The sequence below is a fragment of the Gopherus evgoodei genome, chromosome 14 (genome assembly GCF_007399415.2).
Source record: "Gopherus evgoodei ecotype Sinaloan lineage chromosome 14, rGopEvg1_v1.p, whole genome shotgun sequence".
Lineage (NCBI taxonomy): Eukaryota > Metazoa > Chordata > Testudines > Testudinidae > Gopherus > Gopherus evgoodei.
The window spans coordinates 11,546,835-11,691,013 of NC_044335.1; the positions used below are offsets into that span (position 1 = coordinate 11,546,835).

The following is a 144,179-nucleotide window of genomic DNA, read 5'->3' on the forward strand; positions in this document are numbered from 1 at the left end:
CTCTCTGTGCCTTTGAAATCTCTTTCCTCGACTAACTATGCTTTTTGCTAAGCATGTACAAGGAGGTACTTTATTCTTCAATATACAGTTGGTTGTATTTGGTTTGTAATCCAGGTTAAACTTTCAATGGCTACTGGCAATTCATCAGGAAAGAAAAACAAACTCACAAAGAAACCATCTATAACACTTGGGTTTTGGGGAAAAATTACTATTTGCAGTTTAGAGGATAGTTCTAGTCTGACTACTTATTAGGACCCGGAAAGCAACAAGCAAGGAGACTTTGGAAAGAAAGATCAATGTAGCTCTGGCAGCCAAGTTTAAGAATACTTGTTCAGCACTAAAGAGAAAAAGGCCAGATTAAAGTGGGAAAGAAAGAAGGGATCAATAGTTCCCATCTCAGAGAAAATGAGGATTACCGGACAAGTCCCTGGTCTTAGCCTTCTGGTTGCTGTAACAATTTCTTACTCAGAAATCGATTGCCTCGTTGATCACATTTTTAATGAAGTTTTATAAGGTTTTGGGTTTACATTTAAAAAGGACAAACAGAAAGGGATAGAAGTAAAAAAAAGGCTTCTTGGAAAGTTACTCCTTTTCTCAGACAACACAGGCCACCAGTGCTGAACCAGAGTTTGTGGATGCCTCCCAGCTCCCAGCAACACCCTGAGGAGAGAAGAGCATGGCGAATAATTTAGCCTGTGGGCTGCTTTTCAGATTAGTTTTGCCATTTTCCTTGATAGCAGGCAAGAAAATTTCCATTCAGGTTTAAAGAGTAATGTTTCAAGATGGTACAAAAAGTGGGCAAAATTTACCTTTGATGTAATTCCATGGAGGACAGTAGATGCAGACCAGGGATGAAATTGGCCAAATTCTTTTAAAATTCAGCCAAAAACAATATGAGAACCAAAAGAAAGAAGTTTTAACAAGTTGGTTTTAGAGAACTGCATTTGGCTATAATTTGAACGAGAGATAATATATAAAATGCAATTGTATTGCATTGGATAGAACATCACATACTTCAGATAGGAACAATACTAGGCGACTACCTCTTTATAGTGTGGGATTATTAATTTACAGAAGATGGAAAACACATTACATTTTCCTGCATCTTGTATTCAAGTGCTATGGTGGTAAGTAATACATGTGTGTATGTTTCGGGACATCTTGGAAGATGTTCTCTCTATTCTCCAAAGTATCTTCCTGATGGATAACACTTTTAGAGAAAATTGTTTTGCAATGAAGGATCGCTACCAAAATATCATGGCCCCTGCTTTGAGGGGCACTCGGATTAAATCCTGTTTTGCTCAGTTGATAGGTCTGCTTTTTTAGTGAAGGTCTGATTAGTGTATTCTTCTAATGAAGGCCCTGATTATAAAATGTGAATTGATAAAATTGCAGTATGTTATTATAATTTAATGTATCCATTTATAATTTAATTTATCCTCCTGAGATCTTATTGTTTTTGGACAGCTACTGTATCTCTTAAGTTTTTATCATATAAACACTATCCTGGCAAATATGCATGGACAAAATGTTTTCTTTCATTGTTCTACTCTACAAGTCAATTTCATACACAGGTTCCATTTCAGATAGATTTGTCTTTACAGATGAGGCAAACCTGCTCTCCTAAATTCATATTTTTTTATTGTGGCTTGATTTCTTATTGTTGTACATTTTTGTTTTGAAAAACACTTTGCATTTAATGTACTCAGTAATACTTTACACTTACAGAGAGAGAGAGACTGCATTTAGGAAATTTAGCATATAATAGTACAAATTTATATTAGGATTAACTGATCATGAAAATATATCAGCTAGAGATTAATTGCAGCTTTGTCCTACATCCTCTATAAGTAAGCTATCCTTGAAAATAGAAGCCTGCAACTACATTACTGTTTTCATAATATTTACTACATATAAAATTTGTCTTTGTAGGGTTTATAATCTAGATTTCTTTTCGAATACAATGTTTGAAAGGTGAATTTCCATGGCAAAAATTGTTGTTATTTTTCAATTTGATAAGATTAGTTTTATAGCTGATTAAATGAATTGCACATTTTCAATGGTTTGCATGTGTTATTGAAAATTTACTTGAAATAGAGGTTGAAATAGAGGTTGAAATAGAGGTTTGAGGTCAATATAGATTTTAAAGTTTAGTGGTCCATTCCCAAACTCTTTCATAAAACAAGGGTCCCTTTGATTTCAGTGCAAGCTGTTATAAGAAGTGTAGGATTATATGCTGTCTTTCTAGACAGAGGGGTACATGGGAATAGTTATATCTCCTCTCCTCAAAAAAAACCTTCATTAAAGTCAAGCATGCTTCAAGCCCATTTCTCATCAGTACAATCACAATACAATACAAAAATCTTCAAAATCCTTAGCAAAGAAAAAATTTGCATCCAAACTACCTTCAACTCTAGATTCATAACCACATACTCATCCATATTCCCCTCCTACTTGCCACCACAACATATTCCCTGCCAATACAAACCTATACCTACCCACAGTTCATACATCTGATTACTTATGATTAAATCTTTATCCTAAAAGTGACTGCTGTTTAAGTGTGGTATGGATAATAATTTCTCTTACATTATCAAGACATTTAATCTGCACTATGACAACAGGCCACAACAGAGCCTTAATTATGGAATAGTACTGATTCATGGGATAATTCAAGTGATCATCACTTTGATCGTAGAGCATGTTTTATCCCTTTCCAGGACCCTTCATATCTACCACCAATACTTATATGGCTTCTATTAGCAAGCTATCTGAGCAACAAACAGTCTTTAATGTATTTATCCTCACAATACACCTGTTAGGTAGGGCAGTGTTATTATGCCCATTTTACAGATGAGGAATTAAAGCAGAGGCTAAGTGAGTTGCTCAAGGTCACACAGGAAATCTGTGGCAGAGTAGGGAACTGCTGAGTCCCAGGCTAGTGTCCTAGCCACTGAAACATCCTTAATTTTTTCCCCTGTGTTGGTCTTTTTACACTGTAAGCACTTTAGGAATGGGAGTGTATCTTGCTATATGTCTGCAGAGCACCTAGGATGTTGTGGGGCCACAAAAATAGTAATAAAGAAGAAAAATGAATCTGAGAATGATTCACTGAAGAGATAACAAGGGGTAAAAAACAAAATCAAAGCAGCAAGAGGCAGAGCAAAGTAGCAGAATACATAGTCATGGCTCTTGTACTGAAGAGTGGAGTAGTCTTACGGTTAGAAGTTAGAGGGAATGAGCAATAGCTTTGAAATAAAATACCGAAATTCCTCTACTGATCCAGTATTAATGATACATAGTCTTTATTTTTATTCCCGTTTTTGTCTCAGTTAAAGTCACGTTTGATTATTTCACAGCGATATCGTTCAGATACAATGGATTGTCTCTGGCCTATCTCATCTTTCTACTGCTTATTCCACTGTTCCCCAAGCCTACGGCTGTCACAATGAAAGGTAGGGAACTGCCTTCAAATTCTAGACTATGAATATTGTGTTAAGACAAATTAAATTAACTGAATAAGTAGATTCCACCTTGTAGAATTCTATAGAGGCACATTGTGCTAAGATCTTATTTACTTCCTTTATTTGAAGTAGAAAGAGTGTAGCTGCAGTTGTATATCTTTCTATTTGTTAGCCCTGGGGGCTGGCCCCAATCACTGGCCTTGGGCTGATGGATGTTCGGCCTTTCTGTGGGTGGAATTGTTTTTGTCCACAGTGCAGTTGGGAAGGGCAGGGAGCTGTTGCCCCATGCATTGTATCCATCTGATTTAGTCTGTTAGCTCCTACGGCAGGGACCTTGGCTTGTCTCATGTTTTGTAGGAGACTTGGTGCGCTATTGTAACAAAGCCAGCATTTTATTTTTCAGGAGGCACACGGCAGCTGCTTAGAGCGATAAATTACACCAGCTTCACTTTCCTTGTGATCCAAGTGGCGTTTCAGATTGCATTCTACTACCTACCACCTAATGGTAAATTTGATTTCCACTGCAATAAATTTACCCTATGGAAAAGAGCCCAAGGAATTCATCTCTGGGAGCAGAATGCCATCAATAGAGATGGGTCTGGATATAACTACCCATGAGCGATAAAGGATTTTGATTGATCTCAGCTTCTCCTCTGATTGCATTTCTACTCTGGGCTGAAACAAACCTTGGGTTCAAAGGCTGCAGTTCAGATACAGCTCGCATTGCTCCAAAAGCTGCCTCTAATGCTTTTAAACATGTACTTCAATCCCACAATTGCTAGTCCCCTTCGGAAATCTTGGCCCACATGCTTTACATGTGCAGACGAAGCACTTTGCAGGCACGTTCTTCGGAAATCTTTTGAAACTCTTTAAACGTAAAATAGATTATATTCCCGTCACCCGTTTTGTTGCCGTACAAAGTGATCCATATCAATGAATCTTGGTTTGAGGTGTTATACTGCACTCACTGAAGACAATAGCAAAAGCCCTCCCTATTTTACTGGTCTGCATGGTATGTAGTATTTCCGCCGTCTATAGATTTACTTTCCAGAAGGATGCGGGCAGGAAAGTGAGACACAAGCCTATTGATGAGAGTGAATGTTTGGGTTTGAAAACATTAGGGAATCAGTTTATAAAACAGGCCTCTTTGTTCTTTTCTAGTAGGCTATGGATGGGAGGACGTGCTTGGTCATTTTGGAATCCTAAGGTAGGATATCAGTTGCATGTCTCTTTTTTTAAGATTTAGACTCTGAAAATTGAATGCTTAATAATAATAATAATAAAACAGATTTGTTTAGGTCTGTATGAAAGCACCAAATTATACATGAGAACACCTGGTATTGCAGGGAATTACAATCCTTCTGCAAGCTATGTGAGCACATCTTGAAGGAGAGAATTAATTCTTTAGGGTAAGGACTGCGTCTTTATCACGTTTGTACAGTACCTAGCACACAGAGGACCTGACTCTGACTGAGGCCTTTAGGTCCTATTGTGTTATAATTAAAAATAGGAGCAATATCTATTTTAGTGGTTGATTTAGCAAGTACACCTCTACGCCGATATAATGCTGTCCTCGGAAGCCAAAAAATCTTACCGCATTATAGGTGAAACCGCATTATATTGAACTTGCTTTGATCCGCCAGAGCGCGCAGCCCCGCCCCCCGAGTGATGCTTTACCATGTTATATACGAATTCATGTTATATCGGGTCACATTATATCGGGGTAGAGGTGTATCGTCAATTAAATATACACTTAGATGTTGCAGATGGGATTCTCTGTTAATATGGGAGATCTCTCTTTTTTTGCTGATCTGAAAGAGCTGTAAAAACCTTTCTATACTATTGGTGTGGAAAAAAAAATCCATTAAATTTTTTTTAGAGGTCTCCACTTTGCCAGGATTTACAGTTTGCTCTGAAAAAATACACTACAAATTCTAAAGCCATTTGAACCAGAGATGCAGACTAAATGAACTTGAAACACTTATCACTGGAGCTGGTAATTTTGACAAAGTGTTCTAAAGTTTTTTGTTCAGTGACCTGTTGATTTTGCGTTCAAATTTTTTTTATTGATTTTTATTATGAGTATCAACAATTCTTTTCATAACGTTGCAAACATGATAAGCTGCGTTTATAATAAAACCCTTAGTTTGCTCATATTCTGTTAATGATTAAGAGATTTGAAGATGATATTTCTTCATTTCGGCAGATGTTCAATGCCAATTGTGGAAAAAAAAGACATCTTAAAAAATTCTGCTCAGTATCTGAGTGTAATATTACTTGCTATTTAATAATGCAGTATTGTTCTCTGCTGTGGAATACAGAAACTACAATAAAGCAAATTGCAATAGGATAACCAAGAGCACTTCATTCTTAGGTAATTTTTTAAATGCACAATTGCATTTCTGGGATTAGTTTTCAGGTTAATTATTACAGGAAAAATTAGACTGTCATTTGTGAGCACCAGCCTTATGTTTCACTCGTGTGCTTTCTACTCTGCAGGCTCAGCAAAGTTGATGCTAGAAATATCATCCGCCTGCTGGTTCCTGACATTGGAATGTTTTTCACTGGCTTCATGGTTATCAGGCTTTGTAAAACACAGGTGAAACCTCATATTCCCAAAATGCGGCTTCATTCTGAAGACCAGGAGCAGGACGAGGACGAGGACGACGATGATGATGATGAGATGGTATGTTCAGCATCCTCTTACATTAATTAAGACTTCAGCAGGCTAAACCATTGGACATTTTCAGATGGGGCAAAATGAATTTGGCTGTGTGCATGGAAGCCACATGGGCACTGGACTACATTCACTTACAGAAACAAAACCTGACGACTGCTCCATAGTGGGACTGCTATGCAGGAAACTAAAGAAACAATTCCACTCCCTAAGCCAGTGGAGTGAGTCCTGCCTATGTACACAGCCATGAGCTTTGCTTTCTCCCTATTCATGACTGTCTGGCTAGCCTGATGAGATCACAGGAACAAGTGTTCACACCTCAGACTGTATGGTTTCAGTGAAGTATTTAGGGACTTAAAAGTGCCATGATCATTATTTTTTCAGTAGGATTTTGTGCCTAATTCTGCACTGCAGCATATCCATGCTGTAAAACATAGTCCTCTTAATGACTGAGATGGCGCAGTCAAGGAGTTTCAGATCCGTCTAGCAACAGCTTGGTTTTCATGCTCAGATTTTGCTTAGTCATTCTTGTTTCCACAGTTCTATGAAACAGAAGCAGGAGACAATGACGAGGAAGAGACCGACTGTTTATCTGAAGAAGATTTGGGAAAAGAGGAAGGTGACCGAAAACCAGGTTTCATTCAGAAAGTCACTGCGTTGCTAACAGGCATGAAAATGATATTTGAAGCCATCCTGACAAGTGCTGGAAAGGTGGTAGCAACTCTTCTATTAGGCTTAGCAGGTAAGAATGTTAAAGCAAGAGGTTAAAAGGAGGTAAGAGTCTTCGTCCCATAAACAAAGCATGAAAAACAAGACAAGCAACTAGAAGCAATCCTCTTAATCACCCAACTCTTCTTGCTGGTTATTTGCCGTTGCCCGATTATTTGTTTGATCTATGCCTTATTGTGTTGTTGTCAGCTTTTATTGTCATAGGTTATTGTTGCAAAGTTGCAATCACTTATGGGGCAGAATTTCCTTTTCAGAGCTCCAGGGAGGCCTTTACACAGCTGGTCATTGGACGTTGGAGAGGGGAATTTGTCTGTCCCTTAGCCCACTGAAAACTGTGAAGGTCTCACTTTCTTTTCTAGTTAGTTAAGATGGTTGAAGGCATCATCTAGGATGGTGTTCTGCTTGCTTAATTTTTATTCATATGGAAATTAATCAATGGCACTTTCACAGTGGCTTCTCTTACTAGTTGTGGTCACTGTCCATCAACTGAGGAGCCACTTTGGCCTGATCTGTGTATCCTGTTTGCTGTGGAACAGAAGCCCTTTCATGGCCTATTTCCTCCCCAGGTATAATTTTGCCTTCTGTGACTTCTGCAGTCTACTTTTTCACCTTCCTGGGCCTGTGCTCCTGGTGGGCTTGTCATCGTCCCATTACCATAGTCACCTTCAGCAGTTTGTGTGTGATGATGGCTATCTTCAGTGCAGGTCACCTTGCTGCCCTTTACCTGTACCAGTTGCCATACTTTCAGGACCTAGTTCCTCCTGACGACATTTATGCCAGGTAAAGACGTCAACTTCCATACAGCAAAGGATAGGGTTCATACTTTAAATCAGTTTATTTTAAAGGCAGAATTGAAATATATCTCAGTGATCCTAAGTTGACCCATTGAGACAGTATAAAAACAAGTAACATATCGACATTTCCCAAGAAGAGAGATTTGTAGGGAACATTTTTGCTTTTAAGCTTTTAGGACTTCCGTTACTTTGCTGTTGCCTAGTATCTTTTATCGGAGGAGTTCGTGGCAATTTATAAACATTAACTAAGCCACAAGTCTTCTGTGCTTTATCATCATCTCCATTTTATAAATGGAGGCGCTGAGGCTAAATAACTTTCTCAAAGTCACACAGGAAAACTGGCAGGAAAATAGAATCGAATCCAGAAAAATCCTGGCCCAACTGAAGTCAATGGGAGTTTTGCTATTGACCTCAATGGGCCATGAGGCCACCCGAGGACTCATGCCCAGTTACCTTCTTTGACCCCTAGGGTGCATCAGGAATTTCTCATTGTCTCCTTAATAATTACTCTGACTTACAAATAAAGGCAGTTTGACAGAACAATAAAAATGAGGATGATCCAATAGATCTTATTTTTAGTAGTAAAGTATTTAGTATTATTTGACACTATTCTGAACAATTCTTAATATAAAAACAACAATAGTAAAAATTATAGTTGACAACCGGTGCTATCATTGTCTCCAACTTTTGTTTCTCCAGGCTCCTGGGGATGGTGGCGCTCATCAAGACAAACAGCACAGAAACCTGGAAGCTGCAGATTCATTCTGGATTAAGCTGGCCTGTGTTTTTAAATCCTCTTTTGCTGCTTGTATTATATTATTCACTGGTCATGTTGCTACAACAGTGGGCTCTGAGTCCTAAGGTAATGCATGGGTCAAAGTGCAGAATGGACAAGACAGATCACAAATGGCACCATAATTAAATACAGCCACATTCAAGAGAGAAATCAAGAAAAAAATCTCTGTCTTTCCACATGATTTGTCCATTTTCCCCCTGGAATTTATGAGGGAGGCCTGGTAGGAAGTTTTTTAAATATTCATCGCTCTTGTCCGGTGCATTGCACAAATGTGAAAATAGGCCATGGGTCTGCTGTTCCAGTTCCCACCTGGATCGTGTCCATGGAATATTATAAGGGTGATGGCCTGTAACAGTGCAGTAACAATTGCATTGGATGGTATATAGCTGTGTCCGGAGGTGGTGTGACAGCTGTGTGTTATATTTCCTTTAATACAGGAATGTGAAGAGGGTATCCAGTCGCCACTGGAAGAGCAGAGTAAGTTGGAGCTGGACACCATGCTCTGGATGGCAAAGAATGAGAAGAAAAAGGTAATGGCCATCTTAAGAAGGTTCCTGCAACTGCAACTGTTACAGGGGATATTAACAGTTCAGAATAGGCCCATCCTTTGGATTTTGTAGGAAGGACCAACATTTTCATGAGTGAATGCCTAAAGGTAGGCCCTTAATTCTGTAAGTAGGTGCCTAAATAAGTGGCTGGATTTCCGAGACCTAAGAGGTCCCATGGACACCACATTCAGTGCAGTCACTCCACTTCACTGTTTTCTTGGTGCACTCTGGCAACCAGCTGTGACATTTAGAAAGCTAGCTGCATCTCTGTCCCCTTTCTGGTCTCTGCGCACACTCCCTCAGGTGTCAGGCCTTGTGCCTTTTCCTACCCCAGCATGGAATATATTGCAATTCTTCCACACTGAGGCTGGGCCTTGGGATACAGTACCCCATATATCAACTGTGCGCACATGGATACGTGAATTCTGACTGCATTTGGGCCCCTGCGGTTCTTCTCTTTTGGAGTCTGACTAGTGGTGAACACTGCTCCGACAGCCTTCTGAAAACCACGTACCGTTTATTCTAACAGTAGGAACAAAGAATTTTAACTAAACAAACAGTCCACATTCATCTCTTACTTAAAAACGGATCATCCCCCAATGGTAGTCTATGCAGATGCAACTTATTCAGATACCTCACTGTGCCTCCATCTTAGTCTGGTTCTCCCAAATAGCTGCCCTCTTTTGACCACCTATGTTTGCAGGACTTTTCCTGTCCTGGCTTTTTCTCTTAACTCTGAGCTGTTTGCTGCGAAGTGGCTTACCTTGAGCCATTCTTTCCCTTCTTGCTTGTTTATCCCCTGCTAGTCTCCTGCTAGTCCCCAATATAGTTATACAATAAATATCCCAATAGCCAGGTCAACATACAGTATTCATCAATTACAGAGCAGTTCCAAATCTGTCTCACCAGCATCCTAGACTAATGCATGGCACAGTGTCTGTAGAAAAGCGAGGCAGGAGAGACACTATTCTATTTCCTTTTCTAGGTGGCTTATTTTTCAAATGGAAGCTGGCAGGACATGCCCCTTTTACAGTGTGAACATGGCAGGAGCCTCACAGCCAGTACTGACCCCAGTGAAGGACACAGCTCTCCTGTATCAGGTACTGACCATCTGAGAGTGATGTTTGCAACAAGAATGAGAGCAACAAGAATGATTAAAGGTCTTGAGAACATGACCTATGAAGGAAGGCTGAAAGAATTGGGTTTATTTAGTTTGGAAAAGAGAAGACTGAGAGGGGACATGATAGCAGTTTTCAGGAATCTAAAAGGGTGTCATCAGGAGGGGGGAGAAAACTTGTTCACCTTAGCCTCCAATGATAGAACAAGAAGCAATGGGCTTAAACTGCAGCAAGGGAGATTTAGGTTGGACATTAGGAAAAAGTTCCTAACTGTCAGGGTAGTTAAACACTGGAATAAATTGCCTAGGGAGGTTGTGGAATCTCCATCTCTGGAGATATTTAAGAGTAGGTTAGATAAATGTCTATCCAGGATGGTCTAGACCGTATTTGGTCCTGCCATGAGGGCAGGGGACTGGACTCGATGACCTCTTGAGGTCCCTTCCAGTCCTAGAGTCTATGAATCTATGAATCATTGCATGAAAAAGCATGACACACAAACCACAAAGTGTAGTAGGCATCTAGCATCTTGGAAAGCAAGCAGCACCAAGAAGAATAGGAAAGAAAGAATTTGATGCCATTTTGCATTTGTCATATGCACAGCATCTCTCAATACATTTTTCTGATCAAGGTTATATACGTAGACCAGGCTCCTCCTTCTACAGCTGACTCTGTCACTGCCATCTTGGAAAACTAGCTAATTTTTGAATGAGGTGTGGAATGCAGCATCCTCGGTGGGTGAGGCCAAGGAGTCTTGTGCATTATATGATGCCTGCAGCAAGCTAAAAGCTGCAGGTAAATGAGTTTGAGTTATGGGGAGTTATATTTGCATATGTAAAGCAAGAAATAATTTCCATCCATTTAACATTGATTTCAGAGGTATTTTTTACACAGTATCTATGGAGGTATGGTCAATTCCTTCCAAAGTTCAGAGGAGTTGTGCAGATACCCCCTTAAGTGCAGTCACAAAACACACATGCCTAAGACAAAACTTCTAATGGATACAGAATACCATCAATTCTCAATGTAAGGACTCAGCTGTGTACTAGAGACCCTTCAGTCACCTTCACCTGTATCTATACACTTTACATTTCTTACAGAGGAGAGCACCCGCCCTGAAAACCCGGATGCTGATGGGGATGAGACTAGCAGTATGGCAGTACTGGGGCAGTTCATTATGAATCAAAGTTATGTCAGTGCACTGATTGCCATGATGGTAAGATATGGAATTGATGGGAATCTTTTGTACATTCGTGTCATATTCAAGTTTCCATTAGTCTTCCTAAAGAGTTTGTTATAGTGTGGAATACATTCATTGGTGTGGGGAGGAAAACATTGTATAGTGCCTCAAAACCTTGTAAAAAACGGATTCACTGCTTTCTTCTAGGGCAGTGGTTCCCAAACTTGTCCTGCTGCTTGTGCAGGGAAAGACCCTCGTGGGCCAGGCCGGGCTGCTTTGTTTACCTGCTGCGTCCGCAGGTTTGACCGGTCGTGGCTCCCACTGGCTGCAGTTCGCTGCTCCAGGCCAATGGGAAGCTGTGCGGGCCAAGGGACGTACTGGCCGTCGCTTCCAGCAGCTCCCATTGGCCTGAAGCAGCGAACCGCAGCCACTGGGAGCCACGATCGGCCAAACCTGTGGACGCGGCAGGTAAACAAACTGGCCCGGCCCACCAGAGGCTTTTCTTGCACAAGTGGCAGAACAAGTTTGGGAACCACTGTTCTAGGGCAAGACTTCATATTCTGCACTACTTTCATGAAGTCCAACAAAATTCTGCATATATTGTGGAATGTATTGTAGAATCAGGAATGGTGAATAGATCAGCACAGCCCCTTGCAGAGTAAAATGTTAGCAAGGAGTGATACAGCAATGACTGGATTCTGATCTGCTACATAGTAAATCCACAGCAAGTTCACTTGTAGAGCAAGCTCTGAGAATATTCTCCCCTTGCCATTGCAATGAAGAATGCTAATAGAAAAAACATACCTGGTAATAAGAAATCCTATCTACTCTGATTTTGTAATAGGCAGCGCACTTTGGGCTAAATTTTCAGCTAATCTCAAATTGGCCTACAGTTTTGTGTCTACTTTTGCACAGACAGGAGCATGTACCTCTGTTATGCACAGAGAATGTCCGCCTTGGTGTAAATCAGGCTGTTGGTTTTCCAGCTGCTTGATAGAGGGACATGAAATAGAAATATGTTCACTGTTGTCGCCATAGATGCATGTGCCAAAATTGAGTGCAAAATTAAAAACTGAATTTGGTAACATGGCTCTTGCTTTTCAGCTATTCCTGATTTTGGCTTCATTAAGATTCAAACAGCAGCATTCTTTCACTTGGATGTATCTGTTTGCAGGTTTGGAGCATCACCCACAACAGCTGGCTGACTTTTGTTCTGCTGATTTGGTCTTGTATCATTTGGATGGTTCGTGACCGGCGTCGTTATGCCATGTGCAGCTCTCCGTTCCTTGCCATCTATGGGAATATCCTGGTGATCCTCAATTTCTTTGTAGGGTTCAATATTTCACATGAAGAACTGTTTTCTGAAATTCCAATCTCCGTGCTCACTGACTTTGATTTAAAACCATACTCCTTGCCATGTGTGCACCTTGGTATTAAGGTACGGACTTAGTGTTTTCTCATTTAACTGTAAGGCTAGTAATGCAGAGGACACAGGAAAGAATTAAGAAAATACGTATTTATAAGCTGCACCTCCATTTTGGGAAAAAAATTAGAGATCATGATCAGAGACCAAATGAGAGAGACTCACAGCTTGGACAGAGATAGTCACAAGAGATTTACCCAGTGTGGTCATCATGTACTTATCAAACCCAATTCATCTCTTTGAAAGAATGGCAATGAAAGCAGAGGCCTGATGAAGTTGGCTTAATTTGCTAGGACTTTTATGAGGCTTGGATTCAGCACAGTGTTCCTGGTTACCAAGAGATGGGTCGGAGGCACAAAATTTGGAACCAGATATATATCTGAAGTTGCTGAAAGGTTCAGGGTGTTCAGATTTGGGGTTTGGGTTCAGTGCATTATATAGATTGAGGCAAGCTGCAAAATTCAGATCTGGGTCCAAACTTCCCCAGAGTTTAGGGGTTTGAACCAGGCTCATCTCTAGCCTGTGGAGATGGGTTAATATTCAGTTGGTTAAAAATGGACTTTGTTAGAGAGGCCAAGAAGTGGTGGCAAATAGTTAAGATCAAGTACGTATAAGAGAAAACAGAGGTGAATCAGAATCCCTATGAATTAATGAATCCTCACAGGGAGGCTTTATTTTCTCTTTATATACTTCACCTCAGGACTTGCGTAGTTTTTATACCAGAGCTGGAGAGGAAGAACATTTGGGATAGTCTCATACAAGCCCAGGGCCGCCCGGGGGGGGGGGGGGGAGACGGGGCAAGTGGGGCAATTTGCCCCGGGCCCCAGCCCCACGAGTGTTTTTGGGGGGCCCTGGAGGGGTCCTTCACTCACTCTGGGGGCTCCGGAAACTCTCGCCAGGCTGGGGCCTCCGGAGCTTCTTCCGCTCTGGGTCTTCGGCGAATTACCGCTGAAGCGGGACCCGCCGCCGAAGTGCCGGGTCTTTGATGGCAACTCGGCGGCGAGGGGCCCCCACCGCGGGTCTTCGGGGCACTTCAGCGGCGGGTCATGAAGGACCCCCCCCCGCCGCCGAATTACCACCGAAGCAGGGGCCCCCCGCCGCCAAAGGCCCCAGGCCCCGTGAATCCTGTGGGCTGCCCTGCACTTGCCACATTTTGCCTTCTGGTTAAGCCAAACTCATTAAGTTGGCAACAAATAAACCAAGAATGTTTTCACTACAAAAGTTGGTTTGTAAAGGATTATTCTCAGTTTGTACTGCAGTAGTGCCTGGGATCATCCCTGCTGTGCGAGGCACTGAACAAACACATAGTAAAAGATAGGTGTGGCCCCTAAGACCTTGCAGCCTAGGCTCTGCTCCTTAGTTATAATTTAAACATACGGAAGATCTAAGCACCAGGCCAGCCTTTTTTTTCATTGTGCTACTATTTTTCCACCTCATTTGGACAGAGAATTAGGAATCTATATTCCTAGGGACAGGAGTTATTTCCATTTCTATGTGGGTTCTTTCCATGAAAAAGTAAGGCACAAATGTGGTTTAATTGCAGATTTTTTATGCATTCACGTTCTGGCTATTGCTAAGGCAGCATATGATCAAAAGACATATGGAGGAGAAGCAAGAAACTCTCACAGAAGTGACAGTGGGTGCGAATGGTAAGAAAATTTAACACTATCTCATCAGACTACCCTGATACTCCATCTGCCTGTTGTGCTTCTTGCTCCCCATCACCATTCTTTCTATGAGTCACCATTATAGGGGATACCAAATCTCTCAATGTATTAGGTCATTTAGCAAGAATTCTTAAGGCCAGGAAGCCATTGCAATATTATTACTATATTAGCAATATATGATATTGTTATATTATTTATTTGTCCTACTTTAGCATCTTTGCTTACTTTAGCCCACATCCTGGGCCAGGACCTCACTGTGCTAGGTGCTATATGAACACAGAACGAAAAGACGGTCCCTGCTCCAAAAATCTAAGTATATGACACAGTTACAATCTAAGCCTGTGACATAGTTTAACATCGGACATTAAACACATTAGGATCGATATCTGCTAGCTTAGAAATGTGGAATGATAATAAAGGTATTAGAATGTTACAATAACAGAGCACATTCTAGCGTCACACCTGACAGATTTGCATTGCTCTTATTACAGAAAGGGAAATCCCGCACAATCCTCTGCTGGAAATCTTTGGCTCTCTGATTAAAGGAATGCTGGTTAAATACTGGATCTATTTCTGCGCTGCCATGTTTTTCATTGTCAGTTTCAATGGCAAAGTAGTGGTCTACAAAATTCTGTACATTATGCTCTTTCTGTTGTGTGTAGCTTTATATCAGGTAAGCAAACTGGAATTTAAAGTGCTCACACTCTCCACTTTGTTTCCTTCAGGGCAGATCCACAGCTGGTGCAAACTGTCATAGCTCGATTGACTTCAATGCAGTTATGACAATTTGCATCAGCTATGGATTTGCCCTTCTGTATCCTGCTTTGCCTACAGTATGGTTATCTTCTTGATACAGCTGCTGGCCTATATTTTATCCTTAGTCCATGAAGCTTCTCATTTTCTATGGCTACCATTCAATTTGAATTGAAGTGACTGTCTCAGATAGAATAAGATAGCCAAGCTGCTCACTTTGTTGGGAAACCTCTCTCTCTCTCTCTCTCTCTCTCTCTCTCTCACACACACACACACACAAATGTTTCAGACTCATCAGTAGGAGTTCTCACACACACACACACACACACACACACACACACACACACACACACACACACACACACACACACACACACACACGTTTCAGACTCATCAGCAGGAGTTCACACACACACACACGTTTCAGACTCATCAGCAGGAGTTCACACACACACACACACAAATGTTTCAGACTCATCAGCAGGAGTTCACACACACACACACACACACAAACACACAGTTTCAGACTCATCAGTAGGAGTTCTCACACACACACACACACACACACACACACACACACGTTTCAGACTCATCAGCAGGAGTTCACACACACACACACACACACGTTTCAGACTCATCAGCAAGAGTTCACACACACACACACACACACAAATGTTTCAGACTCATCAGTAGGAGTTCACACACACACACACACACACACGTTTCAGACTCATCAGCAGGAGTTCACACACACACACACACAAATGTTTCAGACTCATCAGTAGGAGTTCACACACACGTTTCAGACTCATCAGCAGGAGTTCACACACACACACACACACACACACGTTTCAGACTCATCAGCAGGAGTTCACACACACACACACAAATGTTTCAGACTCATCAGCAGGAGTTCACACACACACACACACACACAAACACACAGTTTCAGACTCATCAGTAGGAGTTCTCACACACACACACACACACACGTTTCAGACTCATCAGCAGGAGTTCACACACACACACACAAATGTTTCAGACTCATCAGCAGGAGTTCACACACACACACACACACACACACAAATGTTTCAGACTCATCAGTAGGAGTTCACACACACACACGTTTCAGACTCATCAGCAGGAGTTCACACACACACACACACACACACAAATGTTTCAGACTCATCAGTAGGAGTTCACACATACACACACGTTTCAGACTCATCAGCAGGAGTTCACACACACACACACACAAATGTTTCAGACTCATCAGTAGGAGTTCACACACACACACACACACATGTTTCAGACTCATCAGTAGGAGTTCACACACACACACACACACACGTTTCAGACTCATCAGCAGGAGTTCACACACACACACACACACAAAAATGTTTCAGACTCATCAGCAGGAGTTCACACACACACACACACACACACACGTTTCAGACTCATCAGTAGGAGTTCACACACACACACACGTTTCAGACTCATCAGTAGGAGTTCACACACACACACACACACACACACGTTTCAGACTCATCAGTAGGAGTTCACACACACACACACGTTTCAGACTCATCAGTAGGAGTTCACACACACACACACACACACACACACACACACACACACACACACACACACACACACACACACGTTTCAGACTCATCCGTAGGAGTTCTCAGTTTGGCATTTTGGATAGGAGAGGGGATTTGACCTAGATGCTGTCAGTGGGCTGTCTTCAGTTTACGTAATAAACTGAGGTTCATCTAACCTGAGATGCTTTTGATTTCAGGTTCACTATGAGTGGTGGAGACGAATTCTGAAGTATTTTTGGCTCACTGTTGTCTCTTACTCAATGGTGGTCCTCATTGCTGTCTATGCCTACCAGTTTAAAACCATTTCTGGGTTCTTGCTCCTGACTTTGGGACTGTCAGAGGAGGGGTAAGGACTCTGATTATATTTTAAAGAAATGAAACAAAATTATCCTCCTGGAAATACTATTTCACTTGTTTTATCTAGGAATTTATGTTATTATTTATATCTATCATGGCAGCACTTTGAGGCATGAACCCTAGATTAGGGCCCACTGTACTAGGTAGTATACAAACATACCAAGCAAGAGTCCCTGCCCCAAAGACCTTACAGTCCAATAGACAAGACAGAGATTATAGACCAGACTGTGATATGCTCACTCACCCTGAGTAGTGCCCTATACCACAAGTAGTGCTACTGACATTAATGGAATTTTGCTAATGAGGATCCAACTCAGAATCTGCTAACCTGTATTAAGCATGATGGTTGACCATGATGGGGAAAAAATTATAATTTATTGGCCCATCCAAAAATTACTTACCCCAGGTAAGATGAGAGGAGGAATTTTTTAAGGCTGAAGGAATCATTGTCACAGTGTACACTGGTTATTCAGGTACCTTTACTCCAAATGCCACCTTACTCCATAAGGATAGCTACTGATTTCAGTGGAACTCAAAGTAAGTGTGTTACACAGCATGAGTAAAGATATCAGTATCTGGCTCTTGGATTACCGCGGACACACACTGTGTCCCCCACCACAACAGTTACACGAAGCCACTAAAATCCATTGCTAACAGTAGCTGGTTCTTAATTCTCCATCATCAGGTGTAGCTGCTGCCTTAGGATCAGTACCTGATGGGTGTGGACATTTTAGCCATTTGGCCAAGCTTACAAGGCCACCAATGTCAAAAGTAAACAACTGGGCAGCCTGGCCACAAGAGTTCACTATGTGCACTGCCTCCTCATCAGGTTTCTTCAACCAGGCATTTCCACCCTAGAGGCGGATGTAGAAATCCATAAACAAAGAAAAGAAGGCACAAAATACACAGTCCCTGGGTGGATCCCTGGCTACTTGATCACAGGCTCCCTCAGCTGAAGTGGGGAATGTGGGGCTTCCTTCTTTCCCCGCCTCCCTCAGCAGGAAGATACAACTCTGGTCACTTCACCCAGGAGAAGAAAACTCTAGGCAAAACCCTAAATAAACCCCTTTTTCCAAGGTTTTCATCTTTACCCAGCCCCAAGACCTCTTTCTCGGATACCTTTGCTCACTTCCTAGGTCTGCCCTGGAGAAATCCACCAGCAGCTACCACTCTTCTCAAAACCTCTCTGGGATGAGGGACAAAAGGGTTTATAAACCAAGTCTTCTTTCCCAGCATGCCTTGCCTGTTCTTAAAGGGCATACACACTGTTGTACCGATCACCCATTCAATCATAATTCCCACCCCATCACTCCTTTATAGCACAATTAAATTACAACCTCCCCCCTCATATCCTGTGAGCCCATCCCATCCCCATCGGCCTGATTCCAAAGCCTATGGAAAGACTCCCTTTGACTTAAGCAAATTTGGATCAGGGCCTAAATAGCTGTGAAGGTTAGTGAGTGTGTGCCTGGAATGTCAGTAAGTTTGGGCTATGTCGTATTAATTAATGATTGTAGTCACTCTGAGGTGCATGGATGAAAGGATTAGTATGGGTCTAGTCCTACAAGGTGCTGAGTGCCTCCTCTGATTTCAGTGTGAGCTGGGGAACCTCAGCACTTCCCTTGATAAAGCCCAATAAATTCACAGCATTATTATGAAATGAATAGCGCAGTGAGGGTGCATTACCCTATTCCCCTTGTGGGGCTGTGCAAGAGCTCCCAGTGGTTTCTGTATTTTCAGTGATGTGGCTAAGGCAGCAGGATGTAGGGTATAACCCAAACAAACCACAATGACTTGCTGAAGTACAAACCCAAAGCTTGCTTGAGGGACTCATCAGCTTTTTTTCTTTTGGGAATTATCGCTGATGCTAGATTGAAAATACTGTAGCCAGCTTTTCTGGAAAGACTCTGTACTTTGTTTAGTTAAATAGCTTGAGGGTTTTCACAGTAATTGTAGCCACAAAGTGGTAGATTTTCTAAGATCAATGGAGTTTATCCCCCCCCCACAAAGTGGACTTTGGTTCTTTCCTGAGGTTAGAGAAAGAGAGACAGCAGGAAGGAAATTTGTGAATAACATTCTGTGCTTGAAAAAGACAATAAGGTTCTTTATGTGATCTCAATATAACCTTGAAAATAAAGGGGTGTATCTCTGTAAATGAAGCGTAGTCAGTAGCCCCTGCCATGACTTCAGGGTCCAGGACAGGATTTAGCGAGACCATGACTGGTAGCACAAGGCTCCACCAGTCATCTGGAATCTTGAGATCTAGAGAGAATGATATGGTCTCTCTGCATCCAAAAAGCCTCAATGAAGAATCTCCTTGATGCTCATTAAAACTGAGATGAGTCTATTCTCTACAGTGAGGGACACTGCAGTAGCTCCAACTAACTCGCTACCTCACTATATCCTAGAGTAACCTTTTTCAGTATCCTTACTAGAAATGTAGTTTATAAGGCTGACCCATGAAAGGCTTTTTCCTTTTTACCTGACAGGTTAAAAGACCTGGGTCTTGAACAGTATGAGACGGTAGAACTGTTTGCTAAGATTCTGCTTCCTTCCACTTTTCTCCTGGCCTGCATCCTTCAGCTTCATTACTTTAGTGAGGATTTTCTGAAGATCACTGACCTGAGTAATATTCCCATCAAGCATGAATGTACTTCTGGCAGGTATGTGAACAGACCTGCACATTGGTAAACTGCAAAGCATGTGAGCATGTCCCTACCGAAGAGTTATCAGCTGGAAAATGAGACTTGAAAGTGCTTTACATTTTATATATTTACAAGAATTTGTATTGGTTTTCTGATGCACATGGAGGAACAAAGGCACTTTTATTGATAAGTTAGGCCTGCAATTACAGCATGTCTAATTGGTGCATAAATTTATTATGGCTGCACATACAAAATGGTACCTCCAGAAACAAATACTTAATTGTGATAATGTGGCCTGCATTTACTCAGCTGGGGGAATTTCACATACAAACTAGTCACATATATGTATGTGCAATTACGATGCCTTGCTAATTTGAAATCTGGTCTTTAAAACACAATAGGCCAAAATTTCAAAGCCAGGCACAATGGTTGTGCTCAGAAAGAGGTGTGCACATAGTGCACCAGTAATCCCACTTTTGCATTCAAGAATTCCTCTTTCCATGCAAAATTGTGGAGCTTTCTGGGTGCATTGGTATGGAAACCTTGTGTCTTGGTTTGAAAATTTGCCTCAAAATAAGAGTCAGACAAGAACAGAACAATGTAACTTTTCCTTAATTTCCAAAACAGTAGCAGGAAAGGATTTTAATTGCTTAATATTTACAAGGCATTTTCATGGAAATCTTATTACTTGTGGAAATCCATGAATATGTTACTTTCCCTTAATGAACTGTAATGGCTCCTATTATACCTAAAACACTCCATTTTGATTTTGCCGATTTTCTTTGGATAATACATATTGTATTTGTTTTTTTCCCTGAACGGAGGGGATGGGGATAATAGAAATATGCCAATATATATGATAAATATATAAAGAGCCTGATTCTGCTCCCACTGGAATTCCTGTTTGTTTTGTTATTGATTTCAATGGGAGTAACACTGATCACATAAACTCATCTTCACTAGATTACACACTGAACCATTACCATGTAGCATGCAACATAGTAAATGTCCTTAATAGAGAAAGGGCCCAATTTTCAAACTTGGGTGCCTAAAACCCTAATCCTGCATTAGGCCATGCTAGCATGGAGTCCCATGCCCATGGAGGATTCCCATAAATGCAAAAAAGATCCTTGAAACACATGTGTTAGGTGCCTACATGTTAGTTTGAGCACCCAGAAGCACAAATGCATTCCCTGATTTAGTGACCCAGCTTTGAAAATGGGGCTCTGTATTATGCCAGAAATATTGGTCTCATCTTATTTTTGGAAAGGAAGGTACGAGCACTGAACCTCATTGTGATGCAGAAGATAATGTGGGAGGATGAGGCACATCCTGTCAGCCATGTCTTAAAAAGAACATATGTTGACTTTATGCTATATTTTCTCCCTAGTAAAAAGAAAACTGAAACTCAGGTGTATCTCCTGGCCGACATGTGAGTTCAATTTCTTCATTCTTTTCCAAACATTTTCTTTTTAACTATATCCAACACCGTTATTTTGATTGTACTTCATTTTGCTGTAGGACAACACACAATGGAGCTCAGCAAGGATAGTAAAATATGTCACTGATGGAGAGGAGAAGGAGAATAGGGAGTAGGCCACCAATAACTTTCCCATGCATGTCCTGGACAACATTTTCTTTCCTGTATTGTAGGACAGTATTCCGTGTGCAAGTTAGCTGCTTTCGTCACTCAAGGTGGATGCACTGTAGTTAGTGCAGTGTAGGTGCAAAACACTTGTTTAGTGTGTCAAATTCTCTCTCTCTAATGGTCCACCCCAGCAAGGATAACCTCTTGCCTCTCTCTCTTAGCTGCTTACTGATAGCTTGAGTGGTAGGTGCTGAAGGTGTTGGGTTTGATTCCTATTAATAACCAGGGATCGGGGCAGCTCTAGGCATTTTGCCACCCCAAGCACGGCAGGCAGGCTGCCTTCGGCGGCATCCCTGCGGCGGGTCTGTTAGTCCTGCAGGAGGTCCGCTGGTCCTGCAGGAGGTCCGCCGAAGCCACGGCACCAGCAGACCCTCCGCAGGCAAGCCCCTGAAGGCAGCCTGCCTGCCTCCCTTGCAGTGACCGGCAGAGCGCCCCCCGCAGCTTGCCTCCCCAAGCACGCGCTTGGCATGCTCGTGCCTGGAGCCGCCCCTGCCAGAGATACTGTATGAACATGGCCATATATAATTTGTGAATTGCTTTGGGCCTGTTGGGGTGAGAAGCTCCATAAATCTGTAAGGGATGCATAGTAGTAGTTGTAGAAAACTAGACAGATAAAATCCAATATTTGATGTTATATTTTTCCTGCTTTTAATTTTCAGGCTTAAAGAAAATATTTGGAAACTGCAAACCAGGTGAGAATGAAATGACATTGAGGAATGCATTTCTCTGCATTGGAGTCTACTCTGCTCTTGATGCCTGGATGACACATAGGCGTAGCTCTGATTAGGAGTAAATGGATTTACTCACGTTACTTCTCCATGAATTTATAGTAGAACCAATTAGTATATTTTGTACTTAGAAATCTGACATTTGGAACACTTGTTCCAGATATGCAGCACTGTTATAACACGTCTAAGAAAATACTGGAGACAGATTTAAAAAAACAAAAAGGAGGTTTACATGACATTTGTTTGCTTTAGTTTAGACCACAGGCTCACAACATAGTAGTATTATTTACAAACCTAATAGGGTTGGATTTTCAAACTTGCTCAGCTTTGGTCCAATTCTGCTCCTGTTAAATTCAGTAGGAGATCTACCACTGATTTTAATCAGAGCAGAGCTAGGCAAACCATGAGCTCATTTGAAAATCACACCCATAAATTATACATATATCACAGGTGTATACCTCCACTTTGTATTCTGTTCCCTTTCAGTTTAGCTGCAGGCAATTAAAAAATGGATCACAAACTGTGTAATATCAGAATGTCTAACTCTCTTTAACGCTACAAGGTAAAGGGATCAATATCTAAGGTGTCTGGCATTAGCAACTTTCTTGTGTTCCCTACAGGCTGGAAGCCAATGAACTGCATGGTGAAAATCAAACCACCTCGGACAAGACAGAGAATACAACAGTGTATGAAACCATGGGAGAGGCTCAGCAGGAGAAATCAGGTGATGATGTGTAACTCCTTGCAGCATTGTTTAAATGATTTTTTTTTTTAAACATGGAGCAAAGCCAATACTATCTCGTTTACAGAAGCTCCTCGACTTACGCTAGCGTTAAGTTCCGGAACACCTTGCGTAAGTCAAATTTTGCAGAAGTCAGGAAAGTATCTCCAACAATTATGCCAATAAAAAAAAAAAAAGCAGCTTACGGAACTTTTTCCATAAGTCTGGATTTCTGTAAGTCAGGTTTGCGTAACCCGGTTAGCGTCTGTATAGGCAAGTGCTTGAGTATTCTTATTCTAGGGGTTGACTTCAGGCATTGTAGGTGTATAGTAGTGGGAATCGTGCCCAAGGGCTAATCATACTTGCAGTCCTTGTCCTCCCTAAACACAATGGCAGTAGGAAGCAATACTGATTAGAGAGTATGGAGCTATAAAGCACGGTGGATATATAGCTTTTTCGGATCTAGGCCCCAAATACAATATTGCTTTGTTCTTTATTCCTAACCTGACATTGCTCTAGCAGGAACTGTGAGACAGTGAAATTCCTAGCTTATTTCTTTAAAGCTTAATTCTGCCAATACAAAATAGTCACCAAAGCCAGAGGAAGGAATAGCACTCCATGTATGAGCTATTGTTGACCTTTTTAATCCCATATTTCTCCACCACTATACTGCCACCTCTGAACTCCTCCGTTGTGGAGGATGAAGACATAGCTGACAAGTCATTTGACAAAGCAGTAAAAATAGTAAAGGATTTCTATTTCTTTGTCTCCAAAATCATCTTTAAAAGTTATTTTAAAGCACTAACCCAGCACTTTTCTTTTCTTAGTGGGAGAACCTAATAAATGGAGTCTGGTGATCGACAAGTTGGCTTCTCTTCTCCTGCAGCTTTTGGAAAATTTTCATAAAACTCAGGTGTTAGCCTGGAGAGTCCTAGAGCTGCACATCCTTAAAATTGTCTCCACTTGGGTCATCTATATCACTCTCCAGGAGGTTGGTGAATAGTATGAAGAACCTGAAAATATCATTTGTTTTCTGCAAACTCCTTTCCTGGTGCTACAAGAGACTCAGATCTCCTCCAAATCAGCAGCTATGGCCCGTTATGTTCATATTTTAGGCCAGTAACTGTAATCCTCTAAGTACATAGAAATGTATATTAGTGGGCGTTTGTTCCCGCTTCTAATGAGGTTTACACACTCTGCATGTTGTCCAAACTGAGCAGCTTCCTGGGGTTTGGCTTTATTGTTAAGTCAAGCACCCAAACAAACATAAACTTCAATCTAAACCATGTCTGGAAGCTGGCTGTTTTTAGGGTTTTCCATCTAACACCTCTCCCCCCATTCCCTAGTTTCCTCTGCTTTTTGAAAGGCTCTAAACACTTTTATATATTCTGGATGGACTGGCTGAATTGACTTGCTGGTTCTTCTCTGCTATAATTCCAATGCACCTTCATAAAGGGTTCATTTATATTTCGAGTCCTAGAGTCTGCCAACCTGCTACAAGGTTAATGCACCAGCCTGCACACTGCCTCCAAGATCTCCTGGGGAGTGCAGCCAGCATGCCACCCTTAAAGGAGGTGTAGCATGAACTCTCCTTTGACGACGAACAGCTCTGCTAATTGTTTTGGTGGATGATGCAGAACCATGGCCTCATTTTGACCCTATTCTTCCCTGCCCCTTTAGTTAAGCTGTGTAGTCCCTGAATTCAGGAGAGCACAGGGACTGTCGTACCTAGATGTAGGACACCATGGGACTTGTTTTAGAAATTTGATCATGATGTGATATGGCATAACAGAGCCTACTTGGTTTTCTTCTCAGTTTACTAAGCAAAGTTTCCTTTCCTCCCTGCAGCCATCAGAATAAACCTTAGTTGAAACTCAGGTGGCTTATGTAATTCAGACCCAAGATTTCATAATTAAATACACGTGCAAATGGCTAGTTAGACAGGGCTTCACCAGAACCCAAATTGTTCCTGTTTTTTGCTCTTAAGATGCAGGTTTTCATAAATATTTTTCATGAATCTATTCATGTGCAAACTGTAAACATCTAATTTTACAGAGCTAGGAAACTACATAACAGTGACCTAAATGTCACTTAGTCCCTTTCAAGGCAAAAAGTCATCCTTAAATATCAGGAAGAGAAAAATGTAAATAAAATCATATCACTTACTACATTTATAATAGGTCCTTTCCTGAAGATTAGAAAATCCAGTCTTTTCTGCCCAGCAGCATTACTTGCCATCACAACCATCAGGGCATATTTTCTCCTCAAACAGTCTTTTGCTTTATTTAATAGTTTATCTGTTATTCTGTATTGTGTTGTTGCGAATACCACAAGCTGAACTCCTCAACCCACAAACATACCAGCAAAGAGGTCAGTTACAGTGAAACAACTGATTTTTTTCCTGTAATGACTTTAGGTATCTTTGATGAATTACCCTTTCTTTGTCCTTTGGGCGTTTGCCCTGCCCTATCCCAAGCTCCGGCCTCATGCATCAAAGATCTGCACAGTTTGGTCCTGTGTGATGGTTATCTGTAAAATGATGTACCAGCTGAAATTCGTCAGGCCACATAACTACTCCTCAAACTGTATGCAGGTGAGCATTCTAGAGCACTCAGGTCCTGATTCTGCAAATACTCGGGATATATCTTGAGCGAGCAAAAGTGAACCTCCCAGCCTGGGTCAACAGACTCACTCTGGCCCTCTAAAAATAGCTGTATAGATGGTGCTTTGATGTTGAGACTAGAGTTCAGGCTTTGAAGCCTAGGGAGGAGGTGGGGTTCTTAGTGTATCACACTCAGCAAAGATCTGTGAACAGCCAGCAAGCAGTGTCCTTCTTCAAGTTCAAGAATATCTTTGAATAATGTGCAACTTCCATGCCACATCAAGACAAGATTTAACATAGTCCCAAGAATGCAATTCTCTCAGCCAAAGCTTTCCTGAGAAGCTTTTGTAGGTTTGCATTTAATAAACACCTGTGCAATGTGAAAGGGAATGGAAAGTTTTGAAACGTGTTTGTTGAAAGATAGTAAAGAATGGGGGCTATTGCAGATAAACAGAGACCTTCCTTTTGCGGGCACAATTCATACCTACAGTTTCACATCTGCAAAATTGGTGGGTTAAATTTTTGTGTGGGCAAAATAATTAGGATCCTAAATATTACAGCAGGATGGATAGCTACCTGATTTGTATTTGAACTTCAAACTAATGGGAAATTGAGGCAAAAAGGAGGTACTTGCCCATGGTCACGCAGCAAGTAGCAGACCCAGGATTCATGAGTCTTGACTGAGGGCATGTCTACAAAAATATTTCATGTGTGGCAAGCTGGGATGTAAATCTACTGTGCTCCAATGTGCCATGCACACATGGTGCATGTTGAACCTGCTGCATATTAAACATACCCTGTTTCAGTACCAGGTCAAAGTGCTCTAGGGAACTTGATTTCCTTTACTCAATCACTTCTCTCTCATGTTACTTATTGGGCACAAAGAAATGAATGGTCAGTAGGCTTATAAAATTAAAAGATTTATAAACGATAGCTATGCATATAGGAGTGTTGCCAAGCAAGAAATATACCAAGCACTCTTGAGTGTAATTTCTGGCATAGAAAATCATCCATGCCTACCACAAACACTAAATTAGATGGCATCTGTTCTATTTGTGTGCACATTACATTCTGGATATAAATTGGTAGAAATAAAATAAAAAAAAACTTTAAACACATTAGGGGAGCCACTAGGACTTGCGCTTACCCCTACTATTGAAGGATTAATTTCTGAGAGTGTATTTCAGACAAACATGCTTCATTCCATAGGGGCTGTACCAGAACAGAACCTACTATCATGACAGCCTGGATGAGCTGTTGCAGAAATCAGTGTTGTACGTCGCTCCTGTTGATCCCGCCGATTGGTGTGGAGGGTTACGGAAGTGCGGTGACAATGTTTTACCCTGCCTGAAGGTAGGATTCTTATTGTGCTGTCTTCAGACACTATTACTAAATAGAGTAACGGGTAATCAGCAGCTTCGCTCAGCACAAACCCTCTGCTGATATGTCAGATTTTGACATGCACAAGCAGAAAGAGGAGCTTGAAATAGGAAGAGGGAGCAACATGGGAATTTGAAAATTTATTTAAAATAAATCCTGGTTAGATCTTAATGAGAAGATGTGATTAAGAACCGGTGACAGGGTAAGTGGAAGAGAGAGGAGATCTACCAAAGAAAATGAGAAGGTTTTCTCAGCCATTCTTCTGTACTTGGTTTTCTTCTCATTCTGCATCAGACGCTGATGAGACACCAGTAAACATTCTCCATACCGTCAAGAGTCATTATTGTTCGTCTCAAGGAACATCTTATCCCTTGAAATTGCCACTGGTCTGAATCCAGTATAGCTACTACTCCAGTATTATGGGAGAGAAGTCCATGGGAGAATCTTTCTCAAGTCACCATGTTGCAGTGTTCCAGGAGAGAAAAGAAGCATTTATCATTCATTTCTCATAGCACTTATTATTCTCATGAGACATTTTTATAGTGCCGTAAATGTACATGGCACTTGACAGAACATAGCAAAAGCAGAGCCCCTGGCATCCAGTGTAACAGACAAGACACAGCTCAGAACAACCGTTTAGTTGTAAGCTTCATTTGTCCTACCATTTGTCTTTCTCAGTGTGGGTTGCTCAATATTGCATTTAGGATGCCATTAACATCTGGTGCCATTTCATTCTCCCTTGCAGAACCATCTCACCATCTTGGCATTAATGGTAATAGAAGTGACTGTGCATCACCACCAGCTCTTCTACCGGACTCAAAACCAGCTGACACCACCTGTTACAGGGATCATTTTTGATACCATCACCCGAGAGCACCTGGATGATGGGTTACTCAGCTGTATCAAATACTTTATCAACTACAGTTTCTACAAGTTTGGACTAGAGGTGAGCAAATATCAGGGGAGAACAATCCTCTTTGGACTTGGTCCCCGGCAATAGCTCACGGAGGCATTAAGAAGCCTGTGGAAAACACACACCAACGGAGAATATAAATTCCCTTCTGGTGTAAACAAGCACAACTCCATTGACTCCCCCTAGAAAATGTGTTCCCATGCAGATATGGGCAGCAATTATCAGTGAGATCAGATTTGCACAGGCGCAGAGCTCTTAGGAGTTGATTCATTTCCCTGGTTGGAGTGGGTTGCAGTTTAAAGCCTCCCCTGCCCAGGTCGCCACACCAGAGAGCAGATTACAGTATCAGGGATTCAGTTTGGGGAGGGCTGCTTTGAAATCCAGGCTTCCTGCCACTTATGGCCTGGTCTTTGTGGGCTTATCATGCTCCCTTTCGGGGTGGCAGCGGCTGGCTCTTGTGCCCTGGTGGAGTGCAGTGCTCCCTCTCCCAGAGGATAAGGAGGGGAAGTTCATCAGAAAGTTTTTATTGCTGCCATAAACAATTTAACATGTCAGCAGGTCCTTTTTTTTTGCATGCTGATGATGGTTTTCACTGTAGCTTGAGGTGAATGCATTGTTTTGTGAGTACGATCCCTTCCCCAGCCTTTGAAAATCTGGCCCCTGTAAAGTCAGAGTCATTCTCTTCACTATATGAGCTTCTCTCAGTGTTTCCCTTCATAGCATTGGTTCAGGGGAAGTCACCCTTGTGGAAGGAAAGGCAGAATTTTCCTCTTCATTTTTTATTCCCTAGTGACCAACTTTCCTTTCTTTAATCTATTAACATTGACTATGGCCTTGTCTACATGGCAGAGTTTTACCAACACAGTTAAACCACTATAGTTATTTGGGATAACTCTCATGTCCACTCTTATTCTGGAATGAGCGCCTTTTTCAGATTAGTTTAAACTCCTTCTCAAGTGACATAAACTGAAAAAAGCCTCTTTTATCCCAGAGTAAAAAAATGTCCACATGGCAGGGCTATAGTGCTAAAATTATATTGGTTTAAATTCACATCTTAGCTGATACCAGTACGGCTTTCCCACACAGCCAAGTGCTAATGCTCCCCGCAGCGGTAACCTTTGAAAAATTAAGTGGTCAGGAGGGCTTTCTGAGCAACCATGGGCTTTGACGGACAGTGTTGCCACTGGAACATTCCATTCTTTCAGGTGTGTCTCATCATGGCTGTGAATGTCATTAAGCAGCGTATGGATTTCTATGCCCTTCTCCACGGCTGCTGGCTCATCTACCTGCTGCAGCGCCGCCGAAGGAAAGCAGTGGCTGAGGTCTGGCCGAGATACTGCTCTTTCCTTGCTAGTGTCATGACCTTTCAGTATTTGCTATGCATTGGCCTCCCTCCTGCTTTCTGCAAAGGTAAATGCAACACAGTGCATTGTCTGAGTGGGGGGTTGAGTGAACACATAGAAAAGCCCCAGCAGTCACTGATAACCTGAAACATGACCAGTGAGGGCTGTTGAGCCATATCCCATCCAGCTCTGCAAGGAGAAGAGAACATACAGGGACACTGAACGGGGAAGTCCCTGGTGATGGTGTGTAGGCTAGTGGGGACGTTCTACCAACCAGGGAATTGAAATAATACTCCAAGCCTCAGTCCTCTAAAGCCCTTTCCTCGGGGCTTATTATCTGTCCCCAAAACTGCAGCAAATCAACTGAAAACCACTGGGCAATAATCCCCAGAGGCTACTGCCCACTCAGAGGAGAGACCCATCCTCTCTTCTTAGTTCTCTTGTGTTCCAGCTTATCTTTTCTTTGAGACTCCACCACAAGCATCCAGTGATCAGACTGTTAAACCTGTATAAGCTGAAGCACCTTTACCTGGTCAGGTGACCCCCCCAAAACTTACCCAAACGTTGTATTAGTATTACAATGATTATTAATACATCCCTGTAAAATTGAGTCTCTTGTCTGCAGCTTTTCTCTCTCGCTCTTTTCCTCTCCATGGTTTTTTCCTTCAAAAGGCTACAGTCAAATCAAGATGACTGGCTTGGTTTCACCTGCTAGCATAGGTGACACCCCATGTGCTCTCCCTGAACTATGAGAATTAGAAGAGCCAAGTCTTTCCATGATTCCAGAGATGCCAGATACAGCCAAGGGACTGGAGGGGTGGGGGCAGCCAGGAAATGGCAGACAAACAGATGAGGTGAGGTATTTCAGGAGGATCAAATAGCTGTAAATCACTAGCTGGGTTCAGCTGGCTCTGAGCTACAACAAGCAGAGGTCAGAGAGCACCGGGACAATTCCATCTCTATTCAGTCTGAAGCCCAATAGCAGTTTTCACAATGGAGAACTCACGGCATCAACACTAGTTGTTTCAGCACTGATGAGAGCTCACTTTTATTGGTAGCAATAGTCCCAACCCTGTGCTATCAGGAGGATATCCAGACGTGTGCCATTTCCCTTGAGAAATGCTGGTGTGCTTCAACTCGAACATTTCTAGGCTGTAAGGTCAGAAATTAGCTTAAATGTTTTGTGTGATGAAAAGAACCCCTTTGCCTACAGATTATCTGTGGAGAACCTCTCGCTGGACAATCCATTCCAATCTCATTAAGTGGCTCTATCTGCCTGATTTTGCCAAGAAACCTGATGCCAGTTTTCTCCTGTGTAAGTATCAGTCATCCAGTGCAGCATTTTACTGTCTGAAATTCCTGCTGCTAACTACTAATCATTGTCATCATAATATTAAACATAATCAGAATAGTCTTGTCTGAAGCTGTTAAGAAGCTGTTTTCCTGTCTCCTCCCAGATGACTTCCTGCTTCTGCTTTTTGCCTCCCTGCAATGGCAGGTATTCAAAGATGAGAATAAGGCTTGTGTGCGAATAGAGGCAGGAGATAACGTGGAGATCAGCCGTGAATTAGATCCAGCTGTTCTCAGCCAGTACAGCCCTGTGCCAAACTTTATCCACTGCAGGTAGGAACCAGCAAGATTTGCTTTGGCCAAGTATAGCAAGTGGAAACATGGCATCTGGATTTTGAAGGTGTTTGGATGTAGGATTTTATCAAGCCTTTAAGAGAAGTAGATGGCAGCTGTGCAGTTTGGATCTGGAGCCAGGTTTGTGCTCAGAGGCCCCATCCAATCCAAAGTTTGTGGGTGTTTGGAGGCGGGGCTCATCTTTAGTTACAAACATTTTAATAATTAAATTGATTTCAAAGGCAGAAGGGAGCACTAGATCACCCAGTCTGGCTTTCTGTGCAACCCAGGGCAGAGAATTTCACCCACTTACCCCTGTCTTGAGCCCAGTGACTTGTGTTTGACTAAATCATAGCTTCAAGATGGGCATCCAGTCTTTATCTGAAGACATCAAGAGATGGGGGATCCACCACTTCTTTAGCTAGCTTGTTCCAACAGTTCATCACCATCGCCCTTAAAAATTATAAGCTGACCCACATGCTGCTAAACTCTAGCACTCTGTTGGAATTCACTATGTCTTACATAGTACAGTAACTGGCCTTTAGTATCCTCAATGCATCCAAATAAAATGTCATTTCATTACAAGAAGGAATAATATCAGAGAATTGAAGGCTATAATATCCTAGCATAAAGATCAAAATAGATTTCCAGTTACCTTTCTCAGCTCATTAGCAAAAGATCTTGAGTGGGTCTATGCAAAGTTCATAGTGCATGGAAAGTTTTTGCAAGTGGCCTCTTTTCTTTTCTCTGTATGAACCAGCAATCTATTTATGAACCACTTTAATATTTAGTGTAATAGGCAGATAAAATAACTGTTTGCAAAGGGAGTGGGCAAGCCTGTAATCTCAGTTCACCCTGCGGAACGTCTACCTGGGGAACACAAAGTTCACTGATCTAGTTTCGACTGAGCTGGTGTACAATGGGCAGGTGCAATGGGGGTGCTGTCATAAGTCCAGGGGCACTGTTGGTTTAAATATTTAAGTGCATGGCCACCAGTTGGCAGACACAAGAATCATCCTGATACGGCTCTGACATTTCATTTCCACTCCCGCAGGTCCTATTTGGATATGGCTAAAGTGATTGTGTTTGGCTATCACTTCTGGTTTGTGCTCTGCCTGATTTTTATCACTGGAACCACTCGAATCAACATATTCTGTCTGGGCTATCTGATGGCCTGTTTCTACTTTATGCTCTTTGGAAGCAGTCTCCTTCTAAAGCCGGTCAAGACTATTCTCAGATTGTGGGACTATTTGATTGCGTACACTGCCTTAGTTATAGTGATGAAGAATCTTCTGGCTGTATGTATTGTCTTTCACAAAATTAGGGAAATATCTGCCCTCTTGTTGTTTTTAATATTACAGTAGGACCTAGAGTCACCAGCTGAAATCTGGTACCCAGTGGGCTAGGGAATTTACATATGCATGGTGGAAAATGTCCCTGCCCCAAGAGCATACTAGCTAAGACCCTGATCCTACGATGACCTCCTCATGGGCAGATCCTTGAAGTCAGTGAGGTTCTTGACTGACAAAAGGTAGAAGAAAGGGAAGTATTACAATCCCCACTTTTCTGATGGGGGAGACTGAGGGGCACAGAGTTCATGTGACTTTCCCAAGGTCACACAGGTAGCATGTGGCAGAGTGGGGATCATCACCCAGAACTCATGAGTCCCAGTCCAGTGCTTGAATCTCAAGACCATCCATCCTCTCTATTTCCTCAGCTAAGCAATAGCCAGCTGGTAGTGGAATCAGTGGGCTTCTGCTCTGTGTGGGGAAAGCAGGATGGGGAGCACATATGAAAGGGGGCCACACTTTCTGCATCTGCAGAGCTGTGGGTGAAATTGGTTTTAGGCGCTGTGGTGTGCAAGGGAGGTGAGTCTCAGGGGAAGACTGGGGAGTTAGAAGGGCATGGACAGGGCCTTTGCAATGAAGTGGCTTCACTGGCTAAAGCCTTTCTCTCCATGCATGACAGGGTGGGGACACAGCCGCTATGAAGGCTAATGAGTCCTGAGGCCACACACGTGGCTCTGTTACTGCCCTATGGGGCAGTATTTTGCCACCCATTTGTGGAACTCCCCTGGGCACAGCCCACTTACGCTCTCTGTGACAGTGACTGGAATATGGCCCTGCTTGATTTTTCCAGTTCAGTTGATGTAAGCCCTTCTATATTATGATAAATGTTATGTAATACAATTATGCACATTTCAAAAAAATAATCTGGCCCTATATCTCTTTCCCCTAGAGCAGTGGTCTCCAAACTTTTTCAGTCGCGTACCCCTATCAGTAAAAATTTTTGAGCAAACATCCCCGGCCGCACAGGCTCTACCATTTTTGCTGAAGCAAAAAAAAAAAAAAAAAGAAAAAGAAAAAGAAAAAAAGCCGCTCGGACTCCCGCCTGAACTGACCAGGCGAGGAAACAAAAAGAAAAAAAAAAAAAAGCGCTCTTCCTGCTGCGCACCCCCAAGGATCCTCTTGCTCACCCTACTTTGGAGACCACTGCCCTAGAGGGTGGGGAAGCATTCACAGCTGTGGTCTGTGCTGGAGCTTGTCTGTGGATGAAAGGAAGACGTCTTTCTCGAGGCTGCTTATGCAGCACCTTTAATGAAAATTAAATTCACTGAAAAAGTAAAAGAGTTTTCAGAAATAGCTTCCTGCTCATGACAATTGATCAGTCTATACATTAGAGATGTGTGAAATGGCCCGGCCCCAGCTTTCCACGTGCGTGCCCTCCCAAGAGCAAGCAGAGAGTAAAGCACTTTCCCGCAATTACAGGCCTTTCCTGCGGGCTGCCTATCTTCTCTATTTCTTTGGCAGAAAAGTTTGATACCTGAGAATCCTCTTCTCTAGCTAATTCATGAACAGCAGCTAGAAAGGCTCACTAAACTGACCTATCATACCAGTTTGGATAAAAACAGCAAGTGCAATTAGAGCTTAGATAAATGAATACAAAGGAACAGAATGCTGCTGCGCCTTTTCACGGTCTCCTTTTTGATTGTAGATTGGAGCATGTGCCTATCTTGATAAGTTACTGAGAAACCATTGCTGGCTAATACAGACCTTTGGCATGTTCTGTACTATACCGGGGTATGACTTGGGTAAGTAGCAAATAATGAACAGGAAGAGAGGACGTACCTTCTTACTGAAGGATAAGCAAAAGTCTAGTCCACTTTTTCTACAAAGCCAATAAAACACTGTATCACTAGCAGTGCAAGCAGAGACCTGTTTATTGAAGTGGAGACAAACACCTATCAGGGATGGTCTAGATAATACTTAGCCCTGCCCTGAGTGCAGGGAACTGGACTAGATCACCTCTCGAGGTCCCTTCCAGTCCTATGATTCTATGATTTCTCCTGTGTAGCTCTTCCTGAGGATGAGAAGTGCGAGCTCCCTGAAAATGAAGCCGGGATTGTTTGGGATGCGATAAGTTTCACTTTCTTGCTGGTCCAGCGGAGAGTCTTTATGAGCTATTACTTCCTCTACGTAGTGGCAGATCTGAAGGCTGCCAAGATCTTAGCTTCCAGGTACATGCACTGGATGTTACAAGTTTAAACCAATAGTCCTCAGTGGTGCAGAGAGGAGTTGGAGGCCCCCTCCTTTCTGTAAAGAAATGTGCTCTTTCTGAGATTTGGATTTCTGGGGAGAGTGATGGGGAGCCTCCCAAGGTTTGTGTTCCAAAAACAAGGGACCCAGTCAGACAATTATTACTACTTGCTGAGCACTGGTAATGTGCTCCGTGCTGTAAAAAGTAAACAAGACATGGCGCCTCCCCCAAGAAGCTTAAAACACAACTCAGGGCTCTGTAGTGTCCTGGGTGATGATGCAAACTCAAGTTGGGGCAGAAATCTTGCAAAGGTTTCATGTCAGGAGTGTGACTTAAGGATGCAGATGCTTTAAGTGCTTGAGGCTCCATTGCAATGATCATGCCTTAGCAAACTGGTCAGTGAGGCAAGAGATGAGGATGGGCCTATGGTAAGCCTAGCTTTAAATCCTAACTTTCATGACCACATACTTCACACAATGGGCAGGGTGGGGAAGATAGACCTTTTGTGACAGTTATAACATTCATCTGTAGTTCTGAGGATTTCAGTAGAATCCTGAGGGGGTTGACAAGCAGATCTCCATGTGTTTAGGAGCTATGTTTGGGCAGTACCAGAAAGTGGCAGAGATAGAAAATATGGCATGTGCCATAAAAAAAATGTCACCTAGAATAAATAATGTGCAACTCTGAACTGTGGGGTTATAATTCCATTAGGAAGTTTGTGGGACACCATAGTCCATGAAAGAGAAGCTTCTTGAGGTGGAGATGATTCCCTTTACCCTTTCTACATTCCTATCCCACTTCAAGTTTCTCTCTCGTTGTCCCTTATCCATTATCTATATCTGCTTGTCTGTTTCTGCACTTATAATACACCCCTTACTATGGTATTTAATATCTATCAAGCCCTCCCTCTGTTCAAATTGCTACTGGAGTGATTTATCCTAAATTATCCATCCCACTGCCAGAGTGACTCTTCACTGAAATCTTCTGAAACTGTGTTTTTATTGGTGGAATCAGAGGTCTGATGTCAATCTCTTTTTTACCCACCAGTCAGAGCCCGGAGAATGATGTAATTGCTGTCAATTACCTTAATCCACCAATAAGAACTGGAATAGAAGTGTCACTCCAGCGATTTACCAGAATGATAATGCTCTGGTTAGCTGGGTATATTTCAACCCCTTTGTGGTGTGAAGATAGTTGCATGCTGCCCAGTGAAGTGTTTATCGAATGACCTGGCTTGTTTCACACATGCAGAGGAGCTGAACTGTTTGAAGTGAAGCTGAAAAAAGTTGTGGCGCTCAGATTGGAGGAAGAGAAAAAATCATTGCAAGCCATGAGAAGACAGTAAGTTTGCTGTTCATTTAAAATCACATACTACTTATACACCACATATCTAACTGGTGAACATGGGGATGTGTCATCTTTTCACTTCTCTCTGTATTCAGGATATTATATTTTCCATCCTCTGATTCCCCCTCCCCCACCCTTCTTAGTGACTCATAACTCAAACCCTTTCCTATCACTACAAGGAAGAGTTAGGGATAATGCTACAAACAACAACAACGGCAATCAAATGAAAATAGTTATTGACGAGCTTCAAATGGAGGGGCTCAAATTATGGACTCAGTGCCCAACACACAGTAACAACTCCCTGTCCTTATTCTTCTGTGGGACTTTAGGATCCTGATAGAGAGAGTTCTAGGAGAGTTTTGGACTCTAGACTGCAAGACCAGAAAGCTATTGTCTTTGCTCCATGGTTGATACTACAGAGGAATTGTAACACAGGACAGCTGTTTGGCTGGTACAAAATCCCTTGTGCTGGACAATCAGCTGTTCTGTCCCATGGAATGTTAGGCTTTTCACTCTTGGAGAACAAATTGCTAATAGGCTCAATGATGGTATCCAATCAGAATAATGGTCTACATTAGGGCTTTAGCCAGTAGTGTAGTGACACTGGTAAAAACCATACCATATCGCACTGAGCTAAACTGGGGCTGGCACTAGTACAATATATCCCAGTTTGAAACCTGGGCAAGTGGCATTGGTACAAGTCCCCATTAACTCATCACATCTACAAAAGGGACTGGCACCGATACAACTATACCAGTGCAGCTATAACACCAGCTAAAGCCCTGGTGTACACAAGGCTTTATTAAAGAGTCTCCCACTGGATATGCCCTGATTCAGACAAAGAAAAATCAACCTAGAGACGTATTAAACTTCCCTTGAAGACTGAAAGGATGTGTTAAATGGGGACCTGCACTGTACCTATAATCATTGGCCCCACAGGGGTGATAAATCTGATTGTACAGTGTCAGTTCCCCGGTGCTACATGATTACTGACATGGTATAGGTGACAGCACTGTAAGAAACAATATCATCTGCTTGGCACTGTCAGCATTGGAATAATGACACCCACATTTCATCTTGCAGTGGAGACTGGATGAAACCTTGATTACGCATTAGATAAGCAAAGCTTGATCAAACATTTCATGTCATCTGCTGCAGAATTTCACAGATGTTTCCTTGCAAAACTCTTAAGCAAAATGCCAAAAACATTTCCTCACCACATGCAAAGTTGGCCAAAAGCCAAACATTGACGGAGTTTATTTTGGTTTGGCCTATAGTATTACATGCATATATCAAACTGCTTCCTGTTTTGAATATCAGATCTTGGAATGGATAGCTTCCAGATCTTAGCCAGGTCCAAAGTAAGCTGTGCTCAGTAAAAAAAAAAATAATACTAGCAACAGTATACATAGTCAGATGAATAATTATGCTTTTATTATTTCCTGGCTGGCTAGCTTGCATGCGTTCTTATGGAGGTGGCCAGCCTTCTCAGACACATGCTGAGCCCATTCTGGCCAATGGGTATGAAAGTCTCTGTTATTATCCCAATCCTCAGATCTTAGCTGTCAAAGGAGTGCTCCTCCACAGCTGTATTTGGAGCAGAAGCCAATTCCCACTGAAGTCCATGCAAAGATTCCCCTTGATTTCAGTGAGTTTTGGATTGGCCCTGTTAGAATGTTAATATTCCCGAATTAATTTAAGCCCAGTGAAGACACAGGCCTCCTGTTTTAGTATCAGTTATAATATTTTAAATAGATATGCGCTCGGGTCAGTGTTAGTGCCTGTGATAAAAAGCTTCAGAATGGAGCGTATTGGTGACACTTTGGGTGTTAGGAGGAGATGGAGAGGAACGAGATTGAAAGAGAGAGAAAGAAAGAAAAAATAATCTAGTTTGGGTACAGGACTAGGAGCCAAAAACTCCTGAGATCTGGACCCAGCTCTGACAAAGCCTCTGCTCTATCTGTGTCGCTGTACAAATTGTTTCTACATTTACCAGCTGGTGCTAGTAACTAGGGCTGTTCCAAATTTTTCTGTCAAAACTTTTTTTTGATGAAAAATTGGGTTTTTGAGAGAACACAGTGTGTAGAAAGTGTGTGTTTCCTTGAAAATGTTTAACTTTCTTCAAAAAACCAAATCCCAAACATTTTTAGCTGAAAACAAAATTTTTGGATTTTAGTAGTTTTGGGCCAAAAATGTTCATTTTGGGTTTTTTGTTTTTTTTTGACAAAGTCAAAATTTTACACGAGGAAAAAAATCCATTTTCTGACCACCTCTATTACTAATACAATGTTGAGGGTAACAATGACCAAGTTGGGGCTCCTACATCATGGGGATATTTTTGAGGATCATTATGTAATGTTTGTAAGCACTTTGAAGTTAAGACAGAAAGCACTTATCTAAATGGTAATGATTTTTTATACTCCTGTCCGTGTTCTGTCTTAAACCTATAGAATGGAACTAATCAAACTGAAGCAGAAGAAATTTGACAGTTTGAAGCAAAAGACACCAAGCCCAGAAGAAACAGCTGTGGATCAATCTGCCAAGGAGCAGCAGCTGCTAGATCCAGGTGAAATGATCTTGTCATGTTAAATAGCCTGTGTAGTGACAACAACATGGAGAGTGATCACCGTGCCTTCTCTTCCTCTGCTTTCTGTTTTCGCACTGCTGTGTTCCACAGTACCCAGTAAATTGCCTTTTCACAACCCCAGTGCCGCTGCGGGTGAAATTCACATTCCACCTTCACATCCAAAGCCAAAGTAATTGGGCTCTGTTCAGGCCCTGTCTGCAAGTCTGTGGGATGAATTTAATCCCTGAAACCCACAGTTAGGCCACCAATCTTTGATATAAACTCCCTCTGCTGCTCATCATGATGGAGTGTCTAGGCAATGGAATCTTGGGGTATGAGATCCAGGGAATGGATCCTGCCTGCCTGCAATTCAAAGCTGTTGTGGAGAACCCCTCCAGGGCACACAAAGAATGAAGAGATCTACCTGTACATAGAGCCAACCCACAGGCTCCAATGCAGCCCCCCATGGGTCCTGCACAGTCTTGTGTATTGAGAAATTTAATTCTTTTAAGTTGTGTGTGTGTGTGTGTGCGCGCGGGTGGAATCTGTCCATCTGTTTCACTACGTACATTTTACAACCACTTTTGCAGAGGAGGGTGACAAGAAGGAAAACGAGGACAAGAAGATATGGTGGCAACCCTGGGTGACCCACGCCTCCAGTAAGTTTTCTGTGTGTGCTAAAGGTCTGTGAGCCACAACTAACTGGAAAAATGACATGTATAAGCTAGAGCAATGTATCCTACTAAAAACAGTGTCTTTGCACACAGTTGCTGGGATTGTACACAACAAGAACCTGCAGAAACTTTGTTTTGTTGGATGGTTGCATTTTAGTCCTACACCCCCCCCCCCCCCCCCCGCCAAAAAAAACCCAAAACAAAAACACAAACATGGAGCTTCATATGGGAGTTTTGTGATTAACTCCAGTGGGGGGCAGGCCTATGATTCTGCTGTAAGCCTAAGGCTCTCGGCAGCGGTCCCAGGGCCGCTCAGAGGATTCAGGGGGCCTGGCCCCCCGCTGCCGAATTGCCGCCGAAGACCTGGCACTTTGGCGGCGGGTCCCGGAGCGGAAGGACCCCCCCCCCTCTGAATTGCCGCCAGAGAGGAAGAAGCTGCAGGGTCCCCAGAGCGAGTGGAGGACCCTGCTCCAGGGGCCCCGAAAAACTCTTGTGGGGGCCCCTGCAGGGCCCAGGACAAATTGCCCCACTTGCCTGCCCCCTCTGGGTGGCCATGAGCAGTCCCTCCCCTGCTGCACGCACAGCAGGCTGGCAGGAAAAAAGAAACATCATGGGGGGGACCCATAGAGGACAATTGTCATAATTTAATTCGGGGACAGCTGACAAGTACATGGATTTATAAAACACATTTCTAATGCAACCAAACTGTTCTTCAATAGCTGTCCTAACAATCACCCCTATTTAGGAAGGATGGTGTGTGTATCTTAGCAAAAATCATACAATTCGTCTACTCTGTCCCTTCCAAGCCCTCTCCTACATATTTCAGTGCTGTTGAAATGTGGTTTTCTCTCCCAATGTCCCTATTTATAGCCTAACGGCTGCTTTAAAGTATATTAAGCATAAAGATACTATTTTTCATTCTCTTGATTAGTAACAGTAAAAATACTCGCATGCACCACTTTGCTAGTTAATATTTACTAAAAATGTGTCCTGTTAAAACCGTTAGACTAGGATTTTCAAAGCCACATAGATAGGCAGCTCCTATTTAGATGTGCAACTCCTATTGGTTTCAAGGGGAATTGTGCATCTAAATCCCCTAGGTAGCTTTGAAAAAGCTCAGCCACATCTCTTTCTGGAACTGATTTTAGTGATTCGAGCTGGGAGCTACTACCTTTTTGAGACAGACAGTGAAGAAGAAGAGGAATATGGGCACACAGAAAAGAGGGAGGAAGAATCACGAAAGAAGAAAACAGCATTCCAGGTGCAGGACTTATTTTTGATAATATTGAGCAATGTTGCCTAGTGGATAGAGTACTGGACTGGGACTCAGGAGACTTGGGTTCTATTTCCAACTCTACCACTGGATTGCTGTGTGACCTTGAGCAAGTCACTCAATTTCCTGGTGTCTCAGTTTTGCCTTCTGTAAAATGGCAATGATGCTTATGTCTTTTGTAAAATGCTTTGAGACTTACAGGTGATAAGAGTGAGATATTATTAATGTACTATTAATTATTATTTTACACAGTTACCTTTTTTCAAAAAATCCCAAGAGATTTACTGCAAACTACCAAAATATTTCCCCAACATTGGTTTTCCATGGAAGCAATTGCTGTTGTTACTAGGGGGGCGTTAGGTGACTGTAAAGGGAAGCAGAGGGCGTCAGTGAATTCCCACTGGGAGGGAAAGGGGTCTGTAGAACCATGAATGGGAGGGGAAGAAAGCGGGGGCCATGCGAATGGAAGTGGGAGCGGGGGACACACCACATGTTTGATCCACTCCGGATGGAAGCACTAACCTTTTCACCAAAGACTAATGGGGTTTCTCCCTGCAGCTTGCCTATGAAGCCTGGATGTCTAGCTCTAAATCAGCTCTGAGAACAAGAAAACAAGATGAAACCAGAGAGCAGAGGAAGAAAGAGGAGGAGGAGGAGCAACTGCGACTGGCAGGTAATGGGAAGAATGCACAGACACCTGCACACAAGGGCTGCTAGGCCAAATTCGACAAAAAAAGAACTGTTTGAATGAGAGAGGCTGTAGTTCCTACAGCAAGAATCAACTAACACAATGTTAAGAGTACTCATTTACATGTGGCCAGGTCAGGAAACGCTGACACCAGCTTTAATTACCATCCATATCACCTGCCCCCAGCACGTCCCACATTCTCTTTTCCATAGCCACAATGCCCTTAACTCTGCCCCACATACATGTGCATTTCAATACAGTGTCTTATCTGATTATGTAACCTTCAGATGGAGTCATAATCCCATTGATTTCACTGGGCATTGGGCTGGGCTGGAATAGCTGGAAAGATGTCTAGTAGAAGTTTATCCCCTCTATAGCTCTGCTTATGTTCCTATATGATACAGGAGAGGTAAAGTTGGAATTCCACGAAGAGAAAGGGGAGATATCAGGCACTGAAGAGAACCCAGATGAGTCAGGTGAGTAGCTCCATACTGCAGCAGCAAACCAGAAGCCCTTGCACAGATGATTTCATAGACTCTAAGACCATAAGACACCATCATGATCTAGCGTGACCTTCTGCACATTCCAGGCAACAGAACCTCACCCACCCACTCCTGCAATAGACCCAAAGCCTCTGGCTAAGTCATTGAAGTCTCAAGATTTGAAGACTTCAGGTTACAGCAAATCCACCATTTACTCTAGTTCAAACCAGCAAGCCTGGGCCCACACTGCAGAGGAAGACAACGCCCCTACCCCCAACAACCACCTAAGGTCTCTGCCAGTCTGACCTGTGGGAAAATTCCTTCCCATCCCCCAAAATGGTGATCAGTTAGACGCTGAACATGTGAGTGAGACCCACCAACCAGAAACCCCTGAAAGAATTCTCTGTAGTAACTTAGAGCCCTCCCAATCCAGTGTCCCATCTCCAGTTGTTGGAGATATTTGCTACCAGCAGATGTGGAATGGGCCATATGCCATTTTAGGCAACCTCATAATATCATCCCCTCCATAAATTTATCAAGCTCAGTTTATTTCTCCCATTACTCACCTTGGAAGGCTGATCCAGAACTTCATTCCTCTGATGGTTAGAAACCTTTATCTAAATTTCAAGTCTAAAAACTTATGGATCGCCAGTTTATATCCATTTGTTCTTGTGCCAACATTGGCCCTTTACTTAAATAACTCCTGTCTGTTCCTGGTGTTTACCCCTCTGTTGTATTCATAGAGAACAATCATATCTTCTGTCAGCTTTCATTTTGTTAGGCTAATCAAGCCAAGATCCTTAAGGGGGGGTTGCAAGTACTTTGGAGTATAGGATTATAATTCAAAATTACATGGACAAACTGAGGAAATGGTCTGAAATAAACAGAATGAAATTCAATAAGGACAAATGCAAAGTACTCCATTTAGGAAGGAACAATCAGTTGCACACATACAAAATGGGAAATGACTGCCTAGGAAAGAGCACTGCGGAAAGGGATCTGAGGGTCATAGTGGACCACAAGCTAAATATGAGTCACAGTGTAACACTGTTGCAAAAAAAAAAAGCAGACATTCTTCTGGGATATACTAGCAGGACTCTTGAAAGCAAGACATGAGAAGTAATTATTCCACTCTACTCTGCCCTGACTAGGCCTCAGCTGGACTATTGTGTCCAGTTCTGGGAGCCACATTTCAGGAAGGATGTGGACAAATTGGAGAGAGTCCAGAGAAGAGCAATAAAAATGATTAAAGGTCTAGAAAACATGACCTATGAGGGAAGAGTGGAAAAATTGGGTTTGTTTAGTCTGAAAAAGAGAAGACTGAGAGGGGACATAACAGTTTTCAAGTATATAAAAAGGTTGTTACAAGGAAGAGGGAGAAAAATTGTTCTTCTCAACCTCTGAGGATAGGACAAGAAGCAACAGGCTTAAATTGCAGGAAGGGAGGTTGAGGATGGACATTAGGAAAAGCTTCCTAGCTGTCAGGGTGGTTAAGCACTGGAATAAATTGCCTAGGGAGGTTATGGAATCTCTGTCATTGGAGATTTTTAAGAGTAGGTCAGACAAACTCCTGTTAGGGATGGTCTAGATAATACTTAGTCCTGCAATGAGTGCAGGGGACTGGTCTAGATGACCTCTCGAGGTCCCTTCCAGTGCTATGATTCTAAGTCCCCTCTTGTAAAGTAGGTTCTCCACTCTCTGATCATCCTAGTAGCCCTTCTCTGCACCTCTTCCAGTTTGAATTAATAAACATAGGAAATCAGAACACCACACAGTATTCCAGATGAGGTCTCACCAGTGCCTTGTATAAAGGTACTAACACTTCCCAATCTCTAGTGGAAATATCTTGCCTGGTGCATCCTACAATTGCATTAGCCTTTTTCATGGCCGCATCATATTGGTGGCTCATAGTCATCCTGTGATCAACCAATACACCCAGGTCTTTCTCCGCCTCAGTCACTTCCAACTGATGTCCCCATTTTATAGGGATTAACAAGAATTTTTCTTAAGTGCATGACCTGGCACTTTACACTATTAAATTTAATCTCATTTCTATTACCCCTGTTTTCAAGGTCATTCAGATCTTAATGTATGATATTCTGGTTCACCTCCGTATTGGCAATACCCACTTCAGTAAGCTGGATCAGGATTGGATGGGAATAAAGATGACCTAAACTTACCTTTGAAATCCTTTATCACTGTATCTCAGCCAGAGCTGAGGAGCTGGTTGAAATAGAATAGTATGTAGAATCATTTCCTGTCTGTAATTGCACACGTTTTTTCCCTTTTGACAGAAAGTATAATTGAAAGAATAATCAACACAATCAAGTTTACTTGGGTCTTTGTTCAAGCATTGCTAGACGATACTACAGAGGCACTAAACTCACTCTGTAAAAATAACCTGGACATAGCAAATGTACTGAGAATTGAAAGGTGCATGCTATGGCGAGAAATTAATAAGGTAAGATCACTGTCATTTTACACAATGTCCTGGTTTTTTTCCATTTCAAGTCACTTTTAATTTCCTTTTTCATTTTCAAAACATAATTGCCAGATTTTTATTGACATTTTCCAGCCAGTTTCTCTGATTATTTATGCATTACAATAGCAACTACCAATATGGTTTATTCATGGACCAATCTTTCTGCATTAGGCTGTGTTCTGAAACCCATTGTTACTCTCCTCAAAGAGATGATGTCAGTATAAATTCTGAGCACTGCTTATATCACTGAACAAAAGTATTCCAGGCGCCTGAAAGACTGACTTGCAAGGAAAGATTAAAAGAGCTAATATTTAGAACTGGTTGAACAATTTTCACTGAAGCTATTTTCCAATGAAAAATGGCTTTTGGGCTAATAGGAACATTCATGAAAAAAAATCCTGTTGTAAAAAAAAAAAAAAAAATTGGGGTTTTCTTTTAAAAAATAAAATTGGGTGTTTTTTTAGTTTTCAGCAATAAAAACAACAAATTGAAAAAAAACTGTTTATATTTTTTATGTTTTCAACAAGAACCAGGAAAATTTTTGAAGAAAATTTTTGATGAAACTGAAAATCTTTTGTTTTCATCTACATTTTTCATGGAGAACCGCCCCCCAATAATTTAATAGGAACATAGGAATGGGTGTATTGCAGTGGTTCTCAAACTGTGGGTCAGGACCCCAAAGTGAGTCGTGATCCTGTTTTAATGGGCAGATCTGAAGCCCAAGCCCGAGCCCAACCACCCGGGGTCAAAGCCTGAGGTCTTCTGCCCTGGGTGGCGGGACTCAGGTTATAGGCCCCCCGCCTGCAGCTGAAGCCCTTGGGCTTGGCCCCCCCCCACTCAAGGCAGTGGGGCTTGGATTTGGCCCGCCCTGCCCAGGGCAGTGGGGCTTGGGTAGGCTCAGGCTTTGGTCCCCCCTTCAGGGTCGTGTAGTAATTCTTGTTGTCAGAAGGGGGTCGCGGTGCAATGAAGTTTGAGAACCCCTGGTGCACTGGATCAGAACCAAGGTGCAGTTAGTGCAGTGACCTGTCTCTGCCAGCACCAGATTCTTCAGAAGAAGATGTAAGAAACTCCACAGTAGGGAGAAAGGGGTCTCCTCTTGGTCTCTAATAGACATTGGCTTAAATCAGAAAACATGAGATTTAACATTCCTTTCAGAATCTGTGCTATTATTAAATTAGATAACACTGGATATTCTTGAGATCCATATAAATGTCCATTCCCACATATTTCTACTAACTATGTTTAGTGATGACTAAGAACTATCATGCTTATATTTTGAAAGGCATTAACAGCAAAGAAGGAAACGTCTTATTTATTGTGGGACACAAGGATATAAAATGAGCACCAACCATCTGTTTTAAAGGTGGGAATTCCTCATGGGACTGTAGAGGTCTCAAAGGCTAGTATGGGATTACAATCGCTTCCATTGACAGAAATGAGGACAGCATTTTCCCCATCTGACTGATTTTGTATTAATTTTTTTTAAGGGAAAAGAAGCCTCACCAGACACAATTCTCCAATATTACAACTGGAAGAAGAGTCAGCAAGTGCAAGCAAGTCCTTATGGAGGAAATAAAATGAAAGGCACCCAGGAGGATCAGCAGATACCCAGGAGGGGAACCCAGCTACCGCATGAGAGCAGTGTATCCAGGTGAATAGACAGTGGGGACATTGTCCTGGTCAGAACTTCTCATAAGAGCTGTGCAAACCTGTAGTAAGGTAATGTGCATCTAGGCAATATTTGTTACATATCTAAGGTGTTTATCTGTCCCCCCGCCCCCCGCAAGCCATAGTATCTGAACAACTAACAATCCCTAAATGTATGTATCCTCACAACTCCCTGGAAGGTGCTGTTATCCCCATTCTACAGCTGGGAACTGAGGCACAGGGAGGCTAAATGATGTGCCCAAGGTCACACAGGAAGTCTGTGGTGGAGCAGGGACTTGAAGGCAGGTTTCCTAAACCCTAGGTTAGTGCTCTGATCATTGAACCATCCTTCCTCTCAAGCCTTCAAGCCTGGGTTATGGCGTGAACAGAGTGAGTGAACAGAGTGAGTCTGGGATAACTGATGGTTTGAGTGGAAGCTGGGTGAAGCTTGGCAGCTCTGCTTTGCTTCACTTTGAAATTTTTAAATTCATTTGAGCTCAAAGCAAAAACTGCTGCAGCATGGAACAGGAATAATCCCAAGAGAGGGGTAGCAGTGTCATCAGTTAGCAGCACCTGGAGTCAGCCAATGAATGGTTACAGTGAGGTGGCATGCAGCAAAACTCAGAACTAGTAGGTAAGGTCCCAGGAAGAAAATCTAAGGGAAAAAAGGAGGTCAGGAGAACTGGTGATTTCTCAAGGGGACAATATGAAAGGCAGAACTGCATGCTATCCTGACGCAAAGGAAAGACAGGAAGAATAGTAAGAGGCAGGCCCGGCTCCAGGCCCCAAGCACGTGCTTGGGGCGGCATGCCGCGAGGGGCGCTCTGCTGGTTGCTGGGAGGGCGGCAGGCATGCCTGCGGGAGGTCCACCGGAGCCGCTGGACCGGGGAGCGGCAGAGCGTCCCCTGCGGCATGCCGCCGTGCTTGGGGAGGTGAAATGGCTAGAGCCGGCCCTGGCAAGAGGCCAATATGGCTCCATCAGGAGCTCTTTAATTACTAGAAAATCAAAAAGGAATCCTAAAAAAAAGTGGAATCATGGACAAATTTCTAAGGAGGTGTACAAATGAATAGCACAAGCATGTAAGGGCAAAATCAGAATGGGTAAGGCACACAATGAGTTACACCTAGCAAGAAGAGGTTCTTCAATACGTTAGGAGCAAGAGGAAGATGAAAGAAAGTGCTTTGCAGGGAAGGAGGGCTAATAACTGATGACATAAAAAGAAAGTGGAGATGTTTAATGCTTAGTGGATCACACTGAATATAAGTGAACAATGTGATGCAGCTACGAAAAAGACTAATATGATTGAGGGATGTTTTAGCAGGAGTGTCATATGTAAGACACGGTAGATATGTGTCCTGCTCTACTTGGCACTGGTAAAGTCTCAGCTGGAAAGCTGTGTCCAATTCTGGGTGCCACACTTTAGGAAAGATGGGAACAAATCAGAGAGAATCTAGAGAGCAACAAACATTTAGAAAACCTGACATAAGGAATGGTTTAAAAACAAACAACTGGACATGTTTAGTCTTGAGAAAAGATGACTGAGGAAAGACCTGATAACAGTCCTCAACTGTGTTAAGTGTGGTGATCAATTGTTCTTCATGTCCACTGAAGGTGAGGCAAGAAGTAATGGGCTTAATCTGCAGCAAGGGAGATTTAGGTTAGATATTAGGAAAAGCTTTCTAACGATAAGGGTAGTTAAGCTCTGGAATAGGCTTCCATGGGAGGCTGTGGAATCCATATCACTGGAGGTTTTCCAGAACAGATTGGACAAACACCTGTCAGGGATAGTCTAGGTTTACTTGGTTGTCTACAGAGCAGGGGGCTTGATGTGGTGACTTCTCAAATCCCTCCCAGACCAATATTTCTATGATTCTATGAAAAAATAGCCCCTAGGGAGTGGCTACAGGGAGGTCAGTTAGCAACAGCTAAACTCAGGGGAATGATTACAGTGGAATTAGCTGGCATGCAGCTGGAGTAACCCATGTGTAATATTGTAGAGAGATCAATAAGCATGCAGCTCATGCAATGATTGCTGTGAGGCTGGTTAGCCTGCAATTAGTGTGATGCAAATTGAAATGGTTTGAATACTTTAAAAGAACAAGCTTGTATGGAAATAACATTAAATTCCGTGTGAATCCTTTCTAATCACTGTCACTATGACCTTAGATGTTGGAATTCTTAGCTGGATTCTGAATTTATGGTGAGTGAGCCCCTTATCACTTTGGCATGAGCCAGGAGGTTTCATATTAGTACAATTATTTCAATGTCTATTAAGAAACTTAACTTGTGATTTTCAGTGATTTTTTTTAAAAAAAGAAACACATTCTGGATCTAGGACACCTGATGAAGTTGCTGAGGAAATTAATGGAGATGAGGCAGGAGAGAAGAGGGAAGATGAAGACAGCATCAAAGAAGCTGCCCCAGAAATGACGACTCCACTTCCTTTCTGTGAAACAAAAGATTATGCTGTTTCCCCATCAGCTGAGAGGAGCAAAGAAGCAGGCAGGCCATTAAATGAAGTTCCTGCTATCATGACTGCCAGTGAGCTGCTTCTGAACAGGCAAGAAAGACCTAAAGTCAAACCCAGCTGCAGAGATACCCAAAAATGTGTTCATGAAATGATGTGCCTTAAACAACATGGCATCACTTGACTGTGTCTAGTTTTTTCACTTGCACAAGCTGACATTGGATGTTGTGTCTGATGTCAGACTAAAAAAGAGACTTTATGGGGCAGATGCTCAGCCAGCGTAAGTCAGTGTAGCTCCATTCATAGTAAAGCTATGCCAGTTTTCACCAGCTAGGGGATATGGAACTATGGATTATAGTCTCCATGAGACTAATCCTACTACATGGTCCAAATTTTTCACATTAAAAGCCCCCCCCATGGCTTTTTTTCCTCCCAAAATGAAACTTTTCATAAAAAGTTATTGAAATTCTCACCTTTTTGCAAATTTTTCCATTATTTTTACTGAATTTTTTTACCAAAATAGATTTTTTTGCTCACAACAAACTGTTACTTATTGAAAATGGTGGTTGTGGTAAATAAAAAAAATATTTAAAAAACAAATTAAAATGTCAGTAAAAAAAAACAAAATAACCCACCTGCACAGAACATTTCAGGCCCAGTTTGAATCCTATGAGATGGAAACAACTCAGAAATTTCAAAAATGTCACTAAGGTGGTTTTTTGTTGTTGTTTTGTCCCCACTCCTCACGAGCAGTCCGACTATTAGAGTTAGATTGAAAGAACTGTGCCCACGCAGCACAGACATTTGTGTTCATACGAACACGACAGTTGTCATGCACTAATGCTACAGAATTGGTGATTTAAGGGCTAAGGTCAACAAAAATGGAGAGTGCTCAGCAGCACCTCCAGGAGTTACTTTGTACTTGGAGGTTTAAATGTGCAAACACACCTGTGTTTTAAGGGGTAGGGGATTATGAGTGTATGTGAGTTAGATCACTGACAGCTTTCACAGAAGATTTGGTTGACAAACTATCAGCCTTAGGCATGCAGTTCTGAAGAGATTATATTATGCCATACATCTCGTCTCATTTATATAACCTTCTGTATTAAAAATACTAGCTTGTAGCCTTGCACCAATTCTGTGAGGAAATATAATTAATCTGTTTTTCTATTTTTTTTTGTTATGTGGTTCAGGATGTTTCATGACAATGAACTGGAGCAGTCGGACAAGTTTTACCAGAGTCTGCCTCGATCCCTGAAGTTGGGCTTTGCTTTGTACAATGCGATGGTATCCAAGTCAGAAATGCTCTGTTATTTTGTGATCATTCTCAACCACATGGTCTCTGCTTCAGTCCTCACTTTGGTTCTGCCTATCCTTATATTTCTGTGGGCCATGTTATCCATTCCAAGGCCTACTAAATTCTTCTGGATGATGGCTATCGTTTATACAGAGGTATGCGACAGCCAGAAAATTGCCTTACTGCAGACGTGTCTCTTTGCAAACAAATACTATTCTTTTTCTTTACATTAACGTGCAATAAACTTCTGTTAGAATTGATGTTAATGGGGTAGACTAGATGGCGGATGTGACTAAAGGACATTGGTAGGTCTGAAGGTAGCTCACAAACTGCAGGTAATTTATTGAACATAAAAACAGAAATAAACAAATTTAGAGAACATCTATACGTGATAAAACGCCACTGGATCCCAAAGCAAGGTCAGCTTTCCAGAATCTCAAGTCAGCAGAAATGCTGGTTGGAGTCTTTCCCTGTGTTTGGAAGATCTAGAAACTCTTCTGAAAATGTTTAAGAGTAGTTGTTGCCCTGCCAGGCCATGACTTCCAACTAATTTCGTATTTTTTTTTCCTCTTTAGATAACAGTAGTTGTCAAATATTTTGCTCAGTTTGGATTCTTTCCCTGGACCACTAAGTTATACTGCGGCATCAATGCAGAAGAGCCATTTGTTCTGCCAAATATTGTTGGGATTGAGAAGAAGGATGGCTATGTGCATTTTGATCTTGTGCAGCTGCTGGCTTTGTTCTTTCACAGGTCTATCTTGAAGGTAAATTGTTCTTGACAAGAAGGAGAAGAAATGGCTCATTTCTTAGAGCTCTGTTGAATGTTTGCAGAGAAAAACTGAAACTCTGCTAAACTTGCCTGATCTTCATTTCTGTTATAAATTCAAAACTCATCTCATTCTTTAGGGGCAGGGACTCAGAGTCCAAACCTAGGTTTGGATTTAAACTTAGCATTTGGCCCTCAAGTCCAACAAAATTTCAGATTTGAACACTTGTGGGCCTAATTCTTTACAAATATATGCCATTTGCTTTCATGTGAGATACTCACATGCTGGGATGGGAGATTAGAAATCCTAGCCCTGCTGAAGTCAATAAGAGGTTTGCCCCTGGATTTTAGAGGCTTTGATGCGTGGATCCAAATTTGGGGACTTGTGCCCATTCCCTACCCATCATGAAACCAAGTTTTCATCTCAAGTGCAAACTCACCCTGTTTCTCTCTCCCCTATTCTGTGTCTGCCTCTATCTCCACCTGTAGAGCAATTCATGGTTACTGCGAATTAAAGATGCTGTGCTGAGGACACAGTGTATCAAACTGTATTTATCATTCTTTAAATGTTCCCATTAGTGCCATGGACTATGGGATTCCAAAGGTGCCAATGTGTCCGATACCAAGAAAAGGAGATTTTCTAGGAGCCCAAAGAACCAGGAGTCCAGAGGTGGTCTGCAGGAAGATGAGCCTGGATTGGGGGCATGGCACCTTTTCAGACATCACAATCCCTCAGGGAGCGTCTTCAGAGGAAGGAAGACAGCCTCCGTTAACAGAGGTAGTCAGAGCCACACTGAGCTAATTTTAGACACTAAGGGGGGTTTTCATTTTAAAATTCAGGTGGAGAAAATACTATGAGGCAAATTTTCTCTGGATGCACCTGAAAATAGGGAGATTGTGCTTAGATGGTAGTAGTCTCTACCCACCCATACTAGAGTATTACTGTGATTTTTTTCCTAATATGCCCATTAGCATGGTATATAGATGCCAAATAATTCATTCTGAGTAACTTGGTGTATTTGTTAGCCCAAGAAACTATATGCATAGGGCATTCTCAAACACTGATTTCTTGTGAGCTAACCCTACTGGCTGAACAGTGCCTTAATGGAACACCTACGGTTAAACAGAATTGTAAACCTTTGTGACAAAATTAGGACATGGCTTTTAAGAAAAGAATGGCCCCCAGACAAATCTGTGATTTGTCTTCTCTTTGGTAGGCAAGACTCAGAAGAAGGAAGCCAGGAAGAAATGGAAGCTTTTTAGAAAGAGTCCCATCAACAAGAAGAAACTTCTTAAGCAAAAGATGAAACAACTGATATTGAAAGCAAAGAAGCTGATGATTAAAATGTAATTGGGGTATTATTTGTAACATCTCTTAAGAAAATGAGACATTGCTGCACTTCAGTTCAGTTGATTAATTATAATTCCAGTGTTTATGGGTCTTCTATGGAAGACGTGCAGTGGAGACATTCATCTGATCATTCTGAGGATGCATTGTTACAATTTCCATTGACCTAGATTATACTTGTTTTTACCCCTAGTGCCCTTCAAATCTATCGACCTATCAGGCAGTTCTTCTACGACATTATTCATCCAGAGTACAGCCCCGTCTGTGACGTCTATGCACTGATGTTCCTGGTTGACGTGATCAATTTTATAATTGTTATCTTTGGATACTGGGCTTTTGGTGTAAGCACAAATGCACTTTCTTTATACAGACTGCAAAGCAAGTAGCTTGATTATTAACTTGGGGACTATGGTATATAGTCAGCAGTCCCTTCCATGACTGCACACTCCAGGATTTAGGGGGACAGGAGGAGGCACAGGCTAAGTTAATCAGTCTGGGAGCCAGGAAGAACCACAGTGTCCTACGTGTGTGTGAATAAAGAACACATTTTGTATTCACTACAGTTGATTCCTCTCTCTTCCCTACCATCAGGGACCTGATGGAAATTTCCCCTGAATTATAGCCACTCTTTTAGTTTGTTTTTTTGATTCAACCTTAAATTCTCTTGACCAAGGAGTCTCCATAGACTAGAGAAGAGATTACCCACAAAAGACAGGCTAACTGATTCAGATAGCACAGTGACTAATGATGAGAAGGGAGAGGCTCTACAGCAGACACTGGGCAGGGAGTACCATTGTGTCCCAAAGAAAGCAAAATGTTTCACTTTATTTGATCATGAATTCTTTGCTTGTTCCATTCCCCTCCCCCCATTTTGCTTTGTTTTATTTTTTTAATAAAAAGAGTAGATCACCTCAGTGTAGAGATTTGAGATGGAAAACTAGTCAAAAAGAAAGGAGAAAGGGAGGGTTATGTAGGACCTTGATCCTATGAGGTCCTGAACCCGTACTGCAATGTGAAGAACACTATAGACATTAATGGGAGTGGAGGGCGGCGCAATATCTCATGAGAGATGCTCAGGCTCTTTCAGGAGAGGGTCCTCATGCATAGAGAGCGGGAGACTGTTTCATTTCCAGAAGGGCTATAACTCCAAACTGACGGCAAAGCGGCAGAGTGATGTAGGCTTCTGGAACAGAAGCACAACCCAGTCAGTGCTATGCTTATGCTCTCAGCATTGCTGCTTGCACAATGTGCTTGGCTGCCGTAGCACTTGCTTGTGCTTTCCGCATCTGGATGTTATTGTTATGTCTCAAAAGAATGTGATTCTGCTTCCAAGTGGGGGAATGAGCAGTAATAACAACAGATGACTCTATCAAGATCCTTAAAATCTTGGTTTCATGCAAAATAGTCTTAGTTATAAAAACTTAGGGCGGAGAAAGAGAAAGCGAGGGATGGAGATGGATCCAAACCACAGCTCTGAAGCCCTGATATTTTTATAATGGGTCTAGTTAAAACTCCATATCTGAACCTTCCCAAGCATGGGGCTTTGAAATCTGGATCTGAAGATTTTATTTTGAGAGGTGCAAGCTACAAACATGGACCTGGCTCTTGATGCAGGTTAGATGACCATTGCTCTATGAAACAAAGGAACAGAATTGTTTAAAAACCAGTTCTTCAGAATCCTCCATGAGGCATCAGCAGCTGCTCACTGTCATTTTATCTGCGTCTTTATTTAAGATGCTTCTACTTAGTGCCTGCAGAGTAGGGATTTGTTTGTAGAGAGGAGAGATTAGAGCCTTGCCTTTCCAGCCCTTAACAGAAAATGCAGCACTTTCTTACAGTTGTAAGTTCCCTTACACTCAGGGGAGATACTTGCCTGAATAGGGACTACTCACATAAGTAACGGTCTGGAGTTTCCCCACTATCCTATGGGTTATAGAAAATCATTGGATAAATCCTGAGTGGTATTGCTTCGTAACTAGATTTCCCCCTTTCAGAAACACTCAGCAGCTGCTGACATAACTGAATCCCTGTCGGAAGACCAGGTCCCTGAAGCCTTCCTGGTGATGCTCCTGATTCAGTTTGGCACTATGATAGTGGACCGGGCCATTTACTTGAGGAAGACTATGTTTGGAAAGTGTGTATTCCAGGTTGTCCTTGTCTTTGGCATTCACTTCTGGATGTTCTTCATCTTGCCAGGCGTTACTGAAAGGTACAACTGTGGCCAGTGTCACATGAAAAATCTCTCTCTCTCTCTCTCATGAGCAGGACTTACATTCAATGGGAAAACAGGCAGAAGCTGTGGTGGCTTTGAAATCTGACATTTCTGCATGCTTTCAGCAGCAATTTAATTTGTGCTCTTAGCACTTATGCTGTGACGGGTGGGTTTGGAAATGGACAGATGGACAACTTAATTTCCTACTGCAGTCTTCACACTGAAAGTGCAGCATGCTTTGGGTAAAGAGAACAAAAGAGAGTGCAATTATGTGTGCAAAATGCTACTGTGTTGCACGCCTAGTTTATTTGAGCAAATAGCCAGGTATGTGGTTCCTATGCAAGCTCAGTTATGGGGAACTGTGCATCTGACTTTGAAAATGAGATCTCAGGAAAAGGAGACATCTGCAGGCTTATGAAGTATGGCAGGGGGAAAAACTCTGGCAGAAATATTCTCCCAACTTTAGACATATCCAACTTTGAAGCTGCTCGCTGTTGGTCAACACTTTCCTTTGGTGGATGGACATTTATTATTCAAGCTGCAGAGAAAGAAGCTCCATTTAATAGGACTCACAGCCGCAAGTGATGACATATGGCCACTCACTTTGCATCTCATTTTCACTAGGTTCCAATCCAGTCTGAGGAGGTGATATTAACAGGAAGGTGAAACTAGTGATTCAGGAACTGTCACATTAAAAAAAAAATTAAATGACTTTGGTGACAAAAATAGTGTAATGAAATCTCTCTTTTACTCACTTACAGGAGATTCAACAGAAACCATGTGGCTCAGCTTTGGTACTTGGTCAAATGTGTTTATTTTGGCCTGTCTGCGTATCAGATCAAATGTGGTTATCCGAATCGGGTCCTAGGCAACTTTCTGACAAAGAGTTACAATTTTGTAAACCTTTTCCTATTCCAAGGGTAAGCAGAGAGGGGATGTTCAGCTTTTATAATAAAGGCTTAAAAACCGTGGACCAAGCCCTAGTCTCATTAAAGCCAATGATACAATCCTCACTCAATTCAGTGGGACCAGTATTTAGCACGATAAATGTTGACTGTTGTTTTTTGGGGGTATGTGTGATTTATGGCAGGTATATCAGAAATGAAGCTCAAGCCCTACATTTGTACTTTAGAGAAAAGGCGAGCAGGGTCTGAATGCCATAATTTGACTCTTGAGTGCAACCCACATTTCTTGTTGCTGTAGCTTATCTTTTCCCCTAGCCTGATTGCTACCTTTCTACATAATCGCTCGATAAACTTTTCAGACAAATCATCTCACATCCTGGCAGTCTCTCCTTAGCTAGCTCCTCTCTGATTGCCTAGAATAGCTGCTTATTCCTCCAGCCTGGGGCTCTGGAATGTATGTGCTGTGATCCAGTATCAAGAGGCAAGGAAATATTAGCAGATTTCAGTGTAAATATTGTATAAATCACCCTGAAATAGCATGGTTGTGAGATGAGCCTAACTGAAAGTTAAATAGACTAAGTAAATATAGACTAAATATATTCCATGCCTGGAATTGCCACTGGAATGGATCCAGACAGGAAATATGCTGATACACAGTCTTGTGGCGGAGATATTAAAAAGCCATTGGCCAGTTTGGTCATATTTGGGATGAATTTTATGTACTCAAGGCATTTTTAAATACATGGCGAGTTACATATTATTAACCTAAAAAACACTATGGAAAAAATATCCGTTTTCCCATATGGGCTAACATTGCATGGAGCAATCTGTGGGTTTTGTATAAAGGAAGAGGCTCTGAAAGGAACTTTAAGGGAGAAATCTCTCTCCTGCACACTTGTGGCCTAGTTTTCAAGCACTGGCCTCCAGTGGGCCATGCACTGCAGTTTTGAGTGCTATTACCTGCCAGCTCAGGGATAGAAACAATGATTTTTGCACAAAGACACAGGATCAGTGAATGTTCCATGAACAGACTCCATCTCTTACATCTGCAGGAATCTATCAGTTTGGGCAGAGACTATACTTCTCTGTACAGCATCCAGCACAATGGGTGGTCTTTTGTACACGGGTGCTGACATCTGAGAAGGGTGCACACAGGTATTTGCACAGGAACAACAGGAGGCCAAGTCAAGGCCCTACTGGAAATTTGGCCTTTAAAGAAGATCTTCCAAATTTGAATAATTTCCTGGTGGGTGAATAGGTTTATAGGAACTGCTAGACGGGATCAGATGAATGATCCATCCAGTCCAGTACCCTGCCGCCAATAGTGGCCAGTACCAGATGCCTTGGACTTCCCATAATGGACAATTGTGGGATAATTTGCCCATAGGGAAAGTTTCTTCCTACCCCTAGGCAGTTAGCATTTGGCTTGTGCCCCGAAGCATGAAGGTTTCTGTGATTTCTGAAATCTCTGGGCACCCTGTACAGTCTCAGTACTATACAACTACACACTGGAAACTGTTTTTCAGGAGCTGATAAAGGAAAAGTCCCTCACAATCAAGGAACATTGTGCCAGGGAAAAAGATTTCAATAAATGCCTGAAAATTATCTGCTAGGACTCCAGGCTCTGGTATTTATTAACCAAGATGTCACTCTAAAATGTTAATAACATTCTTTCTTTCTTCAACTGGTAGGTTTCGTATGGTGCCTTTCCTTACCGAGCTGAGAGCTGTCATGGACTGGGTCTGGACTGACACCACACTGAGTCTTTCCAGCTGGATCTGTGTGGAGGATTTATATGCAAATATTTTCATTATGAAATGCCTGAGAGAGTCTGAGAAGGCAAGTGATTCCAGTTGTACAATCCCATCTCATAAAATTCTCTAACAGACATCTCTGAGGCCAGTTTAGGCTGGGGGGAGGGGGAGAAATAATGCATCCTTCAAAAAAACCTGGAGTTGGGAAGATACAGAAATTTATGTTTGAGCAGAACCTTCCCTTGTTCACTGTGCACTGCAATACTGCAGATAAATGGAGATGCCCATAGCATTCTGACTGTATAGTTAAACAAGGCAGCCATAATTCACACTCAGCAATGTCTCAGGCATAGACCTGTTTTACTCAGAGTGGGGATTTTGGTGGGACTCCAAGATTATGGGATCTTTTGCCTTTAGTCAGATAGACACTAGAGATGGGAGTATGGTTTCACCTAGCAGTACATCACCATTCCAGTTCCACTTCAGCATCAGCATTGGTCTGAGCCCACCGGCAGGATCTTCTATGTTATCAAAAGCTACTTTTGCATTTACCGAATAGTCCCTGTGGGTGGCATCCTGGCCCCATTGAAGTCAGTGTCAAAGCTCCTTTTGACTTCAATGGAGCCAGGATTTCACCCTCTCTCTGTAAGATGAGGGGAAGAATTCCTCGCCTGTATCTTAAAAAGACTCTCCCTTAAAGGAGTTTCCAGCTACAGACAGTTCTTCCTTATTTATAAGTATAACTCATATCTCATGGTGGGAGATGAGAGAATATATTAAAAGTCATACAAGTTAGAGCTGGAAAATAACTATTAGGAGGTCTGCTCCACCCCTCTGGCCCATGCAGGACTGTTCCCTACGGTACATTTTGTAGAATTTTGTCCAGTCTAATTTTAGCTCCTCTAAGCAATGGGGCTCCACCATCTGAATGCCATGCTCTGCTGCCAGCTGCTGCTGCTTTCTGCAAAGAGCAGCACCCTTTCAATGGAAGGAGCTGGGGGACATCTCGTTTCTACCAAGACTTTAGGCTCCTGGCTCTTCTTCCTCTAGATGCTGCTTCCTAGCCCTGTAGCGTTTTTTACAGCCTTGCCCCAGTCTATTTCACTGGTGCTGTTTCCTCAAAGAGGTGTTCCATTGCAGTAGCTACTCAGTCCTGAGAGGGAGCAACGGGCTACCTCTAAGAACATCATATAGACATTATACTGATCATTTCTACTGAATTATAAGTGTGTACAATGAATTTCAATCCCAACGCTCACAAATAAAATAGCATTTACAGCATCTTTAAACTTGAAAATTGTTAAATAGTTCATTAAAAGTGAATAGATAAATTAGAAGTGGAATAACTCAATCCAGAATAACATGGTTACCCCTCTGATACTTCACTTGAGATTGTGTGTTTGCCAGTCAGTCTACACATGTCCTTAGTGTGTGTGTGTGTGTTGATTGAGTAATCTGTCACTCAGTGTGCATGCAGAACAACTGGGTTATTTCCCAAATGTTCTATCTCATAGCCTCAAAAGGGTCACCAAGTTCCTTCCTGCCTGGTTTCCCTGCCATGCTACAATTGCATCATGCTCAATTGTATCTTTTCCTTTGCAGAAATATCCTCAGCCTTCTGGCCAGAAGAAGAAAATGATTGTGAAGTATGGAATAGGAGGCTGTATTGTCTTTATATTGGTCTGCATTGTGTGGTTCCCACTGCTTCTTATGTCATTGGTTAAATCTGTGGCAGGAGTAACCAATCAGCCCCTGGATGTCTCAGTCAAAATTACCATTAGCGGTTATGAGGTAAGGGTAGTGTTCTTACAGGAGCATGACACACACACACAGTGGATTTGCACTAGGGTCAGGATCTTTTCACCTTATTGTTGACTGGTGTGCACATGGCCTATGCTAGGGGCGATTGAAGGCTGCTGTTCAGTGCCCTGTGTGAAATGGCAGTGGAAGTAAAAGAAAAGGGAAAGGTAATAGGAAGAAAGAAAAGTGGAGGTGGCAAATTCTATTTGGTTTCATGCTTCATACCAATGGTAGGGATTTTCTCTGTATTGCGGCAGTGCCTGGAGGCACAGGGGTCCCAGGCTGCACTGAGAATGTCATATCTGTGATTCGCCCTCTTTTTCTTGTCTAGTCATTATTCACCATGAGCACTCAGCAGCGGAATCTGATCCCTTTCTCTCCAGCAGCATATAACGAGCTGGCTAATCAATATGCCCTTCACCCGGTAAGTGTCACTCAAACAGCTTATTTCATCAGAGAGCCCAGATTCCCTCCGGTCATCCCTGAGTGTTAGTGCTGCTCGGTTAGAGTTCTCCAGCAGGTGCCAGGTGCTTTGGTGGGCGTATCTTCACTTTCCTGGGGTGAGCCCTTCATAAAACTGCAGTGATTTTTTTAGCCCAAGTTTTGTCTACAGAGGGATTTCAGCAGTGCTTAGAAGTCATGGCACATGCTGGCAGGGTGACTCAGCACAAACAAATCACAGGTATAGTCAGCAAAGGGGGAATGTTGCAACTTAAAGTCAAAGCAAAAAATAAACTCACCAAATATTTCCCCAGTCTGGAGTCGGACAGTCCCTAAAGTGACTCCTCTTCTCACTGCCTTAAGTGGCCAATTTATAGCCCTTCCCCACAGCACCTGTGTAAAGAGTGGGGAGGGAATGCTGAGCTGGTATTAACCACTTGATCACCAAGAACCAGGTAGTGCCCCTGCACCCTGTCACACCTGGTTTAAATCTGGCTGCAGGTTAAACTGATTTCTAACCCTACTCTAGTGTACATCCCTGCTTCTATTAGGGTTAGTGGGCCAGATCCTCAGTCCAGTTATGGCCCCTTTGTTACACTCAGGAAGTGCAAAGGAGCCATAATTCAGCTCCAAATGCCCAGCAGGAGAGTCCCTCTCAGCACATCAGTGCTGCTGCCAGGTCCTGTCCTTCTAGCCCAGGGCAGAAGGGGGCATGGATGGGGGGGGGAGGTGAGGGGAGATGGCAAAGCTCTATTCCACTATGCCAGTTTTTCCTGGCAGCAGCTTTGTGGGGGCTGTTCCCCGGTGACCCCATTCCTGTCTCTCCTGGAGTTCTAGGAGCTTGGCCGTGAGGCAGGATTGGGCCCAGCACTAGGTTTTTGAGCAGTGTCTCACACAGCCTGGCCCTGCTCTCGACAGTCGAGCAAACTCCGCAGTTTGGCTGCTGTTAAGTTTAAGCCGTTTTAAATGTGTTGGTTCCTATTGTAAAGCTTGTGTAGATGAGGTCCTAACAAGAAGCCAACAGGTTCCTGTCTTGATGTTTTACCCCTTCTATCCCTTCCCAAGTCTGCCATGCAGTTTATAGTGAACTACAGCCCGGAGGACATTGTCCTTGCTAAAATAAAGAGCAATGCCAGCTTGCTGTGGAGCATCAGTCCCGCCAGTCGAGAGGCCATGATGGACGAGCTCTCCAGCTCAACTGCTGTCTACATCAACTTTCACTGGACAATTCTCAGGTAAATGCAGCATCGTAGTTAACACTGCAATTGATTAAAAAGCAGCTCAAGTTCTGTATTTATTTTAAAAGTACTTTTCAGAGGAGTTGCAAGTCAGTTTTAACTACATCAGTTAATGAATTATATGGCTGTTATTAATTCAAACTTCACTATGGTTAAGCCTGCTGGTATGCTGAGGTCACTGCCAGTCATGCTGACCAATGCTGTCGCATTGTTTCCTGCATGTCCCTTACCTGGCTTATACAGAGTGTGAGCTCTTTAGGGCCGGGACCATCTTTGTGTTCTGTGTTTGTACCACACCTCGCACAAAGGGGTCCTGGTCCATGACAGGGGCTCCTAGGAGCTACCACAATGCAAATACATAATAATAATTAGTTAATTAATAGCTTCCATTCAGGGATCTCAAAGCCCACTACAAACATTCATTCATGACTTAAGCCTCACACCCCTCCACCGAGAGGCTGGGGTAATTATCCACTGCAGCACTCTGTGTTGCAGCTTCACCTCCAGCATGTCTCCTTGCAAAGGACCCTCATAAGACAGCCCACAGCTGTCTTATATAGTGCCTGCACCAGAGTGTCTTTACAGCCCCTGTACACAGCAGCACATCTGGCCCACAGCAGGAAGAAGAATCCCTCCCAGTAAGTCTTATCTTGAACTGCATTTGGGTACCACACCTGAATATACCGCGCTTGATTTCCTTTGGGCAGGAACGCTTCTCTGGTGAAGAATGTGGAAGCGTCTGGTCAGCACACTGTGCGGTACGAAGAGACGGAGATAAGAGAACAAATTGTTCAAATGCTAAATGGGACCAGGAAAGAGCCAATGTCAGTATTTTTCTTCTGTTCGATCAGCGTTTTCAAAATGCACCATGGCAAAGAATTGTTGTTGATGAACACAGTAGAGGGGATTGTTCACACGTTCAATGGGAGCATCACTCCTTTTACAAACATTAGAACCATGCTATGTTAGGACTTCTTCCTGTTTGATGACAAGGAGGAGCAGGGGTGTTATAGTCACTCCTAGAAGTATTTTAGCTCCCATTTACACTCATCCTTTTCTAAAATACGTTGCATATCAACACTGGTGTCTGTACAGCCCTAGAGACTGAAGCCCTAGATTCCACAAAGCAGCTACAACCCAGGCAGAAGCTGCCCTGCATACGTGCCTGGAGGGGTCATCACTGTGGTTTTGGGTTGGTTGGTTTCCAGAGCCCAGTCAACCCCGGGACTATTTCCTGAGGCTGCCAAAAATGGGCAACTAATGAGGCAGACTGGAAGGATGATCTGGTTGTTAGGGTGCTAGCCTAGGGCTCCAGAGATCTGGGTTCAATTCCTGACTTTGCCGCAGACTTCCTGCAGGACCTTGGGCAGGTCACTCTGATGTAGATGCACAAAGTTATTTAGACACCTAACTCCTGTTGATTTCAATAGAGGGTTAGGCATCTAAATACCTTTGCGGGTCTAGGCCTCATTTTCCCATCTGTATAATGGGGATAATGTGACTGTCCTACCTCATAAGGGTCTTGTGAGATTAAATATGTTAATAATTTGAGGTGCTCACATACTATAGCAATGGAGGGCAATACAGGTACCTTAGCTAGTTTCTCTAATATGCTCCTTGAGAGCTAGATAGAGCCATTCTGTTAACAGATATGGGTGGGAGTTGCAAAGTTCAGATTCACTCTGGGGGGTTGATCCAAGCACATTTCTAAGTGGTAATGATCCAGAAGATTAATGCATAGCACTGAAGTATTTGATAACTCCAAGGCAATTTTGGCTTCCACTTGTTTCTAGACTGCTTCCCGGCGTGGTACCAAGATACCTCAGGGCTACTGCTGGAGTAGAAGCAAGAACTGCCCATCGCTTGCAAGTTGGTAAGCAGCTGCAATAAAGCTGCAATAAAGGTTTTGGTCTCAGGGTTCCTTGGTGGAAACCGAAGTGGTACCCACTGTGGGCTCAGAGGGGAAATATTGTGAGCCTCACACACATTTCCAAGTATCTCAAAGATTCTGCACCAAATTGGCTGAAATGGAAATATTCTCCCGGTAACAAATTATCATAAATTTGTGAGCACATCAGTTTTTACATGTGCAAAGCAGATCCACTGCACTGCTCTACAGAGCAGATTCTCTTCTCTGAAGAGGAGTACTTGGAGAAGGAAATAGCATGCAGGGAAGGGAAGCATAGTACTGAAAGGTATTAGACATGTAGGGGAAAAGCTCCTAATTTTATCTTTGCATTTGGGAACCAGCTCATTCTGATAAACCACAGGACGTAGACAAAATGGCTTTCTTCCGAAACATAACCATAAAGCTACAGCAGCTGGCCCTCAACTCATCTTCTGGCCAAGTTACTGAGTGGTGGGTTATTCAAGAGTGGAATCCTACCTGCTCTGGTAATGCTTGCAGCAAGAATATGGAGCTTATCATCTACAATGACAAAGTCAGCCCTTCCAGTCTGGGATTCCTGGCAGGCTACGGGTAAGGATGGCATGCTACGCTACAAAAAATACTCCCCATTGCTCTTCCTAGGTAGAGGAATACTTTACTCATGTTTATTAGGTAGTTATTTAGTCTTGGCATTTTCCTACACAACCAGGCAGAATAGACATCTATTCTGCTTGCTTGTGTTTTGTATTTGACAGGTTGGTTCTTTCATAATTTTTCAGTATTTTGTATTTGGTTTCTACCCTTCCTTGGTCAGATATGGCTCAAAAGCTGAGCCTGTCAAACCTGACTCAGGCACTGGACTGAAAGATAGGCCCCCAGCTGGGTTATTAGCAACTGAAATGGATGTGTAGGGTTATCACCAACCAGATTTGACCTTTGATTACTCCTCTTTGACCCTGCTGTAGTCAATGAAGTTGCACAAGTGTAACTGAGAGCAGAATTTAGCCCGCTGTGCACAAAACTGCCTGCAGGCTAACATTTGATCTAAGTCAGTCTAATTGTTGCAAACTGCTACAGCTTTCAAAATTAGCAGTGATTCTGAGGGAAAATAGTCACATAAAGCAATACCATTTTCGTGTCCCCCACAATAAGTTTTATGCACCTGGCAATTTACTCAAGTCCTAGGTCTGTGTTCTGAAAGGGCTTGAAGGCACAGGTGCTTTATTCTCCTTCAAAATCAGAAATTCCTTGGGTTTTGCCAGTGAGCAGTCCTTATATCCCTTTTTAGTTTCATCTAAAAATCACACGCTTTTCAGTAAACCCAAATGTGAAAACAAAGAGGAGGAAAAAAGTCCCCTTCCCAGAGCACTACGCTGGGAGCTACTTTGGATTCAGTTTCCAATCCCTGGGTTAGGAGATTTTCAGACTAGAAATAAAAGCAGAAATTTAATAGTGAAGGTAGTCATCGGCCCACTTTAGCTAAGGAGGTGGTGATTGGATTTCTTTCTAAAAAGACATGCTGAAGCTCAACCACAAGTTATGGGTTTAAGGCAGACAGCACCGGGGGAGGTAATTCTATGGCCTGTGTTATGCAGGTCAGAATAGCTGATCACAATAGTTTCTCCTTCTGGCCTTTTATTCTACCTTAATCTGCACTGGTAGTCTCACTGAATCAGTGGAACTCTGTATAACTATTCAAGGTGAGGATGGTAAAGCCGGGCTCCTTGAGAAAAGCTAACTTGCACCTTAATGAATGGATACCTGAATAGCTTATTATAGACATTTATGCACAACTCCCATAGAGTGGGCAGATAGCATGACCATATTAGGGAACAGATACGGTCTCTTGTTTCACCTAGTTCTGATCAACTCTGTACTCCCTTCTCCTCAGCATCGTTGGACTCTATATGTCTGTTGTCCTGGTCATTGGGAAGTTTATCCGAGAGTTCTTCAATGGCATCTCCCATTCAATAATGTTTGAAGAGCTGCCCAACGTGGACCGCATCCTGAAACTCTGCACGGACATCTTCCTGGTGAGGGAGATTGGGGAGCTGGAGCTAGAGGAACAACTCTTTGCCAAACTCATCTTTTTGTACAGATCTCCTGAAACTATGATCAAGTGGACCAGAGAGTCAAAGAAACAATGACAGGACAAAAGTCTGTTTAGTGAAGATATGGCTTAGAAAGCTATTTTCATGGGCTGCTTGAGAAGCAAAATTTAACATTCAGGAACGGGAGATGCTATGAGCGTCTCCTCTCCATTTGCATATTTTCACCTGAAGCTTTTCCACGTTCCTCACCAGAACGTATCATGTTTAGGCAGTTAAGTGTACTTTTCAGGACAGTGACTTCCCTTTGCTCAGCCAGAGAAGACCTAGTATTGATCCCCATAGACTTCATCCCACAATCATGGGTGCAAAAAGCTTGGCCCAAGTCCACCTGATTTTATCTGCAAAGCAGCTAGAAACTTCCTCACAGCAGGAGGGGTTCTAATCAGCCTCCGAGCAACTGCAGTATGGGCCGTTAATGGCTGAAGATCAATTATAGGGAGGAAATGTAAATAGGGCTAATTTACAAGAGTCCAGGTTCAAATGTAAGATTTTAAAGAAACACTTAAAAGGGTGCTCTGACCTGGGTGATGAGGCTTCCAGTGCTCACTGGACAAAATGCACAGACTCAAGATGTGCAAATATTCCAGTTTAGAACATAAAAACAAATCTTTGAAAGACAAAATAAAAGAACAGAATGGGGCACTTGCATAATCAGAGCAAGCTCTCTCTAGCTAGGCCTAAGGTCCCTTCGATTCTTAAGAGGTCTCTACCACAGCCTTTACCCAACTAATATTCTACTTTATAGTCTGGAGAGGTTTCCCAGTTTGCTCTGCTTTTAAGTGGGTACTCGCTCCTTCCAAGTGAAGAGTTCATCCACTTTTTCCTCACTGCAGAATCATTGAAAAATGGGTTGGAAGCAGAGAACAGGCGTATTGGGCAGTGTTTTGTTAGGTTAAAATAGGGGGGTTACCTGAATGGCATCCAGGATGGTACCCCAGCATAGGGACAAGGGGATGGAGTAGGGCAGTTCTTTTACAAATAAAAATGTCTGAGGAGGCAGCATGTATCCAGTGGACGGAGCATCAGGAGTCCCTGGATTTCTATTTCCAGTTCTGCCAGGCTGTGAAACTCTGGGAAAGTCATTTCGCTCCTTAGTGCCCGGTTCCCCTCCCATCCCATCTGTTTAGACTAGAAGCTCCTCAGGACAGGGTCTGTCTCTCACTATGTGTGCACGCAGCACGGGCCCTTAATCTCTGTTCAGTGAATCGAGTGAGAACTTGGTATTCTCATTCTAGCCATTTGCGGAAGCTCCTCTGCATTGCAAAGCCACCTAGTCATTCAGCACAAGTGGTAGCAGCTTGTTGGAGGAAAAGGGGGCTGTGGGTCTGATGTGAAGTGTAGCAGTAGCGCTGGGCGTGAGAACTTACACTGCGCAGTCCAGTCAGACTCATTTTAGGAGCACCCAGTATTTTCAGAAATGTAAATAACGCCATGAAGTTCCATAAACTCAGACCATGCATGTGCAAAGTAGACAGAAGCAAGCAGCCACTTTGTTTTGTAAATCAAGTTTATTCACAGTCCCACTATTTCTTCTTTTCTTTCCGAGTGAATATGTTCTATTATCTGAAAGATTAAGAGCGACATAGAATTGCGTTTTGGCCCACTCTTTTGTTGACTGTAATGGTCAGCGAAAGCTTAAAGTGCAGGTACTGCACCTTACTAAAATAAAAAGCCTTTTCCCATTAGACCTTCTTTGCTGCTAAGCTGAATTGCCATGGAATAAGTCGAGCCTACAGTGGTTTCTTCTTTCTCACAGAACTTTGTTGTGAGAAGCAGTGGTGGCTGTAAGAATCGATAAAACCTCATAGAAAGTAACAAAGTAAATCAGAAGGCCTGGTAAGCAAGAGCTGCAGTGGCTTATTCATGCATTAATGCACTCGGCAAGTTTTGTGAGGTGCTTTAAGGGGGACATTTCCCTCCCTCCACTAAAGCTAGTGGAGCTCAGAGATTGCATGGTCAATGTTGTTCAACAACTGTGGGCACCAATAATTTAAAAAACAAAAGAACAGGCCATTTCATCAGAAATAAGCAATCAATCTCATCCCGACAGTAAAAAAAAAAAAAAAGGCAGTTTCCCACGTGTGGTATTTTCTTTGCTTCAGAACGGATCCGTGCAAAGTGAGGTAACACAGGTGCCCCCTTGGTAAGGGCTGGGGAACATTAAACAAGGCGCCGCCTTTTAGAATCTCTCTCCATCTCCTCATCTGGAGAGTCTCCATTGCATCCCAGAGGGGACACCATGTTCAGCAGAGGATCTTCAGATGCACGGCCAAACAGGGACAGCAACAAAGCCACTCCATAACCAGTAGCTCTTTCGCCCTAGGAAAATGGTTACACTTCAGATTTTAATATCACTTGGGTGTTGCACTCATCCTCACTCTTTTCCAAGCAGGATGTAATTGGCACATCGAGACAGAGAGCTGACCCATGAGTCTGAGCACATTCTTGGGGTGGCATTTTCCAAAGTGCCTATGGGAGTGAGAAGTCCAACTCCCTTAGCTGCTTTGGAAAATCCCACCTTTTATGCTGCCCTTGGCAGAAGAACTCTGAAGAAGCTGGCAGTGTGCTCGCAGGCAGGCATTTCTGACGGATCCTGCTGAAAAAAGTGCTAAATAAGCAGGCACCACACACAAAGGAGAAAAATGGAGAATCCACACTAATACTTTAAGCTATGCAGATGTCTAGAAACATGCACACTACTAATGCAGAAATTCCAGTCTGCTCTGTAATAATACAAATGAACACAGCACAACATCCTTTACAACGATTGTTAACATCAAAGCAAGAATGTATTCTATGAAACTGATCTACAGATGAGTTGGAAGTAGTACATGGTTACTCTGTAAGAGAAGCCTCCCCTCTTTCTCTGAAACTGTACTCTGTGGGTTAAGTTACGGCCAATATTGCTGAGTGGGGGAAGTTTGCACTTTACTGTAGTTTAGTAGGAGACAGAGTGCAATTGATTTTCAACAGAGAGAGATTGACAATTACTGTGTTCTATTTATCCTAACCCCTCTCTCAGCAGAGAATCCACAATTCAATACCAGAGAGGAAAATCCAGCTGCACAAATTTGTTTTGTTTTTTAAAAAGCAAAGCTTCTAGTTGGTTAGCAAGAAAAGAATGAGTGTGCAAATATCTGCTGAGGCATTGAGGGAGCAGACAGAGCCCCACAGAAATTTGACAGGCAGTCCAGACAAGCCAATCAGGAAGAGACACAACAAAGCAAACACTGTACAACCACCATGAAAGGATATTGGGCTAAATCAGTTATCCCCATGGCACGTTTTATGTACTCAGTTCCTAACTCTGTAGAAGGCCCTTAGCTGGGTTAGGAATGCACATGTTGCTGCAAATAAAAAATTAGACTAAGTAACATTTAGAGATTTTTTTTTAAATAAAAAACCCAAAATAAGTTGCCAGAATAAAGCAAGTATCTTTCTAAAATCTAGATCTCTTTGTACAGTCATTACTTCCTATAAGAAAGCTTTCCTCTCTAATTCCTCCACCCCACATCAGAGAGCCCTGCAGAAACAGCAAGCAGGAAAGGTAACAATTCACACAACAAATGAACACACTCACCGCATGGACAGGTGCTGCAATGTCTATATGGACCCAGACACCAGACCAATCGAAACCAATGTGAGAAGCGATAAAGAGCCCAGCACAGGAGCTCGGAGTATTGTCTCTGTCCTGGAGAAACAGTAAAAAGTTTGACTTTGTGAGATAATTTGTCTTTAAAAATATTGTTTGTCTAAAAATAACTCATACAAATTTCTTTACGTTACCCAGCATTTTAGAAGAGGGGTTCGCAACCTTTTTCTTTCTGAGGCCCCCCATCATGCTACAAAAATTCCACAGCCCACCTGTGCCTCAACAACTTTTTTTCTGCACATAAAAGGCAGGGCCAACGTTAGGGGGTAGCAAGCAGGACAATTGCTTGGGGCCCATAACCCTGTGAAGCTATGTTGCTCAGGCTTCAACTTCAGCCCGGGTGGCAGGGCTTGGAGCCAGCCCCAGGTGGTGGGGCTTCGGCTTTCTATCCTGGGCCCTAGCAAGTCTAATGCCAATCCTGCTTGGCGGGCTCCCTGAAACCTGCTCATGGCCTCCCAGTGGGCCCTGGACTTCTGGTTGAGAACCACTGTTTTAGAAGACAATGTACAAATATATCGCTCATAAGGCCAGCCAGTTCTCAAGTATGCAAGAGTGAGCTGATGCCTGCTGCTCCTTTTTGGAGTTACCTGCCCACTCAGCTGTGTTTTCTCCTTACCTCCATCCCCCTTATTAAAACAGAACCATTGTACTTTTACTGGGACAGAAGGGGTGGGTTACACAGCCATGATGCATGTGGCCGTTACGAAGTCAATGCAGAATCCTCCATCATACTAATTCCAACCCCAAATACACTTTGGCACTTGTTTAGCTTAGATATACCAAGGTCAACAGCTGAAGTCACCACAGCCAGATCTGAGGCCAGGCCTTGCTCCCTTTGTCAAAAACAGAGTCATGGCCACCCAGAGGAGTCAGGGGGCCTGAGGCGAAGCAATTTCGGGGGCCCCTTCCATAAAAAAAAGTTGCAAAAATATAGAATACTATATTTTCGTGCAGGGCCCGCAGCAAATTGCCCCATTTGCCTCACCCCTCCAGCCCCGGGCAGCCCTGAACAGAGTTGTTTGCAAGTGTCAATGGCAGGCAGGTTTCTAAAAGCTTTTATCAACTACCCAGACATCATCTTTGTATCTTCTAGCCCCTCCTACAACTGGTGCATTATTCAGAACATGCACCGGGAGTCTGGCCTGAACAATTCTGATTAAATAAGGGAATTAAAGAAAAAAAGGAAAAAACCTACTGCCACAGAGTTCTTCATATCAGCTACAGCAGAGGTAAATTCACTAAAATGGAGCTCAGGACAATACACAAGAGGATGGACCAGGTCTCCGCAGTTCCTGCCAGCGATAACACAGGCCTTCTCCCAATCTTCATTATTGGTGAGGACAGCAGCATGGTATTTCCCTGTGGCAATTCCCTAGTGAGGGATAAGACACAACCGGGTAGGATTAACATGGGTTTAGTCCCAAACTCTTTAGCGGACGTGCTGGATAGAACCATTTTCTTCTCCCTACTTGGCGCTAGCAGTTGCCTGCCACGCAACATGGCTATCAATGACATGCCCACTGAGCAAACATACCTGAAAACTAAAGAAAAAGACTGAAGTGTTATAAATAAACAGAGGGGTTCTGGGCATCATCAAAACATTTTACATTTCTGAAAAGAAATCCATTTCACAGTGAAATATTCCACCTTCATCCGGGCTAACACAATGGCAGACACACAAACATCTCCCTGGGGTTTCATAGCCAACAAACTATATGGCTGTATGACTGCAAGCCCGTTTTTGTTGGTCAGGCAATGAATTATAAATAAGATAGCTCACATGCACAGACAACCCACCTAGCATTTTGTGTCAACCACAGATAACATGGACATTGTGAATGCGGGACCCTTCATTGGAAAGGTCATTTCACCCTAGATCTCGACTCGATCTGAGACCTAGGAGCCGTATGTTGTTGGTGTTTTCCAGACAGCTACCATAGAGCAGACCGGCAGACATAAGGCAGGTTTTCAATAGGACACAGTTACACTAGCATGCACAATCCCTGATGTATGCAAAAAGCATGCTTCCAGGAACTACCCAATTTTTAAACGAAGACTAATTCTAACCCCAGACATCCAGGCCAGATCTCATCACAGGAACTACTGCCTGTTCACACCATCTTCCATAAAAATGTTATAGTGGTTTGCAAAAGTGGTATTTCAATGTTCGTTTTTACTCTTTTACTAATATTATAGACTGTGTGTAACATACGCCCTACATTTTATAACATACCTTATAAATCAAGACTTTGCCAAATAATTAACTGCAGACACCGGGCCGGATACTCAGCTGGTGGAAATCAGCATAGCTCCAGTAACTTCAAAGGAACTAGTGTGATTTATATCAGTTGAAGGTCTGGCCCACTAATCTTTATCTCCTATAGAACTTCCAGTTCTTGCAACTGCTAAAAAATATACAGCTATAGTTACATCATCAGAGAAAAGCGCTAGGCCAAGCACCAAGTTCTCTTACCCGCCCTTGTGATGATGATAAAGCCTAACATTTCACTCCTTCATACAACAGGTCTTGAGCCTAAGCAAAGGGGATGAGTCCAATCTGCTAGGCTGAATTTAGAAACACCCATGTGTTCACCATTATTGATGGTTATTACCTCCAGCTTGGTAAACCCTCCAGGGACTTCAGTAGGAACAGGATCAGACCATGAAAACTGAAAACAGCATCTTAAACACTGGTTCAAGTTTTCTCAAGGAGAAATTGATAAAACTGTCAACTTTTGAATAATACTGGAGCATTTAAATGAATTTCATTTGTGTCTGAATAAATTCCATTTTTTACTTAATTATGTATGAGATATAAAAGCCCATAAGGTACACAAACCATGTCTGACTAATGTAGTTATAAATATAACATGCTGGCAAAGTGTGCTGTATTCCCCTCTGTTGGCTGGTCCATGTAGAGCAGGGCAGGGCCGGTTTGTTTATCCACTGCGTCGGCAGGTTTGGCCGATCGTGGCTCCCACTGGCCGCGGTTCACCGCTCCAGACCAATGGGGGATGCGGGAAGTGACGCGGGATGATGGATGTGCTGGCCGCTGCTTCCCTCTACCCCCATTGGCCTGGAGCAGTGAACCGCAGCCAGTGGGAGCCGCGATCGGCCAAACCTGCCGACGTGGCAGGTAAACAAACTGCCCCGGCTTGCCAGGGTAAGTACGCGTGACAAAGGTTGCCAATACCTGATGTAGAGGATAACAGCCTATTACTGCTGCTAGCTAACAGAGTTATTTTTCCAGCTCAAGTTGTAGAGACCTGTGCTCTGTAGCTGAAGGTGCAGCATGCTGTCACCACAGACAACCTGCAGTGGTGGCATGGAGCCGTTACAATAAAACGCTGTCCTCCAGCAACCCAGAGGTTTTGCAAACAAGTACCTGAGCTCCGGTGAGAGTGGCCATGTCCAGAATGATATCAGCGCCGAGATCCTTGCACGCGTATGCTACTCCATCAGCCAACACCAGCCTGCCCTCTGCATCAGTATTGTTGATTTCCACAGTTCTGGGAAGAAGACATGTTATTTAATGCAACAAGATTTCAGGTTGGGAATTATGTATGCAAAGAGATCCTGCTCAGCAGCTCTAAGATCCAACACTGCTGCAAAGCGAAAAATATAAAGAAAATGCATTTACTTCTTATTTCAAGCAAGGGACCCTTTCCTTTAAAGTTTCAGAACACCGTGTACCTGAGCGTCCAGTGCTGGCTTTATCATATGTCCTACAGTCTGCAGGGCAGGGACCAGCTTTTTAATGGGTTTGTAAAGTCTCTCGCACAATGGAGTGCGATTTCTAGGCATTACTGCAATATAAATAAGAATAGATATGAACAGCAACAGCTATCTATCATCAATTTAAAGAGCCCTAAACACTCAGGCAACGCTAACCTATTACTGGAACTGGGACTCTACAAAGCGAGGATGAAAATGGACAAAATCTGATGCTGTTCTGCTCAGATGGGAATCAGATTAGAACGATGTCTTACAATGTGCTAGCAAGAAGAAAGCATCCACTTCTAAACACACAGGAAATGCACAACTACGGATATGTGGAAAAACAGCATCAGAATTTGAGAGGGAAAAAATGAAATTAGAGGTTTTTGCATTTTGGTTTGTACTCAGAAAAATTGTCATTTTTCAGGGAACCTGTAAAACTTTGAGGCCCCACCCCACCCCCCAGCTGCATTTCAGAAAAAAAAAAGTTAACTCTTGTGTGAAAATGTTCTTGTTTTCAGTCAAAATGGGGAGATTTCATGCAAACAGCTCCAAACTTTCAGCCAAGGACACAGGTTGTGATGTTCTATTTCATACTTTTAAGGTAGTTGCTTTCCCAATGTCATTTCCATGACTGCTCTTCAAAGAAAAGGGTGATTTTTCCTCTCCCATCTAATGCTAAAAAGTAAGCAGTGAATTAGAGAAGCTGATCCTTTATACAGATCCTTTAATGACCCAGAACAGTTGTCTGGGAATCCAGTAAGAATCCTTTATTATCTGAGCCCATTTCAGGACTTAATGAGCAGATTTTCAAGATACCGATGAAGATTTTGGGGCAAAGATTTGTCAAAAGACCTGGTTTCATTTTTTCAGATTTTGAAATTTCAAAACGAAAAACGAGGACGAAAATTTTTGTCATTTCCCATCCTCATCCCATTTTTCAACCAGCTCTAGTTGACCATAGAGATGTGAGATTTTTACAGCAATATATTGCATAAAATAAACAACTTATAACCATCTTTTGTTTCTTTACATTCTCCAATTTAAAACTTGCTGCAGATGTTAATATTGTTTGATTTATTCTCAGTTACTTGGCTAAGGTATCGTGGACTTCCTTTGGCACGGTGTCTATTGCTGGCAAATGTATCAATGATATGAGGGTTTATTATTAGTCCTGAGGTAGTATCTCAAGCCGAGTGATGGATCGGCACCCTAGCTTCTGTACAAACACAGAATGACAACAATAAAAGGTCCTTGCCCCTTTAAGAGCTTACAATATAAGAAAATAGATTCTACAGCTATACGCTTTGTTCACTTGAACTGGAGCCATTTAAATAAAGTGGAGAGACAAAGCACTACTAAATAGGTCTATGGAAGGGACGGACAATCTTACTTTCCCGAGTAAAGGACATGGATGTCATCAGGTCTTGTTGCATTAGGCCCAACAGAATTTTCAGCCAAGCAAAAAACAGCATGAAGATTGTCTTTAAAGCCCTGTAACAATAAGAGGAGAGGTACAATTCAACATAATGCACACAGTCGTTTACTGGGACGGAAATTAATGAGGGATTCTGGCTTTTAGATGCGACTATTACCATGAAATGCATTTATCACATGCAAAATCTGCGCCAAGTGGCTTCTAGTCTGGAGCTGATCTCAAGATATGTAAACTCATTGGGGCAGGGACTCTCTTTTTGTTCTGTGTTTGTAGAGTGCCTAACACAATGGAGTCCTGATCCATGACTGGGGCTCCCAGGTGCTTTGGTAATACAAATAATCAAAAAAGACTGTGTAGAGATTCACTGACTGTAGCTTCTGAGTTTTCAGTGGAGAGATAATAAGGAACCTAACAAAAAGAAAGCAGCACAGGCTGAGAAGAAAGCATGTGTATGTGTGTGTTAGGGTGGGGAACTAAAGCTTTTGCCAGCTGTTTAAATGACTGATTTCAGCCTCTTTCACTCTCTGGCACATGGAGGATTCTGAAGAACAACTGGTTTTTAAACAATTCTCATTTATTTATTTATTTTTGTTCTCATTTCTGTTCTCAGGTTCAGTGGGCGGCGCTGGTGGGCTACGATATACAGGAGGTCACACTAGATGATGGAGTGGTCTCTTCTGGCCTTAAACTCTGTGACATCAGAATTAAAAAGTGTCTTTGTTCAAGATGTCTGCATCAACAGAGCTGGCTGAAACTTTGTGAAATTTCATTATTTGATCAAAATAATCTAGAAGTTTTTGTAAATTATTTTTGCTCTTTTTGACCAGCTCGAATAGGGTCAATCCAATCCAAAGCCTATTGACGCTGACAGGTGTCTTCTAACTGACTTCAATGGGCTCTGGATCAGGCCCCTACTAAGTCCAAGCTCCTTATACATAAAACCAGAGCATTACTATATGAACAACAGTGGTGCAGATTTTCAGAAATGTGCTACTGCACATGTTCAACCTCAATACAGCCCTAAAAGCACGCTCAAAACACAGAGACTAGGGACAATACTTCTAGCTACTGAAACATCTCTAGCCACAAATAAAAGATTCAGATAATAAAAGCTTTCAACATGACAATTATAAAGACTTGTGACAGCATATTACAAAGTAGTTCACGATGAATGGGCTTTTATTTTCCAATGCTTGTATTTTCTATTACTTCTATTTTAGTCTCGAGTGATGCCTTGGGGGTCTTTGATAAATTGCTCCCATCCCTATCCCTTCCAGCAATCTCAGGGAAAAGCCTGTAGTAGTTATGAAAAAGGCTAGATACAATAACAGTTGGGCTACAGCCATTTGTGAACTGTAAGCCTTCTAAAGAGGACCCCTAAAAGAACAACTGCCAGGCCATGTGGACCCCAATTGGATCGAACCAGATGCCAGAAGAGATCTGATGGAAAGTTGATTCTCCAGACAACAAGCTGAGTGACCTTATTGCCTATTACCTGTCCATTGCCCTGCAGGGCCTACTTATAATTAGCAATCTCCCCATGGAGGACATGCCAATGCCTCCTGACTTTCCGAAATTCCACTATGAAGACTTCATTTGGAAGACGACTGGCAGTCTTAGAGTATGGTATCCACATGCGTGTCAATGCATCACTTCCCATCCCACAATGGTTTACTGCAGGATTTCTCACACCTGATTGTCCATAAGAGACGAGATACTAGTCCATCCAGTCCATGAGTCTGATCCAATACAGCATTTCCTAGGGTTCCCCCACTTCTAAATGGTACCATAAGGTGTCAACCAATGAAAAAGAATTATCATTCTGTAATCTCCTATTTTACTGTGAGCTACACTGCATGCTCGTAGAAGCTGGCAAATAATTTGTATTTTCCCTTCCCTCTTTTTCTCTCTTTCTGATTAAGTCCCACTCTGTTTTCTTCTGGTTATAACCAGTTTATATTTGTATTTTGTTTGATGACATTTTAAAGTATATCACTGTTTTCATGTGCACAACATGCCAAGTGCCCTGAGATTGGGGGTGGGAGGGGAGGGCTCTTTTTTGTGGAGGAGGAGGAGGGGAGCGTGGCAGCTGTGTCTTAATAAATCTGCTTTGATCCCCTTTCACAGTTTTCAACAGCAGCAGCAGCTTTTAAAAGAAGCAAACTCTTGAGTGTGTCAGAGGTCAGTTTCACTAGGGATCTTTTAATAAGCTTCACCTGCTAGAGAAGCCAGGACTTGCTGAGCCAGCTCATGGTCTTAAGTCCAAAGGGCTAACCCAAGAGTTAGATTGGCTCTTTGTACTTTGTAAATTAAAGCCAACAACCATTCCTATAAACGGACAGCAGCAGGGAACCATCAAATAACCTCGCACACAAGAGCTGGGATACTTTACAAATAAAGGGATACAAAAGACACTGTGCCAACCAGAACCCCCTCCTGGGCAAAGTTGATCTGCATGACAAAAAGCTTTTCTATTCATGTCCCATAAAAGGAATTTCACCAAGCAGGTGTATATTTACTCCTCTACATAGGAAATGCAGCTAAACTAATGCTTAGAAATGTGGACATTCCATCCCATCCCATTATCAAATGTCCCGACAGATCATTGAATCCTGTTAGTTTCTCTTGCAGGTTCTACACGTTGCTTTTAAAATACCTTAAACCAGTAATAACAATGAACACTCCCCTACTGTCCAAATTACAACTTTGAGATAGCTTCTTTTTGAACTTATTTATCTGGCATTTATTCAAGAAATTTTAAAACTAAGCAATAGGATCCTGTGTTTACAAATACATAGGCCCGGATTTTCTCAGAAATACAACAGCCTTTGTAGGCTTAATTTGCCCAGGCTAATTTTACTGCCATATTGCACAATCATAGTAATGGTGTGTGAAAATGACCAGCCACTTACATGTACATTTATCATGACTGTGAGCAATAACTGCACACAATTAGGTGCACATGCACTTGTAAAACTTTAGTGCACAACCGTTGAGGGATAATTAGTATAAAACAAAGTCAAGTTGTCATGATGACTGCATACGTGGCTTTCGTAGTCCCACGGGCATGCTGTGAAAATTCTGCCTTGTCCTTTGGCATTGTGTGTGTGTGATTTAAATTATTTGAGGCATGACAGTTACAGAGCTAGCAGCTTCGCTTAAGCTGCTCCTTGCAAATTTGCTTCCAACTGCAAGACTGTGCAGATAACTATGAGGTTTATAGTCCTTCAACATCAAACAATCCTGTTATAGCCAAGAACATAGCTAAGGTCATAATAAACTGCTGGGAAATGGAAGTTTGGCATCTGACCATCTCCTGGACAGATCTTCTCTCAGACTTGTATGTTAATCCACAGCAGCAAATGTTCTTTGAACCCTGGATATTTCTTGGAGGCAATGGTTGCTCCATCAGCAAGACTTACAGTGACTGGATTTATGGTGAAAGCTGAATCCCTCTGGCAGCGTTCACACTAGGTTTATTATTATTATTCAGAACGGTTCCCAAAATTTCAAAGTTTGGCTTTATGCTAGTCTCCTTCTACCTTCTGTCCACAAGAGCAAACCAAAAGCCAGCTCCTTGCAAGACCACAAACTGTCGATGGAGAAAGACAAGCCTGTTCTCCCAGTGTTCATACCTTATCTACCGGTTTGCTGACAATAAAGAAAACACTCAATGCCCTCACCTCAGGCAGAATGGATGTGACCCAAGAACTAGCATCAATGAAATTCTCAGGATATGAGCATACTTAGCACTTACACATATAGGCTCCGGTCTGGGAAAGTGATTTCCTGACTCGGGGCCCTAGTGCTTTACAAACATTAATTCCCAAGACCCCAGTGATGTATGTAAAAGAGCAACCTCTCGATTTCACAGAGAGACAGGCACTGATGTGTAGCTAGTTGTCCAAGCCCACTCACAGTTAGAACTCTGAAGCTCCTAGGCCCCAGTCCAGGGAACGCAGTACTAGACAAGACTGCATCTTCTTGGCAGTACGTGAACTTGGGCACGAATTCTGATCTAAGTGATGTTGACTAAGATTTCACTTACTTGCTTTACCGTGGCTTTGAAGGCACCCAAAACAGCAGCTGCTCCACCACAGTCACGTTTCATGCCAGGCATAGTAGTCTATTTAAAACAGAAATATATATATTTTTGTGTGTGTGTGCGTGTGTTCGTTCAAAAACGTAAGGGAGAGTCTCAGTTTTATTCCCTGTTAAAACCAGAATCTCTGATGCAACCTTAACTCTCAAAGCTTTGGCTTTGCACCTTAACATTTTAAGACAGAAAATGTACAAATGCTATTGCTAACCCACTGAAAATGAACACCTTGCACATTTTTGCTACACAAGGGAAGCTTTCACAACAAGATCTGCATACTGGACAAGCCAATTTTATGTTAAATACAGTCAATTCTCCAGACATTGTTTCTGTCTGGCTCTTACTGGATCCTGTTTTAAAGCTGAAAATAGTAAACTTCTGTTGCTATTTCAGCATATAAAGTCAACAGGCTTCAGTGTCTCTAAGGGACTGACAGCATGAGTTAAAGTCGATGGGTCTCTTTCCATTGACATGGAGGGGTTTAGGATCATGCTTTAGGTTCAGGAAAGAAGGCCCTTCAATTCTGGCTTTCTTCTAACACTACAAGCTACTGCAGGAGGAAAATATCAGCAATTTAACTGCTTTGCCACATGTTTCCAGAACCTTATTTGCCACTTTCACCCTTACAGCTTGTTTACAGATGTGCAGCCGTGAAGGATCTCAAGTATAAGTGTTTAACTCAAAGAAAAACATCTCATCTTCCATGGACATTTCCAACATAAATTATCCACTTCGACTTTATCACAAGCAAAGATGGAAGCAGGGCACTGGGTATGTCTACACTGCAATCAGAGCGGTGACTGCAGCACACGTCGACAGACCTGAGCTAGCTTTGACCCAGCTAGCACAAACAATAGTCGTTAAGCCATGGGCTATCTGTTCCTGCCCTGGATTCTGGGTATGTAGTGAAGACATGCAGCGGAATGTGCTGCTGTAGCTTAACTGTTCGTCATTTGACATAGCTAGAAGAAAGCTAGTTCGAATACATCTACATGTGCTGACTGAAGTGTAGACATTCCCCCAGCCACCTAGTCTATCTACAGATACAGCATTTACATACCTTTCCCTTAATGCTGAGGCCTCCAGTGTCATACACAATACCTTTCCCAACCCATGCAATGGTTTGTGTAGCACCATCCGGGGTGTGACTGAGTACTGCTAGGGCAGGTGGATGCACAGCTGCTTTGCCAACTCCATAGATACCTAGAAAAGAAAGATTGAAAAACCTGAGTTGTTAAGAAACTGTGTGTGTGGGGGGAGGGGATTTGTATAAACAACAAAAGTCATAATGAAGTGGGCACTATCCTGAAGTAAACTGAAGATGAAAGACTGAGCTTTCAGCAAGACATACCTCCAAATCCCTTCTCATTCAGCTCCTCATCACGAATAATGGTTGGAACAATCCCAAGATCCTTGCCAACTTTTTTGATTTCCTTTAAGGTTATCATAAAAAAAATATATATATATATAAAATTAAAAAATTATAATTAGTCAATGTTGATTCGAATGTGCATGTGTCTTTCCAAAGCTAAAGATGCCCACCCACACATCCACTGTGTGCAAAGCCACAAAGCGTTCAAGATTTTGGGCCTGATGCTGATCTCTTGATAGTGTGGTTCTTTTGACTTCAGTGGCAATACCACTGATTTATGACAGCGTGAGGGCTGACTCTGGCCTTTAAGTTCTGATAGAGACAGGAACTTTCATAAGAAGGCCAGCTAGCCTCCACAGAAGGCACTTTCCTGTATCAGACCATGATGAAATAGAGAAGGAAAGTTCATGCTCTCAAAAACTTTGCATAATAGTAAAATAATTTGCACATACGGCTCCTTTCACCCCATGGTCCCAGAAACACTCCACAGTGATAACTGAATAGCATTCCCTTTTCATGGATGGGGAACAAATGGCTAAGGGACTCGTTTCCAAAAGGGGGCAACACCCTAGAACCAATGGGAACTGTGAGCATCCAGTACCTCTGAAATATCAGCCTTAAGTGACCTGTCCAAAAACTATGGAGCAAGCCAGTGGCACAGTCAGAAAGAGAATCCAGCTCTCCGGACTCGTGATCTGTTTAACTGGGCTTCCCTCAAACTCACCAGTTCTCTTGAGCTGCGAAAGGGTCAGATGCTACTGACAGGCCTGTAACAGCTTCTTGGGGATGCCTGCCATCATTCACACTGCACAAGACTTCGCTAAGAGACGCCAGCATTAATTCTAGACCAGGACATTCAAGACAGACTTCCAATAAGCAACCCTGTTGCAAGGCGTACCACCAACCTCCAGGAAGCTGTTAGTGTTCATCTCATTGCATGGGGTGTCCACAATGCGAGCAGCCAGCCTCACTCCTTCTGTAGCACTTGCCAAACACTGGAAATAAAAGAAATGGAAGGCACAGACATTTGAGAGTTGGCGGATTAATTGCACAACACTGCACAGAAATTGGGTTCAACGTAAAGGCACAAGACACGCAATTCTCCGATTCTCAACCGCAACAGATCCTTGTTTAAGTCCAACACTGTTGCAATGCCTATTCTTCAGCTCCAATTAATTAGCTGCGCCTTAAGGAAACTGAATTCCTTTGCAGCGTGAATTGACAGCACAATGTAACAGTCCTTTTCACTGTCCTACTGAACAATCACACAGTGCATTGTCAAGTTATGAATGCAATGGAGAGGGCATTAAACCGATTCATATAACGAAGGGCTCCCATAAACAGTGGGCTACTTATGCTGGAAGCCTGTGGAAATGATATCGTCCTCTGGAGGGGAGGCTGTAGAGCTGATAAACTCTGGAGGCTTCAATGCTGAAGTTTACTATTGCAATACATTCTACATGGGCTTCCATCTTAAACTGGCCCAGACAAGGAAGATGGTGCAGAATAGAGCAGCCTGCCTGGTGAGTGGTGTATCCAAAAGGAAGCATGTGACATCAGTGCTCTGGGGTCTGCATGAGCCATCTCAGATTTTCTGGGTTGAATTTATGGAGTGAAATCCTAGCCTCACTGAAGTCAACGAGAGTTTTTTCACTGAATTCAGTTGGGGAAAGGGTGTCAGGATTTCACTCTAGAGCCGTGGTTCTCCAACTTATTTGATCACATCCCTTTCTTTGTGTCTGCAGAAGTTTACGACCCCTCGCCACCCAAGTACATATACTGATAAAAAAAATCCACTTGCAACTCACTAAATATCAAAAACTGTAAGGTACTGATTCAAACAGATGCCCAATTCTGAAGGCAATGCTGCTACCAGTAGCTTCTCATACCCCGCCCTATAATATATTCTGCGCCTCCACAGTGAGGAGGCCATACCCCAGTTTGAGAATCTGGAGTCTAGGGGTTGATTTTGAGCCTTAAAGCCTTAAGTGGCTTGGGCTCTGCCTCCATGATGGGGTCCATTTTCAGTACTCATAGGATAATACTTAGTTCTGCCATGTGTGCAGGGCACTGGACTAGATGACCCCTCGAGGTCCCTTCCTGTCTTATGATTCTATGACTTTCTCGTCCGCTGTTACGCGACTGCTCTAGATTGTACTATACTGTCATAACAAAGATGCTTAGAGCCTGGGAAAGCCACTTTAAAAAAGAAATAAACACAACTATATCTTGCCCTTAGTCAATTTATGAATACTTCCCTGCCACCCTCACAAAAACTGATTAGCTGGGCTGGCATCATTTTGTGTTGTGTAGCTAAACCAGCTCACAAGCCAGGGCAGAAGCAAAGGCATAAACTAGAAAAATTTGTAACTGCTCTTCTGACAGGGACAAGTGTCAGCTCAGTGACACTAGTCAACCTAGGCCTCTTCAGCTCCATCACAGCCAAAAAACATGGTTGAGGGGTTCCTGCAACTAATCAAGTGATATGCTAAGTTCATGCTGTATAATACAGACTTGCAGCTTAACTCTGACTGATTACTTCTCTAGTGCAGAGGTTCTCAAATTGGGAGTCGTGATCTCTCAGGGGGTCACAAGGTTATTACTTGGGGGGTCGCGAGCTGTCAGCCTCCACCCTCAACCACACTTTGCCTCCAACATTTATAATAGCGTGAAATACAAAAAAAGTGTTTTTAATTCATAAAGGGCAGGGGCGCATTCATACATTTGCTGTGTGAAAGGGATCACCAACACAAACATTTGAGAAACACCGCCCTTGTGTCTCATCTCTGGCTACAAAGTTTCACTAGGAGAATAAAACACTGAGGTGATGTAATGTGACATATAAATATCATAGGCCATATTCTGGCCCCAGAACATTCAGCTACTGGTGACTTCAATGAGAGATGTACATATGTAAGCAATGGTAGAATTCAGCCTCATAAAAGCAGGATAAACTTACTGTAACTTCCTTTGGCTGGAAACATATACACATGCCTGATTCAATGCAATATTAGGCCATACGTTAAAATCTATTAATTGCACTTAAGACAAACATTATAGAAGTGACGTCTCTGTGCGATGTGTTTGTACAGTTCTCCGAGGACACAGGAGTCTGATCCCTGATTGAGATCTTTAAGAACAGGTACCTCTGCAAAAATATCTTCAGCATTACCAATTCTGAATGCTATAAAGTTATATTCACATAAGTGGTAATAAAACTGAGCTGATCTGTGGCCATTTCTTATCTTGAGTGCAGTAGACTCTACATTCACTAGCTACTGACTGGTAATTCATATCAGTGTAACAGTTCTGAAAGAAAACTGGTCTGGATATACAAGGAGCAATGTGACAGCTAACTGAGGGAAAAATCTGTAACTTACGTTAAGTGTTGCCACTTCTATGGGCCCATTGTTCTGTCCAACCAGGAAAAACTCCACAATTACAGTTTTCTTCTCTGTGCGCCTAGATGCACTGAATCGGTGCGTGAACAGTGGGAATGCCCTGGCTAGCGCACAAGCTGAGGCAAAGACTTCAGAGCGCTCACATACCATCTGAAATACCAGCAGGAAGACAAATGGGTCACAAAGTGTTAGAAGGGGATGGAACTGGATTAGGGGCTCTGTTATCCTTGATAAGAGTGCCAGGGACAGAAAAGAGAAGGCTCTCGGGTCTGGCCTGTACATAGACTTTAAATTGGTTAAACTATTTCAGTTAGGGAGTGATTTTTTTCCTGCAAGTTATACTGGTATAACCCCTCGTGTGGACACAGTTATACCGGGATAAAGGGGCCTTAGACCAGAATAGCTTCTTCCATTTCCCATACGGGGATAAGCTCTACTGCAGGACCCTGTAGCACTTTTATCCAGGTGAAAGTATGTCCACACTGGGGTGTATGTACTAATTTAATTACACTGATATAGTCAAAGTGTTTCAACTCTGGTGTATAGTCAAGGCCTAGGAAGCGTGGGAATTGCTGGTCTATATTCCAAACACATTGACAGGGAAATTACTACTATGGAAAAGGCTAAATATTAACTTCGGGCGCTTGATACATGCAGTAGATTCTTGACATCTACAATAGGAATGAGAAATGGAAGAGTGTTTTAGAAAAACGTTACAAATGTTAACTCAGAAGGAACAGACTTTGATCAACTGGGCTCCCAACTACTTTTTCATGTGATGAGTGTTGTAGATAGCCTAACAGTTTATCTAGAGAAATGTTTCATTACTGACAGTAACCTGAAAGTCACCATTCAAACTGGTCTGCAGGAGATTCTTGTCAAATTAACAAGTCTCTCCAGTTGCAGCAGTTTAACTAAATCTTTTTCTGGACTAGGATTTAAGGTGTGACATTAGCAGGTGTTCGCTAACATGTTTTCAGAGTCTAGTGTAGACAAGGCATATTATTGCCTCTAATATGTCCTAAACTGGTTGTGTAGCATGTATTAAAGGCAGGAGGCTGCTTCTACCTAATACTTTTAAAACACGCTTGCTAGTATGTGTTAATGTCACACCTTAGATCTCGTCTAGACAAGGCATCTATTGCTGCAAACCCTTTGTTTGGGCTCTTATTCCAGATGAAGAGTGCATTACATCAATCTAGCTTAAACCTGTTCAAAAAACACAATAAAAACAATTCTTAAAGTGATTTAGTTAAACTGGTGTTCACCTTGTGCCCAGACTAGCTCTTCCACTTAGTCCTTGGCTATGCTGGAAAGTTGTGCCACATTATGGGTATGTCTACACTGCAGCTGGGAGCATGCCAACAGCAGAGCAGCATGCAAACAACAGGTCTCGGGCATCCAAGCGGGTTTGTACTCAGGTAGCTAGTCTGAACCACTGCCTGTGCTACCCCTAGATATGCTGCTTTTTGGTGCATTAGCTAGAGACAGCTTCCGTGTCTGTTTACTTGCAGAGAGAAACACCTTCCCAGCTGCAGTGTAGACAAACCCTGCGATTATACCAGTAGAGTTATACCTATGCAACCACACCCCCTAGCATAGACACAGTCATATTGCTATAAAGAGCTATATACAGTATAGCTAGCCCAGCATGGAAAAGGGAATAAGTTACACCTCTACCCCAATATAACACGAATTCGGATATAACACGGTAAAGCAGCGCTCCGGGGGAGCGGGGCTGCACACTCTGGCGGATCAAAGCAAGTTCGATATAACGCGGTTCCACCTATAACACTGTAACATTTTTTGGTTCCTGAGGACAGCGTTATATCGGGGTAGAGGTGTATATCAGTATAAATCTTCTTTACGGTGGTATAATTGTGTCCACACTAGGGCTTTTATTGCTTTAACTGTTTTGGTAAAAACAAAAACAAAAAAAAAATCCCCATCCCACTCTAACTGAAATAATTATACCGATAAAACTTTCAAGTATAGACAAAGGCCTTATTCTACAGACCAGACTTCCTGGAATACAAGAAAATGCTTAACTTGGCTTTTTAACAAAGGTATTTTCTAATTGTCACTTACAACAATACATCTGTTGATGCCTCCTGGAAGACAGTTTCGAACAAGGCGGGTGATGAAGTGAGCTGCAGATGGGCTATTGTGTCTGCTAACCCTGGAAGGTAAAGCAGCTACGGTGGCATAGTTCAAGTAGAGGGGACAGTTGTCGGTGGGATTTGGATTCAGAGTGCTTAATGCAGCCTGCCATATCTGAGGAGGAGGAGGAAGGGAAAGAAATTAAAAGCAAAGAACAGTACAACACTTTTCTATCTGTCTCATTCTTGGTATTTCTGATGGTTTCCGCAACTGTAATATTTAGGTGTGGAAAGTGCAGAATGATGCACCTGAGTTTAAACACAGTATCCACTAGTATCCACATGCAGGCAACTTTTTTTATGATGTCTTTATACACACAACTTGAATATGGGGAACCTATTGGTTAATTAGGAAGATACGTACTTCCATAGGCAGTGCAAGTTATGTCTGATACTGCATTAAACATGGAAACAGGCCATTTTATGTAATAGGTATTCAAAGCCATTTTAATTAAAACTGTTTTAATAGTGATAAAAAGCTGGTTTGATTTATTAGCATAGAATATACAGCCGTTTCACATGGCCATTTAATTAAAAAAAGGAGATGAGAGCCAGTTGTTCTTCACTACAGACATACAGTCCAATCAAGATCTGCCACACATCTTGCAAGCTAAAAACCATAATGTAAAAATATTTGTGGTTGTCCCGTAATTTTTAAAAAGTCATTAGGAGCATCAAAATAAAAACAGATCTACACATTTCATCCAAACAGCTGGGAGAGGGGGAAAAACAACAACATGATACATTTCACCCTTTTCTGAAAATCCAATTTAGGTCTCAAACTTGCCATTTGGCAAGCAAGAATGTATATTTCAGTAATTACATTAATTACAATATCCTCAGCTGGCATTGCTAGAACACCTGTGACCTAAAAGAAACAAAAAGCACTTTACACCCATCAAAGCAGAAGGAAGGTAAGATCAGTTCTACATTTTAAGCTGCAACTCCTGCCAGAAGTTGCTATTTTAACTGCTGTGCCTGGAACCCCTACCGGACCCCTAGACTGGGAAAATGACCTGCCAAGTATCTCTCAGCTGGGAGGGAGGGATTCCTTTGGGGAGGTGCCATTTTAAGGTTCATTAATAGCAGTGGTTCTCAAACTGGGGGTCAGGACCCACAGGGAGTTGCGAGGTTATTACATGGGGGGTCGCAATCTGTCACCCTCCATCCCAAACACTGCTTCGTATCCAGCATTTACAATGGTGTTAAATATATAAAAAGGTGTTTTGAATTCATGAGAGAGCCGCACTCAGAAACTTGCTATGTGAAAGGGATTATCAACACAAAAGTTTGAGAGCCACTGATTTAGAGCATCATTCACTGAGAAGCAAAGGATTTTGCTTTGTGGATTTCAAGGAGACATTTAAAATCTCATTTCACTTGAGAGGGCCCTGCTAAGCCCTCCTTTCCCACAATACTCTGCCCCCAGTCCCAATCCCCTGAACTGGGGCTCCCCTCACAGGGATGCAACCACACCATGGTTTGAGGCAGGGCTCTGAGGCCCCCTTCACCAGAAACTGCTCCGCTAGGACAGGCAATCAGAGCTAGTCGCTTCCAGTCACAGCAACTGTATTTCTGCTCAGAAAACACATGAAGGTGCAGGGTCAAACACCCTGTGATTTGCTGACTTCCCCTGAGATTTCCAGTTCCGTCCCCACCCTGCAGTGGCAGGCTCAACCAGCTGCAGAGCTAGGAGATTAGAGCTGAATGCAACCCACCCAGCCTGGAAGAGGAAGGATGCTCTGGTAGGACCCAGGCACAGAGGTATTAGGTAGATGTTTAATCCTCAGGGACTTTATCCCATGGGGGATTAAACACCCCCCCCAAAGGGGGACTATGCACCCTGCACCACCAGGACACCCAAGCCAAACCTCACTCCAGGAGGGAATCATGCACCTTCAGCCCGCCAGAGTCTCCCTCCACACACATGCAAGAGCCCAGTCATACACCTGGCAGCCAGGTGGGATGAGCGACCCAGGGGAAGGAGCAGGGGGAAAAAAAATCAGCCTTGACCCTAAAGAAGCCCAGTCTGTAGAGTGGGGGTGCTGAGAGGCAGTGAATCAAATTTTTGTGATGGAAACCACTTGAAGCCAGCCAGGGCTTGCGGCGAGCTGGGGGAGGACATACACCCTGAGGCCCTGGAGAAAAGGGGCCCTAGAGAGGAGCCCAGCATGCATCCCGCAGCCCCGCCCGCGGAAGGGGGGGAGGAGATCATGCACCCCGCAGCCCCGGGGGGAAGTCGGGGTGGGGAGTACCGTGCAGCCCGCCGGTCGGGGGAGAAGACCGCGAGGGATACCGAGCCGCAGCCAGCGAGCTGCGGGGGAATCGTGCCCCCGGCCCGGCCTCACCTCCTCGCTGACCCGCGGCTGCAGCTTGCCCCGCAGCTGGGCCCAGGGCAGGCGATGCAAGTTGTGCAGCTGGCCCAGCACGAGCAGCGGGCGGCTCTGCGGATCCGCCTCCCCGGCGCTGGCCTGGAACTCCAGCTGCACGTTCGCCATCTTCCTGCCCGCAGCCCCGGCCCTGCCCGGCCGCCTCCCCGCGCAGCGCCGCCGCGGGCGCCCCGTGCGGCCGCGCCGGGCACAGCCGGCTCCGCGGGGGCACGTCCCCCCTGGGCATTCTGACTTGCCGCGAGCTCAGCGGGTCGCAACACCCTCGCCGTGCGGGGGGGCGACTGGTTGGGAATAAATAAAATCACCCCCCCCCCCCACTTTTTTGGTTGGTTGAAAAATTCTGAAATGTAAACTGACAAAGCCCTGCCTGGGATGATTTAGTTGGGGTTGGTCCCCAACCTTTTTTGTCCGACTAGCCACTGGCGGTGGAGGACGGGCGGCTCCAGACACCAGCAGGCCAAGAGCGCGCCTGGGGCGGCAAGCCGCGGGGGGCACTCTGCCGGTCGCTGCTAGGGCGGCAGGCAGGCTGCCTTCAGCGGCACGCCTGCGGAGGGTCCACTGGTCCGGCAGCTTCGGCGGACCTCCCACAGGCTGCTGCCGAATACATGGGACTGGGGACCTCCCGCAGGCAAACCGCCAAAGGCAGCCTGCCTGCCATACTGGGGGGCAGCAAAATGCCTAGAGCCGCCCCGGCGGACGGCGGCAACGTCAATAGGCATTGCCGTTGAAATGCCGCCAACAAGCAGCGTCGTCCAGAGGCATCACCGCCAAAATCGGCAGCATTTCGGTGGAAACACCTCTGGATGATGCAGTTTGTTGATGGCATTTCGGCGGACACTGTGTTGGGGACCCCTGGACTAGGTGACCTCCCGAGGTTCCTTCCAACCCTGATATTCTATGAAATGTTACAAGCTGCCCCTAGGCCAAGCAACAGGCAGCAGCTCAGGATTTCGACTCCACTGCGCTGGGATGGGTTTGGAAAGCAAGAGAAACGTGTGAGCCACAGCTGGCTGGGGAGTGCTTGAGCTTTTGCACTCTTTGATCACAGGGTTAAAGAGGGGCCTTTCTCTGGAGAGAGAGGATCACAGGTCAAGAAGGGGAAACTGTGGATGGTTTGACCATAAAAGAAATCATCTGCAAACACTTAGAAGGTGGTAAGGTGATAGGGAATAGCCAGCATGGATTTGTAAAGAACAAATCGTGTCAAACTAATCTGATAGCGTTCTTTGATAGGATAACGAGCCTTGTGAATAAGGGAGAAGCAGTGGATGTGATATACCTAGACTTTAGTAAGGCATTTGATACGGTCTTGCATGATATTCTTATAGATAAACTAGGAAAGTACAATTTAGATGGGGCTACTATAAGGTGGGTGCCTAACTGGCTGGATAACCGTACTCAGAGAGTAGTTGTTAATGGCTCCCAATCCTGCTGGAAAGGTATAACAAGTGGGGTTCCGCAGGGGTCTGTTTTGGGACCAGTTCTGTTCAATATCTTCATCAATGATTTAGATGTTGGCATAGAAAGTACGCTTATTAAGTTTGCGGACGATACCAAACTGGGAGGGATTGCAACTGCTTTGGAGGACAGGGTCAAAATTCAAAATGATCTGGACAAATTGGAGAAATGGTCTGAGGTAAACAGGATGAAATTCAATAAAGACAAATGCAAAGTGCTCCACTTAGGAAGGAACAATCAGTTTCACACATACAGAATGGGAAGAGACTGTCTAGGAAGGAGTATGGCAGAAAGAGATCTAGGGGTCATAGTAGACCACAAGCTTAATATGAGTCAACAGTGTGATACTGTTGCAAAAAAAGCAAACGTGATTCTGGGATGCATTAACAGGTGTGTTGTAAACAAGACACGAGAAGTCATTCTTCCGCTTTACTCTGCGCTAGTCAGGCCTCAGCTGGAGTATTGTGTCCAGTTCTGGGCACCGCATTTCAAGAAAGATGTGGAGAAATTGGAGAGGGTCCAGAGAAGAGCAACAAGAATGATTAAAGGTCTTGAGAACATGACCTATGAAGGAAGGCTGAAGGAATTGAGTTTGTTTAGTTTGGAAAAGAGAAGACTGAGAGGGGACATGATAGCAGTTTTCAGGTATCTAAAAGTGTGTCATCAGGAGGAAGGAGAAAACTTGTTCACCTTAGCCTCCAATGATAGAACAAGAAGCAATGGGCTTAAACTGCAGCAAGGGAGATTTAGGTTGGACATTAGGAAAAAGTTTCTAACTGTCAGGGTAGTTAAACACTGGAATAGATTGCCTAGGGAAGTTGTGGAATCTCCATCTCTGGAGATATTTAAGAGTAGGTTAGATAAATGTCTATTAGGGATGGTCTAGACAATATTTGGTCCTGCCATGAGGGCAGGGGACTGGACTCGATGACCTCTCGAGGTCCCTTCCAGTCCTAGAGTCTATGAATCTATGACAGCCTGTGATCACAACCAGTGATCAGTTGGCACATTTGGGCTAAGGGCAGCTGGTGGCTCCAAGAACACCCAGCCCAGAGGGTAGCTTGGTGGGAGGGCAGGTCTGTGAGTGGATAGGATGCTGCCCAGGAACTGGGGGGCTTTGCTAGTAGGACCTAGGCCAGTTTAGTAAGTGAAGATAGAGTGATGAGGGAAGAAGAAAAAAATATCTATAATGTACCTTCAAGGAAGAGGGGAATCATTTAGAGAGGAAGCAGGGTAACAAGATGGAAGCTAATATAAAGGAACATTTGTGCTAAATAAACATTAAAACATTTCAGAGTAAAACCAGATTGTGGACTAGTTTCCTAAAGGAAGTGGGAAAGTTTCTCTGCTTGGGATATTTAAAAACAGGCTTGATAAAGCAATAGGAAACATGGCCTAGCAGAGGATTGCTTACATCCAGGGGCTTCAGCTTTTCTATAGGAGAGGCTCTCCTTCCTTTTGAGCTGGGACATCCTTCCAACACTATCTGGTCCTGGATGTGGCTCCAGGCTGAGAAATCCTGAGCTAGATGATCTAACATGTTTGTGCATTTAATATAACTTTCAATAAATATACTAAGATTTTTTTAATGGTTTACTTATACATTACAAACAGTTCACAGAGTGAAACGGACGAAAATATACTGTACATGGTTGTTCAAAACATGAGATCCCTTGTGTTACACTCCACAGATTAAGGTAATAATTCATATTTTGGGGAAATGAATGGAAGTTATTAGCATTGATTCCAGCTACCATCCACCTACAATTAAAAATATGCACCCTTTATAAAAGGAAGAGCTCAAGTTACACATTCTTGATAAGTTTTTTGATATCTTCTAACTGATGGAAACTGTAAACAGACTAACAGTGTTAATTTCATAGGCGACTAATTATTAAATCTAAATGGAAAGCTGAATTTTCTTCTTTGCATTCACAAAACCATAACTAAGTATTAGACCTAAATTATGTTTATAAAGGAGCATGCCAAAAACCAGAGGAAATGGCCAAACTGTGCTCTAAGTTACAGCATGCGGATTTACTAACAAGGAACAATGTTTTCCAAACTCCACTTTTAGTAGTAAACTAAAATATGTTTAAACCAAACATACTGGGGTATATTTTCATCTCTGCATGTTTGGTCAGCCGGAGATAGACACGATAATCTACAAATGGGTGGAGGGTCTATATATCAATCAAAGAGGGAGTGGATTTATTTATGGTGGCAAAGCAGAATGTAAGTGCAAGTAAAGAGAAGACATTTAAAAAGGAAAAATTTAGGCTGAATACCAGGAAAAACTTCCTTATGGTCGGGTCTTATTAGGCCATGTGACAGCTTCCCAAAAGGAAGTGGTGAAAGCCTCACTGTCTGAATCATTTAAAACTAGCCTAGATACAGAAAGTATATTGTGGAGAACAATCCTGCATTGCTAGGGAATGGACAGGATGACCTAATACACAGGTTCCATCTTTAGCGATATTACTGAGCCAGAGAACATACTCCACTTGGGATTCAATTCTATTCCAATATACATGGACAAACTACGGTGGGGGATAGGAGAAATAGGAATAAACAACTGTATTTTGGATTTAAACATCAAAACAATTTACAATTGGAAAAGTACATTAGGTCATCTGATCCAAATCCCACAATGTTAACATGCTCAGTAGGTTAAGATTTGGAATGGGTAAAAAGAACGGATACTTAAGGCTCGATCCTATCTTCATAGAAATCAATGGCAAAACTCACTTTGACTTTAATGGTGCAGGATCAGGGTCTTAATCAAGGCACTGGACTTGGTGAGAGTCTAATCTCTTTCTGAAGCCTTGTCTATGCTGTGAAAATTTCCTCAATCCTCATTGGTTGCTAACAGCAGTGCATTTGCACTGGTGTTAAAAATGGTGAGAGCCCAAGCACAGACAACTACATTCCATGGCCATAGCAATTTTTAACCTTGTGCCAGTTCAACAGTGCTTATGGAATCAAGCAACTGCTAAAGACTTGTATGATTACTTACAATTCAACACACAGAAAACTGTACTGGGTTCCTTATTTTAAGTGTGTTCATTTTATAAATCCAAGTTTTGATCAATTTTATCTGGGGACAGGCACTACTTGGAGATCTAAATTAAGAAAACATTTTGATGAATGTGAAAAACATTCTTGGAGTTCAGGAAAATTACTATGCAAAATAAGAAAAGTTATGTCCCCATGTTTACCCATCTGTCTGGAAAGAGGGGTGCTGAGCAGAAAAAAGCCCTGACAATCCCTTAAGCAAGCACTGCTACTTGTCCCAGTCGGTAAGACAATGTTGTCTTACTATGAAACCATTAGGCATAAACAAGAGATCTCAAGTTTGCAAACTCCTTTGGAATGTACATATTTTACATTTAGTCTAGCTCAAAAACTAGGCTGTTAAACCCAAATTATGTTGTCAAATCATTTGCTTTTTCTTCCTCTTCCCCAAAAAACAAATGTAATTTCTTCTAATTATAAGTGGATAAATTACAATATACAAAATCCCAGAAGCTTTCCTCAACCACTTCATAAAGCTCTATTTTGACAAACAGAGTGTAACTTTTCATTTTGATGCCTCATGCACTAAACAAGATACACTCTAAGGATCAATTTGCATTAATACCTCTTTGCAGATTACACAGAATTTGAGGGTTTTCTTGGTAGATAAAAGTCTTTTAAAGTTTTCTTTAGCAAAATCAAAATTCTAACTGTTTGTCACCTCTTGTTTCTTAATGTACCGTGCATGGCTGTACTGAAAGCCTGGTTTGTAAAGGTTAAGCAAAACAGATGAAAATTAAAGTTTCATAACAAAGTGCATGCAGCAAGTATCCAACATTTCAGTATGTTATATCCCACGTTAAAAAGCTCCAGAGAACACTAAATCATTAGTCATCATTCACTGCTAATTAGGCCCCGAGGCCTACAAGTGGTGTTAATGCTTACATTGTGCGTTTTAAGGAGAATCATTACACATTTTCAGTTTTTAGAGAGGGGTCAAAGTGGCACCTAATATCCTATTGATATTAGCTTACAAGACGTTGTAGTTTTCAAACATTTAATGAAGTTTGATTCTAGTAAGTTTGAGTTACACTTACACATAGATTTGGTCATTTTTGTAAGCTTGTTTCTATTTTAGTGGAGAATTTTAATATAAGTCAATAGGCTGGCCAAGGAGACCTGTAGGCCAGGGATGTATTCAGGACAGGTAAGGAGAGCCACGCATTCTTGGAGAACACATTCTTGCAATTTTTATTCTGCTGGCTCTTGCAGGTGTCTACTTTCTCAACTCAATAGCTTTCCACATCAAGGACTGAATCCTAACACGTTCTCCTACTCTGGCCTTTGTGCCCACAGCAGATTCTGAACACATCCTGGGGCTCCATTATGGACAGGGAGGTGTCTCGAGACCAGGAAGAGGGCCACATCCCAAGAGCCATCAAATACATTGCACTGGCTTTCTCCGCAGCATGCAAGGGAGGTCAGAAGGAGGTCAAAGGCATGGCCAATAGGTTGATGAGATTATGCTGATCCAATGGCCCAAATCCTCAGTGTAGGTGTAGCAGCTGCTTATACCGCTCACGGACTGTTGTGGCTGTACAGATGCTCCACAGCCTAGGTCAGAAGGGTAATACCATCCATTTTTAACCCCAGGGAGATCAAAGCCAGATTACTCCAGCCTTGCATAAACGACAATGCTTTGGCCCTGAATAAGTAAGTATCTAGGACGAATTATAATGGAATGCAGACACTTGGAATGATATAGGAAATAAAATTCTATCAAAGATCCTCTCTCTCAGATAAACACAGTATCACTATACATCAGCTTCAATAATTTCTAGCTCATCATGAATTATGCTAGACAGTGCATCTGAGCTTAAATTTGTCATTCGCACTGTTTATAAAATGTACACATCTATTTAAAATGTTCACATTTGCTAAATATTTTCTATCATTTTAGCATGGTTAGGCCATCCCTTCCATTTCAGCAATACTTATAGATGAATGCTGTTCCTTTCCTAATTTTGGCTATGTAAAGCGTTCATGCTACATGAGATTTAGCATTAGTTAAAAAGAGCACTAATTTTCCAGGATCTTCTATGTCATTACTGCTTCCATTAAATTTGACAGACTACAAACAGAATATTAGTTTTGTTTAAGAACATCAATGTAAATGCTTAATTGTTTTATTTTAGTATAAATATGTAAGAAAAATGAGTAACAATTAACCAATTAGTTTGAAAGTGTTGTTTTATTGTGTCTTTAATCAACTAAGATAAAACAACAAAAGCACTGGTCAAGACAGAAATAAATAACATTTTAGAGTGAAAGTTGCAAATACAGTTAATTAAATTAATGCAATGTTTACTGCTTCGCACCGTAGGGTGCAGACAGCAGTAACACACTTAGGAGACAGTAGTTTTAGTCACAATCATCAAAAAGATCTATGCCAACACTGGGGAGCTACACACCAGCTACAAAACTAAAGAATTTTATTCTACCTTTTACAAATTGTGTTTGTGTGAATTTAGTGCTGTGAAAAATCTACATTGGTAGTTTCTGGAGAGCAAATTCCTCTTTACCCAGAAAACAAATAGTGGGAGTAGAAGCAGTGCATCGATTCCCACACTGTCCCAAATTTCAAGGCCAGAGGATAGTCCAGTCTCATTGGCCTATCAGTTAAGATATGCAAAGTGTGCCAATTAGTGCCAGTTTGTGAAACTTATTCCACATAGGCCATGAATTATCAATCAAGAGGAAGTAAGTCAAGGCTGTTACCAACTGGAACAGATTTCAACCAGTAAACTAATGGCTCCACATATTCCATCACCAATCCAAAAAGCCATCCAGCCGCCCAACAAATTTATTTTGCCCTATTCCCCACATCAAATAAGCATTTTCCAAGTATGAACTCAGACCTGTGGGTCATTGTGCTGCATGCAGGCAAACTACTTGCTCAGAATTCTATCATATTTCATAAAATACTTTGTATTAGGTAGGGTTCTGCCTGCACAAAGTCAGTTACACACTTAAATGAGCCTCCTCCCCATTAGTCTCCTATCATCTGCCCGATTCATAAAGGACAACAAATGTTTCTTCCAACCAAGGGAGGCTATTAATAAAAAGTGAAAATTAATCCAATTCCAAGAAAGTTCCCTGGCACACTCATCTTACAAAAGGCAGTAACTTAAGCAAACGCTAGGGATTTCTCTCTTTAGTCTGCAATATCTTCAATAGAGAAAACACCAATTATCGTGACTAATCATTATGAAGGACCCCCATGTGTCTCCTTTACCTTGCAGCTACTAATTGCAATTCTTCAGTGGTGGGGGGAAGGGGCGAGGATGGAGGTTGGTGGGAGAGGGGAGGAGAGAACATCCACTTCATTAGTGGACCTCTTTCCATCAGAGTCAATCTGTCTGGTTTTGAAGTATTCCAGCGAGTAAACAGATACCCTAAACACCCTAATGACTGAAGGTCTTGTCAGACAAAGGAAAATCAATAGCTAGATAGTTAGAAATACCTTTTAAGGGGCCATATCTTAATATTATGTCTAAGTATGCCAAGGATGCCATGTATACCATCATTACTAGGAAAGTAGGTGTTGGTGGATGGCATACATGGCCCATTACAGGAAGAAAGCTGGCAAGAGTCTGCACTGATATGGACAGAGGATCCCAATTCCCCATGTACAATTTTAGAATCATTATATTGTGTACCTGAGCTTCAGTGGCTTTGGACACAACACCACTGCAAGCGTATGCAGACCACTGTACAAATCAGAACCAAAGTGCAATTAGTACAAGCTATAGCCTCTTAGAGAAACCAACTATTCAATACAGAAAAGCCTTGTTAAAAATATTAAGGCAATGCCCCTATAATTGTGCAACACTTTGGACCATGTTAAACCATTAATATCCCACTGCTCAAGATTTCTCTTCTCTCTCTCCTCTCCCCTAACCTACAGCAAATTGTATTGCTGCAGAAGCGCTGCAAGCCAGACATTTTGTACCAAGATCTGATGCATGCCCATACTAGTACATCATTTTAGTCATGGTCAACACTGCATTTAAAACTTGTTCCCTTATAAAGACTGCAATATATATTGTACCCATATTGAAATACTTATTTAGGATGAGTGTATGGATAGATGTACTGTAAATATTTGGGACTACTTGTACGTGAAGACAGTCTACCATCCATTGTTGTGGGACACCTGATGGAGGGGAAAAGATGAAGGATACAGGGGGCTAAAAGGAGAATTTTCTTTCTATTGCAGGTTTAGCGCAAACCATTAAAATGACTGTAATGTAGCTGGCTGTATTTAATATATAACCAAGAAATTTGCAATAGATAATATAATGCATGATCTTTTTGATGAGGAAAAGTTATCCCTATGATTACTTAGGATTAGGAAGCTATTTTAATTAAACTAAATGTGTTAAATTATACCAGTGATTAAAGTCTTGTTATTTACACTTCTAAGTACTACCTTGATAATTACTAATGATGCAAAATCTAAATTAAAATCACAGGGGTTGAATTATGCTCTGTTTTAAGAGGTTTCTTTTTTAATGGTCACTCCAAACATAATTTTTTAAAAGTTTGGAGAAAAGTAGGTGAAATTAAACAGTTAGAATTTTGTGCATCTTTTAAGGCATTTACCCTCCAAATCATAGTCCCATAAAAACCTTATAGTTTACAAAATTGCAACATAAGACTACAAAGAACGGCACACTTTTTTGCACACAGTGAAATACTAATTATCATATTTTCTTGTAAACATCTACTCTTATTTTCCATTTTTTTTTAAATACTGCACAATATTCCAAATATGTTTGGATAAAGAACTGGATGACCAATTTGGTAGCATTATCAAGTGTCCTGACATTTTCTGTACAAGTTTTACAAACACCTCTGGTATTACCGAAGGATGTATTATGAAAAGAGTTCTACTGAAACATTGCACAGAATTTGTACCACTAGGGCTTATACATTCAAAGGCAACTTTCAGGAGTGCAGGTCCACCCATTCAGATTAGGAAAAATAATTACATACACACAAAAATAAGAAAATCATAGAATCATTACCTAGTGTGACTTTACACCAACAAGAACAATAATAAGTACAATTACTATTACAAATAAAATTAAAATGACAAGCATCTTCCGATTCTTCTTCTGATATTGCTCAGCCTATAGAAACAAACGAAAGGTAGTTAGTATGTTGATTTCATCACTGTGCAAAAGCAGATCCTGGCATGATCCATGTTTAGTATCTAGACACCTACTAGACACGCACACTGTTTTTACGATTATAACTTGACATTTCACATTATACTGCAAAGCAGCCATTTTGGGTATGTCTATGCTGCAATTAAACAGCCGTGTCTGGCCTGTGTCGGCTGAGTTGGGCGTGGGCTGTGGGGTCGTGTAACTGTGGTGCAAATGTTTGGGCTTGGGCTGGAGCCAGGACTTCGGGAACCTTCCTGTTCACGGGCTGCAGCCTGAGCCTAAATGTCTACACAATTTCACAGCCCCACAGACTGAGCCCTACAAACCCAACTTAGCTGACATGGGCCAGCCAGGGGTGCTTATTGCAATGTAGACATGGCCTTATAACTCAATAACTCATGTCAGCATTGTACAGACTTCTTTGACTTGGTATAGATGTACTGAAGACAAGTATATGCTGAAACTCCATTTATTCACATTAGATTATTTCAGATAAGAGGAAAACTTCATGTCACAGAATTTGATCTCTTGTCAATTAAACAAAGTTTGGCTGTGCTTATCTTTAGTTCCTGGAAAAGTTGTATATCCCATAGGGTGCTGTGTAAAATATTACTTTAACTAAAATAGAGGTGGCACATCTGAAAGTGTAAATGATAACTAAAATCATAATTTTAGATTGTTTAGGTGCGGAAATTACCTAAATTGTGGACACAAATCAGGCAATTGTACATACAAAGGTCTCTAAGTAATAGAGCTGGTCAAAAATTCTTCAAACTTTTTTTTGTTATTATTTAAAAAAAAGTGGTTTTTGAAGGAAATGAAAATTCTTTCTGAAAAAACTTCACTTCCTTTAAAATGTGTTTTTTGATATAACAAATCAAAATGAAAATTTTGTATTAGTTTCTGAAATTGGAATTGAAAATTTTTGTTTTGATTTTCAGTTTTCTACCCCTTTCTCCCCACTCTCTCTCTCTCAAATGATTGTTGTTTTGATTTCTTAAATCAAAACAGATAAACACCATGACAATTTTTGAAAAAAATGAAAAACAATGTTAGAAATTTTTTCATGAGAAATGCTTAACAGGGCTGGTGAAGAAATGTTAACTAGCCACTTTGATATGCAATTATCTGATGTGCAGTAAATGTAATTGCACACCTAATTAGCCTGTAAATCTGGCCCTTAAAGTATCCCAAAACAATGGATTGTGTAATTTTCATTTTGTTATGAGGGAGGAATATTTTAATAATATTAATGTCATCACATTTCCAAAGTGAATTAATGCAAATCAGTTGCTAAACAGAGTTTGAAATAGCTGTGCACATTGAAGCAGAAAAGAAAACTGACAACATATGCCTTAAAGAAAAAAGAGATACCAATCGTAGCAGGCACTCTGTTTTACAGTATCATGATAATTTGCATATATATTTCCTGTGACTGATTAGATTTCTACAAAGTGCTTAGCTACAGCCCCCATCTACTGAAAACAGTCAGTATAAAATGCATATGGCACGAAGGATCCAAGGTCTAATCAGTATACCAGAAGGGACCTGGGGCAGGGTCACAAACATGAGTATATCTTTCCAGTTCTGATCATTTATTTATTTCTAGCCCATTTTGTGTAAATTGCTGGTCATTACTTTAATAATTATTGCTAGGGGATCAATGCCCTGTTTTCAGTGGTCACCAATTCATCTTTATACACAAGCAGAAAAAAGAAACTAGATAGCAATGCATTATGTTCTTCTCCAACGGCACTTTTCTGATGACAATATATCAGAAATCTGCAATGATATGAGATGATTGAGTTTGCAGTAAATAGACTTCCAAGTTTCCAAAATATAACAGGCCACTGAGATTCTGAGGCTGAGCATAAGCCTCTCATTCCATGTTGTTGCCAGCCATGGACGGATTCAATTGAACAGAACAAAATCTTACATTTTTAAAAAAAGAGGGGAAAAAAGCCTTTTTGTATCATTTTGCTGGAGTCCAAGCTTTTCAGCTCAAAGCTAAGATTTCCAGAGCAGAAGCATAAGGTTGGACTAAAATCCTAGCTGATGCAGTACAAAAAAGGAAAATACCCACTGTTAGCTCCACAAAAAGCAATGCCTGCATATTAAACCCAGGCCTCAAGGGACAACATTTGCAAACTTGGGCACCTAAAGTGAGGGATTTAAGTCCACGATGAGGGACCAATATAACTAGCCTGATCTTCCGTGTAAGCTGCATGAGGCTCAGCAATTCGAAGTCAGGCCACCTGTATTTACGTGCTCAACTATGAATTGAGTGCCTAATGCCAGGAATCATGTTTGAAAATGGTTGCATCTGAAGAAGTGAGGTTTTTTTACCCATGAAAACTTACACCCAAATAAATCTGTTAGTCCTTAAGGTGCCACTGGACTCCTTGTTATCTTTGAAAATGTTACCCAGTAAAGTTCCTGGTAGAATCAGATCATAGATTTCACTTGCTGTTGCATCCACAATTGCCACAAAGCAATTGTACGTGACAGAAGAGGCACCAGTTATTTATTTTTTTTTAATTTGGCCATGGTGTTTGATGGATCTTCTTAAAAATATTAAAGAGTATCATGTAACAAAGTATATAGCATCTTAAACATCCGCTCTGTTTACCTTATGTAATTGTTTCAATCCCTCTTCAGTTTTTATACACGACTGCTCAACATTGTAGTCAATTCTGTCCAGAACTGTACCCTGAATAACAAACAATAGTTATAATGAGCATGAACCTGAACCTAAATAAATACTACAATTGTAACAATTGGTTACAATTAATAAGAGGGTGATAAATAGGGTTCACAGAAGATAACTGATGAGCTATGCAGGCTAAGCACGTCTTCAAAAAAAAAGAACTGGTCAAAAAAATAAAATGTCTTTAAAGGAGTTCCTAGCTTGGTTGCCTAAATAATGGGACTGTTACACACCTCAAATTGTGCATGCTTTAACAGTGATCATTTCAGTTTTTAAATTATAAGTGCAGATCCAGTTACTTGTAATGACCAAGAGTTTCTTGCGACTTTAACACTTTTTCATGATCCCAGGAAACAACGTTGTACTCTTGGTTAGTTTTCTCAACCCCCAAATTCCTTGCACCATGGAAATGAACAGAAACAACGGGCATCCAAATCCTTTGGGTATGGGTATATCTACACAGCAACTGGGTGGGTGCTTCCCAGCCCTGATACACAGACACACGCTAGAAAAGGTTGCCAGAATTTTTTTTTAACATGGGCAAACATATTTTTCCGTAGCCTTCAAACCATTTTGGTGGCGGGGGGAAAGAAGGAAGGGGCAAATATGCAAACTAGCGTGAGGCAGACATCAAGCATGGAATATTACAGCCCAAATGGTTGAAATTTGGCCAAGTTGTAAGAAATTGAAAAGAGGGTTTAACAGTGTCAGGCAACCTTAACAACAGGCAGTGCTACCAGTTCTGTCTGTAGTGCTGATACCATGGGTCCACACACCTGTTCCACTATCATTGCTCCAAGGTCCCTAAATATTTCATTGAGATCAGAGATTGATTGTACAATCTGGCGGATTTCTCGTTCCCGCTCTTCCACCATTAATGTGTTTTGTTCCACCAATACTAACTGGTCATCCGTAAAACCCTGTAGAAATAGAAGATTTAAATGATAAGCTAACAGTAACAACATGGAACACTGGTAGTAATAAATATAAAGCATTGTCATCCTAATGCCAGGGCTTCTTTGGAACTCCCATAGCAGCCACAGACATCATTAAGAAAAAAATCTTAGTGTGCAACTGTGCATTAAATATGTAACAGATTTAGGGCTGCCACAAAAATAATGTGGATTGCCATCTGTATTTCTGGTAGAGACGATTTAAATCCAGCTATGCATAATTTAAAAAGAAGAAACCTGCACGCCCAAAATAGGCTAGCAGTTAAAATGTCAGCAGGGCATAAAAATCTGTCTGAAAGCAAGTTTGTCTGCATGTATCAAACCAAGGAAATGGCACAACATACATGTCAATGGTAGTAGGTATGGCCTAGCTACTCAATGCTCAGTGTACAGAACATCTCATAAGGTCAACTGCTGTTAAAGTGTGTATACTACAGCAATGACTGTGTTTGCGGAATCCTTTTGTATTACAGACATTACTATTTTTATCTCCCAAGGCCATTCACTACAACGCACTGTGCTCATTTTCAGGCTCTCTTGTTTAGAGGTCAAGTGGAACACTACTTTTATTATGCTCCTTGAAATACAGTCCACCACCTTTTCCACAAGTTTGCTGCTTAACCCTTTAGCCTTGGAGGTTGTGGTGTTTTGCAGTGACAACAAACAGAGGCATACTGAGAAACACTGACATAGTAGGGGTACGCAGTTCCCTGAAACACTGCTGTGGGCACTTGTAAGGGACGCATCTGGCATGCGTGGTAATACTGGAGATGTGTCTTGTGTAATATACCAAGTAGGTGAGGTAGAGGTGAAGCATTAAATTGGACCCATTCTTCGTATCTATGCTCCATAAGGTCTGTGCAGAAAATTTCAACTTCTTTCTCAAGAGGAAATAGAGTCACAGGGATCACTCCTAATGATTGTACATTGTCATTAATAATGTTAGGAAGTTGGGATTAGCTTTGATTTTTGCAGTGTAGGAGATATGAGATGAGAAATCAAACTCTCATTCGCCTTATAGAGACCAGGAGCTCTGCAGAGGCAGCATTTTCGCCCCTCACTGCATCTTCCCAGGGCACATGCAGAGGTTCTGAAGAGAATTGTCATCAGCTGGCAGGATGGTAGCTTCAATTGGATGGTGGCAATCTTTGCTCTTCCTTTTCCCCAAAAATGTATGGCATGGTACGTATTACTGAACACATCTTAGTGACGGACATATCAGAGCAGAAAAATACTTTTTTAAAATCCAAGTCTTTAAACCCCCCCACTCATTTACAATAGTGCTATTAGGAAAACACTAAGGCAACTGGCAAGATGGAACAATAATTAGGAGTGATCCCTGTGACTCTATTTCCTCTTGAGAAAGAAGTTGAAGTTTTCTGCACAGACCTTATGGAGCATAGATACGAAGAATGGGTCCAATTTAATGCTTCACCTCTACCTCACCTACTTGGTATATTACACAAGACACATCTCCAGCATTACCACGCATGCCAGATGCGTCCCTTACAAGTGCCCACAGCAGTGTTTCAGGGAACTGCATACCCTTACTATGTCAGTGTTTCTCAGTATGCCTCTGTGTAATGCATACGTCAGACACAATCTGGTTTTTGATTCATTCTCATATCTCAAATTTAAGACTATAGTAAAAACCAAACAAAAAAACCCTATTCTCCAATAAAACTTCACTTAATACCTACCAACTTACCCTGTCATAAAGAGTACTGTCCTCTCCATCATCCATAAGCGGGACTGACGTATCAAAGAAATGCTTGGATCTTTCTTCTCGATTCTTCATGCCTGTAAATAGAAAAAAGCAGTGGCTGAGTATAATATTTAGATACACAAAGCAGAAAGTCACTCAGATCCACTATTATCATTTTGAAATACAACATTCTGAATGTTAATGTACTTTAGGTGAAATAAGATTTTTCCAGAAGCTTCAGGAGGACACAAAAGATGTGGACAGGGAAACTTATTTATACAGAGCAACATCATGCCATTAGCCAGATTTTCCTAAGTGACAAGCACTGAATTTTAATCAGCATATAGAGATTGCTATTTACACAGCATGACCAACTTTGACTACACAAGATTCTGGTTAGATCAACAACTCTTAATCATTATGTTCCATGAACTTCAAGTAATTTAGCATGCTCTAACATTCACCATATGAAATTTAAAGCAATTTAAAGATTTGTTTGTTTTTTTTGTTGCCCCATCTTTAAAAAAACGTTTTATTTCTTTATGCAGAAAAGCACATTATTAGGATTGAGCAAAGCTAGAGGTGATGAGTAAATACAGACACTAAGGTGATGTGGGCTGCAAAGTACCTAGGTAGATACATGCACTATGTCTCTCACAGGGAAGAAGTTTTCAGTATGTCACCCTGGAAGTTATTTTCTAACAAAGAAATCCTCTCAGTTGCATGTCTCCTCCTAGTCATGATCTCAAACCTTACCTGTGGCAACTATAGTGCTGTGCTACAGGGTAAAGAGATATTAGGTCAATATTAAGTGGACAAGATAAAAATAAGTTGGTGCATTTGCCCAGTTACAGAATTTTGGACACTGCACATTATATATGTGGCATATTGCACATAGCATTTTGCATCTGTGTTTTCTCTCCTCTGTGGCTGTTGGACATTAACTTTTACTAGCAATCAATCTCCACTTGTTGCCTGCAGCTAAAACTGTACATAAGACTTCACTCCTATATACACCTCATATTTGTACTTGTATCAAAACCACACTAAGTATATTAACTTATTTTATAAATAAGAACAAAAGAGGCACAGGTTTGAGCACAAGACTTAGAGCCAGGAATTCCTGAATTCTACTAATAGCTCTTCGTGATCTTGGACAAGTCACTTAACCTCTCTGTGCTTCTGTTTCCCCAACCCAGAAAATGGGGATACCATCTTCACAGCACAAATGGAAGGGGGCGATGGTATTTGTTCAATACTTTCCAGACAGAAGGTACTTAATACTATATGTCTCTGCAGATGCTTACGTTTGAGATAGTCAGACTGTGCATGCCTAAAGTTGGTGGATAGGTCCTGAAGGGACTGTGCTAAGGAAGACACTATGTTTCTGAGAACACGTTCTTCTTGTTCTGTACAATTACGTGACCTGCTCTGCAAGGCCTGGACTGCTCTCTGGCATCTGTGAAATAGCTGAAAAAATAATTCCCATTAGTCAAAGAATAGTAAGGCATTTTAATTATCACATGGCTCAAATGCTGAACGAATGACTGTAATACTTGAACATAAGGATTTTTAAAGAAAAGTAAAGAACACTGATATCCAGGCTGTCATTTAAATGGATATAAAAACACAGCACTCAGATGAAGACTAAAATCTAAACAATTTTGCAGATAAATGTAAATGAAAGTTTTCTGTAAGATAGATTTTGTAACTGATTAAAGGATTTGTGATTAAGCAAGGTATGATATTTACTTTGTGAATAAAAAAGGCATTCAAAGTAATTACTTCTGCTCAGAATGGAAGTTGCATATTAGTAATACTATTTTATATTTTATAACTCCTTTACAAACATGAGTTACTTAAACCCTTTGCTGTAGGATTGTGAGGCTCAACATCTATATTACAGATGGGTAAACTGAAGCACAGAGCAAGTAAGTGACTTGTCATCATAGAGTCAGTCATAGAGTATAAGGCCAGAATAGACCACCAGATCATCCAGCCTGACCTCCGGTATATCACAGGCCACCACCACCCAGGATTTCAGTGACATAGTGGAAAAACTAGGCACAGAACCTCAAAATTCTGGGTCAATCACCTGTTCTAATCACAAGACTGCACTAATTATCAAATGTGAAATTTATTTCAAATAAGTCAGTGCCACAGCAGGATAGAGCAAAGTAAAACTGTGGCTTCAGAACTGAACATAATTAACATCTCAGAAAATATTTTATCTGCACCTGTGTGATCTCTTGGGTAGTAATTTCTATTGCATGTTCTTCTTCGCTGCTATCATCCAAAGTAGGTCTGTTTAAATATTTGTCGTGAAGACTGGCTAATTCTTTCATCTTCTGTTTAATCCTGCCGATATCATCCTGAATCTAAAAGAAATGGAGAAAGGACGGTAATGCTACAAAGGAAAAGGTTCTGACAAATATCAGATAGACTTAATTTATGTGAAGAAATAATTAACAGAAACGTGTACTGTAGAAAAATAGGCCAAATATTTTAAGCCAAAATGTACAAAGTTGGCCTCTGAGTGTTTGGTCTGTGACCCTGTTGCTCTTTTGACATTTTAATTTAGCATAAACCCTCCACCATTACCCACTGGATGGGACTATGGTGCTTTCAAAGATGTAACTTCACTGGACTGGACCATAATACAGTCAAAGAATCATTCAAATTATATAAAAAACTAATAGTAAAATCAAAAATGTAAATTTAGAAGGGAATATGAAAAATCTAGATGGTACCTTCACCCATATCACATGATGTTACAATACAAACCAAGCATAATGGTTTAAATTCAAGGGCATAATTTCAAATTGGCTTCTACCAATACAACTGTAAGGTCATAAGCCAGATGTCTGCAAGCAGCGTCTTGTGCTTGTAAAGGCTGAATACCCATTTCTGTGCACACATGAAGTTTTTTGTATAGAGAAAAGGACGATTGTAAATGTTGTGAGTTCATTTTTAGAGGCCTTTTTGAAATCTGTACTAGTAGGTTCACTTTTTGTGACATGTTTCTTGCATTATGCATGTAAAACAGCATTAGAATTCACAAAAAAACTTTACTTCAACTAAGTCCTTTGTAAATTACTATTACAATGAGCCTTATTGCATTAGTGTTGTCACAGCTTGTCATAAACAGATAGCTAAGGGTTAATGTCTCTCACCTGAAAAAAAAAGTAACCTGAAGCACCTGACCAGAGGACCAATCAGGAAACCGGATTTTTTCAACTCTGGGTGGAGGAAAGTTTGTGTGTGAGTCTTTTGTTCTGGGTTGTCTGCCTGAGTCCCTCTCAGCTATGAGGAGGATTTTTCTTTTTCCTTTCTAATCTTCTGTTTCCAAGTTGTAAGTACAAAGTTGGTTTTTTGTTTTGTATTTACATGTCTATAGTTGCTGGAGTGCTTTGATTTGTATTCTTTTTTAATAAGGCTGTTTATTCAATATTCTTTTAAGCAATCGACCCTGTATTTGTCACCTTAATACAGAAAGACCATTTGTATGTATTTTTCTTTCTTTTTATATAAAGCTTTCTTTTTAAGACCTGTTGGAGTTTTTCTTTAGTGGGGAACTTCAGGGAATTGGGTCTGCAGCTCACCAGGGAATTGGTGGGAGGAAGAAATCAGGGGGAGGTCTGTGTGTGTTAGATTTACTAGTCTGACTTTGCATTCCCTCTGGGTGAAGAGGAAAGTGCTTTTGTTTCCAGGACTGGAATTACAGAGGGTGGATTCCCTCTGCTTAGATTCATGGAGGTTGCTTCTGTGTATCTCTCCAGGAGCACCTGGAGGGGGGAAGGGAAAAGATTTATTTCCCTTGGTTGTGAGACTCAAGGGTTTGGGTCTTGGGGTCCCCAGGGAAGGGTTTCAGGGGGACCAGAGTGCCCCAAAACACTCTAATTTTTTGGGTGGTGGCAGCAGTACCAGGTCCAAGCTGGTAACTAAGCTAAAAACTAGCATGAAAAGCTAAGGTCCAAATCTGGGACCAGGTTATATGACACAGCTATTTTCCCAACAAAATCCTTGCACGAAAAACTACACCCAACAATAACATGTAAGTACTTACTTCTCCAACTCCATCAACCCATTTGGGAGGTAGCCGCTTTGTTACACAAACTGCTGCTTCGGGATCTAAACTGATCCCCGATACTAGTGCCATGCGATCATCAGCAAGCTACAAAGGGGAAAAGCAACAAGTTTAAAGACAGAAAACGATGTCAATTCAGATTACAGACATCCAATTCAGGTATTCGTAATCACAGTAACTGCAACCTCCCTTAAAAAAAGTCAGCTTAACAGACTGCACTCCATGTACAGTTTACTCATTTGTGATGGATGCTCCTCATTTCCTGGCTTGTTCTTCACACATTAATTAGCAATGTCCTTGTGTCCTGCCAGGACTCGGGAGATAGAATCCACTCTGCAACTAGTGGGAAGCCAAGCATTTTCCTCTCTGCTTCAGGACTCAGGAAGCCCTTGAGCTGGAGTAAGGGAAGTAGCCTCACTCTATGTGAGACCTTGTTGCCACTGGATCCTCATATTGGCCACATTTCTCTACAGATCAGGGCTAGCCAAAATTTTCAAATTTCATTTCAATGACTTAATTAAAAAAAATATATATATATATATATATTGTTCTGTAGTTTCAAACAATAGTATGATATTTCCAAATAACCAAAGATAATGTTTATTAGCTCCCTGTGAAGCTAAGAAAAGAAAGTTTTCTATATTCTGTCTCCAGTGAGTTCTTTCACATAAATACTGAATTTGATTAATTCGGAATCTCAGATACTAGGGGGACACGGGCTAGATAAGTATCTGCTAGACCAATATATTTAATAAATGATCATGTGTAAGGTCTTTTAGAATTGATATGAAGAAAAATTGGAGAATCCAAATCATGATGCCCAGAATCACCTTATTTGGGGTAGGAGAATTTTAATAAAACCTGAAGGGCTATATTTTTAGGGGGCATGTTTACAATAACAAAGCTAATATACATGATCTAAACCTGTGCAATAATAAGCCAGTGTAAATACATGTTACCCCAGCCTCCCTTCCGCATGTTGCACTCACTTGTTGCATCTTGTCTACTTGGGCCCCAACCCTGCAGAGATCTGCAACAGCAAACACCTGAATCTGTGCGGGGCCCCACTGACATCAACAAGGGTCTGTCTGCATGGAGATCACTGCAACGTCAGGGGCTTAGACTGTATGTATACTTGTATTTCTACAGTGCCTAGCACAACTGGGCCTTGGTCCTAATTAAGGCCTCTGGGTGTAACCATAAAATAAGTAAGTAATAACGAGTAGCAACCCTGGCAAGGAAAAAAATAAGCACACAGGTGAAGCTGCCAACAGAAATGCTTTTAGAAGGAAACAACCTCAAAACCATTTTGTATGTACCGGTAATTACAGAGACTCCCATAGTGAAAGCAAGCCTTTAAAAAGTGGCCCGCTAACATCACAGTATGTTCTCTGGAACAGCACAAATACAAAGACAAAAAACATCCTGTGTATATCACAATTCACAGGAGTCACATAATTTGAATGATAGAAAATGTTTTAATGGGTGTCATGATATAGAGTTTAATGCTATTTGAAGCTGAAGTACATTGATTTATTTATAGCTGTGCTGTAAGTTTTAAAATGAGGGTGCAGTACATTATGAGAAGAGAGAGATAGTATACTTGAAAACAGAGTGTGGATTTCTATTAAAACATAGCATGGCTGCAACCAGATTTGAAAAGTTGAAAGGTTTTAAGGGAAAGAGAGAACTAATCACAAAAATTATCTGCAGAGTTGCAAATGCTTACAGTAAGTGTGCAGGTGCCTTATTTTCCAAATCTCACTGGTAGGTGTAGGTCAAAAAAATTTCACTTCACCCTCAAGAGGCATCTAATAAAGCCTTCAAATAAAACAAAGAAGCTAAAAAGAGCACAACATGCTCAGTCTGGCAAAGACTAAAGGCCCAGTTCTGATGTCAGATATGCCGATGCATTATATGCTGCTATAGGATTTGACATAATTAATGATGAAATACACGTGTTTATCCTCAATTAGAACTGTGTCCTTAAGGTGTGGAGTGGGTGGAAGGAAGATATCCATTTATTTCCTTACCTTAGCAATCTCTTAGTGCCCTCCCTGCCACTCCTTTTTACCCCCCAAAGCTAACAACAGAAGAATCTCAAACTGATTGAGACACACAGAACAAGGTAGTTTACCTGGATCTGTTCTTTTTGCTGAGTTAGCTGCTGTAACCTTCAGTATTTTTTATTTTTTTTATATGTGATTGAAATAACTTGTAATTAAAAAGGGAAATGAACACAGTATGTAGTTACAACAGTAAGGCTCATTACAGCTCTGTACAAACAAGAAAACTCTGAGGTAAGACCAATAGTACTATAAACAACAACATAAACCACTTAATACTTCTATAGCACTTTGGAAAACTTTACCAAACCCTCACCAATCCCTTGAAGTACTATCCTAATATAACTGATGGGGAAACAGAGGCACTGAGAGGTTAAATGACTTGTCCACAGAAAATTTACGGCAGAGCTACAAATGAGACCTAGGTCTCTTGACTCCCAGTCCTGTGATCTAGCTACTAGACTGTACTTTCTAACTTAATTCACTCAGCCTCCTCTCATTCCTACTGAAGTACTGCTGCAATGCTCTGTCCAGCTACAAACAGAAACACTCTGCTTCTTTATAGGACATTGAACGAATAATAGAATGGATTTATTTTATAATTAAATAAAGCAGCATGAATGGTATCTGATGATGTACCGGTACTTTACATTAAGAAAAAGCTACTGAAGTATGTTTTCTTCAGTTCATTTTGTTTGGGTTGCATTCTGAAGTAGGTTGCTGTGCCTATACAGATGGATTAGATGTGACTGCAAAGGCAAGATTTTTCAAAATGTCATGTAAACCAAAGATGTCATATTAGAGAAATCCCATTAATACTATTTTGTGTAAGCAGATGGCAAGATGTATATTTTGTGGCTGTGCAGACAATCAAAAGCTGTGCAAAGTAATTGTTTCTAGTGTATAATGCTTGTCTAATTTAAAAGCTTAAGCTCTGAAGATCTATTGATAATAAGGATACTCCCCCAAAGGCCCTGTTGCTGCAAACATTACCTGGCACACTCCTTAGTCCACTGAAACCGAAGGGACTACTCTCAGAAATAAGCCCTATGCCTGCTATAGTTTACAAAAGCAGGAATAACATTGAATGGTTTCACTGTATAAAGTTTTTATATGTAATGTGCACACAGTAAATCTGGACAGTTTTATGTAAGAATATAGTAATACTGTAATGTGACTACCCATCAAAATGTCTCATGAAAGCTCTCCTTCACACTAATGAAAAAGCTGCCTCATCCTTGTATTGTGAAAAAACCATCAGTGATCTTACACTGTTAAATCTCAAAAATTAACAGTAAAAAGAAATGAGTGTTCTAACTAATCATCATCTATATTGGATGCACCATGGTGGAACAAAACATAAAAAAAAATACCTCATCCAGCTCCTGATATGATTTGTTGATTCCATCAGTCCCATCCATTTAGGGACAGCGAAAGGTAAGAGAGAGAGACACACACACATAGGACAGAGATAGGGTACAGTCAGTTGAGAAAATACTGAAGCTTTATTTTTTTTAAATTGACAGTTTACCAAAGAAAACCAAAGAGGCCCTTAAAACAGTAATGGCTAATAAAACACAGCATTCTCAATGTATCTACATAAGCATTTAGCCTGGTGCACAAAAGCACATTTTTCTTTAAAAGTTATTTCAGTTAAACTGGTAAACAGGAACACAATTTTTGTTTAAAAAAAATCAAGAAACAGTCAAGAAATTGATTTAAACACAATATATGATTTCAAATACCAACTATCAGATAGAAAAATTGCTGTGTAAAACATATTAATATGAGCTCTAAAAGTTGAATGTAGCAAGGATCATGTGTCCATAATATTCAAAATCCAGTATACATTTTGACACATTCAATTCAAGAAAGAGATTGGAAGACCTGCATGCATTTTGGTTTGATATTTTTACTAGGCAAAGCTTGAAAAATTGACTCAATACACACATTTACCGATAAGCATCCCACTCACCTTAAAAGGACATAGTGATAGGCAAAAAAAGCCACACCAAACACCAAAAGATGTAAGAGCTAGTTTAGTATACTTTAGTTATCAAATAATGTTATTGTCCTTATAGCTGAAAAGCATATAAAAGACTAACAACTACAATATATTTGCTACTTTACCAGTGTAACCACTGCGTTATCTTTGTACTGCATAGTGTATGAAAAGGGGGCCAGAAGAATCATTGAAAAATAAATAAAGCAAAATTTACTTTTAAAGCAAGGACAAAATACTTCAGAGCTAAAAAGGTGTCTCATGCTACACTTAAATACCTCTTATTTACATACTCAGCTTTAGAAATAAAAAGTAATTTAAGAATGCTAAGTATTTAAACTTTGCCTGAGTATTTAAAATTTCAGTTGCATTGATTCAATGACTGTCAGTATCAGAATGCTGAACTATTCTAATGCAGAATAAAAAAAAGTTAACTTTTTTACAGCAATTTCTAGTACTCATGAAGGGTGGTAGATCAACAATCCTGGAACCTGTTTATCCCAAAACAAGGTAAGACAAGGTAGTGACAAGGCTTTGTCAACCTGCCAGTGTGCTTCAACCCTGCTCTGGAGGCATCATGTTAGGGAGGAAAAGGCAATTTGCACAGATGTTATACTGGTAGGTGTAGTGATAGGCACCCCAGATGGATAGATGACAGATAACTTGGTCTATACAGTTTTTTACTTTCTTGCTGAGACAAATGTGGATTTAACTAAGTAACAATTATGGAACAGAAACCTGTTCACTAGGAACTAGGTCCAATTATTAATTCATATCATACAGAGCAACAAGGAGACATGAAGCTTTTCAATCTCTGCCAGTACTGGTTGCATTTACACCAGCACTTGACAAAATAGCTTTTTATTCCATCAATGCTAGTAAAGACTTTGAAAATGTAAAGCTGTAAACAAGTGCTAAGTATTACTAACCCATTAACCTTTCAATGGAAACTGAATTTGATTGGTCAGTTGCTTCTATGCCTGTTTTCATGATCAGTAACATTTCTAGGTAAATATTAAAAGTTTAGAATGTCTAAAAAAAATCCTGGTGATTTAACAAGCTCTAATTACAATCTGGACAAATAAAATTTTAGAAAAGCCAAACAGAGTGCCAAAATAAAGTACACTTAAAATATATTATTAGGTGTGACCTTTACTGTTCTATAAATGTAATTTCATAAGGAGCTTGTACAAAGATAGGTGGAATAAAGCTAACCATGAAAAAAGATTAGTCAATGGCAGCTCCCAAGTTGAAATGGAATTTATAGCAGTAAGTACCATTTCTCCTTACAGAAAATGCACTAGTGAAAAGAAACAGAGAAAGAAAGGAGGACCCATATGTTTACTGGAGACTTTTCTAAACAAATTAGAAGATTGACTTAAAAGTGGAAATTGACAGAGACAATTCTATACTAACGTAGTTTCAGTTGCCAGCCAGCAATCTACTTGGCTGGGCTGTCAAATGGGGTGCTTCGTTATTTACTGAAATACAATTTTTAAAACTCAATTCAAATTGGACCTATTTATATGCATTTACAAAAGCCTCTCTCTCTCTCTAATTATTTCATAAGTGATTTCAAAATAACACTGGAATCTGAAGTTTTCCATCACAGTCTGACCAGACCAAAATTTACAAACATTCACAGGTATAGAGTTTGTCCTCTTGCACTTGAGGATTATGCTTGGTGGTATCTGCACTATGTATTATAACCACTTTGCAACAGAATACAAACAATAAAAACTGTCAGAGAAGAAAGAGGAAACAAACAATAAGATATTAAGGAGAAAAATGGAAAGGCGTCTCCTTTCATATTTAAAACATCCAAATTGGAACTACAGCATCTATCTATATATAAACTTGCTGTATGTTTAAATTATCAACGGAGAGAACACACTCCAAGCCCCAATCCTGCAAACTGATGTACAAGGATGGACTTCTGTGCCTGCAGAGTCCAATTAGCTTCTACATTTGCTACTGTACTATGAAGTATTTTCAACGAGATGAAATAATATTTAGCTGAAAAAATGTACAGAGTTTTGTATGCTGGATTTTTGCATACTTAGCTGTATACATTGCAGTGGAATGTGACTTTATTAAAACAAGCATTTAAATTTCAGAATGGAACAATAGCAAAGCTAATTCCTACCAGGGACAGAAAAATTGAATGACTGATACATAACTAAACATGTCAAATCACTTATGGCCCTGATCTCTCCTGCAGATGTGCTAATGAGCAAGTCTGTGCCTGCATTGCAGCCCTCTCTAATTGTATCTTCTTGCAGGAATGGTAGTTATAACATAGACTTGGGTCCAATTCTGAAATCCTTCCTTAAGGTTTCAACAGGGGCTTTGACTGTGAGAGTCAGTATTGGTCCCTGTATGCATATGTACATGTTCTTTAAAACAAGGAAGAACCAAACTATGAACTAAAAGTGTACCTGGATTCAGACTGACATAAAGATATAAAAAACTGAGTGGCCGCAAATGTTTTTAAAACTAGAAATTTTTTATTTCATTATTGTTTTTGCTTAAATTGTTTCCTTGCTTTTTTCATCACTCTATGTACAACTGGAAAATAGATGGTTGCACATATATCTATATATATAAAATAATATATGGAGACGTGCCTATCTCATAGAACTTGAAAGGTCATTGAGTCCGGTCCCCCGGCCTTCCCCTAGCAGGACCAAGTAGTGATTTTGCCCCAGATCCCTAAATGGCCCCCTCAAGGATTGAACTCACAACACAACACTGGGTTTAGCAAGCCAGTGCTCAAACCACTGAGCTATCCCTCCCCACTAAGATAATAGAGCTAATTGCTTTGGAAGTTCAAAGTCCTAATAAAATTAGATTGCTTCCAGGTGACAAAACCCCTAAAGAACATGGTGTAATTTTTTGGGAGTAGGTTAAAAGAGAGGCAAACAAGCACTGGCTGTGTGGACAATTATAAACCATCCTACTTCCTTTTTTCCTACACTTTCACTAACTGTCATTATGTGATGGTATTTTCAGAATTTGGAGATTGAATCATGGTAAATTTGGAATGCATCTATTGATTAAACAACTTCTACAACAAGAAACAACAAAAAGATCGGTCAGTTCTAGGATGCCATGTTACATGAACTTCAAAAGGCATTCATGTATTGCATTTTAACAAATTTATGACACCATGATATATAGGCCTCTTTTCTCCGTAAATAAAATATCAGATACACATTGAAGAGAGCACAGTCATTCATTTTACTCCAGAAAAGGTTAAAAAAAAAAGAAAGAGAGATACCAGCAACTTGTCTTAAAATAAGAAAAGGTTAAAACAATGGTGGTGAACTGCATAATAAGTTTTAAGAGTGCCCACAACAAAGTGAGAAGAAGAGATCAGAATGAAAAGATAGCTCTGTTCCTTTCACCTGGGAAGGGAAGTGGGGTTGGGAGAAAAAGGAGAGAGAACAACTTAATGTCTAGTAATAATCTGAATATATTTAAACAACAATGAAGTGTATTATTTATGGAGCAAACAGACAAGATCAGTATGAACTGACACTATTCTATTCATTTTACATGGGGAGAGGACAGTGGGAGGGAGAGATAGTGTTAGAAGTGTGGGACAGATGGAAGGTGGGAGATGGGGAGAAAGAAGTGTAAGGGGGAAGGAAATTGTGAGAGGAAAGGAGATGGGGAGGAGGGAAACTATAGGGTGAGGAGAAGAAAGGGTAGCAGGGGAGTTGGGGGAAAGGTGAGGCAAAGGGTGTACTGGGGGAGAGGAGATGGGGTGAAGAGAGAAGGAAGGAGGAGACAAGAACACTTGCTGTCTGACTGTCCTACGCAGATGGCATTAGAGCAGCAAGTGTGGGATACAGTAGCATGAAGGGAGGAGACTCACCGCAGCAGCCATGCTACGTGAATTCAGAGGGCTGGAGGAGCTGTAACTACTCACTTGCTCGGCCAGCAGTTGCCGGTTTTGGATCGCGTTGTTCCGCAACAACAAGAACGCGTCTGTTAAACGCCGGGTGGCCATGGCTCTACTTCTAGGGCCCCCCCTGGACTACCCGCAGAGCTGTCACGGGACCCCTCCGCACCCACAGGGGTCCCAACCCCGAGCCTTCAAGGGCCCCCTGCACTCTGCACTCCCAGGACTCCCAACCCCGAGCCTTCAAGGGCCCCTCTGCACTCCCAGGGGTCCCAACCCCGAGCCTTCAAGGGCCCCCTGCACTCCCAGGGGTCCCAACCCCGAGCCTTCAAGGGCCCCCTGCACTCCTAGGGGTCCCAACCCCGAGCCTTCAAGGGCCCCCTGCACTCTGCACTCCCAGGAGTCCCAGCCCCGAGCCTTCAAGGGTCTCCCCTGCACTCCCAGGGGTCCCAACCCCGAGCCTTCAAAGGTCTCCCCTGCACTCCCAGGAGTCCCAGCCCCGAGCCTTCAAGGGCCCCGCTGCACTCCCAGGGGTCCCCGGATTCCTCGACTCCCCCTCGGCCTGCACGGGACACCCCGAGCCCCTCAATGGCTTATCTATCTAAGGACTCCCAGGTCAGGCTTGTGCCCTGAGCATCCCCCACCGCCAGGGAGCCCCTGAGCTTCCTCCGCTGTCCCAAGGCGCCCCCCCTCCCCACCAGGGGCCTGGCTCGCCTAGGCCTGCGGCTCCCGCTCTAGCTCAGGCCAGACACCCCGGGGCGGATACAGCGCGAGTCCCCGGCGGCTCCTTCCCGCCGCTCACAGGGACCAAGGAGCGGGAACGAGCCCGGACTCCCTGCGGCAGCCCCCGGCTTCATCCAGCCTTCCTCCCCGGATCTGACAGCGGCCCGGCTCACTTCCGCGTTGTGCATCACTAGCGCCCCTTCCCCCGGCCCGCGCGCCGCGGCACCAACGTTCCGGCGCCGGGGCGGCCTGGGCACCCGCCCACAATGAGCGGGGTGGGGGAAGAAGCCTGTTGTACCTGTCAGCCTGAGACTGAAATCTTGAGGGATTCGTCAGGGCTGCCCCACTGTCCCCAGCATCACTGGGCAGCGCCATGGGGGTTGCCCCCAGTGCCAAGCCTGTGGGTGCTGCAAGTGTCCTGGGGCCTTTGCTAGGGTTGCCAAGATTGTATTTCAAAAACAAGAGACTGTTTTCTTAGCACCTCTGCCCCACCCCTCCTCCAAGTATTATTAATTATTATTATTAATAATAATATAACTAATAAGCAGTACTCACCTATATTTGCCAGAGGTATTTTTTGCTGCTTTTTGCAGCACTCAGCAATTCCCAAGCTTGTTGTACGGAGATGAAAAAATAAGAGATGGATGTCCCTTGTAATAAGGGACTGTTGCTGGGGCCATCCCAAGTTTGTAACAATGTCCTCGAGGGGTCCCTGTCTGCAGGGACCAAAGTCCATGAAAGCATAAGTCTGTACTGATTGGGGAAAGGGGCAAGTCCAGTGCCATAGCTTGAGGGCAACAGCTAACTCATTAACCTTTCTACAGGACTAATCTCCAAAAGGGGTACAAAGAGCCAAACTCTTAATAGGATCACCAACCCCAAGCATTCAGAAACCATTAGTCAGGCCCCAAAATCATGAAGTTGGTGTAAAAATCATGAGCTATTAAAACTAATAAACGTTGGGTTCTGCTTGATTTGCCTTCTGGTTTCCCAACATTTACTGTTTAGATGTTCCAGCTTTTCTCTGCAACCAGGGGGGCTGAACATGAGCAGCTCACATAATCACAAGACTCCAGAAGTTGGGGCGTTAAGAAAAGCACTGGCCATTGCAAGATTCTGGGTAAAATTATGACAGCTGGCAACACAGTACATAAGCATCAGAATAACATGGAATAGAGGAACAAAAAGGTGACCTCTCTCCAGGCAGGCTGCAGCAAGTATAGTTCTGGAATTCATGTCTGCATTAATTTAAAGTGTGGGAGATGTTATTTACTAATTAAAACAAAAATACATATTTAAACATTAACTTATTTGAATTTTTCAAATGGCAGAAAAAAAACCTCAGAGAACTGGGGTTGACTTAGAGAAGAACCTCTGGCTTTTCTGGTTTCCTTTGTTGCTGGATTGTCCTATTGCACTGGGCATTCTGTATGCTGTTCTGCTTCCTGGAGCTCCCTGGGAGTCTCCTTTTGGTATGGAGAGGGATTTATGATTCTGCTGTCTGCCCAGTGATCTACACATTCTTTCTTGTCTCACCAGGTCCCCAAAACTTACTTTTGAAACAGCAAGAAACTGAAGCCAACGTACAGTGGCAGGCAGCAGAGCAACTGTCCCACTGTGCACCTCTCTTGTCCTTCAAGAGATTCAGTGGCCTAAATTCTCAGAAAAAGACGCGGCATTTGTACGTATGTTTCAGGTAATTACCGTAATCACAGATCCTTTTTCCAGAAAAGTCATTCCATTGTGTCTAGCCACCTGCGTCAGCATCTATAGTGAGCAGTGGCCTTTGCCATTATAAGACATTGTAGGACTCATTCTTGAACAGCTCTACTGCCTCAATGGAAGAGACTAGAAATTTGGAATTTGAGAGGGATATAGGCCTCAGTCCTGCAAAGACTTAGGCATGTGCTTCGTTTTCAGTGGTCTGGTGAAAATCTGTTTTGATTTTGGCTGAATTATAAAGGTTTAAAATATATACTTCACTCGTCTAAGTGATTTTTTTAAATCTACTCTAACAATTTTTTATTCTGTGAGAACAGATTTTTGCTAATGATCTTCCAACACTTTCTTGGCACTGCACATGCATGTGTGTGTAAGCTGAGTTGAATTCTTCATTCAACAGGCAGTCTCTCAATGTTCCTTTAGTTCTGGACATGTGCATATAAGAAAGCTGGTTGGAATTTCTCTGAATCTGACGAGGGTGCATATGAAATAAGCCCTCATTCTGTACCATATAGCAAGGGGCAGATGGTAACTTAACTTTTACATTTCATGACTTCATTTTTGCAAACGTTGATGTTCTTTTAGTATAGTTTTTTCTTCCTTTCTTGTCTCCATTTAAAGATGTTTTTGGATTCCCAGATCTCTGGCCTCTTTTTGTATTGTAATTCACTTGGTATTTTGTTGTTGTTGTTTTAAGTGCTATTTCTTCTGCTTGCTTCCCCATTACTTCTTAGCATCTTTTCCTTGCTTCCCTACTTAGCGAACAATGATACAGTACATGCTCTATGGACTCTCACATTCACATTCTCGCCCACAATCTGACCTAATCCAAAGGTCATTGAACTTGATGGTAGTCTTTCCATTTACCGCAGTGGGTTTTAGATCAGGCTCCCAAAGAAAGACAAAAGTATGCCTTATTTCATCTAAAAATTCTATTTTGAGGCAAACTGCTAAGTAAAATTTTCCAAAAATGGTTAGATAACTAGAGCCACATTTTCAAAAAATGACTTTAAAATTGTGCCCACACATTTTGACATCTCAGTTTAGTTCCTAATAGTCACCAGCACTGCGTAACTATTCAGACTATTTAGACAAGGGTGATTAGATTTCATGCGTCAGGGCTCAAAACAAGGGTCAGGAAGGAACACCTTCTCCCTCCCCTACTGGTACGTTTCACATGGGGGTAGCAGAGGGAACACTGCAATCCTCTGATGCTATATGTCAGTGCCAGTGGCAGGATATTGGGCCAAATAGACTGATAAGTCCAACTCAGCATGACAAACCCCACATTCCTTTCACAACTGGGATCTTTGTTGGCAATCTCAGTAGAGATGTTAAAGAATACGGTATGCCAACATTTTGATGGCTGACTTAGAACAACGCTTCCTCAGCTCTCGTCCCCTAACGCCCCACTCTACTTGCGCTACACTGATAACATCTTCATCATCTGGACCCATGGAAAAGAAGCCCTTGAGGAATTCCACCATGATTTCAACAATTTCCATCCCACCATCAACCTCAGCCTGGACCAGGCCACACAACAGATCCACTTCCTGAACACTATAGTGCTAATAAGCGATGGTCACATAAACACCACCCTATACTGGAAACCTACCGACTGCAATACTTACCTACATGCCTCCAGCTTTCATCCAGACCACATCACACGATCCATAGTCTACAGCCAAGCTCTAAGATATAACCGCATTTTTTCCAATCCCTTGGGCAGAGACAAACACCTACAAGATCTCTATCAAGCATTCTTAAAACTACAGATTTCAGAGTAGCAGCCGTGTTAGTCTGTATCCGCAAAAAGAACAGGAGAACTTGTGGCACCTTAGAGACTAACAAATTTATTTGGGCATAAGATTTCGTGGGCTACAGCCCACTTCTTTGGATGCACGGAATGGAACATATAGCGAGGAGATATATATACACATACAGAGAGCATGAAAAGATGAGAGTTGTCTTACCAACTCTGAGAGGCCAATAAAGTAAGAGAAAAAAAACTTTTGAAGTGATAATCAAGATAGCCCAGTACAGACAGTTTGATAAGAAGTGTGAGAATACTTACATGGTGAGTACTCCTCATTCTTTTTGCTCAGGGGTCGGCAACCTTTCAGAAGTGGTGTGCTGAGTCTTCGTTTATTCACTCAGATTTAAGGTTTTGTGTTCCAGTAATACATTTTAACGTTTTTAGAAGGTCTCTTGCTATAAGTCTATAATATGTAACTAAACTATTGTTGTATGTAAAGTAAATAAGGTTTTAAAAATGTTTAAGAAGCTTAATTTAAAATTAAATTAAAATGCAGAGCCCCCTGGACCGGTGGCCAGGACCCGGGTGTGTGAGTGCCACTGAAAATCAGCTTGCGTGCCACCTTTGGCACACGTGCCATAGGTTGCCTACCCCTGTTTTTGCTGATACAGACTAACATGGCTACCACTCTGTAAATTGACTTTGTCACTGCTGGACGTTATCCCTCTGGATCAGAGTTCAGGCACTTTGGAGGAAACTTGCACTGCCCTTGCACCTGTTCAGTGGATAAATAGATGGTTTCAGACTCCAAAGGTGTTGGTATACCAGCTTTCATAAGTACTTCATTCATTTTAAAATTGAAACAGCGCACTGCTTTGACACTGAATTGAGGTCCTGCCTTTTGCAGGTCGATGTGATTCTTGCAGGTTTCCTATAGGTGGTGCTATAGGGTAGCAAAGTGAGAGTGGAAACATTCTAGACTTTTTTTTTTTCGTAAATGAAGTCTCCTTTGTTTCTACTAGTCCTTGGTATTTCAACTTTCTTAAAGAAAACTGGAGGTAATTGCCTATAATTTCTTTATTTTTCTGAACCATAATTAAAATGCACCCATTGGAAAGTTGTATAAACAGAAGAGAACGATTATTACCTCTGTGTTACAAATGTGTGCCTATTACTTTTCTTTTCCTGGAAACCCACTGATTGAACAAGCTGTCTTTTCATATGATCTAAGTTAACTCAAATTTTACCAGAAGATTTGTTGGAGTTAAAAATTAAGAATATCAGTAGGGAGAGACCCTAGAGAGAGAATAGTAGGCATTTAAAATACAGTAATGCTAGGAATTCATCTTCCAAAGTGAGGCCAGTTGTGCCTCAATCCACACTCAAAAGTCCTGTTGATTCCAGCAGCACTCCTGCTCACAGAACAATTGCAGAATTAGGCCATAGGAGTATACAGGTATCACTTACTCTACCACTGAAATTTCAGTCAAAAATCGGGGTAGAATGTAGCATCTGTTTAATGGCATGTAGGAAATGAACAAGAATTATGTATCCAGGTGGACATGCACGGGGAGTTTAGCGGATCAGAATTTAATAGCCAGAGTTGGTGTATACATCTAGAAATGACATTAAAGTACCTCTGGTTCACATACCTGAGCAGAAGGGGTATCTTGCCCAAAAGCAGATCTGAGATTTATAGTACAGTATATGATCTCCAGAAATCTCTCACATTCATATGCCAACCTAATGATGCATATGGTACCGTACCTAAACAAATATCCTTGTCATTTTATTTGGGGAACCCCCCCTTTCCCTCCTCTTTGTAGGATGTCAAGTCTCTAGTGTGATGTCATAACACAGATTGTAAATTACACGGCATTAATCTGGAGTAACTCTGCTGAAGTCATTTGGAAATACTCTGGATTTAAACTGGTGTAGCAGATGTCATAATTTGTTGCTGGGTCTTTATTCTTTTTGTATAGAGCCATGAACACTTGTGCCACTATATACAGATTAATAGGAATAATGGATAATAACTAATATAACACAAACCCAGTACTGCTCACACTGAAGTAAATGGCAAAGCTGTCATTGACTTCACAGGGAACTGGACCATATGGGACTGTGATGAACAAAAAAGGTCAAGTTATAGTATTATTATTTATGTAATAATGTGGATGGACCTGGTGCTAGACAAAATAAAAACATGGATGGATGGTACTAGACAGAATAAAATATAGAGAGATCCTGATTCCCATCTCACACCATTGAAAACCAGGAACAATGTCACTGAAGTAAAAGGAGTTAAAATGCTGTGAAAACTGTACAGATGAGGTCAGAATCAAGCCAGATTATCTGCCATGAAGAGCCCACCTCCTCCCTGATGTGACTCAAATTGATACAAAGATGGGTTTGTAAAGCTCCAGGATGAGACACCAGTTCTGGCACAGGAAAAGTGAGGAGAGATCGTTATTATTATTTGCACTGCAGTAGCACCTAGAGGCCCGAACTGTCATCGGAGCCCCATTGTGCTAGGTGCAGTACAAACCCATAATAGAAGACAGTCCTTTCCCTGAAGAGTTTATCATCTAAATACCCAAAACATAAAAGGAAGTACCACTATCTATACTTTGCAAATGGGGAATCAAAGCATCAAGAGATTCATTAAGTGATTCAGCCATGGTCACATAGGATGTGAGAGCTAGGAATTGAATCCAGAAAGCAGACTTATCTCCATTTTGCATATGAGGAAACAGGCACAGAATGATTAAGTGACTTTTCCAAGGGTACACACAGGATGTCTGGGGCAGAGTCATTAGCTGAGCTAGGTCTTTTGAGTTCCAGCCTGGTGTCTTAACCTAAGTTCCCTCTATGCTGCACGGCAGCAGCCTATTAAGTGCTACGCAGGTGCTCAGGGCTGTGGCATGGAGAGATGCCTCTCATCCAGTCCCATACCTGCCGTGATGGGCAGAGGCAGCTCTCCGCACTGGCACCAGCCCAGCCCCGGACCTGCTGCAGCCGGGGAAAAGGTGTCTATCCCGTGGTCCCAGCTCTGGAGCTGCTGTGGTGGGGAGAGGTGCCTCTCCCCTCCAGCCTAGGTGCTGCTGTGGGGAGAGAGAGTGGCAGGGAGTCCTCTCTCCCTACTGTAGCCCCAGGGCAGCCTGCACCCCAAACCCCTCATCCCAGCCCCACCCCAGAGCCCACACCCCCAGCTGGAGCCCTTGCCCCCTCATGCACCCCAACCCTCTGCCCCAGCCCTGAGCCCCTCATCCTCAGCCGCACCCAGAGCCTGCAGCCCCAGCTGGAGTCCTCACCCTCCTACATCCCAACCCTCTGCCTCAGCCCTGAGCCCCCTCCTACACTCCGAACCCCTCAGCCCCACCCCTGCCAAAAGAATTTTGTTATGTGCACCAATATGGAGGTGATGTGTGACACATCACCTCCATACTGGTGCACATAACAAAATTCATTCTGCACATGCTTGGGAAAAATTAGAGGGAACATTGACTGGTTAATCCCTTAGATGATCTTTCTTCCCAGAGAAATCACCAATGTGAGAAATTTTACCAGGAGCTGTGGGATTTAAGGAGAAAGAGGAAGATTGTTCCAGATGTATAAGAAGCCTGTCCTTATTCAGAAAGGGAATCGTGGACTGCCTTTTCCCCAGTGCGCAGCTTCTGCTTGTGTTCACCCTCTGAAAGACTTCATCTCTTCAAATTAGAAGGGTTTTTAATCTGCTAATAAAATGTAGTAGAGTGATTCAGAAAGCAGTAACACAGTAGATCATGACCTGACATTCATTTCAGCAATAACAATTCTTATCAAAGAAGGATCTCTTTCATACACTTCGGAAATAGTCAGGCCAAAATATCTTTCCAAATAAATTAATAGCTTTTGCACATTGAAATATACATTTTTAAACAGCAGAGGGCAAGCAGGAGCAGGCATCTAGTTAGCAAATCTAAACTCTCCTGATCTAGATTTTCCTACAGAATTAGGAAATCTGAATAGTGTCTTTCTTAACAAATTGGTGCCCAGTGACTAGAAAATTTCTTAAATGGGTATCCTCAAAACAGAGAGTCTTAGGTTTCTAAATTGGTTTCTGTCACTTATGATAGCTGCTTGCAGCTGACATATCACTGGCAAGATGTGGCTTTGTATGGTGTTTATTGCTATTCTCAGAGGTCCTTAGAAGTGGGAAATGCAAGAATCTGAGACAAATACAGGGATGATGTAAGATACCAGACCATGCAAAAAAAATGCTTATTAGACCAAGTGAAATGAGGGGGCAGAGGTGCAGCTCTGAGTAGCTGAGAGAGGATGAAAACCCTTTTCTGCTTGAAATAGCCTCATACATACATACATATATATATAAAGCAAACCACATTTCCTAAAACAAAATAGGGGGCTTGTAAGAATTTGCAGCAGGTCCAGGAGTCTCACTAGCTTTTCCTCTTTTCTTTATGTTCAGAAAACACAGTAACAGTGTTTCTATGAACACATATGGGCACTTCTATAGTGCCTGTCAAAGAACTTTTAATAACATGAATCAGAGCCTCCCAAACTCCTTGTGAAGTAGGTGAGTCTTATTGTCACCATTTTACTGATGAGGAAACTAATGCACAGAGCTTGAGACTCTTTTGGGGCCATGGTTTGCACTTTGTTATCTCTGTGCAATCCCACTGAAGGCACAGACTTCCTCTGTGACTTTGGACAAGTCACTTGGGCCTCAGTTTCCTATCTGTACAATGGGAGTCACAGCACTGCCCTACCTCACAGGGGTGTTATGAAGCTAAACACATTAAGGAGGCTGCAATGATGGAGGCCATATAAACAATACAGATAGATAACGATTCAAATTCTGCCCAGATTTTATCTTATAAGACAAGGACACTGAAGGGGGTAACTGGGACAGAATTTGGCCTGGTGTGGGTTTTTGGTCTAAGTGAAACTCAGCATATTTACCCAACTCTAGCTAGGATTGCTGACCAAAGGCAAGATACTAGGAACTGAAATACAGATCCTGAGAGGAGCCTTTGGAATCTCCGCTGCTTTTCCTTCTCCTCCTCCAGTGCTTCAAAGCAAAACAGCTGCCAGCTCCTTGAGACTGAGGATGTGCTGACTGGTCTGGCAGAAATTCAGGGAGAGGCAAACAAGCCCCTCCCACCACTAGCAAGAGCTCCATATCATGTGCTGCCCGTGTGTCCCCTACACACTGACTCCCCATTAATTGCTATCTCCATAAACCTCAGGCTGGAGAAATGGCTGATCATTGCACCATCTTGTGCCATGTGAAATACGAGGTAATACACCATACTCTGACCTTGGGGAAAGGACTTGTCCACTGATGGGGAGATACTCTCGAGGCAAGGCTGGAAAATGTGCACTTTTCCAATTCGTGGTCTCGTGTGCACTGGAGCAGCACATGCTTGACTCAGTTTGCTTGTGGGATTTAGGGAAATGGGGAAAGGAAGCATGCAGGTCAGAGACATCTTCAGTTTATGAGCTCAGTTGTGTCAGATTGGCAGGTGGCCCCCAAGGCCATAAGTGAAATTAGTGCTGTTTATGAGAGGAAAATGAAGAGTGCTGAGCTGCATAGAAAGTGGCAGCTTTAAATAACAAGTATGATGGATAAAGCAGTGTGAATGCGGTCATATATCAATCTATCTATCCCTCTAGTGTGTGAGCATGAGAACTGGTATTCCTGCTGTTTGGGAATATTTTGAATGGGAAGGAAAGGAAAGACAATTCTTCGGTAGGATGCCTCCTGCCAACCATCTCATCACTGTGGTCCACAAAATGTATCTTTCCTGTGGATTTCTCATTAATTAAATGTGAAAACTGCCCAACAGGTGCAGTGTGCATGGCAGGCGTGTGCTACAGCCAGGCCTGCGGACGTGAGGGGACAGCCACATGGCAGTATCTTAGAGAATGGCTGCTTGTGCCGCTAGCAGTTTGCAGGCACACCATGTTGCCCCTTTATCATGCTTTCCTGCAGGTGGTGCTGCTTACACTGTAGAGCAGAGGAAGGCAAACTATGGCCCGTGGGACCCTCCTGCCCAGCCCCATAGCTCCTGGCCTGGGAAGCTAGTCCCTGGCCACTCCCCTGCTGACTCCCCTCCCCCACAGCCTCAGCTTGCTCTGCCCTGATGCAATGCTCTGGGCAGTGGGGCTGCGAGCTCCTGGGGCAACACAGCTGCAGAGCCCCGCCTGGCCCAGTGCTCTGTGCTGCGCGGTGTGTGGCTGAAGCACCGCCAGCCACTGGTGCTCCAGGCAGCGGGGTAAGGGGGCAGGGGGCATGGAGTAGACGGGTTGGATAGAGGGCAGGGGAGTTCAGGGTGGTGGTCAGGGGAGGGGGTGTGGATAGGGATCGGGGGGGTCAGGGGAGGAACAGGGGGTTGAATGGGGGCAGGGGTCTGGGGGGCAGTCAGGAAGGAGGGGGGTTGGATGGGGTGGTAGGGGCAGTCAGAAGCAGGGTTCTGGGGGGGCAGTCAAGAAGGAGAGGGAGAGTTGGATGGGGTAGTGGAGGACAGTCATGGGCGAGGGTTCCGGGGGCAGTCAGGGAACAAGGGGGGTTAGATGGTACAGGAGTCTCGGGGGTGGGCCATCAGGGGATGAGAAGTGGGGGGGGAATGATAGGGGGTGGGGGCCAGGCCACAACCTCCTCCCCTAACTGGCCCTCCATACAATTTCCAAAACCCGATGCGGCCCTCAGGCCAAAAACGTTTGCCCGCCCCTGCTGTAGAGGTAGGTTAACAGGCAGCCACCAAACCTCCCCACGCCAAGAAGGTCAGTTCTGGAACACAGAGTCACCCAACTTCAGAGAGAAATGTGGCTGCTGAACCTGAACCTGGACTGTGACAGTGCTCTTTGCTTTGGCAACCTTGGCATTGGAGGTTGCAGCTATTCCACTCTGAATTTTCTGGGGCCGGCTCTTTCACAGTCTTGCTCTTTCAGCCTTGTTCTACATATTGGACACTCCTCCCATTTACACCTCAGATTTTTGAACAAGTATGCGTCACTTGCACACACAGTTGCCCAGTGTAGTCCCATTGTATAGCTGCACTGACTCCTGGGGCACCTTGGCCATTTCGCTTCCACAACTGTCCACTTGATTTGCAGACACAATTCCTTGCAACTGAGCACACAGTTAGGAGTAAGAGCGCTCACAAATAACCATTTATGGTCCTTTTGTGTGTGCTGTTGCATTCCTCATTTCTTGAACTGCCAGGCCCCAGGTGACTCAGTTTGGTTTCCATGTGGACTTTGTAAAGCTAATCTGAAAAAAAATCCCTAATGCAGTGATAACTCCTTGTTCCTTTAATGCAGGAGCTGAACAGCAAAACCAGAGTGTTTGGTGTGAGTACAACATTCCTCTCTATGTGAATGTGTATGTGTGAGTGCGTGCATGCACACGCCTCTAGAAAGGTTTCTGGTTGTTTTTATAACAGAAGTGTCACGTAACAGAGCTGTTTGCTTTGAAGAGCAAAGGCTTAATGAGTAATGTTCAATTAATGTCTGCAGAGGAGAAAAGGCAAGTGAGAACGCTCGACTCTGTTCCGTCTATCTGGTTTGTTTCACATGCATTTTTCCGAGTGTTTCTTTTTAAACACATATGTTTCATTTCATGCTTTGAGGCCAGATTTTCTAATGGCCCCCTGAAAATGCCACCGCAAAACGTGCTTGCACATCCATTTGCCATCTGCAAAATGGGGTGATGTGTCTGGATATACAAGACAGTAGCAGCTGCCCACAAACGGCTCTGATTTGGCTTTTACAGTCAGGAGGTGCTTAGAGAGGAAGGTTAGTCTAGTGGTTAGAGAGGTTGCATAAAACCCAAGTTCAGTTCCTTCCTGTGACAGAGTTTCTGTGTAACCTTGAGCAAGTCACTAAGTCTCTTTGGGAATAACATGCAGCTCACAGTTCTTCCCTATCTCACAGCGTGTTATGAGGATAAATACATTAAAACTCAGAGGTGCTCAGATCCTATAAGGATAGGAGTCATATGAGTACCTGATATACATAAATATAGGTTGAGAGAGGGGGCAGAAGTACTCTGGACCAGCTGGGGCATTCTGGTTGCCTCTGAGGTCAGGACTGTTGGGCCAGTGCAGACCACAACTAGAGCTATATAGTTCTTCTCACTCCCATACTACCCCAAGGGAGAGAAGGGCCAGTCCCATGTTGTCCCTGTGCAGTAACCACTGCTGGGAGTGCCTGGAAAATGTTGAACTTTCAAGCTAAGAAAATAAACTGTTACTGAATTTTCAAATGTTACCACAATGCAAAAAATAGACTGGATGTAAATGGTAGAGGAGACAAAGAATAGGCTGGATTTTATGAATAGAGGAGGGAGACTTCCCTATGGTTGGTTAAAAGTTTCCATTCTGTGAGCACTGATAGTATATTCAGTCCCGTGTATGCTCCAACACACTTTTATCACTGGGGAATGCTGCAGCATGGGTGTGGAGTTAGCAATTCCTCTACATTCCCCTTAACACGGAAAGTTTTGAGGCAGATGTTTTGCTTTGGAGGGGTGCAGTAGCAAGAGCTCCTTTGGTGAAGTCAGTATTGCCTCTTTTCAAAGTGACTCAGACATCAAAGGTGCAAGTGTTTGAGAATGTTTTTCTCAGAGTGAAAAAAGTAGCAAGGATAATTCTATGGAAGACTAAATCCAGACACCTACCATGTGCAGGGATAGGCATATGGCATGCCTCAAATGTGAACAAGCTCAGAGGAGTCCAGATTTTGATTCAGCCAGTTATGTAGGTGGTGACCATACCAAGCGGGGTAGATAGAATAAGTATTATTCCCATTTTGCAGAAGGGAAGACTGAGGCACAGAGAGGGTAAGTGACTCAGCTGGGGTCATGCAGCAAGTCAGAGGCAGAGTCAGGAATAGAATCCATGTCTCCTACTTCTATGCCACATCCAGTGGCCCAAATTGCCTCAGTCTCCCCAGCTGTAAAGTCAATAATAAATTGTACAAAGGGCTATCTCACAGGGTTTTTGTGAGGATTAACTAATGGTTGTGAGGTGCTTTATAAACTTATAGGTCTGTAGCATGTGTAGGTACCCTATTATCCCCATCTCTCTAGAGAGTGCTAGGGTAGGGGCCAGGACCAGCGCTAGGGTTTCTTGCGCCTTAGGCGCACAGCCATTTCGCCACCCCTCGTGCTGATCTCGTGGCTCCAGTGGAGCTGCCGCAGTCATTCCTGCAGAGGGTCCGTTGGTTTGTGGCTATGGTGAAGCTGCCGCAGGCATGCCTGCGGGCAGTCCACCGGAGCCGCGTGAGCAGCCGACCGTCCGCAGGCATGACTGCGGCAGCTCCACCGGAGCCGCGGACCAGCGGACCCTCTGCAGGCATGCCTGCGGCAGGTCAACCGGAGCCACCTGCCGCCCCCCCCCCCCGGCAAAATGCCTCCCCCCGAATAATCCTAGTGCCCTAGGCGATTGCCTAGGCTGCCTAAATGGTACTGCCGGCCCTGGTAGGGGCACCAGCTCCTTCCCTAAAAGACACATTATGACCTCACATGAGGGCAAGTTCTGCCAGGTCCCCAGCTGGCTAGAACATAGGTTGCAGTGTTCAGTGAATACTATCTGAGGGCACATGCTGCTCTTTCGTAAAGAAGCATCACTGCGCTCCTCACCAAGTGCAGCTGCTGCCCAGCTGAGCCATTCTGCCCTGCTCCAGCAACATGGCTCTGGTGCCGAATGTGTGGCCAGCACCCTTTCCCATCTTCAGCTTTCTGTATCAAAGGACAGGATTTTGCCCAGTAAATATAGGCATCACTTCACCACCCCACTGAAATGCAACCACTTCTGGGCTAGAACGTGGCACAGCTTAAGACAGCAAGTAAAGAGAGGCATTTGCTTAGACATTGTGGGCCAAATTTATCCCTGGGGTAAGTGACTACACTGGACTTATACCAGAGATGAATGAGGTCCCATGAGTCAGGTCCTCTACTTAAAGATTGAAAGGTTTCTGGAACTGAGACTGACTGTTTTGTTTTTTGTTTGTCCGTCACCTAGCACAATAGGGTCCTGGGCCATGACTGGGCATTACCTCAACAGAAATAAGAAATGCTCGCTCCAAAACATGGAGAAAACCCCCTTTTTTGCCTAGATTTGCAAAAAAATATCTTTTTTGTTTCTCTGATATCGTCTATGTCTGAGCGGTCTACTCAGAGGAAATCTTGTTCTTTTCATCCCTGCATGCCTGCTGCTTTCTATCTATCTATCTTCTTGCATTGCACCCATCATCAGGGTATCAGAGCACGTGAAGCCTGATGGGCTTATGTCTCACCCGGAAAATCAGCCTTCCTGAGGTTGAGGAATTTCGTTCTGGGCCTCTGATAAAACCATTACACAGAGATGAATAACTCGTGTGGTTTTATGTTTCCTGTCCCTGAAATGCCATTAGGAACATCAAACACTTCTGTGTTTATTCAAGAAAATTTCCTACCCAGGTTGTGCATGCGGGGGCGGGGGGGGGGGAAGAGTGGGGGAGGTAGGGATGGAAAAGGGAGCTGGGCCCAAATTTCAATTGCAGTGTCTGAGTGAGAGCTGCAGAGTCAGGCTTTTTGCCTCATGTAAATCCATTGGTGGTACCATGAGGTGCACCCAAGATAAATTGCATTGTTGGGGAAGGGGGTGGAGGGGCTGAAAGACCACATCAAAGCCTCATGCAGATCAAAGGTGAAATGACAAGCATCCCTTTGCCCCCGCCCCCCAGGGTCGTCTGTCAGACCTTCCCTTCCCTTTAGTTTCCACTTTGAATTTGATGCTGCAACCTGAACTCAGCCTTTCATGCTGCTGCATTCCACAGGGTGCAGGTGGTGTGCAGCAAGTATCTCATCGTCATGCCACATGGGGCATAGGGTTTCCAGAGCTTAGCTCTCAGGGTCAGGAACTACTGAAAAGATCTATAGTTCTGAATGAGTCAATGCAAGACTGATCGAGTCAATGTAAGGATGCAACTGCCTCAGAACTGGGGTGCAGAAAAGTGTCGAAAAGCCCCCAAGGATTCAATCCATAGTGAATCATGTATTACAGTAAAACTTAAAGGGCCAGTCAGGATCATGGCCCCATTGTGCTAGTAGTTGTACAAACAGTAGATTTTCTGGAGAGCATTCAGCGTGTGAAGGAACGGATTCCTGAAGGGATAAGAGAGACATGACTGCAGTGAGGCTGGACACTTAATCTTGTGGAATGACTCCACAAAGAGTACAAATGCTACCAACGAGAGCCTTTCTCCCAAGAGACAACTTTTACATCAAGATGTGAACGTAAGTGGAAAAGGGAAACAGCAAACTCAGGCCTCTGGATCTGCCCTGTTGCCATGGGCCTGGACATGGAGCCCAAATCATTCTGAAGGAAATATTCTCTCTCCTAGCTCAAGCCGCTAGCTGAGCTCCTATATGCACCTTTGGCTGGGACCTAGGCAGTCTGTGCAGCTCCCTCCCAGGCATGCCAGTGGGTGAACAATTGCCCTTATTATCAAGAGGAGAAGAGAGCCTGTGATTGTTTCACATGCAGTTCAGGAAGCTCAGCCTTACCATTTAAAAACACTTTTAAACAATCAAGGCCAATACATAAGCATTTGCAGGCAGTATAAACATTTTCATAGTTGTGATGTGACTGCCAGCGGTAAGCAGACCCATGTGTATGAAACTGCTTTTCACAGCTCCCTCTTCTCCTCATTAAATGAGAAGCACATGTAGATGACCTTGTCTCTGAAACTCCAGCAGGATGGCCATGCAGTCCGCATAAGCCTCATTTCTGTTCCTGACTGCAGCATGTTGTAAACTCGATTGATCTATCAATTTATGTACAGTTCTTACATGACCCCTGTTACAATAGTATTTAAGCACCTCACAATCATTAAAATATCTCTGCAACACCGTTGGGAGGTAGGGGTGTTACTGAATTGTCCCCATTTTACAGATGGAGAATTGAGGCACAGAGAGATTCAGACACACAAGAAGTCTGTGACAGAACAGGGAATTGAATCCAGATCTTGAGTTCATCTCCCTGGCTTAGCTCACAAGTGAGAAAAGGTTTGGTGGTTTTGTTCTATTATGCTCAGGACTGGAATAACATAGAGTGCTGCATTAGACTGCAAGCTCTTTGAGGCAAAAACTATTCTGTTTGTACAATGCCTACCACAATAGGGGCCCTGGTCCATGACTGGGGCTCCTAGGTATTACCACATGACAATTAATACATAATAATAATAAGAAGACCAGAATTCATAGTGGTTTGGCAGAGTGGAGTGTGGGAGTGACTTCCTGTACTAGGCCCCAGTTTAAATCAGTGCAATTAGCTCCTAATTTAATGAGCGGATAATTAACTCACACATCAGGAACGAAGGAGGGAAGTGTATAGTAGGTGTTTAGCAAAGAAGTTTCACAGGAATGCCTTTTTCCTTTGCAGAAGTTCTTGGAATCCAAATGATGGCAGCTGGGATACCCCATGGGGCATGATTCACTGCAGGATCTGTACAGGCAAAATCTAGTGCAGGTTCTCTGGTTAGAAAGTCTGCCCTTAGGCAGTTACTACAGCACAGGAAATCTGCAACCTTCTCTTCACCAGGGATCCTGCACGGGGCTTACATATCTCCAAAGGTGAGGGTGAATATGGTCAGGATGCCCTGATTCAGCCCTCTCTTAGTTGACCAGCATGTGATGGAGATTAAAACTGCCATCCCCCACTGAAAACCCAGAGGAAAGCTGCAGTAGTGAAGCAATCAGGATGTCTAAAAACCAAGCTATTCACCTCACTGCACCTCAGCTTCTCTCATTGCAAAGTGGGGTTAATCACTGTTACCTGCCTAACAAGGGTGTTGTTGCTGACCTGGGTATAAACACTGCAGTTGTTTAGCTCCACAAAGAGCATTTGAGATCTACCTGAATCTGGTGTAGCTACAACAGTGCAAGAGGTTCAATAGTGCAAGATGCTGCTCTACCTTAGGCACCACTGTAGTTTTGCCACAGTCTACCTAAAGGCAGACTAGGCAGCTGCTTGCCAGCCAGGACTCCAAGAAGCAGGAAGTAGCCCTGTGTCAAACTTCCCGGGAAGCACTCCTGCCCACTGCTCAGCTGCTCTGAGTTGAAAACCATTGTCAACCTAGTTTGATCAGCCAGTTAAACTGAGATTTTTGGAGTGGCCCCAAAGGAGCTGGAGCATACCAGTGAATCTTGCCCTATATGGAGTAGGATCAAACCCTATCCGAATAGTGTATGCGCCTTAGAGGTACTTAGAAGATATTACAGATTTGGAGAGGGCTGTCTTTTCATCTAGGTCAGATAACATTTCTATGATATGAAAGCAGACATACCAGAAGTGCCTGACTTAGATAGTAATATAAAATGGACTAGGTGTGATTTTGAGAAGTGCTGAGGATGTAGATTTTTAATAGTGGATTTAAAAAAAAAAAGTCATAGCAGAATGGATCCTTCTGTTTGGTTTCTCTGACAAAGAGACCACATTTTAGAGAGTGGTCTGTATATCTGTGACAACACGTGTTTGCATTTTGTGCTCAGTCACATGACTGCTCAAATTACAAGTTTTTCCATTGGCAAAACTGTGGTTCAGGTATTGACTTGGGCTTGATTCCCCATTGCATTACTCCTTTTTTCCAGTGGTATAACTCTATTAAGGTAGTTCCAATAGAGTTGCCCCAGTCTGAAACTGCGGTAACACAATGATGACTCAAGTCAGTGCTTCTATATCGTGATGACACCTTTTCCCAACCTAGCGCGAAAAATTTCCAAAATGTGGTGAAAAAATCCCAGATACAGTTTTTTTACAGTGCTTCTATATCCTGGGAAATTTCCCCAAACCTGGGAATTTGTGAGTAAAATGTTTCAACTTGGGAAATTGGGAATTTTCATTCAAAACATTTTACTCAAAAATTTCCAGATTTTTGGAAATTTCCCAGGATATAGAAGCACTGACTCAAGCCCTTGGGCATTTGATTAACTACTTGTGTGCTGTGGATGTGCCTTGCCACATGGTCTTAAGTATGGCATGTAAAAGGTGAGTTACGTGTGTTTTATGTCGATATGATACATGTATTTAGTATGAATAGGTAGAAATCTCATAATTGCCGTTGCACAGATTTTTAATGAGAAAAAAATAACCGATAAAATGTTAGGTAGGTTTGGAATGTGGGTGCTTTACCTTATGATGATGTCACACACAAGATAGATTTTGGAGACTCTCTCATATGTGGCAGAATAATTGAGATAATTTCCATAGGGCTCCTGCACTAAAGAATGCAGTACTACATCATGGCCAGTGAGCGATTTCTATCAATGTGTAAAGAGCCTGCAAAAATACATAGGCATAACCTGCATAACGTGTTTGTGTACTTGTGGATAAGATGGCTATGTTCTGATTTTCCAAGAGGGTAAAGGTAAGTAACATTTTAGATTTCAGAATTGGGAAGGGGGCCTTTAACCTATTTCTGCACCTGGGCCTCTAGGACCTTGCTATGCCCCATCTCTCCCCATGTGATGTTGCCACGGAGTGCTCAGACTAGCAAGACCATGGTTTAATAGGGAGAGGGCTGGTAGCAGATTGTTTCCATCAAGGATCCTTGACTCTGGAGTTCATTCACCACTCCTGGATCCAACAGAGTCTGGGTTTATTGGCTTTCAGGCCTGGCATAAAACTCATATATTTCCAAGGGGCTGTGGGGTAAGGGATAGTATGATAGGGGAAGCTACCATTTATACTGGATTACTCAAATGGGTGATTTATATTTGGGGGTGTGGGGGAGGTTGGCTTTGAGGAGAGCAGGCAGGTCTTGAATTGTGGATATTTCTTTGTTAGTTTTGCATATGCAAATATCTGTAAGAATCCAGGGTCTTGGTCAGAGTTAAATCTAATTAGCTCCATTAACACATTTAATGCAAAAAGTTGTGCTTGATCTCACAGCTGATCTGGGTTCTCTCATCTCAGGTTTGATTTCAAAGGGTTACCAAGCTACCCTGGCAGTAAAAGCGACAAGATAAGGCAGTGGGTCTTCCCCGTCTCTAATTCCTGAGTGAATCTGAAAAGAAAAACACTATGTCTCTCATGCAAAGAAGTTTTGTTTTCTCCAGCAGAAAACTTTGCAAACCATCTGCTCCCAGTTCTATTGGTCTCCCCAACCACTCTAGCATTCTGTAACAGCCCCCACAGAAAGACGGTGGAATGTTTCAAGCTAGAAATGGTCCTTATTTTCATTAGCAACAGCTGCTTTCTTTTTAATTTAATTCTACAATCTGGAGTCTGTTTATGAAAGCTGCCATTAATTATGTTTTTCATCAGTCAATGTTCAGAGATGGCTAATGGCCCAGCGCACCTAATTAGTCCTTCATGTATGATAAAGTTTCAGCAAATCTATCGTTAGCCATGCGGGGCTGATATCTCCTGCGTGGTGGAGTTGTGACTGGGGCTGTACAAACTCTCCTGGTGTGTGTCAGAGAGTGTTACAGATCTGTTCCACTGCTGTTTCCAACATCTGGGCAGCTGTGGGCTGCAATTACTGGGATGTGATGATAATAGCGAGTGCCAAAACCGGCTTCTAATGTCACTCATAACATGCTCACGAAAGGGTGAAACATTCAAGATGCCTTTTGAAATCTCTTTGAAGACCATTAGTGTATAGACTAGATTTAGAGCTACTTTTTTTTTTTAAGTGATGCACTTGGAATATATAGTAAAGCCCTAACCGTGGCTTCCAGCTCTACATAATTGTCCATAGAAGCATTAACATATGTTTTAAAGGATTTATCTGGATCCAGACAGCAGCTCTGGAGTAATAAGTAGTCTCCTCTTTGTTCAAATGTATTTAAAACTATACTGACTGAAATACTAGCCAATACTAGAGATGAGCATAAGCTATCGAGTTTGAATGTCAGTCAGAATCCGAAGGTTGAAGGTATCTGCGTCTGGGGATTTGGTTTGGTGGCCCTTGTCTTGAAAATGTACCGTAGAGAACGCTTTTGCATTGGGTATGTAATGGAGCTTATGGGCTGAGTGATCAAATGCAAGTGATTTTTAAAATGGTTGAGTGCACAGGGAAGAAAAAAATGTTCATATTTACCATAATTGATAATTGCACATGAAAATCCAGTAAGTCTGCATGCATGTAGTTGGCTCCGGTCATTTGCCCATGCTGTTATCTGATCTGCTTATGCCACCACAGTAATTGCATGCAAAAATTAGGAGCACGTGTTGCTCACCGTGGTTGAAAACTGACAGAAGCCCCAATCACAAGTTGCAGTGCATTGTATAAGGCATGTTCAGACACTCCTGATTGAGGAAAGAGGCCAAGACTTGCACAGGCTACACGTATGATATGTGTGACAGCAGGATCTACAGTGATTATTGCAAAGTAGGACTCACTGTGCTCTGATCCCTCTCCCTTCCCCAAAAGACCCCACAATGTCACAGTCCTGATCCCTCTAGAGCAGTGGTTCCCAAACGTATTCCACCGCTTGTGCATGGAAAGCCCCTGGCAGACCAGGCCGGTTTGTTTACCTGCCACGTCCGCAGGTTCGGCTGATTGCGGCTCCCACTGGCCACGGTTCACTGGCTGAGAGACGTACTGGCCGCAGCATCCAGCAGCTCCCATTGGCCAGGAGCAGCGAACCGCGGCCAGTGGGAGCCGCGATCGGCCAAACCTGTGGATGCGGCAGGTGAACAACTGGCTCAGCCCACCAGGGGCTTTCTCTGAACAAGCGGCAAAACAAGTTTGGGAACCACTGCTCTAGAGCAGAATCACTGCCTTGTGTTTTATTCACATGACCTTTGTTTGCCGTAGGTCATGCTTGGAAAGGGAAACAGGTGAAATAAAACTAACCATATTTGCTTATAATAAGAAAAAAAATCCTCTATTGACTATTTCAGCATGTTTGGGTTTGAATAATGTTAGAAAGCTCTGGTACGTTCTTTAATGTTGGAAATAATTTTATTTTCTTTAGGCATTGGAAGTAGATCAACCCAGGGGGGTGTTCTTATGTCATTATCTCAATGGGGCAAATTCTACCTATGCTTCCTCAGTGAAGTCAAAACCAGTTGACTTCTCCTGAGCTTCCCAATTACCTCCAGGTAGAATGAACCTGCCATGTTGCTAAATGGATCAGGCACTGTCCAGAACACATCTGTACTGCAGAATGTATCAGATACACCCTAACATTGCTCTAATTTCATTGGTCTTATTGGATGAGAGCAGCACAGCAGGTGCGGTGCAGGGCTGGTACTGAAAGAGTTAAATAGGAACAGAAGTAAAAGTATCCCAGGGTTGTTTTTAAAGAAGACCAGAAAATAAAAGTGACCCATCCAGGCACATATGTACTAACTGAAGCCTCACATCTCAAACCGCAGTGAACTTCTAGTGAACTGTATTGTTATTTTAGCATAACACAGTTCTAAGTGGCTAGCAGGACAAGTGTCATATTATTACTGTTATCCTGAGTTTGGTTCCTTTCCTTAAAAGCAGCAAAGAATCCTGTGGCACCTTATAGACTAACAGAGGTTTTGGAGCATGAGCTTTCGTGGGTGAATACATCTGAGGAAGTGCATGCATCTGAGGAAGTGGGTATTCACCCACGAAAGCTCATGCTCCAAAACATCTGTTAGTCTATAAGGTGCCACAGGATTCTTTGTTGCTTTTACAGATCCAGACTAACACGGCTACCCCTCCGATACTTGTTCCTTTCCTTGTCAGTTCTTTAGTTACCTTAGCTATGAGCCACTCATCGGAAATTTCTCACTTGGAAAATACCAGATTCATAGCACTTTTGGAATGATGGTATAAAAATAATGCATTAGCAGTATCAAGATCTGGCTGTTTGCTATATCAGTGTAAATCCAGAGTAGCTCCAGCGGAGTTGATGGAGTTACTCTGATGTAACTGAGGGCAGAATTTATTTTTCTGTGCTTACATTTTGGGCTCTTCTTTTGGTATATGAACCTGATGTAATATTGCAGAAACACATCATTTGAGTGAAAGCGATAAGAAAGACAAATGTTTGGCTTTTGCCAGAGAATTTAAAGAGGCTACAAACTTGGTGTCCTTTGAAGACTGTCAAGTTCTGCGCTGTGTTAGTTGTACATGTCTATCTTAAGAAAACACTCATTTCATCACAGCCAATACCATAAATTCAGACTTGCAAGCAAATGGCTAAATTGAGTTAAGTCACCTTTCTATCTGCTAATGGCATTTATGCCTTTACTTGATGATGAAGGTTATCTTGCTGTTTGGAAGTTATAACCTACAACTGTTAGACGACATTATCTTCAGACTTGGGCGAGATAAGTCGTATGAAAAATTCAAGCAATCTGAAACGTACTGGCTTCCATTCAAATGGGGCTGAAATGATTCAAGATTCCAGCTGCCTTCACATACTGCTTTATCAAAGTGCCTCCTGTTATACAGTAGAGAAAAAATTGCAGATGGCAGATGATTGATAACAATGCTGCAGTCCAGTAAAGGGTTTCTGTTGACATCACAAACAGGAATGGGAGCAGCTTGAGCTGTTTTAAAAAACTCAAGAGGGGACTTATGCCTCCAAATGAATTAACTTTCCTCCTTCACCCCCACTCAAATTCCAAACTCCTTCAAGAGAAACAAACATCTGTAAAGAAACAATGTTAATTGTACTTAGCACTGTTGTTTACATTTTTGATGCAGGCGAGTGAAAGCACGTCAAGGGTATCTCCGAGCGGTCAAAACAAGCCAGCAATCATGTTCCAACCGAAGTAGAACAGGGTTGGGTTCAGATCAATTAGGCAAAGTTGCTCTGGATTGATGCTGGCATAAATGAGATCTGAATGTGGACGCCTCAAATGAGCAAAAAGCAGTAGAAGGGATCATCAGAGAGTAAACATGGCTGAGTCACTGGGGAATCCTTACAAGGATATTCCAGTTTTCTATTATCTTAAATATAGTTGAGGATTTCACTGCATTTATAAGGTTGGTAGGACAGGTTTCCCTAAGCTCCACTCCCATCAAAATCTGATGTCATTGTTCTCTATCAGAAATGATGGATCACTGCCATGCCCACACTCCGCTGCATGATTTCCACTACACTTGTGTCCACTTAGAGATCATTTTAATTTTAAGACTTAGAATGATCTACGAGCCAAGTGTGATCATGGGGTTCACAATCATTTGGTAATTAGTGTATTAAGCGGGGCTCTTTAGGATGCCATTTCAATGGGCTGTGACTCACACAATATTTTTTCTTCTTGTTGCCTGCGCCACTCCAGGCAGGATATATTATACATGAGTCTCACAGGATCCATCACAACTGAGGATGGAACGGAATGTAGTATAATGAAAGAGGGTGAATATGTGTCTAGCTGAGCAGGCTATGAGGTTGTCTTAGTTATATGGCTGACAAAACTTTGGCTGTGATTCAAAAGGGTGCTTGGCTTTCATCTCTACGTCTTCCTTCCTCCATCCCTCTAAATATTAATGGCTGGGCTCGTACCTCCCATGCCCCTGACCTATTATAATTGTTCACAGATTGTTGTGAGTAATGGGATTGACCTTTTGTTCTTACAGATGTAGAACTCTACCTGGGCCTGTGATGAGTGGCCCCTTTCGTCCAGACTGCTAGGCCCAACCCTGCCTTGTTGCTTGGTTCATTCCCAGGCAGCAGGAGCAGACTAGGCCATGTGTGCCAAACTAGTATATTAGGGGAATTGGGATGGAGCTTTCCTGGTAAAGAAGAGGAAAGGAGGGACCTGCAGGGCGGTGAGCCTGACTCTATGGAGACATCCTGGGGACATGATCTGTAGGTGTTGCTGGCATTTCTCACCCATAGGAGCCCAGGGCAACCAGATTGTTGTAATGGATATTTTGACTGTGGGTGCTTTTAGTGCTCAGACTTGCTGTTCGGTTTTGTACTTGCTCTGTGATTCCCCTTTATGGGCTCAGACAAATGTTAAAAGCTGGTGAGGGATGTGAGTGGGCCCTAAGTGCTGAGGCCTGCATCCCCAGGCAGGTTGGGCCTGGGGTGGCTTTAAAAACTGAAATGGGAAAACTTGAAGTGTAAAAAAGCTGCAGGCTCCGAATGGAGTGTATAGGCAAGGAGCTAAACACTGAGGGTCAAATCCTGGCTTCACTGAAGTCAATGGCAAAACTCAACAGAGCCAAGATTTAACCCTGAGAAACTTGGATGTCTGGGGGTCCAGGGACAGAGTAAGAGCCTTGGCTTTCAGGGTCACAGTCAGAGGCTCCTGGGTTCAGGGCAGCAGGTGGTAATACAACACACAGCTGCCTGCAGCCAGTGTCCTGCTCACTGGGGCTTGCCCTGTCTGGGTTGCCTCATTTGTGGGCAAATCAAGGATTCAGAGGTGAGTGGAAGAAGTCAGTGGGCCAGGAAGAATTGTTTGTCTGGAGGTTCCAAAGTTCTGATGTATTTAGACTCCATTAAAAGCCAGGCTATAGCTTTAAACCACTGGCCACTTTGGCAGGACTGATGGAGGGCTGGCTGAGATCAGTGTCCTATTGTGCTAGGCACTGTCCCAATATAATCCCTGCCCCAAAGACCTTACAACCTAAAGGAACAAGCCAGAGACCAGAAACATTATTATCTCCCTTTTACAGACAGGCAACTATGGTACAGAGACATGACATGATTTCCCCAAGCTTACACAAGAAGCCAATGGTGAATCTGTGACTTGAATCCAATTCAGATCTCCTGAGTCCCTGTCTGATGCATTAAATGCAAGACCATCCTTCCTCTCTAATGCAGTACAAAGTGAACAGCCTCTCTCATGATTCTTCAGTTTCGGACAAGCAGTGGCGGCTGTGAAAAAGAAACATACTGAAGAAAAGTTAACAGACTTTTTTTCAAAGTCTAAGAAGTTTCAGGTTGAGTTTGAATCAGGATGAAGATCTGGGGGAAAGGGTGCTGTGATTTTACCCAGATCATCTCTGATTGTAATTCAATAATTGAGCAATTGCCATATATCCCATTCTTTGCACCATAAGCAAAGAGCATACCATCTCAGGACGGAGTATAACTGTATATCCTATAATGCCATAAGCATGTCACGCAACCAGGAAGTACATATTTAGAGAGAATGAATATACTATACCACTCCCCTTTGATGATGGAGTCTTCTCACTAGCACCACAAACAGTTCTGCTGTATTACCACTTTTATTACATGGCCTTTGCCTGATTTACAGTGAGGAGAATGGGAGAGAAAATTGCATTATTTTCCTTTAGAAAAATTGTGAGGCAATATAGCTATGTTGGCCAAATTCTGATCCTTATTAGCTATACTTGGCTACGTTTGCTGTGAGAATCTCTAGTACTTTCTAGTGCAAATAGCTCAACAGATTACGCTCTTTCAAAGTTTGTGGTAGAAAGAAAGAAGGATTTTTTCTCCTTTCAGGTGTTAACATTAATTAAATCAATATTTTTAATACTGTGGTAATTAGTCAAACCATATGTGATGGCAAATGAGACCATAGACAAATGGATGCACAATTAAGATCTGCTCCAAAGGCCAGTGAAGGACATGAAAGACTCCCATTGATTTCAATGGGGTTTGGATCAGGTCCTTAAAAGCAACATTGTTTCTGTTCCATATAGATATTAAATAGATTTTTTTTTCATTAAAGTGGGAATTTGGCCCAGTGTCCTTGGACAGCGTGTTCTCTCCCTGTGATGGGAGTTTGGTTCTTCTTTGTCAAGAGATGACTGCATGCCAATGGTGTGTGCGTGTGTATATACTGTAGTTTTGAAATGCTTTGTGTGGAAAGATGTTATGTAAATGTAACTTATTATTAGTGGTTACTGCAGAGGACTGGGAGCTATTAGGGATATGTTTTAATAATTTTTACTTTAATTTAACATGTTTATGGGCAATCTGTAAGGAGATGGACTGGATGATCTAATCAGTCTTTTCCATCGCTAACCTCTGCGATTCTGCAAGAAGCGAGGGAGAAGTGTGTATTGATACATAAGCAACCTTCAGATCTATGTTCAAATCTTGCTTCGTTCAGAAGTGAAAGGAGTTTGATGGTGTCATCCTAGCCCTTCGCGGAAATTTGTCTCTCTGACAAAAGCACCACACAATTCAGAACAGTGTGCAGAGTTGGCAAAAGAGAGTTCTAAGTGTAGGACAGCAGGGGTGCTATGAATTAGCATGGAAGTGCAGTGACATAGCTGAGTGAGAAGGGGTCCTGGACAAGTAGATGTGGCAGATCCCAGCTGAAGCACATTGGCAAGCACTGTGTGTGGGGGGACTCTGGAATGGAATGGCAGTGGGTGTTGCAGGTCAAGACTGAGGTGCATTGGCAGAGCTGTGGGTGTGCGGGCAGGCTCAGCTCCTGGCAGCGCTATAGCTGGCTCTATTCAGAGTATTAGTCCTTGAACGTTAGCGCTACCCACAGAATGTTTAGAAAAACAGAAGGAAACCATGCCTACATGTGGGTTATAACGGCCAGCTTTTAGCATCATACCCTTCTTTCTCTTGGTCTTGAATCCTGTCAGCCTGTTTGCAGTCCAGATCTGACTTCTTAAACCTGGAAGGCATTTTGCATAGCACTCTGCCTCTAAATCTTATAATAAGTCAAGTGTCAATGCATCAGTGAAGCTCATTTTCCAGGCCAGTAACTCTGGTTTACCAGTTAATGAAAGGTATAGCATGCAGAACAAGGGCAGCGGGTGAGAGAAGGGAATAGGAAAGAAAAACGAAGGGAGTGAACAGACTGGTAGAAACATCCCGTTTCTTGAAAAGCTGATTTTGAGGTGTCTTGTCAAAGCAAACCCAGTGTTTATTATGATTATTATATCACATGGCCTTGGAGTGGTTTGCTGGTATTCTGCAAGGACCACCCAGAAGTGGGGCAGGTTTAGTTATTGGATTTACAAAACAGAACAAGAAACACGTAGCTCCTGAATGCTATTCAGAAATAATATTGCCAGGCAAGCAAACCACAGCGAGACCGCAGGGAGTTGAAGCCCATTTTCCACTTGCTTTGGGAACTGCCCTAGTTTGCCGCAGAACGAAGCCTCCATATGCTGGGAATGGTTCCCAAATGTGCTCTGTCCTGGCCGACTCACTCGCCGCTCAGCTTCCTTGCAGAAGCTACATCCAGTAGCGACCCAGGGTAAGGAAGTGGCCCTGAACAGGATACTCCTGGGTGTTGTCTGTGTGCAGTGAGGTGGAGAGAACAGTCTGTAATTGAAAATACAAAAAATGGTGTGGGACTAGAACAGAGAGACAGTCTGTTTCTTCCTTCCAGGGCTTCCAGAATTATGGCCTATGGACCACTAGTTCTTCAGAGGGCTTATTGGTGCTCTGCTGCTTAGTCTGTGAGGAGGGTTTGTTTCTGAGAGAGAGAGAGAGAGAGCATTGCTCCCTTATGATCAAGTCAAGCCCCTCTGATAAACTGTTCACTCTGCCACCAGGGGCTTTGTGGGAGGGAGTACAGCTCTGCTCCAGGCCTCTGGGCATGAGAATGAGAGAGAGCATACTTTGGTGCAAAGAGAGAAAAAGAACGGGTCTCTCTCCATCATTGACGTGTGTGGGGGTTTTAGGAGGGCAAGTGGGCGCCTCATAAAGTGGTTTGTAGAAAGAAATACTCTGAGAGCCACATGCAGCTGTGGGAGTGAATATAACAAAATAAAGATAGAGCTAACTCACAACAATCCTTTGAAAGCCAAGAGCCCAATTGTGCCCTGCCTTGCCCCTGTGGCTATCACACCTGTGGAAAGGGAGTGTAGAACGCTACCAAATCAGAATTCTCCACTCTCTTATACTAGCGTTAACACAACATACCACTTGGTGCAAGGCAGGGGAGAATCAGGCCTCTAACTCTCCATGCATTTTAGACCAAGTCACTTCTGTTTTCAGCCTACCAGCACTTAAAGGGTTAATGGGAAAAGTTTCTTCATCTGACCTTTCACCTCCCTAATGTGTTCGTTGATTTTTTTTCCTCCTGGGCATGATTTTTGTTTGGGAATGGACCATGCTTACTCGTATGCATTTGTTACATAGACACCATATTTAGGTACATCATCAATCAGAGGAAATGTCACTCTGTGTAAAAGCCCCATACTCAGAGTGACAACTGAGTTAGTGCTTGTGGTATGTGGCAGTCTTCTTGCCAAGTCTCTGCAGCTGGACATTTTAAACAAAACTAATTTATGAATAGATCCACAAACACAGAAAGCAAAGGCATAATGCTGTTCTTAGGACAGTGAGAGCTTGTGCAATCCCTGGACAGCTTACTAAAGGCACAAAGAAGAGGAACTGTATGGATGATGGTCTTGTTGCTTGCTGGATCAAATGCACCTCTGGTCAGTAATGATCAAAAGTTCTCATCTGATGAGTCTTTAGTTGTTTGTGTAAAATGAGCTGTTGGTCTCAGTTCAATTCTTGTTGAATGGATTCCATGTCTCAAAAATTACCATCACCTTTGCTACTGATTGACACTCTAGTCCAGGGATCGGCAACCTTTGGCACATGGCTCACCAGGGCAAGCCCCCTGGCGGGCTGGGCCAGTTTGTTTACCTGCCTCAGCGGCAGGTTTGGCCGATTGCAGTTCCTACTGGCTGCGGTTTGCTGTGCCAGGCCAATGGGGGCTGTGGGAAGCATGCGCGGGCTGAGGGATGTGCTGGCCAACACTTCCCGCACCTCCATTGGCCTGGAACGGTGAACCACGGACAGTGGGAGCTGCGATCATCCAAACCTGTGGACGCAGCAGGTAAACAAACCAGCCCGGCCCCCGAGGGGGCTTATCCTGGTGGGCCATGTGCCAAAGGTTGCTGATCCCTGGTTTAGCTGATATTCACATACAAGAGACCTTGTTTCTTTCTGGGGCAAGTGTCACCATTTTTGGGCTACTGATGGGTGCCTCCTGCTGTCTGGGTGCTGCAAAACCCACAGGACGCCCTGGCCTCCATAAACAGGAGTCTCTATGATACAAAATTGAGCCAAGTAGTATGACTGTGTTTGAAGTGGGGAAAAAAATTAATTAATTCTGACAAACTCAAAAATATTTAGTTTTGACATTTCCTAAATGAAATATTGCAACTTTTCATTTCTAAATGACATTTTGGTTTGAAATTTAGCTAGATGTATTTAAAAAACAAAACAAAAAGTTTAAAAAACATCTGGGGGAAAAAGAGAAAAAAATTGTTTCAGGTTGAATGAAACATTTTATTTCACCCAAAACAATTTTTTTCCAGTTTTTCATTTTGGCAATAAAAATTGAAAAATTTCCATTTTTTGGCCAACCCAGTACTATTTTTTTCTCCAGTTTTTCAGTTTAGCCACTGAACCAAAACCTCCTTTATTTGCTCAGCTCTGTTTATTAGCATAGATCAAGCTCAGAGGCTTCAAATTTTGAAAAAATGGCCTCTAAATTTATCCCAGTAAGTTTGCTTAGAGAATCATTTGCTGGCCCAAATAAGAGGATTTGGCTGTCTAGCTACATGATTTACAGGAGTGAAATGGTTGCATCAGCAACTGTTTGTTGAACTCAAGTATTTATACATCTAGGATGAAATCCTAGCCCCATTGAAGCCAATACGTGTTTTGCCATTGACTTCAGTGGTCCAGGATTTTCACTCCTACATTCTATTGATGAATTTGTTTCTGCAAGTGATTGTCATACAGGTGCCAATAGTTTTGGCTTGCATATGTAGACTTTTGAGTTGGTGCCTATTTATAAACCAAGTCCTAAGGTTTACATTACTTATATTTTTTTATAGAGACAAGGTTTTATTGAACCAACTTCTGTTGGTGCAAGTGACAAGGTTTTGAGCTGCATAGAACTCTTCCTCAGGTCTGGGGAAGGTACTCAGGGGTAGTCTACACTTAAAATGTTATAGCACTGCAGCTGTGCTGATGTAGCAGTTCAGTGTAAACACTACTTACACCAACAAGAGGGATTCTCCCTTTGGTGCAGGTAATCTACCTCTCCAAGAGGCAGTGGCTAGGCCAATGGAAGATTTTTTTTTTGTCAACCTACCACTGTGTACATGGGGTCTTATATTGGTTTATCCATAATCAGGGTTATGGATTTTTCACATCCCTGAGTAATGTAATTATACTGACCTAATTTTCTCGTGTAGGCCAGGCCTCAGAGTGTCACAACTAAATACAAGGTGTAACAGATTGTTTAGCTCACATATTCTGAGACCATTCAAGGTGAAGTGGCTATTTAACAGCTCTCCAGTCCAGTGGGGTGGACTACAATTTGTTTCGTGTTGCGGAGAAAGAATACATTTTTTTTAAAGCAGGAAAATAAAATGGGGCACCGTGATTTCTCCTTAATGTGTGGGAGTACAGAGCCCTTTCAAAAATGGATTGTGATTGCCCTTAGCTATACAAAGAGATTAATCTTATGAAGGAAGAAAATCCCATGTGTTCCCATTCTGAAAGGCTGGTATTCTGAAATCGTTGAAATGGTGTCAGGTGAGCATCACATATGTGAGATTAATGACTACATAGACAAATCTTAGGTGCTATGGGAGCAATTTATTTCTTGCATAAAGAATAATACAGATGTGTAACTGAGAAGTATGTAAGATCACAAAGGATGGGTGGTATTATAGCAGTGTGGCAGTCAGTGATTTTTTTCTTGGTTAAGTGTTAGTTTGATATTTGCTTGTAGTAGTTGGGTTATATTGGGAAACAGTTAAAAAAAGTTACACGTGCAAATGTGTATATAATTGCATCGCTAATTTGAACTTGCAGTTACTGCAACTGCATGTGCAAATTAGATATTTGCAAATTAGATATTTGCACAAGCAAATGACTAGCTGTGCAACTTGCCCATGCCAATATCCAATTTGATCATGAACTTGCAGTAACTCTCTAGGGATCTCAAAATGGCATGCATCCTTTTGAAAATCTGGCCCATATTTTATTAGCTTCTACTTTTGTAACTCTTAGGTATAGTTTTGTATCTTTGTTTTAAAACGACTAAAAATATATTATTGGAGAAATATTGG

General features: G+C 42.4%; 3 protein-coding genes across 9 annotated transcripts; 1 reads left to right on the forward strand and 2 right to left on the reverse strand.

Annotated features, from left to right (window-relative positions):
• Nucleotides 1-6,076: 6,076 nt before the first annotated feature.
• Nucleotides 6,077-65,700, forward strand: LOC115635195 (piezo-type mechanosensitive ion channel component 2-like). Its single transcript, XM_030533557.1, has 49 exons — nucleotides 6,077-6,150; nucleotides 6,682-6,883; nucleotides 7,437-7,650; nucleotides 8,364-8,526; nucleotides 8,898-8,990; nucleotides 9,994-10,108; nucleotides 11,224-11,339; nucleotides 12,478-12,741; nucleotides 14,270-14,375; nucleotides 14,885-15,066; nucleotides 16,948-17,096; nucleotides 19,597-19,770; nucleotides 21,143-21,184; nucleotides 22,060-22,092; nucleotides 22,749-22,852; nucleotides 23,677-23,840; nucleotides 25,266-25,442; nucleotides 26,673-26,804; nucleotides 27,577-27,777; nucleotides 28,950-29,154; nucleotides 30,301-30,402; nucleotides 30,545-30,710; nucleotides 31,765-32,008; nucleotides 33,705-33,801; nucleotides 34,065-34,227; nucleotides 35,499-35,588; nucleotides 38,045-38,160; nucleotides 38,751-38,819; nucleotides 39,983-40,095; nucleotides 40,666-40,780; nucleotides 41,200-41,271; nucleotides 43,572-43,738; nucleotides 45,247-45,410; nucleotides 47,743-47,967; nucleotides 49,068-49,326; nucleotides 49,747-49,935; nucleotides 50,517-50,715; nucleotides 51,155-51,284; nucleotides 51,479-51,626; nucleotides 53,280-53,494; nucleotides 54,259-54,417; nucleotides 56,094-56,241; nucleotides 57,759-57,947; nucleotides 58,288-58,380; nucleotides 59,463-59,632; nucleotides 60,343-60,459; nucleotides 61,429-61,508; nucleotides 61,886-62,114; nucleotides 63,415-65,700. The coding sequence occupies exons 1-49, from the start codon at nucleotides 6,085-6,087 to the stop codon at nucleotides 63,668-63,670; spliced, it is 7,386 nt and encodes a 2,461-aa protein (XP_030389417.1). The 5' UTR covers nucleotides 6,077-6,084; the 3' UTR covers nucleotides 63,671-65,700.
• On the reverse strand, nucleotides 65,149-85,997 carry NPEPL1 (aminopeptidase like 1). 3 transcript variants are annotated; one of them, XM_030533300.1, is made up of 12 exons: nucleotides 85,821-85,997; nucleotides 83,402-83,587; nucleotides 81,293-81,463; nucleotides 78,818-78,907; nucleotides 77,892-77,973; nucleotides 77,601-77,743; nucleotides 76,490-76,567; nucleotides 72,397-72,497; nucleotides 70,672-70,795; nucleotides 68,482-68,658; nucleotides 67,215-67,325; nucleotides 65,149-65,953 (listed from the first exon to the last, which is right to left on the reverse strand). In XM_030533300.1, the coding sequence occupies exons 1-12, from the start codon at nucleotides 85,968-85,970 to the stop codon at nucleotides 65,795-65,797; spliced, it is 1,572 nt and encodes a 523-aa protein (XP_030389160.1). In that variant the 5' UTR covers nucleotides 85,971-85,997; the 3' UTR covers nucleotides 65,149-65,794. The 3 variants fall into 3 exon arrangements, with proteins under 3 accessions (XP_030389160.1, XP_030389162.1, XP_030389161.1); XM_030533302.1 differs by lacking the exon at nucleotides 85,821-85,997 and adding an exon at nucleotides 85,728-85,749 and having other exon boundaries at nucleotides 65,151-65,953; XM_030533301.1 differs by lacking the exon at nucleotides 65,149-65,953 and adding an exon at nucleotides 65,961-66,981.
• A 6,570-nt stretch (nucleotides 85,998-92,567) lies between these two features.
• Nucleotides 92,568-113,467, reverse strand: STX16 (syntaxin 16). Of its 5 annotated transcripts, XM_030532948.1 has the most exons (10): nucleotides 113,384-113,467; nucleotides 112,970-113,249; nucleotides 108,461-108,472; nucleotides 105,001-105,108; nucleotides 103,172-103,312; nucleotides 102,242-102,404; nucleotides 100,938-101,029; nucleotides 99,053-99,196; nucleotides 98,199-98,279; nucleotides 92,568-95,530 (listed from the first exon to the last, which is right to left on the reverse strand). In XM_030532948.1, the coding sequence occupies exons 2-10, from the start codon at nucleotides 113,102-113,104 to the stop codon at nucleotides 95,426-95,428; spliced, it is 981 nt and encodes a 326-aa protein (XP_030388808.1). In that variant the 5' UTR covers nucleotides 113,105-113,249; nucleotides 113,384-113,467; the 3' UTR covers nucleotides 92,568-95,425. The 5 variants fall into 5 exon arrangements, with proteins under 5 accessions (XP_030388808.1, XP_030388810.1, XP_030388807.1 ...); XM_030532950.1 differs by having other exon boundaries at nucleotides 113,024-113,467; XM_030532947.1 differs by having other exon boundaries at nucleotides 112,970-113,467.
• Nucleotides 113,468-144,179: the final 30,712 nt, after the last annotated feature.

Bases quoted from the DNA above. Each gene is read 5' to 3' on its own strand.
- NPEPL1 (XM_030533300.1), bottom strand. From the start codon at position 85,970: ATGGCGAACGTGCAGCTGGAGTTCCAGGCCAGCGCCGGGGAGGCGGAT. The intron at 83,588-85,820 runs GTGAGGCCGGGC...CCTCCTCCTCAG, and splicing joins AGCCGCGGGTCAGCGAGGAG to ATATGGCAGGCTGCATTAAG. The intron at 78,908-81,292 runs GTAAGTTACAGA...TTTTATTTCCAG, and splicing joins TAGAAGTGGCAACACTTAAC to TGTTTGGCAAGTGCTACAGA.
- STX16 (XM_030532948.1), bottom strand. From the start codon at position 113,104: ATGGCCACCCGGCGTTTAACAGACGCGTTCTTGTTGTTGCGGAACAAC. The intron at 102,405-103,171 runs GTGCAGATAAAA...TTATTTTTTCAG, and splicing joins CTACCCAAGAGATCACACAG to CTATTTCACAGATGCCAGAG. The intron at 95,531-98,198 runs GTAAACAGAGCG...TTGTTTCTATAG, and splicing joins GATTGAAACAATTACATAAG to GCTGAGCAATATCAGAAGAA.
- LOC115635195 (XM_030533557.1), top strand. From the start codon at position 6,085: ATGCGGCTTCATTCTGAAGACCAGGAGCAGGACGAGGACGAGGACGAC. The intron at 7,651-8,363 runs GTAAAGACGTCA...TTGTTTCTCCAG, and splicing joins CCTGACGACATTTATGCCAG to GCTCCTGGGGATGGTGGCGC. The intron at 61,509-61,885 runs GTAAGCAGCTGC...TTTGGGAACCAG, and splicing joins TGCCCATCGCTTGCAAGTTG to CTCATTCTGATAAACCACAG.